This window comes from Enoplosus armatus, chromosome 6 (genome assembly GCF_043641665.1).
Source record: "Enoplosus armatus isolate fEnoArm2 chromosome 6, fEnoArm2.hap1, whole genome shotgun sequence".
Lineage (NCBI taxonomy): Eukaryota > Metazoa > Chordata > Actinopteri > Centrarchiformes > Enoplosidae > Enoplosus > Enoplosus armatus.
In genome coordinates this window covers 25,572,933-25,682,757 of record NC_092185.1, presented here as the reverse complement: position 1 = coordinate 25,682,757, position 109,825 = coordinate 25,572,933, and the positions used below count along the sequence as shown (strand labels likewise).

General features: G+C 45.0%; 5 protein-coding genes and 4 non-coding genes across 10 annotated transcripts; 3 read left to right on the top strand and 6 right to left on the bottom strand.

Annotated features, from left to right (window-relative positions):
* Positions 1–3,428: 3,428 nt before the first annotated feature.
* On the top strand, positions 3,429–15,844 carry cry2 (cryptochrome circadian regulator 2). The gene is made up of 13 exons (XM_070907980.1): positions 3,429–3,696; positions 6,744–6,852; positions 8,233–8,375; positions 9,509–9,693; positions 9,889–9,977; positions 10,620–10,760; positions 10,862–10,987; positions 12,356–12,541; positions 12,687–12,838; positions 12,962–13,164; positions 13,752–13,832; positions 13,966–14,504; positions 14,807–15,844. Exons 1-12 carry the CDS (start codon positions 3,539–3,541, stop codon positions 14,496–14,498), a joined length of 2,106 nt encoding a protein of 701 aa, XP_070764081.1. The 5' UTR covers positions 3,429–3,538; the 3' UTR covers positions 14,499–14,504; positions 14,807–15,844.
* Positions 15,845–18,729: 2,885 nt separating this feature from the next.
* On the bottom strand, positions 18,730–18,801 carry trnaq-uug (transfer RNA glutamine (anticodon UUG)). The gene has a single exon. It is a non-coding gene; the product is annotated as a tRNA-Gln (tRNA).
* Positions 18,802–19,013: 212 nt separating this feature from the next.
* Positions 19,014–19,086, bottom strand: trnae-uuc (transfer RNA glutamic acid (anticodon UUC)). Its single transcript has one exon. It is a non-coding gene; the product is annotated as a tRNA-Glu (tRNA).
* A 148-nt stretch (positions 19,087–19,234) lies between these two features.
* Positions 19,235–19,306, bottom strand: trnaq-uug (transfer RNA glutamine (anticodon UUG)). The gene has a single exon. It is a non-coding gene; the product is annotated as a tRNA-Gln (tRNA).
* Positions 19,307–19,521: 215 nt separating this feature from the next.
* trnaq-uug (transfer RNA glutamine (anticodon UUG)) lies at positions 19,522–19,593 on the bottom strand. Its single transcript has one exon. It is a non-coding gene; the product is annotated as a tRNA-Gln (tRNA).
* Positions 19,594–20,704: 1,111 nt separating this feature from the next.
* Positions 20,705–34,408, top strand: mapk8ip1a (mitogen-activated protein kinase 8 interacting protein 1a). The gene is made up of 12 exons (XM_070908129.1): positions 20,705–20,776; positions 24,539–24,614; positions 25,406–25,963; positions 27,958–28,539; positions 30,345–30,602; positions 31,531–31,606; positions 31,705–31,871; positions 31,954–32,057; positions 33,111–33,221; positions 33,414–33,484; positions 33,646–33,744; positions 34,336–34,408. The coding sequence occupies exons 1-12, from the start codon at positions 20,705–20,707 to the stop codon at positions 34,406–34,408; spliced, it is 2,247 nt and encodes a 748-aa protein (XP_070764230.1).
* A 3,904-nt stretch (positions 34,409–38,312) lies between these two features.
* cstpp1 (centriolar satellite-associated tubulin polyglutamylase complex regulator 1) lies at positions 38,313–44,538 on the bottom strand. Of its 2 annotated transcripts, XM_070907348.1 has the most exons (9): positions 44,343–44,538; positions 44,037–44,139; positions 43,150–43,280; positions 42,956–43,040; positions 41,579–41,664; positions 41,030–41,243; positions 40,082–40,191; positions 39,268–39,331; positions 38,313–39,045 (listed from the first exon to the last, which is right to left on the bottom strand). In XM_070907348.1, the coding sequence occupies exons 1-9, from the start codon at positions 44,383–44,385 to the stop codon at positions 38,877–38,879; spliced, it is 1,005 nt and encodes a 334-aa protein (XP_070763449.1). In that variant the 5' UTR covers positions 44,386–44,538; the 3' UTR covers positions 38,313–38,876. The 2 variants fall into 2 exon arrangements, with proteins under 2 accessions (XP_070763449.1, XP_070763450.1); XM_070907349.1 differs by lacking the exons at positions 38,313–39,045; positions 39,268–39,331 and adding an exon at positions 39,361–39,565.
* A 1,431-nt stretch (positions 44,539–45,969) lies between these two features.
* On the top strand, positions 45,970–79,965 carry ckap5 (cytoskeleton associated protein 5). The gene is made up of 44 exons (XM_070907303.1): positions 45,970–46,047; positions 47,951–48,052; positions 49,233–49,426; positions 51,647–51,853; positions 52,070–52,241; positions 52,529–52,661; positions 52,777–52,877; positions 53,011–53,124; positions 53,261–53,365; positions 55,411–55,500; positions 56,232–56,396; positions 57,586–57,714; positions 57,844–58,029; positions 58,164–58,265; positions 58,849–58,959; positions 59,097–59,189; positions 60,188–60,373; positions 60,542–60,636; positions 60,761–60,944; positions 61,076–61,242; positions 61,341–61,515; positions 61,719–61,832; positions 63,386–63,514; positions 63,635–63,829; positions 63,945–64,071; positions 64,294–64,376; positions 65,144–65,254; positions 66,703–66,825; positions 67,295–67,444; positions 67,547–67,750; positions 67,832–67,967; positions 68,079–68,272; positions 68,383–68,555; positions 73,261–73,434; positions 73,530–73,650; positions 73,971–74,150; positions 74,240–74,427; positions 74,577–74,652; positions 75,150–75,338; positions 75,544–75,681; positions 75,857–75,940; positions 76,249–76,408; positions 76,507–76,625; positions 77,923–79,965. Exons 2-44 carry the CDS (start codon positions 47,996–47,998, stop codon positions 78,151–78,153), a joined length of 6,165 nt encoding a protein of 2,054 aa, XP_070763404.1. The 5' UTR covers positions 45,970–46,047; positions 47,951–47,995; the 3' UTR covers positions 78,154–79,965.
* A 1,059-nt stretch (positions 79,966–81,024) lies between these two features.
* Positions 81,025–85,238, bottom strand: LOC139287081 (homeobox protein DBX1-B-like). The gene is made up of 4 exons (XM_070908059.1): positions 84,842–85,238; positions 84,464–84,547; positions 81,507–81,709; positions 81,025–81,351 (listed from the first exon to the last, which is right to left on the bottom strand). The coding sequence occupies exons 1-4, from the start codon at positions 85,236–85,238 to the stop codon at positions 81,025–81,027; spliced, it is 1,011 nt and encodes a 336-aa protein (XP_070764160.1).
* Between the last annotated feature and the right edge of the window lie 24,587 nt (positions 85,239–109,825).

The window sequence follows — 109,825 nt, the reverse complement described above, 5'->3', positions numbered from 1 at the left end:
GGGTGTGGCGGGTTCCACCCCGAAGCTGTGATTGATCAGCTGACCAGTTTTTTTTTTTTTTTGTCATTTTGGCATTGACTAGGTGTTTCCATTTCAACAAAAGGAAGAAAGAAAAAAAAACTCCCCTCGTGTGCCTCCTTATGAAAACCGATGGCAACGCTTTGCGTTTAGTAGCGGCAGGTCTGTGCTGCTCTCTGCGGGACGACACTGAAATGCAAAACACCGCTTTGTCTTCTTGCGATGCGTGGAAAATTAATTAAAGACAAAAAGCTGAATAATTGTCCTTTTAACAGATGTTTTTCATTTAATGTCAGTAAGGGCACATAAAAACATACAAATATGTATATTTATTTAGGCATTTGATATCTTCCCCAGTTCTTGGCCATTTGATGAAGACTGATGGTCATTTTTTTTTTCTTGGGGAGAACAGGCTCTCCTATCCACGTAACAGCGGCCTAAACAGAGCAACTGCATGCTACATTTGGGAAGGTTTTAATCTTATAGTCACCATGGTTCCTTTATATTTTTGCTTTGTACAATACTATGTTTGCATTGTATAGGTTAGTTCCATTGCATTATGGAAGGATTTAGCACCTGTGATGCCTAGAAGAGTTGGTTTACCTTCACATCTGACAGAGACCACAACTCATCTGGTAAGTACTTTATTGGTGAATGTGCGTGAACCAAGTGGACACTAGCTCCGCCCAGATAAAGCCAACCGCCACGTTGGACATTGTGACAACCTGGGGGGCAAACTACTCTCGAATTGTACTAAACCAAGCTTTTCTGAGACAGTGTAAATGCAATCATAAGATTTTTTTTCCCCCCCCCATTCTAAAACAAATGTGCTAGGATGTACTTGACCTGTGAAATTGAAGGCTTAACAGTGTTGCTGGTAGCCAGTTAACAGCTATAAGAAAATGTTGATCTGATCCTCCTGGCTTGGTATTGTTCAGGGAAGTCAATGTAAATGGGATTTTTGAAGAAAAAAAAATATAACTGAAGTAACTTAAGCATTAAGAATAACTAGAAAAAAGTACCAAGACAACTTTGTTCAAACTGTTAGTCACATGTTTCAGATCTGAAAACAATTAAAATGTAATGAAGTTAGGCACAGTGTGATGAAGGATGGAGGACTTAGGACCCTGCCTGGGCTGTGCCAACTTGAGTGTGGCTATTGGCTCTGGAAAAGGGCCTTTGCTAATGCTAGACAGCCGTAGATGGAAAAGCTGGGTGGTTTGAGGTGAGCCGAGATTGTGAGCGCTCAGGCTGCGCTAATGTTCTTACCCTACAATACTTTAAACTCATTTTCACACCCTTCACTGTGTATGTAAATACCCACCCTTCAACCCAACTACAGCCAAGTGGTCAATACTTTAGTACAAGACAAGACTTTGTGAAAGCCAGTTTATTGGTATCTGGTCATGATCCCTAGGCAACAATGATGCATCTCAAAACACATGGAGACCTGCAAGGCAAAGACAAGAGCAAGTCAATTGTGAGCAAACGGCAGATACAGAGATTATAGTAGATATTGAGTGAGTTGTGCCTCACCAGAAAAGGTCTTCAGAAGCCACCTTTGGGTGCAGCTTTAGCAGGACTGCTTGGCGGGGAAGTCTTGCCGGTGCGTCTGGCTACTGGCCCGCGCAGGGGAACCGGCTCTCCTGGGGTGTAGCGGGTTTGCGCAAACGCTGCTCTTCCTCGCTGGTAGCTTGAACGAGAGCTGAAGGAGTAGACTGGCTCCAGATCAGACACGTCACTGAAGACCGGCTCAGGGTTTTCGTCACCGTAGCCGTTGGCGGGTCCGGAGCTCCAGTTCTCGTCTCGAGGGGCCGCGACAAACCCGGAAGAGCCGTCCCCTGCATAAGCACTAGCTGAGCTACCGTAGCCACCGCCGTAGCTGCCGCCTGGAGCACTGCTGCCATACCCAGTAGAGGGAGGAGCTGCATAAGCTACCTCATATTCTCTGACCTCAGGGCTGCTAGCGTAGCCACTGGCAAACCCATTACCCACAGCCATGTTGGTACTGCTGCTATAAACATCAGGAGAGCTGCTGTAACTGCCAGGGCCGGCACTGGAGAGGGCATCTTGAGGAGCAAGTTGTTCAGTAGCTTCGCCATAGCTGGGGTTGGGTAGACCTGGCAGAGGGGAGCTGCTGCCCGGGTCAGAACTCATCCCTGTTTGCCAACGCCAAAGGAAAGGAGGGACTTCCTGTGCCATGAAGCTCGTGGCTGCCGGAGCAACAGATTCTGACCCATAGTCTGGAGTAAAGAAAGTGTTAGTAATTTATCCATTTCAAAATTGTAATAAGCAGTCTTGAGCCAGGCACGCCGTCTTACCTTTTTGTATGGGACTACAGGTTATGCTTCCAATCAGCAGATATGAAATCCACAACATCCTGCAGACACATTTCCCTTTAGGTTAAGTAAAAAAAAAAAAAAAAATACACAAATTTTAGGCCAAGTCAGTCACCTTACTTACATCACTTCGGTTTCGCAAGTGGCTAAATTCAGGACGTCCACTCTGATTTCTCCCAAGGAAACTGCAGGAGCAAAAGCACAGACAATAGCGACACCTGACAATTAAGTAACACAAACAATAAGTTACAAAGAAAGCCAGCCCAACAAAACAAAAAAAAAAACCCAACACACTCCACACCTACTACTGGACCATGTGCAGCTCTGCAACGTCTTCACACGCCTCAAAAGCTTCTTTTAAAGGGCGTGTTAATTGATGGCTAAGTAGGAACAGCTGAGAGCAAGGAAGCCTGAGGCGTGTTCAATGTGAAAAAAGTTTTGTTTTTTTTTCCCTGGTGGTTTTCAAACACTAAAATATGTTAGATGATCCCAGTTGGTAAATGAGAATGCCATTAATGATACACTGATGCGTTATGATGATTAATACGTTGACATCAAACAGACCCAGGTGTGTATTTGAGCCACCTACATTGTATCTGTTTGGAAATTAGAAGACGTAGGGAATATAATTTGTGCAATTCCAGTTTTTCTATGTTTTATATCAATTTCCATAGCCTACTGCAGGTATTTTGTTCATGGTGGTGCAAGAATTGAGCTAAATAAAAAAGGGGTTAGAAGCTCTAACCCCAGCTTTCTGAATCTATAATGTACGTGTTGCTTTCAATAAATATGCACCCTGTGAAAAACTGAGATTATCACGTTCTGTTTTGATTCTATATCAGGCGGACCATGACACTGCTCCCAATCGGAAACGTGACGCAGTTCCTTACCACAGCTCTCTGCCGTTTGCTAACCGACCAATCAGAGTTCTTCCGTTTTGTAATTCATGCTGACGTCTTACCATCTGCCCCAATCAGCGGGCAGATACGGGGATAATAACATCTAACAACACAGCGCACTGTCCACGCCCACCTAGTGTTGGCTTTCATTTGACAACCAGTGAAGTTTCTTGGGAGTCTCCAAAACTGTGACTGCTTTTGCCTTTAAATCAGTGCGTTTTGGGGCTTAATTTCGACCGATCACTCTGGATGTTTTCTCTAATGATGGAATAAGAAGTAATCATGGTGGTGAATTCAGTACACTGGTTTCGCAAAGGTCTGCGGTTGCACGATAATCCGGCGTTGCAGGAGGCCCTCAATGGAGCGGACACAGTGCGCTGTGTTTATATCCTAGACCCGTGGTTTGCTGGTGCCGCTAACGTGGGAATCAACCGATGGAGGTTTGCTACTTAACTTTATCTGTGACACGTTTAAGTTCCACTAAACGTTGGTTGAACATAACGTATTGTGTGAACGCGTTCTATCAGGTCGCCATTTGTGTGATTCATTGCCTTATAAATGTGCAGCGTTTAGAGTTTAGGCTTGGGCCCTCCGCTCCACGTCAGTTCGCTAACGCTAGCTTAAAATGGAGAGAGCGCCGTGCCAAGCACCGTAGAGGAAAAGGACAATTTAATGTTATCCACGCATATGGGCAAAGTATCCCAACCTAGAAGATTATCTCTTATTTATCGAATCAGTACTGTCCGCTGTTATGTTCGGCATACACGCAAACTGCTTAGCAACTATTACAATAATATAATAATGCAAAACTATGCTAATTTACATACAGGAAGAACAGTTCTACAATGTTGACAATCTCCCAACTTGTGTCACGGATGTTTGGTGGAAGGAAGTGTAAAAGGGTTATGGTAATCACTGTTTAATAACGACATTTTTTTTTTCTGTACACACCGAATGACGCAGTATGTAGTTTGGAATTCATGAAGTACGTGGAGTGTTTTGCTGTGTTTTAACGTTAAGTTGCCTTTGCCGCCGACAAGCGAAACGTCACTGAACAGATTGGGTTGAATGCGTATTGCTGTAAACATGAAAAGAGTCTCGAGTAAAAGTGAAAGCTGTTATGTAAGCCGTGACATTAACGTTCCCTAATGCACATGGATGACGGTGTATTTCAATCAAGTGTTCACGTCTCTTAGTAACGTTAGTGATAGTTATGTCAGGGTAAATGACTGACGTTAATAACATAATAACGGCTAACGTTAATACGCTAGTTTACGTTCAGTTACCAACATGGATGGCATACACTGTATGCTATTTACTGACCACAAAAAAAACCCCAAGTTCAGCTGTAACTCTTGAGCATAACGTGACATTATGTGACAGAAATGAGATTGAAATCAAGAATAATCAGATAAATATGTATTTGTTTTACCGATAGTTGGCCTGGTTTCGCTGGTTTTGCTGGTGACCGGCCTATGTTGGTGTTATTTTTTGCTGGTGCTGGTTTAAGCTAACATTTGTGCTGGTTTTGCTGGTGACCGGCCTATGTTGGTGTTGTTTTTTTGCTGGTGCTGGTTTAAGCTAACATTTGTGCTGGTTTTGCTGGTGACCGGCCTATGTTGGTGTTGTTTTTCTGGTGCTGGTTTAAGCTAACATTTGTGCTGGTGACCGGCCTATGTTGGTGTTGTTTTTCTGGTGCTGGTTTAAGTTAACATTTGTGCTGGTTTTGCTGGTGACCGGCCTATGTTGGTGTTTTTTTTTGCTGGTGCTGGTTTAAGCTAACATTGGTTTTTGCTGGTGTATGCTGGTACCTGACCAGCCTGGTCATTCTCAGGCTGGGCTGGTTTGTTGGTTTAGAGGGGGGTTTTGGACACTTTAGCTGGGCAGGATTGCTGGTTAAACTGGTCATAGCTGGACATGGGTGGTCACAGTGGTCTTGCCGATTGCCATTGTCCATTAGCTGGTCAGACTGTACTTAAGTCTTGAGTGTACTTAAGCGGGGATAGTTTGATGGTTAAGCTGGACATAGATGACAATGATGCACACACACACACAATTACAGTTGCTCAGTTGACAAGACTGCGTTACAGACTGGGTCAGTGGGGCCAGTGCTCTTGATATGTATCATGATTATTAAAAGCATGCCCAATTTTGTGCAAAAATCCCCTGTTTCCTGTAATACATTATTTTGATGACAAACCTCTAAAAATCGGGCCTTGTTGTATCGTCAACACAACGCCATGGACAGGGATTCAGTGAGGTAACGTTAGCGACTCTGGACTGCAGCCGCAACCTCCAGGACATTTTTGCACAGGCTGCTGCTGCTGCTGCAGAGTGAGCATGACAGCTCCCCAGAAGCAAAGTGTGGAGATGGGAGGTCTGGCCAATGCGAGACTGCCCCCGAAAGTGAAGCCAAAACATCTTGATTGCTCCACGGTGGCTGGCTGTCAGTTCAGGAAGCGCTTGATTTGATATGCAGCAGAGTTTTCTATGAGCAGGGCGCAAAATTGTTAACGTAAATATCCCGGTCGATCATGTTCATTTAATTGTGTGAGGCCAAAATCGTGATCAAGATTCATATTTGATTAATTGTGCAGCTCTACTGTGAACACAACAAATGAATCCGCAACTAAAGCTTGAAATGAAGAAATGTGTTTATGCATTTAGGGCTTTATGTACTGGAACTTTTTTTCCCCCAAAGGGTTGATGGGTGAATTGAGAGCTTAAATACAGCTAATAATGGACTTACATTTGTTAAACTACATGTTTATTTACATACTTGCGGCTTGACACACACACACATATGCACTGATGATTTCAGTGTTGCCGAATAATGTTGAATTCAAGAACATTTGTGCTGGTTGGTTGAAATCATCTAAAGGTGTTGTTTAAAGGCTGGCTAGTCAAAATATTGACATATATTTCACCGTAGTATGCCCCTGAAGCTGGTAGGGATTCAGCGTCTTGCTGAAGGTTCTGATTATTAATTGCACTTTGTTGTGGCGGCCCACTGCTCTTAAATACTTGGGAGAGGTCAAATGCAGAAGAGAAAATAAATGTAACTTAACTGAAGTACTTTTTAGTAAGATGGAAGCTTGCAGACCTTTACCCAGAACCTCGACTTGCAGGATTATCTGACCAGCCTGCCAGGGCTGGGATGGTTCATACAGTACTACCATACCTCAGGGCTGATCTCATTATCAATTATCATCATCATTGCGTTTTTTTCTAATCTCAACCACACACTCACTATCTCCATCAACAGCTCCGGGTATAAAACTCACTCCATACAGCATTCCACCAGCCAACCATTGTGAGGCTTTTATTGTGAAGCAGTTTAGGTCTGCAAATAACAATTAGTTTCATCATTGATTCAGCTGTCAACATTTTTTTTATTTCTTTTTTCAATTAATTGTTTTGTCTATAACTTTAAACGTCATGTCAGAAAATGGTTAAAACGTTGTCGCTATGTGTGTCTCCTGCGCAGGTTTCTGCTGGAATCTCTGGAGGACCTGGACAGCAGTCTGAAGAAGCTCAACTCCAGATTGTTTGTAGTCCGAGGGCAGCCTACTGATGTTTTCCCAAGGCTTTTGAAGGTCTATATTCCTGCCCCACCACCACCTGTCCTCTCTGTGTCTTGTCAGGAACCAAAACTTACACCATACAAACATCAAAGGTTCCCGACCCCAAATAACCACACAACACGGGTTAGACCAGCTTGGAATGTTAACCATATTTAGAGAATAAAAACTTCAAAATGTAATATTTTACGCTTACTTATATTGGATCTACAAGGCCAAATTTGTTCGTAAGGCAGGAGCAGAATACCTGCATGAACCGGCTGAGCCTGGCTGGGCACACAGCATACTGTAGTGCAAACTGCATACTGCTTTTGTCAGTAATATGTAGTAGGCGGTACCGAATACAGCCATGGTGATTGTGTTTTTTGTGTCTGAGCACACAGTTATCTGATTGATGAAAGTAGTAGTAGTATAGTACTTTGGAGGATGTCATAGTTTGCATGATCACACTGAACCATATTCGAGCAGCTGCAGACGGTGTTAACATTTATGAAGAGCTTCCCTGCGGGGAATTGGTTCCAGGCAGGGAGGAGGAGCACTTGAGATTCTCACCGTCTCTATATAACAGCCGTTGCATAACACACTGCTGGTTTTCCATTATGTGCTATGAAAACCCAATAGTATGTAGGTTTTCATTCCAACCAACACACAGGGTCAGCTACAGTAGCTCTGCCAACTAACGGCGTCATACCAGAGAGTTAACTGTTCCTCTGTAGAGCTCGATTGGGATGAAAACATAAATGATTTTATTTATTTTTTATTCATAAATGAGGTTTTTCAACTCTCTGTGGCCCTTTCATGCTCAATCAATTAAAACAGATAAAAGAGGGTCTGGATACTGTCCTAGCTCTCCTCCCAGACTTCCTAACCAGCCCTTAGAAGACTAGTTCCCTGCAAAAACAAATGCATCTTTTTTTCATAGACATATGACCGTTTGGTTTGTTTGGGCTGGGTGGTTAAAGCTGTCAGTCTCACTTGAGGAGGAGGGTCCAGGCCTACTTCCAAGTGGAATCCGGGGCCTGTTTACTGTGCTGGGCTCATTCAAGTCAGTGTAATTAAACAGACTAAAACTAAAGGATGTCGGAGTGTATTTAATGTTGCTGTTTTCTGGACCAAATGAACCGAACTACAGGTGAGAAAGTAATCCATCTCCCTGCCTGTCCAAACTGTTTTTTATTACTGTGTTCAAAACGGCAGCTTGTATGAACGTGTTTTACAGCTGTGGCCTGGTTTGGTTGCATGGTTGGCTTGCATTAGTTGGACCACTCAGCCCCACTGCACAGTCTTGCTGCCTTGCTAGCAAATTCTTTTTTGCCAGTCCCTCATTCTTTTTGTTTTGCTGTGTCTCTCTCTCTCTCTCTTGGTTTTGGCGTTTCTTCCTCTGCCTCGCTGCAGGAGTGGAAAGTGACCAGGCTGACGTTTGAATGTGACCCCGAGCCTTATGGGAAGGAGAGAGATGGGGCCATCATCAAGATGGCCCAGGAGTTCGGAGTGGAGACCATCGTTAGAAAGTCGCACACCCTCTACAACCTGGATAGGTTTGTAACACACACACACACACACACACACACACACACACACACACACACACACACTTTTTTCAATGCATTCACTTTGGGTTGGTCAACACTGCCGTCAGCAATCAATATAAATTATTCTAAAATAACACTGATAAGACTGTATCACATTTTATGATATGATGTGACAAATCACAATATGAGATAAAGTCAGTTCGTTGTCAGCACCACATGCAGCAGAGACCCCCCCCCGGTGGTCATCCCGTGTTACTGCAGGTCACACCCCTGTCCATGTGCTGGGATCTGACGGCAGAATGAGTAAGAGTGGAGGCAGTACCAAAAGACCTGACTCGTATACAAGCCTTGCTGTGTCTTGTCTTCTACGTGGAGAGGATTCAGACCAACACATATGTAGTAACACTGTATTACATAATGGCCTGTGTGTGTGTGTAAGAATACTGCATGAGAGGATGAAGTAGAAGGGAGCTTAGCAGGGTTTATATTGGTCGTCGCGGAATTGTGCCCTGCGTGCTCTGCTCATTCATAGTAACCACGGTGAATCGACCAATAGGAAGCCTCTCCCTGCTGCAAATCCGCCAACCAGCGATCCAGAACTGCCTCACAGATATAGACAAGTTGTATAAGATAGAAACAGGTGGAAATGCAGAGCTTTACTCTCACGCTGCGCTGGCAAAACAGCCTGAGAAGGAGCTATTAATTGATAGGGTCCGTTTTTTTGTTTTTTTTTTACTCGTGGAGGTGTAGTGCAACAGTGAGTTTGGTTTCCTGTCACTCTTGGATGCGTTGCAGAAGTGCAAGCGGGCAGCTCAGCGCAGTAGGGTACTGCTGGATTTGGTTTAGCCATCGGTCAGACATCGGTCTGTCTGCCATCCCTTCAGTCCACCACTCTGGTTCCAGGAATATCTCAACAACTACCGGCCAGACTGCCATGACATTTTTTTTGCTGTGAATATTCCTGGTTTTCAGAGGATAGTTGCCAGTGATCTGTGAACCCCCGAACTTGCACCACGAGCAACATATCAAAGCTTTTACCTTACATAAAAAAAAAATGTTATACTCGTGTGTGTGTGTGTGTGTGTGTGTGTGTGTGTGTATGTTGCAATACTTTTCTATCTTTTCTGTATTGGTCACAGGATAATAGAGATGAACAACAACAGTCCTCCTCTGACCTTTAAGCGCTTTCAGACCATTGTGAGCAGACTGGAGTTGCCCAGGAGACCACTGCCTCCCATCACCCAGCAGCAGACGGACAATTGTCGCACTAAAATAGCCGACAACCATGACCAGCTCTACAGTATACCTTCGCTGGAAGAACTAGGTATACATATTTTAATTTAATCTAAATGAATGTGACAGCTGTAGGACTTCATTTTATTCATGCGTGTAGGCGCACAGCTCCTGAGGTCATACAGTATTAGACACACAGCTGTTAACAGTCACATTAGAATACCACATTATTACACGTGTTAATGCTTTGGATTTTGACCATATCTCCATGTGAACACGTGTCCAGGCTTCAGGACCGAGGGTTTACCTCCAGCTGTTTGGCGAGGAGGAGAGTCCGAGGCCTTGGACAGACTCAACAAACATCTGGACAAAAAGGTAATACTAGAAGCTTACATTAAAGCCCCATTACTGGCATAACCCAGAACATATTAAGTCTGCTTTCCTTGTAGTGGCAACCTATTACCTGTGGCTATGACCTTTGACCTTATTCGCCGGATTTGTTTCTGTTTTGAGGTTGTTGGCACACTTGCTTTGTTGTCTTTTTAGGGCTGGGGTGTTTATACCGTAAATCATTTTGAAATAAAAGCCAGTATTCAAATCACGACAAACACAGCAGGAACAAATAAAGCCAGTTCAGTTTTCATTCAATTTAGGTGTCGTGCCCTTTGAGCCACTGGAAGGTTGTTAATGTCAAACATCTGTGCAGGAAGAAGTGTTGCGTTTACTGTAAAAGTGTAAAAAAAAAAAAAAACGGCGTTGAAGGAACTGGAATGAACTTGCGAATGAAACCAGAAGAGAGAGACTCTGAAAACAGGGAGGCCTCTAACTAAAATATGATAAGATGCATTCACTTAACAGAGGAAATAAAGGCCTGTCTCTGACGTAAGGCCCACGGTAGTTTAATATAGCTAATATTTATGTTTTAGGTACTAATGTTATGTAACTCGCGACATAAGTGGAAATGGTTCTTTGACGTGACAATGTGTCAGACTTGACTCGCTGTGTCTGTCTGTATAGGTGTGGGTGGCCAACTTTGAGCACCCTCGGGCCAACACATGCTCTCTGTATGGCAGTCCCACTGGCCTCAGCCCCTACCTGCGCTTCGGCTGCCTGTCCTGCAGGGTTTTATACTACAACCTCAGAGAGCTCTACATGAAGGTACTGTGGATACCTGCCACCATGAAATATGGAATCACAACTTTTTTTTTAAAATTGAATTTCATTTAGAGTCTTCTCTCTCTCTCGTTGCTCTCCGTCAGCTCCGGAAGCGGTGCAGTCCTCCTCTGTCCCTGTTCGGCCAGCTGTTATGGAGGGAGTTCTTCTACACAGCTGCCACCAACAACCCGAACTTTGACCGCATGGAGGGAAATCCCATCTGTGTGCAGGTGGGCCTTTGCACCACTCAGTTCTGGTAGACCATCATCGTAGGTCAACCCTCTGGCCTATGGATGTGAGGCCAGCAACTGTCTTATATAATGCTGTTTGTGAGTCAGATGTTAAAATAGACATTTTATATAAAGGGTAACAACTTGTTAAGTACTGTATTGTATGAGATGTATTGGCCTTCAGATTTCATGATGATGGGGGGGGGGTTCAGACTTTAAACATGGTTCGAGACACATGCTGTACATTTTCAAGGTGAATATGTCATTATGTCAACGCCATAATATGGCAATAAAATCTAGATATATCCCCTGCTGTTAAAATAACACACGAGTATTAAGACTATGCTGATATTTAAGAAAACAAGCATTGATGCCAAAACACAACACAAACTGTCATTTCAGAAGATGGCGAGCCCGCAAGTACAGTTTAAAGGGTTTTTCATTTTGGGATTCCACTAGAGAGACCCCCCCCCCCCCTGATTGGCCGGCCAAGTTCCGGAAGTCTTTGGAAGAATTTCCGAAGGCAAACTGTAAACCTAGCATTACTAAGCAACGTTGACATGAACGTAAACATCTGGTCGGTGCCTGGAGCACAGATACCATATAAGGACATCCTTACCATATAAGGACATCTGTGCCTGTCTGACATCAGATAGACCCGGCGGTTGAAAAAGCTGAAACGGAGCGTTCAGAGCAGTCTGAAGCCTGAAGCTTTTGACTCACAGGGATTACTTTTACATACGTTTACCCCATCCTTTGGCAACTTTGGCAACGTTTAGTATGAATATCCAACATTGTAACGTTATATATATATATGACAGAAAATCAGGAAAAACATAATAGGTCCCCTTTAAACGATGCAGTGCTTTTAAAGAAAGTTTTTCCATGGGCCCAAAACCAACTGCCCCCAACAGCTTGACAGGAGACCGTGGAACTGAAGGAAAAGCAGAATGAACCCAGGGATTATAGAAGATAGAAGCACTGCTGCTGCAAGTCCCTGCATCGCCCATTACAATCATGGAACGTACAAACATGCCCACAAAAAGCCACGTGTAATCAAATTAGAAATCTCAGTCGTTAATTTACGCAACTCATTTTCAGATATAGCTCCTGAGCCTCAGAATGTCTGCCATTTGCGTTGCTATAACATTTAGCTGACTAGAATTAACACCAATTTAGACCATAGGACACTAAAACCGTCCTCCCAAACCTATTAAAATACAATGGTGATTATGATAACTACAGTACTCATGCATTGATAAAAGCAAACTCAAGCAGAAGCTGAAATAAAAGCAGCGTTAGCGTTACCGAGGATAGGTGAAAAGGGTTTTTCTTGAATAGTATATAGTTAATATCTGTTGTCTCCAGATCCCGTGGGACCAGAACCCCGAGGCACTGGCCAAGTGGGCTGAGGGTCGGACTGGTTTTCCCTGGATTGACGCCATCATGACCCAGCTGAGGCAGGAGGGCTGGATCCACCACCTGGCCCGACATGCTGTGGCCTGTTTCCTCACCAGGGGGGACCTGTGGATCAGCTGGGAGAGCGGCATGAAGGTAGGACGGAACGGTCTTTATAGTTCGGTACTCTCAAACACAAGCCTGGTGTCCGACAGGCGGAGAGCACGTGAAACCCTGGTTGCATTAATGACGGATCGATGGTACACATCATGCAGCATTTCGTATCTGTGTGCTCCTGCAGGTGTTTGAGGAGCTGCTGCTGGATGCGGATTGGAGTGTCAATGCTGGCAGCTGGATGTGGTTGTCCTGCAGCGCCTTCTTTCAGCAGTTCTTCCACTGCTACTGTCCTGTCGGCTTTGGAAGGAGAACTGACCCATCAGGAGACTACATCAGGTAGACTTTTTTTTTTTTCTGGTACTCCTACCATACCACATCATTTTCATATTGAACCACAGCAAACTCAGGGATGTTTTCTCCAATCCAATAGGGTTAACTTTCTTTTGAAATGTCCTGCAGGCGTTACATCCCCATCTTGAAGGACTACCCGAACCGCTACATCTATGAGCCGTGGAACGCCCCGGAGTCGGTCCAGAAGGCAGCCAACTGCGTGGTGGGAGTGGATTACCCCAAACCTATGATTAACCACGCAGAGGGCAGCAGGCTCAACATCGAGAGAATGAAACAAGTTTACCAGCAACTCTCCCATTACAGAGGACTCAGTAAGAGAACAAGCGTAATAATCGGAAGGAGTGTTGTATTACCCTGTTCGTTGATTTGTGTAAAGCCTTTGACACAGTGGAATTGGATCAGTCGGGTTTGACACAAATGTACGTAATTGGTTTCTCAGTTATCTTAGCCGCAGAACTCAATCTGGTTTCCTGGAAGTTACAGAAGGGGTGCCGCAGGGCTCAATACTAGGTCCTATATAGGTTTGGTTTGAATTAACACTGGCAGCGGCCGTATCCGGGATATTTTGGCATCATTTTTGTACAGAGGAAGGAAATGGAGACGCGTCGGCCATCTTTATATACAGTCTGTGGTCTGGTCCCTTTCTTTCCTCCTGTACCGGCCTTGCAGATATTTTCTTTACTTTGTACTTTTGGAGCCAGACTGTAGAGATACTCAAAAGATACATCTGCTTTCCTCTCTCGTTTCCTGTGCCCGTTACAGAGATGCATTTACAGTAAAAAGGCATCGTTGATAAGAACTTTTTTTTTTTTTTTTAATGTGGAAGTCAATTTAGCACTTTAATATAGATGCAGCTAACGGTAGGTAGGAGAATAACCTCACTCTGCGTGTGTGTCAGGTCTACTAGCATCAGTACCAACGATCCAAGAGGAGGCAGAACCACCAATGACCGATGAGTCCCAGACCAGCAGTGGCCCCGGTACGCGGAAACAACAAGATTCTTATCTTCCCATCGAGGATCTACAAAATGTTGTCATAATTCTTACTTAGGAACATGTGTCGCGGTCAAACTGGACACAGTGTGTGCTTATTATTTTCTCATGTTTACCTAGACTCTCCTACCAGAGGTCCTGACACTGAAGTAGCTGGCTGTTCTACAGCTCCTGATTCGTCCACAGTCTGTGCATCCTCCACCTCGCATCCAGACCTGGAGTACGCATCGCAGAATCGCCCGTCCCAGACACCCTGCACCTCCTCGGGCTCACAAACGCGGCTCTCTGCAGCAATAACATCTTCATCTGCCAGCCCAGCCCAGAGCCCATTGTCAGGGTCCAAACCCTCCTCCCCTTCCTCCTCATGTCCCACCTCGTCCTCGTCCCCCAGTCCAGCCACGCCCGCAACTCAGACCTCCTCCCTGGGGCCCAGGAGGAGGGGCCTCGCCTGCAAGGTCCGGCGCAGCCAGAGGCAGCGGGGGCGACAGAGCTGGGCCCCAGCAGCCAGGGAGGGAGAGAGGAGATCGGAGGAGGAGGAGGAGGGGGAGGAGGAGGAGAGGATGGAGGAGGAGAGGATGGAGGAGGACGTTGAGCAGGATGAAGAGCGAATGGAGGACGGGACATCTGGAGAGATACCAGGACATCAGCAGTAATACGAGGTACAATACACAGCAACTTTATTAACAATGAGCTTCTAGGCAAAACACAAGACACTTAACTGAATGTATAAAACATTTTCAAGAGTTTGTGACTATTTAAAAGTCAACTCTGACATGCTGCCGTTGGTAAACAGCTGTCATTTCAACTGTGCTGTTGCAGTATGGAATAATAAAAACATTCATTTTTCTCAAGGAATTCTGAAAATAAGTGAAAGAGGAGCCGAGTATATTATTCAGAAGCACCATGGATGAGCAGTTACAGTATTAAAATCAGTGTTTTTCTTCTCTGGCTTCTCTTTCAGGTGGAGCATCAAAAACACCGACCTTTTAAACGTCCATCCCGGACAACTGGACTCATACAAGACATACAAGGAACGGGGGGCGGGGGCTGGGGGGGGGTTCTGGATATGTAACATAAATATACATAAGCATGCATACGACTGGGGGCGGCTGTGGCTCAAGGAGGCAGTGTGTGCGTGTGTGTGTGTGTGTGTGTGAATGAGAGGCAAATTGTTCTATGTTCTAGGGGATGTCATTCGTGGGTGAGTCCCAGAGTGACAGTCTCTAAACCAGTTCATTCTGGGTCCTGTCCAGGCCAAACCGCCGCCCCCCCCCCCCTCCCCCCACCCAGACTATTCTTATTTAGAGGCAGGCAGGAACACTGAAATGTATTAAACTTCACTTTATTTTGTTTGTTGTAGCTCAGTGTACAGTCATGGACATTTTGGGCCTGCTGCTTTTAGGAGGCACTCATTTATATATTCAGATGGAAACGGCGATGGACGGCACTCTGGTCGATGACACTTCTGCCCCCCCCCCCCCCCCCCGGGTGGAAATACAGAGGGTGTTCCTGTTCATGTGGCCCCTGATGATTTTGTTCAGGACATTCTCCTGATTTTTTTTTTACAAACAAGAAAAAGAAACGCTAAACATGATCGAAACACTACATCTTAATGCCTGATGTGAATGTTATGGAAAGTGTCTGATGTTTGTGCTGGCAGCATTGAAGATGTTGATTAGTGAAAGGAACCAGAAGTCTGTTTTTTTTTTGGGGGGGGGGGGGGGCAGGCATATAGCAAATTGCTAATTGAAACAATGTAAATTAAAAGGCCGTCTGTATGAACAGATTTACATATATGACACCCACCTTAATGTTGCCTGGATGGGTCCCCCCCCCCCCAAAGAGGGATCATAGATTGTTAAGAGACAAACCTCAAAGCCCGTGCAGGTGTCGTACTGTTGGTGTTAAAGTGGGGGACTGTGGAGTTAAAAGGACGCATCATCCGGTGGAGCTCCCAGTTCAGCCTCTCGGGGCTCAACTGGTCCTAGAAAAAAGGAAAGGGAGTTTTGCTGTACATTTGCTGTACATTTTGCTGTACATTCCAACTGGCAACAGTATGATGTTCTGTGGGGTGGGGGGTTGGGGGGGGCTGTCTGAGAACTGTGGGCCGCATGGATATTTATTTGTTTTGTATTGTACAAAAAAAAGAGTTTATTTTCATTAAAATTGCTGAAGGAATTGTGATTCAAATGGGAGTTTAAGGTGTGAGTCATTATGAGTTTCCCCTCATACAACGTTCGTTCAGCTTTTATTTGATCAGCTCCTACTTGCAATGCAAATCATTTGACCTGATGGAGCCGTTCTTCAATCAGAAGCTACGTCACTTTCAGAAAGGAAACTTATTCAAATCCAGAATTTAGTTTTTGATTTTAGAGATTCTCTTCATGATATGTTGAAAAGTGCTATTTACTTCTGGTTAGAGCTATGCAGGGTTTGGATAACGGAAACAAAAGAAAATCCAGTGTTTAAGTTAGAATATCACACATTTGACCTCTAGTTTTAGGCACAAAAGGCGTGCCAAACACACAACTTTATGTATTCTGATAATGAAATGTCAATACACGTCTGCTGTTTGTAACTCCAAATAGCTTTAAACAAAAAAAAACTTTTTTTTTTTTATATACCCACATAAGGAGAAAAGTGATCGTAAATAGTGATCGTTTGTGTACTAGCAACTTGTATAAAGTAAGAAGTTCTCCCTGAGCAATCGGGGCAAATATCATCAACAATATTACAAAGTCATCTAACTATTGCCCCCCCCCCCCCCATCTTACAAAACAAGTGCCTCATAAACGAATGAACTAACATCGATCTGTAGGCTAATACATCCGAGTGAGCAGCATCACAAAGTCAACATGACAACACAGATCACAGCCGCGTCTCATGATTGGCAGTCGGACCAAAGGGGTGGAGCCGCCGAAGATGGAGGAAGACCGGAAGCGACCGCTGGCGGGAAACCACCCCCCGAACAGAGCCGAAATGATCTCAGCACACCCACTGAATCGTGACCCAAGTTTGCATCATCGGAGCAAACTGCGTTCAAATTCAGAGGTCCGTCGCTATGTTTTTCAAAATATGTCAAATCAGTTGAAGTCCTGCAGAGAGTTGACCACTCTGGACTCTGTGACGCCTCATTGTACCCTGCTCACTGAAGACGGGGTGATGGTGACTTCACCAGAAAATCATCATCCACCTTCAGTTTGCAAAAAAAAAGAAGTTTTAAGCTGTATGTAAATGAGGAGGCGTGGCCCAAAGGCTGGAGGGAGGGTTTGAAACGGCTGGGGGCGCAGAAGGCACCTTGTGGCCAGTAGGGGGAGCTGGCCGCCAAAGATCACACAAGAAAAAAAACAAACAGAGCAAATATGGTGAGCAGGGCCGGAGGGACGGCTGTTATTTTTGCTTGTACCGTGGAGGAACCGTGTGGTGAATAGACCTGAAGCGGAAACAGCTGCAGTAATACATTGGAGAACCTTTCATCGCCACTAGTGGTCACTTCACTGTGATGTTCAGGTGCAACGTCTCTGTCTCAGCAGGGGAGGAGGACAAGTCAGCGCTGCAGAAAAACAGCGGAGCTTAACAGAGGAGCTTAACCTCATGCACTGCACAGCTTCAACAATCCGCATTAAATCAGGCCTGTCACGTGTTTAGACTGGAGCGTATCGGGTTGTGTCTGAGACTTCTACAGATTGACCGTTGTTGAACAGGCACCCCAGACTTTCACTTGGCTTTATAGACTGCTCAGAAAAAGTGAAAAAATGATGCAGCAGGCTAGTCCAGCAACTCAAAATGGTACTCAGTACTGTGCATTGCCCCCACGTGCTTGTAAGCATGCCCGACAACGTATGGATGGTGTCCTGGCGTATCTCCTCCCAGATCTGGACCAGGGCATCACTGAGCTCCTGGACACTCTGAGGTGCAACCTGGCGGGGTCGGATGGACCGAAACATAACGTCCCAGAGGTGTTCTATTGGATTCAGGGCAGGGGAGCGTGGGGGGCCAGTCAATGGTATCAATTCCTTCATCCTCCAGGAACTGCCTGCATACTCTCGCCACATGAGACCGGGCATTGTCGTGCACCAGGAGGAACCCAGGACCCACTGCACCAGCGTAGGGTCTGACAATGGGTCCAAGGATTTCATCCCGATACCTAATGGCAGTCAGGGTGCCGTTGTCTAGCCTGTAGAGGTCTGTGCGTCCCTCCATGGATATGCCTCCCCAGACCATCACTGAGCCACCATCAAACCGGTCATGCTGAACGATGTTACAGGCAGCATAACGTTCTCCACGGCTTCTCCGGACCCTGTCACGTCTGTCACATGTGCTCAGGGTGAACCTGCTCTCATCTGTGAAAAGCACAGGGCGCCAGTGGCGGACCTGCTAATTCTGGTGTTCTATGGCAAATGCCAATTGAGCTCCACGGTGCCGGGCAGTGAGCACAGGGCCCACTAGAGGACGTCGGGCCCTCAGGCCACCCTCATGAAGTCTGTTTCTGATTGTTTGGTCAGAGACATTCACACCAGTGGCCTGCTGGAGGTCATTTTGTAGGGCTCTGGCAGTGCTCATCCTGTTCCTCCTTGCACAAAAGGAGCAGATACCGGTCCTGCTGATGGGTTAAGGACCTTCTACGGCCTGTCCAGCTCTCCTAGAGTAACTGCCTGTCTCCTGGAATCTCCTCCATGCTCTTGAGACTGTGCTGGGAGACACAGCAAACCTTCTGGCAATGGCACGTATTGATGTGCCATCCTGGAGGAGTTGGACTGCCTGTGAGACCTCTGTAGGGTCTGGATTTAATAAAAAGAATTTTTTTTTAGCAGTATACTTCTGTGACCAATATACGTAATTTCATTTCTACTATCAAGCATTTTTCACTGACCCAGGAAGACAAGGTCCCACCGAGATTTGAACTCGGATCACTGGATTCAAAGTCCAGAGTGCTGACCATTACACCATGGAACCTACACAGACTTGATCGGCTGATTGAGAAATTGGGGGGAAAACTACGCAAGTATATTGTAAAAAGTCATCATTACGTTTAGTTTCCAAGTCTGATCTGGCACATCCCAAGTCAGCCAAGTGTTTCAACATTGATGCAGAACTCGGACACATCAATTTACAATTGCTCTCGGCAGTTTCTGCCATGAAGCATTTTCCACTGGCCCAAGAAGACGAGGTTCCACCGAGACTTGAACTCAGATCACTGGATTGAAAATCCAGAGTGCTGACCATTTACACCATGGAACCTACAGCGACCAGGTGGGGCTGATCGAGAAATCGCGGGGAAAACTACACAAGTATATTGTAAAAAGTCATCATTACATTTAGTTTCCACGTCTTATCTGGCACATCCCAAGGCAGTCAAGTGCTCCGACGTTGACGCAGACCTCAGACAAGGTTCCACCGAGACTTGAACTCGGATCACTGGATTCAAAGTCCAGAGTGCTGACCATTACACCATGGAACCTACGGAGAGCAGGTGGGGCTGATCGTGAAAACGGGGGGAAAACTACACAAGTATATTGTAAAAAAAATCATCATTACGTTTAGTTTCCACATCTGATCTGGCACATCCCAAGCCAACCAAGTGTTTCGACGTTGATGCAGAACTCGGACACATGAATTTACAATTGCTCTCGGCAGTTTCTACCATCAAGCGTTTTCCACTGGCCCAAGAAGACGAGGTTCCACCGAGACTTGAACTCGGATCACTGGATTCAAAGTCCAGAGTGCTGACCATTACACCATGGAACCTACAGCGACCAGGTGGGGCTAGCAGAAGATCAGCTGACATAAACAGCCAACAGGTAAAGCTGGTTCGAAGCGTCCTTGGGCAAGACCCTGAACCCTAAAGTTGCTCCCGATGGAGGCCAGCACCTTGCGTGGCAGCTCGGTCGCCGTCGGTGTGAGCGAACGGGTGAAGGAGACCATTAGTTGGCCGGCTGGCTGAATGACTGGTTTGCCGGCTGGCTTGTTGGCTGGCTGGAGGACCGAAAGAGTGATTGACTGACTATCTTGAGTGCCTTGTTTGTTAACTGCTCGGTCAAAAAGACTGGCTGAAAGACCGGTTAGTTTGTGGCCAAATGGCTAAAATGGCTACTTAGCCGGCTGCTTTGTTGGCTGACTGAACGGCTGTTTGATTGATTGATTGATTTGCTGGCTGGTCTGTCGCCGTCGTCTCTCCATGGGATCACTGTTGCTGTATAATCTTATTTGACTGGGTTACACACACACACACACACACACACACAACACAGGCCGCACACTCAGTGTTTATTAGCCTTAACTCACAGAAAACGCCACAGGCAGATGAGCTGATAATGTCATGCCTTGCTCTGATTGGTTGGCCCCGGCTTCCTCCTCCCCCTCCCTCTCCCTCTCTGCATCTCTGTCTCTCCACCCTGCCTTTCTCTCTCTCTCTCACTATCTGTCAATCCTCGTTCACCCCATCTCTATTCCACACCGCCCACCTCTTGCTCCCTCTGTTTTCCTCCTTCCTTCTGTCTCTCTGCCTCTCCCCTCTCCCTTCCGCTCTGCTCCTGCCGGGAAGATGATGATGATGGTGGTGGTGGTGGTGGTGGTGGTGGTGACGACGATGATGACGACGACGTGACACCGTGGCCAGCCAATGATCACCCAAGGAGAGAGGGGAAGGGGCGTGTCCGGAGGCCGGGCTCGGAGCTGATCGATGCTGAGAGGGCAGAGGAGGAAGGAAGAAGGGGAAGAGAGGGAGGTAGAGGAGGGTGGGGGAGGCCTTGCCCGAGCTGAAGAGCGCGTACGTTGGCTTAATAAAGGAGGAGAGGAGAGGGAGGAGGAGGGAGGGAGGAAGCTGTCGCCTGTCGGTGGGAGATCAACCTGTGCTGTCATGGACAAATACCAACCAAAGAGACCCACCACCCTGGCTCTGTTCCCTCAGCTGCCACAAGCCGGCACCCAGGTAGGGGAGGCTGGGAGGATCCCTTGCTTTTAAAACGAGCTGGGCGAATGGGTTACAGTGTGTGTGTGTGTGTGTGTGTGTGTGTGTGAGAGTGTGTGTGTGTGTATGATCATGGGTGGATCCTGTGTTTAGAATGAGGCAGCAGTGGCATCAAGCCGAATACATTGGCTACTGTGTGTGTGTGTGTGTGTATTTCCTGGGAGGATCCTGTCTTCAGAATGAGACAGCATTGGGAAGCTTTGTATCAGTGTTTGCGTATGCTGGCACGCACACACACACACACACACACACACACACACACACACACACACACACACACACAAACGCGCATGCTGGCAGTGGGTCAGCTGTGTGTCGCCGTGCTCCAGCAAATAGGCTCCTGCTTCGTGTGTTTTTGGTCGCAAGATTCTTGGCAAACGCACCCCGTTCAGAATATCAGCATTCGCGAGTCAGTCTATATCACGAAGCGGGCTTGTTTTTCCTCCAGCACAGCCACAGTGGGTGAGCAGCTAGGGGGTTCGGTGACTTGCTCAAGGACACTTTGACAGGACGCTGGCCGTTGCGGGGCTCCGAGCCTGATTGCCCGCGAGCTGCTCCGCCGTCTATTCGGGTATGTTTAAGATGGGTCAACTGGAGCAGTATCTTCTAGTGAGAGAGCAGAAGAAGAAGAAGAAGAAGGTAATGCAATATTTCTATAAAAAAAACAAAAACACACGTCTAGATGACAGGGAAGTAGCTAGCCCCGGCTCTTCAGCCAGCAGCGGCAGCAGCAGCAGCAGCAGCAGCAGCAGCAGCAGCGTCCTGGTGTGTCCCTTTAAATGAGTTGCATCTTGTTTACCGTGTCAGGACAGATCAGAGCGGAGTCACTTCACCCTGACCTGGGTTCCCCTTCAGCGTCAACATCCAAATCATTCAACATTCAATTGAAATCACTGTTGTTGTGACTGCTTTTGTCTATTAAGGCCCCCCCCCCCCAAAAAAAATAAATAATACAGTACAAATACAGTAGAGATTAGAGTTAGATTTTGTTCAGATATGATTGAACAAACTGGTGTTGGGGTTTGAATCCAGCGTTAAATCACCCATCGAATCCAGCTATGTGTCGCTTCCAACATTTGCATTTGCCAATTAGCTGCAGTTGATATACAAGGCAAAAATGTTGACCCCCCCCCCCCCCCCCCCCCTCCATTCCTGTTCTTTATCAACATTTTAATTCATTCCACAAAAGGTGCAAGAAACTTGGAGCACTATGCTACCGTGTGACCAGCATAGGGGTGGAGCTGTGAGAACCTGTTGCGGCTCTAAGGCTAAGGATTAGCTCAATTTCAACTTGGATTTGCTCGGCGGGGGTGGGGGGGGGGGGTTAACACAGGCTTGACTCGACACTGTTTTTTAGAAAAAGCTAACACATTTCTGGACCGATACCTTCATCAAGAGCCGAAGTTCTTCTAACGCGATCTTCCCGACCTTTTGGCTACGTCTCCGCCGCTTGGACCTAGCTTTTGGAACTAGCTGTGGGTACTCGCGGGCCTCTTCAGCATTGGTGCCGCTAACCCGCAAAGGTCTGGGGCCTTGTGGGGAAAAAGGTGTTCATTAAAAGGCACGCTGTTGAGCAAGGTTCATCGATTATCAGCCTTAGTCGAGGCTAATTTCTGTTACGACGAAGCGCATGTCAGCGCGTTCACTCGACTGGAAGGGATTTCGCTGCCATCCTCTTTTGCCAGATGCTGGATAATATGGCCGATGGCCAAACACGTCTACATTTAAATAGGAGTTATCAGTAACGATCTTACTGTAACAGATTCCTTCAACGGCCAGCGGTCCACTGTAACCCGACATGGAGCAGGAAGGCGATGCGCTGACACGCAGAAATAGAAGGTTATTGTGTCTTCAGTTCAGTCCTTCCATAAAGCTGCTTGCTGAGAATGACGCCTGCTGGCTTTAAATACAGCAGCACTGTAAAGACCCAGGACCCGGTCTAAGTGGATAAAGGCGCATGCAAAGAGCTACTGCGGGTATTCCCCATTAAGCTGCTTCGGAGTGTTTCTCACTTTATCACTTATCACTTGGTTTTACCTTTGGACCTAGGGTCCAATGTGACTCACTGACTCAAATTCTTCGATTGTGAATTTCAAACTGAGGTCGTGATTGAATCTGTACTGTTGTGATAATATTGTGATAGATTTAAGTTTGGGTCCAGGCTGGCCAAAGGGCTTCCGGACGCCAGGGATTGTGTCACCCAGGAGACCCACTGACGGGCCGCCCCTTGAGGCATGCCGCTAGCATGGCTTAAAAGATCAAAAAAAGACAATTTTCTGGCACTTTAGAACCACTTGAACCAAAGCAATTGAGTCCGCGCAAAGGCACACCGCTTTACGGGGGGGGGGGGGGGAATGACTCACTTCTCTCTTGTTCCTTTTGTTCCTTAAAACTAAAAAGACTGGCCAGCGCAAGGGCATGGTAACAAACAGTGGACTGGACAGGTAGAATATTCAAAATGAACCGTACAAATGATTGCAAGACACGTGATGACTTATGTTCATTACAGGGGTTCTGCCTTTATTCAGTCTTTTTTTTAATTTTTTTTTTTTTTATCCAAGCAATCAGATCTTCATCAAAACAAGTTAGTATTTAAAAGCGGATTATCAGCGTCGTTTTCATCCTTTTGCGACCCAAAATTAAAAAAGGTTTGTTTTAATTAATACCTAAATACGTCATTGGATTTCAAAATTAGTGTCATCCAGTGACTATAATGCTATATCGCCATTTACATGATCCCTGTGGTCCTAAACACGGAGAGAAATACTTTGATTCTCCCTCCCTCTCTCTCTCTCTCTCTCACACACACACACACACACACTGAGTAACCATAGTAACAGAATGGGGTGTGCTACATGGAAAGCAGATGCATGATGGGATGTCAGTAAGTGAGTCAGCGCTCTGCGTGGTTCCCATGACGTTGAAGCTGGACAGGCTAATATTAACACCTCCTCCATCATCATCATCATCATCATCATCCATGGTGGAATACTAATATTAATAACAGTTATTAATTCATTTGAGCCACATTTCTGTGTGTGTGTGTGTGTGTGTGTGTGTGTGTGTGTGTGTGCGTAGTGACAAATGAAGAAATCCAATATTATTTACCAAGGCTGTTCATGATGAACTCTTTTATCTTTGAACGTTGGGATATTTATATGCCGATCTGTGGAGACTGTGTTGGACCTGCGCAAAAGAGGCGTTTCGTTTGAAAAGCGACGACGAAGTGGTTCATTAACGCACCCACCCCCTACTGGACACTTTATCTGGACACTTTACTTTATTCTGGTCACTGCACTGTTGTTATTTATCTTATCTTATTTTTTTTTTATTTTTTTATTTTTATTTTTATTCTTATTCTTATTTTAGCTTTTATATTCTACTTATTTGTTATCAAAACAATAGCACCTTCAGACCACAGCAAATTCCTTGTAATGTATGTTACTTGGCAATAAACAGTTTCTGATTCTGATTCTGATTCTGAAGTGGTCCATTGTTTTTTTAAATGAACACGAAATGGGCCAATTTAGTATTCTGATTTTTTATTCCGGCTTTGAATCAATTCGGAATTCGAGCGTCTGAATTTGACCATTTGACTTGAATTTTTAGGTCTGAATTGAGCGGTTTGAACATAGAATTATTTCACAATTGGGTGTGTGTGTGTGTGTGTGTTGGTTTTTGCTCTCACACTGCTGCTCTGCCTCATTAACCCCCCCCCCCCAGGACTCCATCAACAACAACTCTTTCGGCAAGAAGGACAGCTGGAAGGACTCCCGCTCTTCCTCCTCACACATCACAGGTACGGACACCGAAACAGGAACAAACACATTCAGAAAACTAGAAGGCTAGAATTACTTTATGAGTTAATGAAATAAAAAAAAAAAAAAGTCCTGACCCTCACAATGTAAAGACTGACTTCCAGACCAGGGAACAGGAAGTGCAAAAATGCTGACTCATTCCTGGGTTTCAGGACTCGTGCTTACCACACTACTTTCACCCTCCACCCTCCCCGAGTGTAAAATGTGTGCACCGTAAAAAAAAAAAACTTCCAACAATGCTAACAATCCCACAACACAATGCTAATCTGACTGCGGGTGGCTCTAAGAGCAGCTTTGTCAAATCTGAGAAAAAAAATATCCCCCGATGATGTCATCAGGGTTATCTTCTCAAGGGCTTTGAGTCCACGCGTTTATAACAAACAAACAAACAAAAAAACGTCTGCATTTACGTACAGATGCGGGCATTTCCCAGAGAAGGGGTGGGGGGGGGGGGGGGGGGGGGTCTCAGGATGAAATGCTATCAACATGGGCATCATAAATGGTTGATCTTTACAGGCAAACATAGTTAAATGCATGTCTTGGAATGAAAAGTGGATAACAGTGAACACATCCTGTGAACAATGTGAAAATGTTCTTGAAGCATTTGTGTTGGATTTTTCCTCTGTTCCTGCACCTCTTTATCCAGGATAAACTGCTTACTGTAGGCTACTCCCATAATCCCTCTGTATACATCTGGTTGCCTAATACATAATCGGATACTTTTGTTTGTTTGTGTGTGTGTGTGTGTGTGTGTGTGTGTGTGTGTGTTAAGGGGATCTTACACCACCAGGTATCCAACCGAAAGCGGAGGACAAAGTCCGCCACAGCACGCGCCGCCCGGCCCTAAAACCACCCCCGGCCAATGGAGCCAACAGCAGAGCCAACGCTCAGGCCGCTGCCACCACCGTGGACATACGCGCTCGGCCGCGGGACAGACAGGCGTCCGGAGCGGCGCACACGCAGTCCTCCAGCGCGCCCAGGGGTCAAAGGAGAGGACGGGGGGGAGGCAGAGGAGCGACAGCGATGAGAGAGAGGAGCCTGGGGGACATCAGAGGAAAGGATGGAGTGACGGCAGGGAGGGAGGACAGACGAGGGGGGAGACTGTGCGAGGAGTCCAGGGGGAAGGAGAAAGACAGGAATGGACACCAGAGGCCGAGAGAGGCAAATGGACTGAAAAGCCGGGGGGCTGATGGGAAAGGAAAAGTAGGTGCTAAAGTGGGTAACAGAGGAGGGGGACTCAAGCCAAATAACATACTGTCTAACCAGGAGGTTTATCTAACGGCCATGGTGGTCCCGCGCACGCCCGTAGCACCAAGAAACCAAGACCAAGGTAATGAACGCTTCCTTTGGAGCACGGGCCGGTCTATACGCTTGCTCCTTTGCTCCGCATCATAAGATCTAAAGTAAAACAGCTCAGGTGAATCACAAGGTTAAGCCCCCCTCCCCCCTCCCCTCCCCAACCCCAACCGTTTTGCACAGTCCCTAAGTAACAACAGGGAAATAAATGATGCAGTTGTTGATTATGGAATGAATTTTATTGAAATCCCTGAAAGCTAACGGTGGTTGGATATTGGTTGGATCATGCGTTACTCCACTCGGAAAGGCTCACGTTTGACTTTTAAATTACACGGTCCTTTGCGGAAGCCTTCCTCCGAAATCACCGGTACGCACGTGTTTGTTTCTAGGAATTTACGGGAAAACCGCGTGACCCTTAAAATGCATTTTAAAAACACTTTGCATTTGTGTCTTATGGTCTAAAAAAAACGGTTTCAGGGACGTTCACACCCCGACAAGGATGGAATTCTGACCAAAACGCTTTGTACTTTTACTTATAAGAGTGTGTAAACCTCTGAGTAGGTAACAGAATCGTATGTAAGGGTTCCCAAAACCGGTGTGCTAATGACAGGATCAGGGGGCCGCCAAAGTCATTAAAGCTACTGTGGGCAATATTATTGTGAGCACCCGCCCCCTTTGTTTGTACACCCTGATTGGTTGTTTGATTCATCAGGCCTGGTCCGGTCTTTTTAAAAGACTAAAATACCAAGGGGGCGGGTGCTCACAGACACACGTTTCTTTAAAGGAGCCCTTCAATAAGATATTGTTAGTGACATGCAATGAGTTATTTTAACCAAAATTATACTTCAATAATATTTGCCTGCTGTAGCTTTAAATATCTTCTTGTTGTTAGTATGAATGTGTACAGTAAATACAACTGCGTATGACTTGGGCAAAGTTGGTGAATACTGCCACTACTAGAGACCCCTTTATTATTATTATTATTACACATAGCTGTGTACCAGAACCCGGGTTAGTGCCTTGCTTCAGGGAAAAATGAAAACCCAGAGTAGTGAGTAGTGGTTGTCTCTTTTAAATATCTGTATCATGCTACAAAATGAGTTTACATCTAATCTCATCAAATCATATCTGTTAAGAGGTTTAAGGTATGTAACGTGCACCGATCAGGCATAACATTATGACCGCTGACAGGTGAAGTGAATCACACTGATTATCTCTTCATCGTGGCAACATTTTGTCCTCAAAGTTGATGTGTTAGAAGCAGGAAACAATGGGCGAGCGTAAGGATTTGAGCGAGTTTGACGAGGGCCAAATTGTGATGGCTGGACGACTGGGTGGCCGGGTGCGTGTGCGTCGCTTACCTGGGGAACACATGGCACCAGGATGCACTGTGGGAAGAAGGCAAGCCGGCGGAGGCAGTGTGATGCTTTGGGCAGTGTTCTGCTGGGAAACCTTGGGTCCTGCCATTCATGTGGATGTTACTTTGACACGTACCACCACCTACCTAAGCATTGTTGCAGACCATGTACACCCTTCCATGGAAACGATATTCCCTGATGGCCGTGGCCTCTTTCGGCAGGATAATGCGCCCTGCCACAAAGCAAAAATGGTTCAGGAATGGTTTGAGGAGCACAACAACGAGTTTGAAGTGTTGACTTGGCCTCCAAATTCCCCAGATCTCACATCCAATCGAGCATCTGTGGGATGCGCTGGACAAACAAGTCCGATCCATGGAGGCCCCACCTCGCAACTTACAGGACTTAAAGGATCTGCTGCTAACATCTTGTGTGCCAGATACCACAGCACACCTTCAGGGGTCTAGTGGAGTCCATGCCTCGACGGGTCAGGGCTGTTTTGGCAGCAAAAGGGGGACCAACACAATATTAGGCAGGTGGTCATAATGTTATGCCTGATCGGTGTATATGAAGTGGTTCACAAACCCCTTTGACAATATGTTACTCCTGAACTGCTGCAAATGATTCTGTTACTCCATATGTCTACCCACTGTCCATATTTTGTGTTTTTTAGGCCAAAACCATGACAGGACCAAGGACAACCCACCTGTCCTCTCCCGGTCCAGCAGCGAGGCGGGGTCAAACAGAATGTCCCTTAGCTCAGACACAGAGGGCCCCCCACCAGGGCCCCTGCATCCCTCTCAATCCCACCAAACCAACCCCGACATCAGCGAAGAAGAGGGGGAGGGAGATCCAACCGCCTGCGTGAACGTCCAGAATGGTCCAACCCACTGCCTCGCAGGTAATGAAAAAACAGAGATGGACTGTACCAAGTCAGAGGTGGACGCGGGGGGAGGAAAAGGTGACAATCACACTAAGGTGGATGGCACCAACTCTGTCACTCAGGGAGATTGCGCGGCCGCTCACACTGTAACAAAGAGTGAAGCCACGGCAGGGTTAAATTATGACTCTGTTAAATACACTCTGGTGGTCGATGAACACGCTCAGTTGGAGCTGGTCAGCCTCAAAGACTGCTTGCACGGTTACGAGCACAATGATGACAGCGATGCGGAGACGGTCTATCAGTCAGCCAATGAGGAGGAAGACCCAGAGTATGAGGAGGAGAGGAAGAAGAGAGAGGAAGCAAGGAAGCAAGGTAATGATGCAGATTCATTTTTAACATGGCTGAGCAACCAAGCGTTCATGGGGTAAGTTCAGTAAGTTAAAGGGTTTATCCCTTTGGGAGCATGAATGTGGGAGTGGTGGAAAGTAATTTTGACGTACTTGTACTTTACTTGAGTATTTTCTATTTTATGCTACTTTATACTTCTACTCCACAACATCTCCAGAGACAATGATTGTACTTTTCACTCTGCTACATCTTATTTGGCAGCTTTAGTTACGAGTTACTTTGCAGATTCAGATTAATGATACAAAAGATAAAATGATCAGGATGTAATATTATGGAGAAAGGTAAGACGAAGATAAGACTTTCTATTGGCGCAATTCACAGCCTACCCAACAACACAAAGAAAAGTGCTAATTCCATTGAAAATGAATAACATTTCCTTATTTAAAATAATCAGGGTTGGATCAGCTGAGGGTCTTTTGCGCAAATTTGATTTGATTATATGATAGCCCAGTACCCACAAAATTGGTTCTTTGGACGAGAGATTATCCTTTCAATGTGATAAAAAAAAAAAAAGTCAGATATTTATAAAAAAGCTATAAAATCAGGCAACCACATGGTCAACTATATTCCCGAGGACCCACTTTCCACCCTTCACATCTGCTAAATGCAACAAGGTCAAACGAGTTTGCTGTTTTTTTCCAATACTTTCAATAATTGCTAATGTCCCAACCATGACGTGGCAACCTCTTTCGTATAGAAATAATTCTTTTTAAATTATGCATTTTAAGTAGAAGCCAGAGGCAGCTAGTGTGTTTTTGTCACCACCGTCAGATGTCAACGCCGTCACAAAAACATCTGCATAATCCTCAATAGAGGCTTGAATATAATTTGAGATCATAATAAATAGGAATATGGCTTGTCATGTTTCATGAACCTCTTGATATATAATATATACATAGCATTTATATATATTTCCCTTTATTTCCTCCACACACAGGCCACACAGAGTATTTCTACACTGTGATATTGCTACTTTTACTTGAGCAAAAGATCTGAGTACTTCTCCCACCACTGGAATGGGGGGGGGGGGGGGGGGGGGGTAGCTCAGTCCATAGGGACTTGGCTTTGGACCCAGTGTGGGCCCAGTCCAGCATGGACCATGGTACGGAGTGTGAACTGGTAGCTGTGGTTCACCTCTGCCTGACTATGTGGCAGCCCAATCACTCGGGCATCCCTCCACAACCAATGCATGTACATGTCCTATGTGTGTCTGTCTGTGTTTCATGGTAATCTACCTGTAAGGTTAGTAGACATCTTGTGGACAGTTGTACGAGTTGACATTTTGTCCTGATGGTGGTGCTAGACTAAAACCTCAAATGAAAATGGTTCATCCTGCATGAAGCACGAATACGCTAAGTTCATTTTATGGCAGTCTGTTAGGATTTAAAATGTGTGTTCATTTTGGTGAAGCTAGAGGAAAGCATCTCATCTCACGTTTTTCATCTGCACAAATGAACTAGAATGTTGAGGACTCATGTTTAAGTGATCTTATGAAGGGTTTTTGGGATTTGTAGAGCTGTGTGTCATCTGCATATCAACAGATATCATGGCTATGTCTCCTGTTAAGTTGGAACATACAGTAAAAAGAGAACAAAATACTTAGCCTTGTGGAACACCACTGAACAGATGATGGTTAGAGCAACACGTTTTGCAACTGGACGACTGTGCAGGTGCAGAGTCAGGAGAGAAGCTCGACTGAAGCGGAAATCAAACCTGTGCCGCTGTTTGCACGGCCATCAGTTTAATCTCTCCTTGTTTTCTGCTCCAAGAGAGGAGGAAAGCGGAGGAAAAGAGAAGAAAGGAGGAGGAGGAGACGGAGAGGAGGAGGGAAGAGGATGTGAAGAGGAGGAGGGAGGAGGAGGTGAAGAGGAGGAGGGAAGTTGTGGCGAGGATCTGCAAACAGTCCAAGGTAACGTCGGCCACGACTTCGGAGGGAGAGGAGTCTAACGGAGGAAGGGCCGGAGCTTCCAGAAGTAGGAAGTTCCTCAACCTGTTTGCCAACAACAGCAGCCATTACAGTGCCACTGGTTTGTATCTTCTCCAAATATGTAGTTTGAATCAAAAAATAATGAAGTATCTGATTAATATTCAGGCTCCTGTGACAGGTCCTACGTTGGGTTCAGACTATGCAATATCAGCCCGATTATGGCCCGATGCGGCAGTTTACATTCTTGTTCCCGGAAGTCAGACCCTAGCACCTCTGTCCCGATTACGTCACGCGCATCATGAAACGCAGCAAAGTGATGGTTGGTTGGGGACCACCATATGGTCTAAAGTGCATGGCGCGAGTGCATTTAGGGCGTCCTACTCCCCTCTTGCTAGTTAAACGGGACATAATCTGGGTGCAAAGTAAGGCGCAATGCACAAAAGGGTTACATTTAGTCTCTTGAATAACCAATCAGAGTGTCATCACCCACTCCCTTACTACTCAGCCCTCACCCTCACTTCCATCTTACTATCTGAATAATAAGCAGGAAAACACTGCCCCAGACTTTAGACCAGGTTTTGTTGGTCAATGGCGCTGTCGCTCTCGGCTGCCTCAAGATAGCAATGCGCCAACACTGCGCCTGTCTCACACAAACGTGGGCGCAACAATCCAATGAAAATGACAACAATCCATTGCCAGGATCACATATTTTAGGGCTTTAAGCGTAAAGAAATGTACCACGCTGTAAACTTCAATCTATGTATTTTAAAGAAGCTACATTTTTTTTTAAACTCGTGCAATTGCAGTTCCGATACTACATCCCCATTTTGAATCCTGCCTACAGATGATCTGACCGGCGAAATGTTTCATCAACGACATCAGGCGTTTTTTAACTTGTATGCGATTGTGACACATTTAAGTTTTTGTTGGCATTAAAGCATGAACATAAAACAGACAGACTAACTGTAACTGCTGCCGATCGTGTGTGTGTGTGTGTGTGTAGTAACATCAGCGCTCTTATTATTCAGGTGCTGGCTCATTTGGTGTGTTCTCCTGTGTTCTGGACGGAGTGGAGAGGCAGCAGAGCCACAGAGCCGTCTACAGGTCAACACACGAGAACATGCACGAACCCGTTGTGACACATCCAAGTAAAAACGCACGAGACTGAACATATACATTTATTTTTTATTTATTTTTTTTAGGTTTGTTCCTCGACATGCGGACGAGCTGAACCTAGAGACGGATGACCCGGTGTTAATGCTGAACCAGTCCGAGGACCTGTGGTGTCAGGGTTACAACATGAGGACCGGGGCTACTGGCATATTCCCTGCCTTCTACGCTGTCCAGGTGGCCAAAGACATTAACCAAGGTACGTTGCGACCAACTGGACTGTAAAAAAAACGCCATCAACGCCATTTAAGATGTTTCTTTGTTCTCCTCTCTTCTCGCAGTCCACAAAGACGGTTGGGTAGACCAGTTCCTGGTGCGATTCCTGGGCTCAGTTCAGGTCCCCATCCACAAAGGCAATGACGTGCTGTGTGCTGCGATGCAGAAGGTACGACAGAACCACACACGTGAACGCTTGCGGCCGAGTATAGCTACTTTTTAAAAAAGAGCCTGTCTCTGTCCTGTTTGACCGCAATGAACCAAATGAAGTGTTTCATTCATCTCCACCTCCGCCTGTTGCATTGGGGTGGAGGAAGAGGAGGCTTGGCATCTGAAAACCAAGACGAGAGGAAACAAAAAAACGATGAGATGTGGGTGAACCGACTCAAATCCAGTGCGTTGATCTCTTTAATGCTAAAATATCATTATTGTTGTTATCCATGAATTCTCAAATTTACTGTTTTACAAAAAAAGCAGAAGAAAAATAGTAAAGCACATTATTATTTTTTGATTGAGATGCCAAATGACAGTTATTTACTCGCATTCCTGAACAGAAACATTTGTTTTGGTGGTTGCAAAGAATGCAAGCTGTCATCAGGGCCAAAGGAGGTCATACAAAATATTAAGATTTGTGGTTAATATATGTGAATAAGGACTATTTAGTTGTTCCAGTTTGTTATTTGCCTAATAAATAACGATACAATTTTTAGTTTGAAACAAGTTTTTGACAGATTTCTAAAATATTTTATGACAGGTGGTCTAATACATTTGCTAAGCACTGTGTATATATAAGTGGAGACCTTGTTGAAGCTGTAATCACTTTGTTTCCTCTAAATCCTTCACTGGCTCCAAATCCTTGTTAAGAACATTACAGAGCTGGTCACTTTAGCTCCGGGATCAGTTTTGTAAAGAGACAAGAGCGTTCGGTCTTCTTCTAGTGTCTTGTGGAAGAGTCCAACAGTTAACAGTGACATTCTACCGGGCAAAGAGCCTTGGGCTTTTAAACGCGCTCATCGAAGCATTTCAAAGGTTGCAAATGTGAACACAGGCTGCCAGCGTGACACGCGGGAGGTGAAACTGAGGAAAGTCGAGATCACATCAAGCGAGACACAACTACTTACAAACAGTTAAAACAGTTCATGCAAACAATAACAACAGTTTAAATAAATGCGACGCCCGCTCCGCTTAGCGACTGACTTCCCCCGATGATCTGTGTGAACAGGTGGCGTGCAACAGGCGGCTAGCACATCAGCCTCCCTCGGCCTGTGTGCTGGAGGTCAGCGCGAAGGGCGTGAAGATCAGCGTCCAGGACCAGTGTCACTCCGCTCACAGGGTACGTGCACTTATTTTATCTCCGTGAGTGGCGCACCTTTTTCAAATCCGCGGCTGCTGCCAGTTTCTGTACACATTCCGGGGTGCGTTCAGGTGGAGCTCCACTTAGCAGGCCTCACACACACACACACACACACACACACACACACACACACACAAACACTCTCTCTCTCTCTGTCTCGGTCTCCGTCAGGGGGACCAGTGTTTCCATTTCTTCCAGCTGAAGAACATCTCATTCTGTGGCTGTCATCCAAAACACAGCAAGTGAGTCGAACTGCTTTTACGGGCATCATTTGATGTAATCAAGTCGCCACGCGGCGTTAAATTGTACTTTTTTTTTTTTTCTCGCAGTCCATTTCGTGGTCTGCATTAAACTCTCTAAATTGTCAAAATGTCCTGAGTGACTCTGATTATTTGCGCCGCAGGTATTTTGGTTTCATCACCAAACACCCTGACCAGCAGCGCTTTGCCTGTCACGTGATGCTGTCGGAGACGACGTTACACCCCCTGGCCGAGTCTGTAGGGTAAGACGCGTTTTCTATTCTGCTCCACATAGTGGTTATCTGTCCAAAGCACATGCTGCGTAACATAGGGACTATTTCTTCCGTAGAAAGTAGTTCCGGTGAAAAGGCGCACGACACACACACACACACACACACACACACACACACACACACAGAAACAAACAGATTTTGGCCTAAATGTAGCATGCAGCATGCAGTAGGCAAATAAATAAATCTCCAGTCTGCGTCGGAGCGGTCTACCTCGCATGCTGTGTCCCCACAATGCAAAGCGCTGGCAAAACCTGTTTCTGAACCAATTTGAGGCGAGAAATAAGCAACCCAGTCATATTAGATCTACAAGGCCTCATTTAAAAGTTTGTTCCGACTCAAGTCGGTGGGGGGGGGGGGCAGAATACCTGCATGATTATTACGGTTACCGGAAATACAGTACATCTTAACGCATCAGCAACACTTCCTTTTTTCTTCTTACTTACGATGGAATAACATTTCCGTTACATTGGGGGCGGTGCTGGGCTCCGTCCAAAGCGCAGAGCGGCAGATGATGACGCCACGTTGCTGTTTCCTAATTCTCCTCTCCGGTGTGTCCCACAGGAGGGCGTTCCAGCAGTACTACAAGGAACACATCGGCTACTCCTGTCCCACCGAAGACATCTTCATCGAATAACACCTCTCCTCCAGCCACGCTGTGTACTGAATACTCACTACGTGCATGTAAGCCTGGGCCTTACACCACAAACTTGGACCACAGATATATTATCTCCTACGTCAGAGTACTTGCATGGTGGATTTCGTTTCTTAGCCGCGTCCGGCGACGCGGCGAGCTTTTCCCCCCCTTCGACCGTGTCACAATATAAATACCTCTACGGGTCGATAGGAACGCAGGAGACGTTCCGTACAACGAGAACAAATGTAACATAAACCCACCCAAACACACAAATATCCGATATTGATATATTTTATGGTCTACAATGGATTCTGTGTAACTATGCGTCAAATATTGGATGTAAAACCACACGGACAGCCTACAGGACTGTGGAGTTAATTTAACGACAGAACGTTTATATCACACAAGGGTCACCAAGCACGTTAGCAGCTCTGTGAGGCTGTGTGTTCTGCCATTGTAAATGCTAATGTCGGTTCCATAACGTGTGCACAGTGGTGCTAATTTTAGCAGCTAAACACAGTCGAGCTGAGGCTGATGGGAGTGTTATCATTTTTGCAGGTAGATGAAAAGTCAGGGAATCCATCCTCAACATGGGGGGGGGGGGGGGGGGGGTCATCAGGATTCCTCCTTCGGGGATCCGTACATGTCAACAAAATTTCATGCCAGTCTGTCCGATATTATATATAAAAAGACGTTGACATCTGTAAAAACACAGTATTTTTTATTTTTTTGGGATCGTTGGTCAGACAAGAGAATTTATGATGAGCCTTTGTCATTTTCTTTTTTTTTTGGGGGGGGGGGGGGGTGGCGTTTCATAAGCGAACAGATTAGTCAATAACATGGAAAAACAAATTCACAGATCGATTCGAAATCAGTGTTTCCTTACAGCAGTACTTCGATATTTGATTTGCAGTCACATGTTTATGTTGCGGCACGCTGAATTATTGCCAGTGCATTCTCAAAAGTTAGTCTTCAATTCCAATTTGCAAACTTTCCTATGTTTCCTAAGTTTGTTGCCTACAAGCGAAACTTTACGAAAGTCATATTGCATCGCACATTTTGATATCAGATTATGCATGAAATTTTCAGTAGTAGCAAACCACAGCTGCTTATGTAAGATTTGTATGTAATGTGTCTATACCTTCTCTTACTTAACTGCATTCATTCCTTTTTGACCAAAAAATGAAATTCTAATGTTCTAAAGTAAAGGGGGCCTGGAATAAAATAAAACTTACGATATGGGAATCTAAGAACAAAAGCAACACTGCATGTTTTTTTTAAATTTTTTTTAAAAGAAGGTAAATCTTCTGTCTTTAAATTAGCTTTGTCCTCGACTTCACGGCAAAGAAGGGCTTCTTACAGCCACAGTATAAAAGGCAGTGCTTAGTGTAATACAGAATAAACAAATGGACTTGCTTGTTTCTTTGCACAGAAGAGGACAGATTGGTATTTCCAAAAAAAAAATATATATATAAGTATATTATGTATTATGTATCTTCTAACCCCCCGGACTTGACAATCTACCGTTAAAGAAGACCTTTGGAAGTTGCTGTTAAGGTGCCTCGTTTCTCTTTTTTGCTGCTTGACGTTCCTAATCTTCCAAACGGTGGTCCTGACGACAGACCCTTTTTACGTAGGGTTTTCTCTGGTGGTCCCTGACCCCAAACTAATGCGTAACAACAGGCCCGAATGACGCTGTGCAATTTCACAATGTGTGCAACAGAACAGACTGGTGGGATGGTGGATCGTTGTCGTGTCAGTCGTGTCCGAGTCGATCAGCTCTTTCGCATTGCCTGCTCAAATCTAGGACTGAAGTTGGGGGTCAACCTGCAGACCTGCTGCCCCAGGACTCCCAGCCGGTCGGAAACCGTCTGCACGAGCAGTCTAACTAAATGATGTGTGTAGATTTGAGCAGGTAAAGCCGATGGAAATGAACCCCCGAAATGTTTTGTGTTAAAAAAAACAGTGCCTATGTTTGTTCTTTTTTTTTTTTTCTGGTGTAGTGATGATGACCGTCCTCGCCACTGACTCGTAGTAACAACGGCCAGTCTCGCTCAGACGACAGACGATGTCCTGCATATTGTGCTTCATGTTTGTACCTCGTTTCGTACCCCGTTCTGCGTATCGCTTTTGTACCTTGCACCTCATGTGTAGCGCCAGTGCTTCTTCACTACCGTTCGGTCTTTTCGTTTGTGCGCCGGGGACCAGGAGAAACACAGTTTCATTCCTCTCTGTACCTTCCTGCGCTGTATACAGATGGATGACAATAAAGTCTCTCTTACCCCCCCCCCCTTATCTCTAATGAGTGGTCACGGAGCTGGATATGACTTGGTTCGCCTGAGATGGCTGCTATGGAATGTGAAGGTATGTCACTGGGACTCTGATGTAAGGGTTTAACTGGTATACGGAACTGGTGTTGTCTTTCAGTCAGTCACTGTGGTCCAATGCTGTTTGACTGGATGTCACATTTCCTGTAGAACCGGTCAATATTACACCAGTTTTCTACGGGAAGATGTTAATTGAAGACGACTGTAATGCAATAGGGTTATAGTAGCACTGGTCCTGGCAGTGGTCTTAGCTCAGATTTTTGTGGAGACTTTTTTCGTCCCATGATCTTGCTGCTTTTGTGGCCTAGAGAGGACAGCCATTGTCTTCCACTAATTTCAGAATGGTATGAAAATGATCCGCTCACGTGACAGACATGCGACATTGTCAAAATATAAGTTCACTTATGATGGATATATATATATATATAGAGAGTCTCTGTTGTCCGGACATGGCAAAAGCCTATTTAAAAGTCCACAGTCCACCTCATGTTCATTTCCATGCCAGCCATCCGAGGCGCACCCCCAGGAAGTTGCTCTGATCCACCAGAAAGTGTCCTTTCTATGTATTCCACTTTTGTGATTCTAACACCATGGGGATCCACTGGACATGACTCATCAACATAGATATATCCTGTATAGATACTGTATGTATGTATGTTTGTATAGGACTTATTATATTGTATGCTGTTGGTTTGACCAAAAAACCTGGGTGTAACACCGCATGATATCGATGTTGTAAAATGAAGACGCACAGAGGACGCACAGACCGGTGATAACGATGGTGGTGATACTTGTCAATAAATCACGTTTACAACTGCACTTAAGAGCAAAGGGTCTTTATAGAATACAAGTCGCTAAGTCTACCACATTTCTATTAGTGATTGTGGACTCGATTTGATGCACTGAACCGGCTACTTTCAGAGCTGGCGGGGTGGCGTACTGTACAGGATGTGACGGAGGATAGTGTCGAGAGGCTCATTAGAATAAGAGTTCAAAGATGAGGGTTTGTTAAAACTGAAACGTTAAGGATCAAATCTCAACATTTTAAATAAATGTAATAATAAGTATCAATGCATGTATACATGCGCACACGTCTGTTGCAGGGCTGGTGAGGATCCTTTATATTATAGCCATTATAATCCTAGGTCTTTTAACTGTCTGAGGTGGTGCACCACCATAATGGTTTTATAAAGACAAGAGGTCATCATTTCATTTGTTGGAATGTAAAGTATATGTTGAGATTTGGGCCCACGGCAATCGGATGTATTAAAAGAAAATAATATGGTATATCAAAACAAACCCCCGGTCCATGCACCCCGGGTGTCTTCTCTTATTTTGCCCAGTTGGGAGTTTAACCCCCGGCTAGGGACTAAAAGTCTTGGATATCTTGGGACTCCGCAGCATCAATTTTGACCTTACTTTTGTTTTACCCGTCTCTTGCGTCCCTCCCCAACACAATGCAAGTACAACACCAAGTCGCTCGAAGAGCCCTCTTAATAAAATCAATAAAACATCCCACGTGAGTGAGATATCAGTTAACGGTGACCAACAGAAAGTAACCGCATCAGGCACCGCAGTTCTTCTTTCACCTTTATTGTTCACAGTGCGAGTAAGGATCTTCGTACATGTGTGTCGTGTCACGTTCACGTGCTAAACTCGACGCCATTCTTTTCACCAGTAGAAAGCAGTCCCTGTTCTTCAACAGGGAAGAACATTTATCCGCCGTTGTAATCGATTTCGGACTTACAACTTTGCACTTTCTTCAGGAAACTTAACGGCGTTAAAGTCGAGGGTTTGTGGCCACCATTTTTGACGGAAAGGTTTAAAGCAGCAGTAACACACATCCACCAAAAACAGAAAAGGTAATAAGTTAGGTTTTCTAACATCACGTGCAGCTCTTTTTATGACATAATCAAGCATTTACAGGAGGTTCCTATCTCGGTCACTCTGTACAACCAGGCAGAGACACCTCGTTTTGCTTGATGAGGAGCAGCTTTCCGTGGACTTCGTGTTTCATGATGAGGCTGGACAAAAAGAAGACGATGGCGTGCTCGGCGTTCTCTAGTGTGGGTTTACATAGCAAACGGTTGACCATACAGCCACAGTGTGTTCTGGACTTAACATGCGAGGTCCCAGCGTGGTCAGTTTTCAGAAGAGTCGGTCTCTTCTGTGGAGCCATCGCTTTCCACCTCCATCTTCCTCCTGTGGTGGATGTTCCTCCTGGGGGAGGCCTTCCGCTGCACCTCTTTCAGCCCCCCGACCGCGCTGCCGCTGCTGTTGCTGCTGGGGCTCACCGAGATCTGGGCGATTCTGGACAGCACGGGACAAAGAGAAGACACGTTTTAAAGAAAGGCAAAAATAAAAAAAGGGAAAAGATGAGGACAACGGAATGAGAGCGGCACAGCTAAAGGAAAGAAAAAGAAAAGCGTGTTCAGTCGGCTTGTTATGATACAGTCAACTGTGTGTGATTGTGTGTGTGTGTGTGTGTGTGTGTGTGTGTGTGTGTGTGTGTGTGTGTGTGCTCGTCCTCACAGTTTGTCCAGTTCCTGGTCCATCTCTGGGTCAATGAGAAAGTCTGCCTTGCTGGGTAACGCTCCTGCAGAAAGAGGTGTTTAAAGCTGTGTTAATGAATATGCAATTGTTTTGGTTTTTTACAGCACGTTGGCTGTGTTTGTTCAGCCTCAACGCTCTCGTCAACACCTGTGGCCAGCTGCTCCGATAAACCACGGTACGCGCTATCTGCCCCGTCAGCACCAAACACAGTTAGCAACTAGCTGGTGAGCACAGCGGAGCATTCGGCGGCTGAAGAACCAGGTGTGTTTCTCAGGAGCTGGTGGGGAGATGTAAAAGGAGATCAGGCGGCTACAAACACGACTTCAAATGGAATGACAATGTTGCTCCGTGCCTGCGTGATGTGTACACAAGCAACTGCTTGCTGACAAGCTCACCATAACAACTTTATAACGTGAAGTGGTCACAGCAGTAGCTGTAAAACATTGTGGCAATCCGGCGCTTAGGATTTGAAAGTGCCTTAATTGCCACCGTGAGCTGCGTGCCACAGCCACTGCTGCAGCTCCAGCTGCTGGCCGCGCTGTTCAATGGGCCGAAACCATTAAAGCCACTCATTTATGTGTATAGGGAAATTCTTTTTATAACAAAAAGGCTCATTTCTAAAGCAGCTCTCGGTATAAATACTGTGGAAGGATCAAATCTATCAGGACTCACAGCAGACCAGTCTCAAGTCTACACTTCATTTAGTAATGTATATAAGTATATAAGTGAATATAATCGGTAGCAGTAGTAGTAGTAGTAGTAGTAGTAGGGTAACGTGGAATGTCAAACTTACCAATCGTTTGGTTGATGGTCTCATGTTTAGCCAGGCTCATTAGGAAGCTGTAGTAAGAGACTTTGTCAGTCTGTTCCAGTGCTTCCCTCATACAGGACCTGGGAGGGTGACTACACACAGACACAAACAGTCAAGTCCAAACCCTAACCCGCACAACAACACTACTCCTGTTGGTGTTCAGCCCAGCTGCACACTGCACATGAGGCCGTGGGGGGGGGGGGGGGGGGACACGCCCAGGGACAGCGACAGAGCGCTCATTCAACAGATGGGAGGGGATTGCAAAATTTGGATTCAGAATCGATTGGCCCTCTTCCTCCTAGACTGGTATGTGATTGGACGATTTTATTCATGAAATGCACTGCGAGACGGGGTCAATATATATGAACAAATAATTCTATTCATTTTTTAACAATTATTACCATCTGCTAATCTGTAATAATAGCCAATAGCTGTAAAACCATAGCTTTTAATGGGAGTGTGGAATTGGTAAGGTGATTAATATCATTCACATGATGCTGAGGTTTTCATTTTAATGATGATTATCATCTATTCTTAAATTGCTTCTTCAAATTATTCATATCATTTTCAGTGTTTTAGTTTGTATTTGTATTTTTAATTCAAAATGTATGATTTGATGTTGCATTCTTTTAATTTTGTAACTTTTTTTTTAAAGGGTTTTATTTAACTACATTTTGAAACTTGAATTGAATTTTGTATTATACTTCATATTTATCTTGATGAAAACAAATAATAACTGCAATACAGATACTTTCACGGTATGTTTAGAAGTGTGTCGGGAAATGAGGACACTTTTGGCCTCTCTGGCCTTCCATATACTGGCAGTCTTTTCTTGTGAATACTACATATACTATAATACCAAAAAGCAAGTTTCTAGAGGGTGTCTGAACCCAGCGAGTGAGAACTGAGAATGTGCGTGCGTTATTCTACCTGCGTTTGAACCTGTCACAGAGGGCATCTATGCACTGAGCCAGCGTGGACGGCTCCACCCCGTCCTGCCGCTGCTCCTCCTCCTCCTTGTCGTTCTCCTCTGCAGCCACAGAGGGGAGCTGCTCGATGGAGGTGGACGTGGGGACGATGACGGTGTTAGGGCTCTTCCCCGATAACAGATCCTGGTAGATCACCAGCACGCTGTCCAGGAACTCTACAGGCACAGGGGACAACGGGGGCGGTCGGAAGTCAGGGTTATCAGTTATTATTTTCACATCAGATATCTGACCACAGAGTGTACATTTATCCCTCTGCCGAAAACTATTTAATCAACAATCAGAGAATTTTTTACCAACAATCAATCCATAATGAAAACATGGTCAAAGCTCGACATATTAAACATTGTCGAGCTTTCTAACTTTAAAACTACTCCTTAAAATGTTTTTCTATTTCAATAATAATGAGATCGCTAACACACCCGTGTCAGTAAGCGTTACAAGCCAAACTGGGTGGACTGAAAGTATGAGCCCAGACAGTTTTCTATCGCACCTTGGTAGTAGAACTGCAGCTGGAAGGCGTAAAGAAAATCGGAGAAAGACATCAGACAGTCCACGGTGTCATCCATCAGAGCAACCCTGCAGGACCAGAAAATAAAAAACAGTGAACCGGTCGTTTAGGGACCCGACTACCCTGGCAGCAACACATGTCACAGATAAAACAGCATGTGCATAAGAACCAAAACACCTGAGTGGCGTGCAACATATCACAGCGCAGAAGGGAAGCGTGCATCTCCTCATGGACACGGATGGCGTCCTCCTCGGCTGAGCTGCAACGCCAGCTAGCTCACCTGAGCGGGTGTCGTTCAGCGGAAAGAAAATAGTTCCGGGCCATGATTTCCTAAACCCGGCAACTCGCACCAAAACAGAGGGAAAATATGTATTTTTTGATTTTGGGGTGAGCTGTCCATTTAAATGAGGGCCAATAATTAGAGATTTCCTTCAAAGCAGTTCATCTATTGGCAAATAAACTGGGTAAGCGCTCAGCAGGTCTTAGAAAATGAACACAAGCCAAACCCGGCATCATTCTGAAAGATGAGGATTTAAACTCAAACATTTGCCCCCAAGAAAGCTCCAGGTATTCTATTCAACATCTTGGACCAAATGGGCTCCTCATCCCTTCCTACATCTATGTACCAAACGAATATCTATGTCGACCTAAAACCAGTTAAGACTGGAGAATCCCCTTCAGACTTTCCATTGGAGAAGAATCAAAAGATGGGCGTCATTGAAAGAGATATATATATGACGCATCACACACTTCATTGAAGTCAAGATACTGAGCTTGTTTGTCTCATATGTGGGTAAATGTGTGCTGTCGTTGCGATGTTTTTTTTTTTAATACCTTTATTTAGAAAAATAAAAGTTTGGCAACTATTACAATATAAGTTGGTAACAAAGTACAAACAGTTGAATTCACAGACTGAGCTTAGAACAATAGAAATACACAAAAATAAATAAAAAGGGTCCGAGGTCTGATCGGAAATCAATATATGTATGGTTTTTGTAAATGTCCGAGGCTTGCACATTTCAGTGCTTCCTTGAAATTTGATAACCCATTCATGAGGACAAAGAAAAGTGGCCTGGCATTAATAAATCTACATCTGTGGATAAATTGTTTAGCCATAATAATCAGGCTGTTGTGCATTTTTTAATCCTCCATTATAACTCCAAATTTAACATCATTATATTCTAAATTGGGCGACTGAAAGCGCTTTTCAGACATCCAATTTTGAAACGCTTGTATATGATATATTATCATATTACATATTGGGAAATCTAAATAAAATTAAAAATTAAAAAAAAAAAGAAAAGGAAAAGAGTGTAGTGTGTTCTGTGTGTGTGTGTGTGTGTGTGTGTGTGTACTGACTTGGCTGCACTCTGCACCATCTCCACTGGGAAGTCTGGACACAATAACTGCAGCAGAGACCTGAACTCCAGCATGGACAGTAAGTCTGGAGCACAACAAGACAGAAAACCCTGTTTAAGTTACAGAATATACGTCAGTGAACCAGCGATTTAACGCTAAAGGTCCTGTTCTAATGGCTTCTGGCTCTCACTCACCTCCACTCTTGCCAATCTGTCTGTAGCACCTCCAGAAGACTCTGATGAAGGAGACTCTGTTGTGGGGAGTGGCCCTGATGTAGCTGTACTCCCTGAAGAGGATGTGGTTACTGTTCTTCACACTGCTGAAACTATACACACACACACACACACACACAAATGACAAATTCTCACTGTTTAGATTACATTAGCTGTTATGCATCACTGGCTTCCTGCAGTGCACAAGCATGCATATTTCTGTATCTATGTCATTCTTGACAGTAGACCTTTACATACAGAAAAGTGTTCAGTAGAGCTGCAACGATTACTCAATGAATCGACTATTTGGACCGAAAGAAAATGAGCTGCCAATCGATCCAGTCATTTTTCAAACGGAAACGTCAGACATTTGCTGGTTCCAGCTCCTTCATATGTGAGGATTTGCTGCTTTTCTTTGTCGTTTATGGCAGCAAATGAAGAGTCTCTGGGCTCTTTTTTTTTTTGACATTATATAGACTGGAAGATTCATCAACTAATCGTGACAATAATCTGCATCGGATGACTCGATAATGAAAAGAATCGTTAGTTGCAGCCCTAGTGATCAGATGTACAAATGTATATTGATACACTTTATCATATATTATATATATATATATATATATATATATATATATGACTCTATACTGTAGACCTACTATTGGACCAGCTGTTGACGCAATTTGCAAGATGAAAGTGAATGCCAATTTTTAGTGAATTTCCAGTTTCATTGTTTTCTGTAATTTTCCCCCAACATCACCTTGGTGGAGATATATATATATATATGTATATATATATATATATGTCATTTAATGGGCTTGTATTAGCCTCTCTGCTGTCCAGACCTGTGGTGTGTTTAGGGTGTCACGTACTATTCAGCAAAGTAGCGGATCACCCCAAACTGGGTGTATTCCTCTTTGTGTTCCAGCAGCTGGGTCACTGCGTCACTCAGGTAAAACAACACGTTACTGTCCGCTGTGAGGGCAAACAAACACAAGCACGGATAACAATAATAACAACAACAACAACAACAACACAGCCGTTGGCTAGCTAGCAGTTAGCTAACTTAATTGGCAATATGACGAATGGACAGCTCGCGGTTGTTAAAAATTGCAATGTGCACAAAATAGGAGTTAGCTAGCCGAGGAGCTCAACTGTGCAGCTAACACAGAACCTACCGAGGTATTCGTCGACGGGGACGGTGGAGTTAAAACGGCTCATTCTGGGCGTCCTTTCGTGGCCGGTGACATTAACGTGAATACCCTCGGTATGTAGCGTGTAGCTTGTGTCCAGCTAGCTTATGTACGCAATTTGGTCACTTCATTTCTGCGGCCTTGGGATTTTTGCTGGCTATCACAGCAACAACTGTCCTGACCACGGTTGGCTTCCTTGGAAACAGGATGTTGTGAGTTACATTAATTAAATGTCCCCGAACAACACAGCATACATAGGTTCCTCTAGGGGACTAAAGGTGCTTGTGGTTCTGTGTTGAATCTGTATCTTTGAAATTAGGCTTACAGTGTGCTGCTATGTTTAAGATGATAATTGTCTAACAGATGTTACAGAATATTTTGGTCTTTATCACTGCTTGTTTTCTGTAGTTAAGTGACTTCTACTACTATTTTAGAATTTACAGTTGTTGAAGAGCTACATTCTGACAATGGAGGATGCAGAGATGTGTTATTATCAAGACCCTGCGATGGATAAGGGAGCTGTGTCTGAGCAAAAATATATCACAAAATAGCAACTCATGCTCCCCATGTCCCAGGAAGAAGTTCTTGAACTAATTTCTAAATAAAGAGAAAGTGTTTTTCCTGTAGATGGAACATTGTGCTCATTACATACCCTGATGATTTTTCCAGTAAACTGAAAGAAAACTCAAATTAATTAGTATTTGTTTATTACAGGACAAATATGTGATTGCTTTTGAATTGAAGAATATTCAAGAACCCAATTCTTGTCAGTAGATCAAAGACGTCTTAAAGTCTGGACTACATGGCAGGCCTTACAAATACATAACGTAAAAATAATTAAGTAATATAAATATGCAATTATAAGAATAACCTAAAGCCAGTGAAATCATGTTGGTGTAACGGCAATACATGAAACGGACCAATAATGGACAGATTTTCATAGTTACAGAGAGGGCTTAATTTCAGAGCAGCCAATCAAATCTCTTCTAAGGATAAGCGATACATGGGATGATCCAATCAGCAAAGGAATTTCATACCGTGGGGGCGGGCCATAGTTCAAATGCAACCAATCAATGCCTTTGCTAAGGGACAAATTAGGAAAACCATTAGACTATCGCTAGTAAAATGAGTAAAATGTAAACGTGAAAGACGCGAAGCCAACATTCTGTAGTGTGTGTTGGTGTTTCCTAGTCCATGTTTGATTCTTCATGCACTGAGATATAAAGTCTATGATTTGACACAGGAATGATGTAGTCAGGGTGGTGCCCCTGTCTCCGCTGCCCCTCCTCTGTCTCCCCGCCCTTGGAGGCATTTCAAAAAGCTGCAACAAGTTGGACATGAGCAACAGTGACAGGACCGGAACTCGGTGTTAATATGTGTCTAAAATAAGAGCCCAACATGTCTCAATTGAACAGAAAGATAGATAAATAAATTAAACTGTATTTCATAATATTGGTTTATTTAAGATGTTTACTAATACACAACATGTATTAATTTATTCGATATTTTGTATTAATAATGAAACGTTATAGGTTCCCGTTTTATTTCCGACCGGACGTTGTGTTTTGTCTTCTGGGCGGCACTGGCAACGCTTGTATAAAGCTCAGCTGGGCTTCTCCGTAGTGATCCCATTATCACCCCCATCTAACTGGACAGCCAGCATTGCATCGTCTCCTAGAGACACAAACAGGTATTCCAGCGATATATAACGTTTTACTTGTTTTAGTTAAAAGCCGTGTTTGACTCTGAGCTAGCATGCTAGGTTGTTGTGTTTCTGCAGCTGTCGTTGAGAACTGCGTTGTTAGGCCTGGCTGTGTTGGCGCGGATGAAAGGTTAGCTCATAGCCTTGTTTCTAAGCAGCTAACGGCGGCTAACGGCCTCTAGTAAACAATAAGGTCTCGCTATGAACATTTTGCTGGACCAAATACGTTTACACCACATTTGCTAACAAGCTACGTGTCGGTCGTCAACGTGACCTGTTTGTATTTGACCAGAGTGCGCGGGTTGACGTGCTAACGTAGCAACTCTCACTGTAGTCGCTAAGTTAGCTAGTTAATGGCGATCATTTGACTAGCTAATGATTAACGACAGCTAAGTTAGGCAAGGTGCTGAACACTCCGCCTGAGCAAACTGGACAGACCATTGGTGACAACCAGTGAAATGAAGGGTGATACCACAGCTTGCCAACGGTCGCTAACCTCGTTGATTATGACTGGCTGCATTTGAAGGGTGCAGTTCAAAAATTTCAGTCAGAATTCTGGCGCTTCACTGCTGCCTCCCTCATGCCATACTGACAATTGGGACTAACTTACAGCAGGGTGATATATTGCTATTTGGCAAGTTATCGTCTGTGGTTTTGGTTATTCTAAATTGTAATCTAACGTAGATGTGGCCTTTTCAAAGGTCTGTGCACACACACGCACACACACACTCGGTCAACAAAGCTGTTTCTGGCATAAACATATCTGAACTAGACATGAATATTTGATATGTCTGCCTGCTTGGCCATGTCATCCACGTTTAGCAATGACTTTTCTTGAGATTGTATCACCCACCCATACTGCGTATGTAAACAATGGCTTGTTGCTTGAGCAAAAATATCATCACACTGTCAGAAATGCTGAAAATGAAATTTCAGTGTCAGGATGTCTTTCCTACAGAGGTAACCCCCCCCCCCCCCACACAGTTTCTTTTCACTAGAACTTTCAGCTGGGTGTCAGGTGAGCCATGGTGGCTGACAATACGAAGCATTTCTTAAATTGAAAATGTTTTGTTGATGAGTTGATTCTTGGAAAGGTATCAAGTCTGTTCTATGTGTATGTGCGCCTTTTTTTCTTTTTGTCACACATTTGTTGCAAGTGTTGTGAATTGTGATCAATATTCCCATACACTAACCTGAAAGGCTAAATTAGCTAAGTTTGCATTGCTTAAGTGTAAGGCTGACTCCAAGCTGTCAGTACTTTTGTCTTGTAGCCTGTTTACTAGACTGGGTTGGATCAATATGAAATATGAACCCATAGCCCCTCCCTGAATGTGCATTAGACAGCCGCAAGCTTTCAAATGGAAGAGAGTGAGTGCATGGGAGTAAGTGAGTGGCAATTGCAACTGAGGAAATTAGTTTACTGAATACATGATTTGGTCTCTTTTTTTTTTTTTTTATTGACAAACTGACGCAGCAGCTGAGCCTGATGTAATAGTGTCTGCATCAAAAATCCATTATTTGTAGAAATTCCCTCATATTTGCTTGTTTCGACAGAAGGGGAAATGGCTCACATGTTTCCACTTTACCACTGATCTAGATTATGTACTGTAGATGGGTGAATATATCTCATGTATTTTGGTTGCAGCAGCAGAATATCTTGTGTGGACGACTATGTGTATTAAGTTGCACCCCCTTGCAATTTGGAATTTGCAGTAAATGCAGGGCTGGTTGTGTGTATTTGTGTTTTACCTGGACAAAATAGTCATTATTAGTGTCACTTTGCTCCTGTGTTGTTGAATGTCCCCAGCAGAGGTGTGAGTGAAGACCGCTGCCACAAAATGCACTTTTGCAAATGTAATTTTGTGTTGATAATGCTGTTGTTGTCTTCCAGTTGAGTACCTTTTTTGGGGAAGCCCACCCCCCCCGAGTGGCCACCATGGGGGACGATAGCGAGTGGATGAAGCTTCCCATCGACCAGAAATGTGAACACAAGGTGACTGATGTTTGTCCTCTGTGACGTTCTCTGCAGTTTACTTCAATTCCAAAAATATTTCCTTTAAGTCAAATAATGACAAGAGATGTTTGTCACATCTCACCCATCCCCATATACTTTTTCCTCCCTAAAGAAATTTTGGTTATGGTTCATTCATAGGGATTTGGTTTAGCCTTTTTCTCAAACTTTGTCTCCAAAATAATCGTCCGAATCGTCTCCCAACTGGCTGCCTGTTGGGCTGCTTTATATAGCTCAGTAGCATCTGAGGCTGGTGATATTCAAAATCTTGCTTATTCTCTAATAATCCCACGAAAAGACCCAGACCAACAGTGAATTGTTTCTGCTGTGTATCAAAGCCTGATGTTAAAGACGCATCAATGAACCACACCATTACTAGGATAGTTGCTCCTTCATTACCACAAACACGCATCTGCTGCTAGAAATGTACTCCTAGACAGAACGCTTAAAAGCAGTTTGCCAACTGCCTCTAAACAACAAAGAAGAAGAAGTTTAACCCCCTGACCCAGCTGCTAGTATGCAGGCTCGTACGAGTGATCGTCTGTCCGCATCAACAGATTAAAAACACACATTTGCTTTCGCTAAATAACCAGGATACGAGGCCTGTCATGACCTTGTGCTTTAAACTGGTATACAAGGCCAAAGACGACGCGTGAAACATAACGTCACACTCCTTTGCGTTTTGGCCATGCTGCTAGTATACAGGTAAAAGATAAACAAGGTTCTTCTTCTCGGGGGCGTCTTCCAGTCCGATCGGTGGCCTACGTGATTGACCGCCGCAGCGTGACGTCTGTTCCTTTGGGAACCCCCCCCCCCGCCGCAGCCTAAATGCACTACCCTCAAGATTGGCGTTTTTTCGCTGCAACGCTGGATTTGGTCTGAATGCCGCCTGAAACCAGCAAACAATTTGCCTACCGTACACTTAGGTAGGGAAATGGACAAGATGACATGGAGATGTCTGGCCATTATGAATGTAGGTCACATCCCCTGTCGGTTATGCAGACCTCCATCTTCCCACTAGAAGACATTTGTGTTTGTCCGTGTACATCCGGTTTTGCTTTCTCTCTCTCTCTTTTTATAGGAGACTGAGAAGCATGAGTGACTGGTTTTGACAAACCCCAGTTGATTTTAACTTTGTATGCACCCCTTTCCTCTTCTTCAGGTGTGGAAAGCCCGTCTGAATGGTTACGAAGAAGCTCTGAAGTTGTTCCAGAGGATAGAGGATGAGAAGAGTCCAGAGTGGGGCAAGTACCTGGGCCTGATAAAGAAGTTTGTCACGGACTCTAACGCCGTGGCTCAGCTTAAAGGCCTGGAGGCTGCCTTGGCTTTCATTGAGAATGCCCACGTGGCTGGCAAGTAAGTAATGGCCTCAACAAGACTTTCGTCTGCTAGCTTTATTTAAATGTCTAGCTAGGATTCAAACCAAAAACAGCCCTGTGTTAAAGCAATGTGGGGGGGGGGGCAGTGAGACAATGCATAACTTGGTAATCCTCATAGACAGGAATTTACTACCCTGGAAAGTCATCATGGCTGCAGCCAGCCACCGGGGGGGGGGGGGGGGGGGGGGGGGGGGGGTGATCAAGACGTTTTGGCTTCACTTTCGGGGAGCTGTCATGTCGTCCATCTTCATATACAGTCTACGGTGCCACTCAAAAGGCGACATGCTACTCAATGCATGCGCTGACGTCGCGAATCAGTCAACTCAGAACTATTTCATCCGAATCAAAGATTAGCATAATTAAGCAGCCGACTGGACTTCACTCTAGTATGTAAGAGATGATGGGGTGACCATCTCGTAGACCTGTTTTTTTTATTTTTAAATAGCTATTCTATCTTTCTAACAAACCATAACTGCTATGAAGAATTGGGATGTGGTGTAGGTGAGTGGCTGTGAGAGGAGTGCGGTGCGACAGTGCTGCAGAGTAGAAGGCCAAAGAACCACATGGGCTCTGAGAGAAGAGAAGCTATAGTGCTTGGAGCATTGGGCCCGGGCGCTCCCAGCTGCACTGACGGCACAACCCCACCCACCATTTACCTGCAAGACAATAGGTCTTTTTCATGGCATCAGTAATGACATTAATGATACAAGTGCCCTGGAGCTAAAAAAATCGAAATCAAATAGAGCTTTCATTTCTATTGGTTACGGTTGTTTGTCAAGTCAAAAGGTCAAAAGATAATGAGCAAGCCACACCTATGATGCACGGGAGTAATTCTGTAGTTGTTATAGTTCTGCTGATAAAAGGAATTCAGTCCAGTTTGGTGCCATATTTACTGCAGGATGTTTGCCACTGTCTTCTCCAGAAACTATATAACAAGTAGTAATAATAATATATATATTTTTTATAACATTAAGTAATAAATAATATGTAGTTTGTGTGTGTGTGTTGCCAAAGTTTCAGAGGTAAAAGTAATCCTTGTGAGCAAAAAGCGCAGACTGCTCTGAACGCTCCATTTCCAGCTTCTTTTAACTTTTGTACCGAGCTGACGTCAGTTGGGCACAGATGTCTTTTTATATGGTCGTCTGCTCCAGGCACAGCAGTGACGTGCTCATCCACCCGCTCAGTCTGTCTTAAGTTATTGGAGCGCTCTGCTCAGGACTACTCTTCAAGTTTTTGGAGGTTGTTCAGTTTGTCTCGCAGGCAGTGCTTTTTTCCGTTAGTTTCTTGATGGACAGATGGCTTCACTTGCAGCTAAAGTAATCTCTAACTCTTAGTTAGCTGACTCCCACCATCTGACTCTCGGAGCCCGAGACTGAGAACCTCCTCCTCCCCGGCGGTCCAAAGCTCCTGTGCTGGCGGTGTAAACACCAACACTCCCCCGGTGCTCAGAGCTACATGAGCTAACGGCAGCTACAGTTAGCAGTTACTTTATAAAGCACTCTGCTCCGGCAGCATCGCTTTTTTCCAACCTACTTCTCGTCCCCATTTGTGGTCTAATAAACATTTCAGTTAATCAAATTCAGTGTGCTATTTTCCAAGCGAAGTTACTGCTGTCATACGAGTCGGCCAGTCAGAAGAAAGTGGGCTTTTAGGGAGGCAGGAGCCAAGTCAGCTTGTGTCAGACAGAGAATGAACTGAGGGGCCGCATGAAGGGCCAGAATAAGATGAAGAAGGACTTATTTGATCTGTGAATCATGCAAAGCTGCTCTAGTGGTGTCCCAGAAATGAGCATAATTGGTCCCTCTTAAAGGGAATCAGAATTTGCACTACAGGAGTCGGGTATATTGGGTAAACACTCTGCCAGTATATACCTAGCATTGCAAGTATCAGGCTATGAACACTTGGAGTACATTGAAAAAAAGACACAGGAATGATCAGAAACTGGTTACAAGATCCACTGCTCCAAATTCCACTGCTACAGAGTCTGAACAGTCATTTGCATTAAAGTTAAAATCGCAGTCAGATTGCTCTATCGCAGGGGATCAGATCGCTGACAGGCAGAAGAAGCGCTAACAAGAAATGCTATATAGAAATATTTTAACCAGTTAAAAAACGCTGTTCACAAGACGGCATCCGTGAATATTTCCAGTGTGTTCTGATGGGGCCTTGTTTTATATATCTGCCCTGTCTGCCACAGGACGACGGGCGAGGTGGTGTCGGGCGTGGTGACCAAAGTGTTCAACCAGCCGAAGGCGCGGGCTAAGGAGCTGGGCATGGACATCTGCATGATGTACATCGAGATAGAGAAGGCCGAGGTGGTTCAGGACGAGCTCCTCAAAGGACTGGACAACAAGAACCCCAAGATAGTGGTGTCCTGCATCGAGACGGTCAGGAAGGCTCTCAGGTCAGTGCTCCTCAAGAAACCCGTATTCGTTATCATTTATGAATGCACCATTGTTTTGTGCACAGACCATCCCCAATGTCATTACATGTACGTTGCTTTTGCGTTTTGATATCCACCCAGCTAATGATTGCCAACTAGCTAGACAATAACAAGGCTAAAACAAACAAACAACCTCTCGGTCTGTCATCATATGTCCCTTTTTTTTTTTTTTTTTAGTGAGTTTGGGTCAAAGATAGTGACGTTGAAGCCAGTGGTGAAGGTTTTGTCCAAGCAGTTTGAGTCCAGAGAGAAGGCGGTGAGAGACGAAGCCAAGCTTCTTGCTGTGGAGGTCTACAAATGGATCAGAGATGCTCTGAGACCGCCGCTGCAAAACATAAACTCTGTACAGGTGAGACGCACTTGTGATCGCACACACTCGCCCACCTTTTTTTTTTAATGTCATTGGGGCAGCATGGTGGTGCACACACGTCAAAGTGTCCTTGGGCAAGACGCTGAACCCTAAGTTGCTCCTGATGGAGGCCAGCAGCTTGCATGGCAGCTCGGTCGCCATCGGTGTGTGAATGACGCCGATCTGTAAAGCTGTTTTTTTTTTTTTTTAAGGTTGAAGTAAAGTCCATTTATCATTTCAGCTTTCAGAATCAAGTGAAAAGTGTGTGTTGTTCTCTGTCCCTGCAGTTGAAGGAGCTGGAGGAGGAGTGGGTGAAGCTGCCTCCATCCCCTCCCAAGCAAATCCGGTTCCTGCGCTCACAGCAGGACATGAAGGCCAAGTTTGAACAGCAGCAAGCCCAAGGAGGAGAACAGTCTGATGGTAGGTCTGACTAGGTAGCAAACTGCTAACACATTTATACGTACAACATTTGCTTTGTCGCTTTCCTTTTTTGATGTTGAGGAGTTGCACAGTCATTTTCTGTTCCTCCTTTCAGGAGAGGATGAGTTGGAAACCGCAACGGCAGTGGATCCTTACGAACTCCTAGAAGCCGTGGATATTCTGTCTAAGATGCCCAAAGACTTCTATGAGAAAATAGTAAGTTGTTCTTCTTATGTAGACCTCCCTAAAAACCTGTTTCAAAAACATTTAAGTCTTGTTTGTATAGACTGGCCAAGCCTAGTCTCTTAAGGTAGTGCAATATGTGATCTTGCTCTGTATCTCTCTGCAGGAAGCTAAAAAGTGGCAGGAGAGGAAAGAAGTTCTGGAGGTTATAGAGGCTCTGGCCAAGAACCCCAAACTAGAGAATGGAGACTATGGAGACCTTGTCAGAGCACTGAAAAAGGTAAAGACTGAAGTACTTTGCGTGTTTTTTCAGTTTCTTACAAGACCCTAGCAAGTTCCCTATAACATACTTCTACATAAGACAAATCATCAACATTTCACTCTACATTGCACGCTTACTTGTTTTTATGTTCCAGGTTGTGGGGAAAGATGCTAACGTGATGCTGGTGTCGGTGGCAGCGAAATGTCTGGCTGGACTGGCCACCGGTCTCAGGAAGAAGTTCGGAACTTATGCAGGACAAGTAAGTTAAAGGAACTTTTTATATTTTTGTAATAACTCTCAAAATGTCATGGGAAGGGGGGGGGTGTCTGTATAGGCACCAAAAAAAAGTGAGTTTGTTCATTAATATTTCCTTATACAGTAGATGGCTAAAGTGGCCATCCCACATTTTCCTTTCTTTTCTTTCTTTTCCTTTTGTTTTGGAGTGTGGAGGTTTATTCTTAACCACAGGAAAATATACAGCTCTGTACCACTACAAAATTCTCAGTTTCTCTGGTTTTACTATTTATATATTTATGTGTTTGAGTAAATTGAACATTTTTGTCTTATCCTATAAGCTACTGACTGATTTCTTCCAAATTCTGAATACAATTATTGTCCTTTTTAAGTTCATATTCATTTTTACACAATAGCAATTTTAACTTAACAGAAATCAATATTTGGTGGAATAACCCTGGTTTTTAATCACTGCCTTCATGCGTCTTGGCGTGCTCTCCACCAGTCTGTCACATTGCTGTTGGGTGACTTTAAGCCACTCCTGGCTTTGTTGGATGGCTTGTGACCCTCCATCTTCCTCTTGATCACATTCCAGAGGTTTGTTTTTAATGGGGTTCAGGTCTGGAGGTTGGGCTGGCCATGACGGGGTCTTGATTTGGTGGTCCTCCATCCACATCTGGCATTGTCCTGCTGGAAAAAACAATCCTCAGAGTTGGGGAACAGGAAGCGAGTTTTCTTCCAAGATAACCTTGTACGTGGCTTGATTCACGCGTCCTTCACAAAGACAAATCTGCCTGATTCCAGCCTTGCTGAAGCACCACCAGATCATCGCCGATCCTCCGCCAAATTTCACAGTGGGCGTGAGACACTGTGGCTTGTAGACCTCTCCAGATCTCCGTCTAACCATCAGACGACCAGGTGTTGGACAAAAGCTGAAAATTGGACTCATCAGAGAAGATGTCTTTACTCCAGTCCTCTACGGTCCGATCCTTGTGATCTTTTGCAAACCTTCTGGCTCTTCTTTGCTTCTCATCGATGAAGGGCTTTTTTTTTTCTAGCTTTGCTCTACTTCTACTGCCCCTAGGAGCCTGTTTCGAACCGTTCTCGCCGTGCACTTCACCCCAGCTGCCACATTCGAATGAGTTGGCGGTCATTCCGGTCCGTGGAGAGTCGTTTTCGCCCTCTGCCATTCTGTAGTTTTGTTGTCCCCGATGTCTGCTGCTTGAACTTGTCCTTATGAACCGCCGTCTTTGAAATTCTAAGGATGGAAGCAACCTGACGCTCACTGTATTCCTCTGCCAGTAAAGCCAGAATTGAACCCTTCTTTTCCTCAGTCAAACCTTTTCTTTTAAACCTTTTTTGTCATGGTCAAATGTTGTTGTTTTTTTTATTCCAATTCTTTTTTTAGGTAATACTAGCCCTTCTTTTGCCTTCCAGCAGGTCCTATTGCAAGAGGATAGTGATGACCACAGCAGTGTTTTATTTATTTATTTTTTTGATACTTTTCCTCATTAAATAAGACTTGGTTCAGGTGTTCATGTAATCGGTGCCTCATTAGGTAGAATGAGGTGTGCTTGTGTTGGAATTCAACTGGACACTGGACTGGAATGGCTGCCATACATGTCGAGATGCTGATTTAAGAAAACATTGGAGTGGTCTCTATATATACTTTTTTTTTTTTTTTTTTGTCCAAATTTTAAATCTGAATGTTTTCATTTTTCTTTTCAAATCAAAGCACTAATTATTTCTCACAGCATCAAACACACCTCTGGTGCTGCGTCCATGTAGGTGGGAGTAAATGAGTGGGGTCATTGGGTACGAGCATTGAACTTGAAAATGAGCTCCCGCCTTCAAGACATAAACACTGTTTGGGGAATTTAAGATTTGTTAAAAAACTGCTATTAATCATTTGTTCATGAATTTAGTCAGCTACCAACTCACCATCTGGTTTTGCCATGATGTATATTATATTACAATGTCAACAGTTTAAACTGAATGACCTTAGTATTCCATATTTCAAAGTCATATGTCAAGTTACCTGCTAAATCAGAGCTCTTGTGTGTGATGTAGGTCGTTCCAACCATTCTGGAGAAGTTCAAGGAGAAGAAGCCGCAGGTTGTCCAGGCCCTGCAGGAGGCCATTGACGCCATCTTCCTCACTGTGAGTATAGTGGACATTTACATCGAAATGACAGTTACGATATTACAATTACAAGAATGACATATGTCCTCCTAACTAAATTCAAATCTAGTCAGACAACCAACACAAAACACAGAACGAGAGGGGGCGGGGGGCAGGCATTGTGTCCCTGGTCCAAATACACAGCAAGTAACCTGCTCATAACTCGCAGTACTTGATACTAAACATTAAGTAGTGAGCAGGCCTTCTTGAATCATCCAATGGCATGTGAAAGAGCACAAGTAATGGAAGAACTACCTACTGTGATTGAAAACAAGCTCGGATAAGGCAAGAACATAATCTGTGATAATGCTTTATCTGTATTTGTTAAAGGGGGGGGGGTGTAATCAGCAGACTAATTGTTAATGAAAATGATTAGTTGCAGGCCTGGTTGCCAGTAAGGTTTGGTAGAAGTCATGCCTTGCCGAAGTCTTAATGTTCACTAAAGTTTCACTAAAGAAAGCATTCTTCAGTTGGCTTGGCGTGGCTCTGCAGGGCTGCTGCAAACCCTCACGTATTGATTCCTAATTTAATGGCTGCCGTTATTTTTAGAGCACTCTGCTGACTCTCCGGACCAGCTTCTAATGTATTTCCGAGGACACCCTAATCTGAAAGAAATGGATGGATGGATGGATGGATTGCTGTCTATTCTTCTGTAGTGTAATATAATGTGATATTTATTATGATACCTTTTTTTTTTTTTTCTTTCCCAGACTACTCTCCAGAACTTGTCAGAGGACATCCTGGCTGTGATGGACAATAAGAACCCCTCCATTAAGCAGCAGGCCTCTCTGTTTCTGGCCCGCTCCTTCAGACACTGCACGCAGGCCACGCTGCCCAAGAGCGTCCTCAAACCCTTCTGTGCTGCTCTCATCAAGGTACACATAGCCCCATACTCCCTTTCCCTTTTTGGCAATTGTATGGCGTCTCAACATCGGACTGAAATGAAAAGACATACTACAAATACTGAGAGCAATGATTTTCATACAGCACTGGGGCATAGGGTAGACGTAGACCCTGTTCATTCCTGGTATCAACATGCGTCCTGGGTGATCCGATCCAAGTACGACTGTGGACACCTGGCACCAACGTCATGCGTCTCCACATGCGTCTCCAGTGACCACTTGTGATTGGAATTAGAAGAATTAGGCTGGAAAAACAGTAGATGCCCCAGGAGTGTTACTGGGGGCGTTCCTCACTGGTCACTGCACAAAAACAAAAATTTTTTTATTCACTGATTCTGGTGAAACTTTAATGTCCTCTGTCTGCCTCAACTCTCTGTGATTTACAGAGATTCTAGATGGACAGATTTAGCTTTACTTGTTGCTAAAGTAACCGCTAACTGTAGCTGCCAGTAGCTAATTAGCTCAGATAGTCGTGCAGCTAGCGGTCTGTTAGCTATAAAGCTTAAATACAGTTTCCCTAAACCTCCTCTTCCAGGCGGCCCAAAGCTCCGGTGCTAGCGGTGTAAGCCCCAACACTCCCCCCGGTGCTCTGAGCTCCCAGTTCGGGCAGCGGAGCGCTAGCTGCACGGCTAACTGAGCTAACTAACTCACGGTACAGCTACAGTTAGCGGTTACTTTAACAACAAGTAAAGCTGTCTGTCGATCAGGAAACTCCTGTAAATCACAGAGAGTTGAGGCAGAGCAGCCGGAGGACAGCGTGTTTCGCGCGTCCTTCATCCATCTGTTTTGCCTGTTGTTTGCCGTCTTCCTCTTGTTGTTTCGCATTCTGAGTGAGTGCGTACGTCCGCTTACGAAGAGGACGCCAGTCGAGTGGGCGGTCCTTCAATGTGGCCAAGCACACACTGCTAAAAAGAATGTTGAAACGAGCGGCCCAGACCACTTCCGAAATGTGGATCTCAATGCATCTTGGGTGCGTTCACACCTGGTATTAGAGCTGTCCACCTGTGATCGGATCACCCAGGACGGATGTATGAACAGGGCCACAGCTAGGTGTGAGATTTCATCCAAAAAAGGCGGAAAGACACTTACCTCCCCATTTTTTTCCCAAATGTCATCTTTTAAAAGTGTACCTGTACTTTTCTTTTTCTTTTAACAATTTCAGCAAGTGAACGACTCTGCTCTAGAGGTGCGTGACGCCGCCTTCGAAGCTTTGGGGACGGCCATGAAAGTGGTGGGAGAGAAAGCCGTGAACCCTTTCCTGGCTGACCTGGATAAACTCAAACTAGATAAAGTAAGGATCTGTAGAAGAGGGGTGAAGGGAAATGAAACCCTCATCAGCTGTGATAAATTTCAAACCAGGAGAAAGCTACATTTTATTTTATTTTTTAACCACTGTCCTTTTTGTTTCATATGTTAACAGATAAAGGAGGGTGCTGATAAAGTGGAGCTCCCTGGAGGGAAGAAGGGGGGAGGAGGAGGAGGTGGTGGCGGCGGTGGCGGCGGCGGCGGCGGCAGCGGTGGTGGGGGGCAAAAGCCACCAGCTAAAGCTACTCCTGCTGAAGCTCCATCCAAATCCTCTGCCCCACCCAAGAAGACCCAAACTGCTGCTGCCAGCAGGGTATACTCTACTAAAATGAATAAAAAATACTTTGTCACCTGGTTGTAGCCCAATTTTGCTGGGTTAGGGACAGTAGGACTGTCTACAGTTATACTTGAAGCGTTTTTGTCTCTCTTCTGCAGGCGTCAGCAGGTCCATCTAAAAAAGGCAAACCAACCTCTGCAGCTGGTGGAAAAACAAAGAAGACCCCTGACAGTAAAGAATTCACAGAGACTGAACTGTCGGTGAGTCTGCGTGAACACATTGGGAGCCGCTATTGACTCGTTTTCCCTGGAAGAAATGCATTTCCTCTGTGGAAAACGCATTACATGACAAGGCTTTCAGAAAGGCCCGTAGGTTATACCGGGCTTCTTTAAAGGTCCCATATTGTAGAAAGTGAGACGTCCATGTCTTGTTTGATCATAAAGCAGCTCTGGGTGCTGTATAAATACTGTGAAAGGATCAAAACACCGAGTCCAAGAGAAATGAAACACAGCCCGTATTCAGACACTGTGCCTTTTTTAAACGAGCCGCCAGGACTTCTGTAAGGTTGTGATGTCACAACTATACAGTCGCCTCACTCAGCCACGCCCCCAGCAGGTCATGTGCTCCACCCTCCAAATATCGGGACGCTCATCCACCCGCTCAGTCTGTCTGAGTTATTGGAGCCTGCCTCTACATCCTGACTATTCTTAATAGCGATGAATTGTTTGATTATCATCATCATCATTTGAATACCAACCACCGTGGCTCTCAGAGGGACTATGTTGCTGTTGTTGTAATTTCTGATTACTTAAATGGGGAGTGTGTGTGTGTGTGTCATGTCAGGTTGAGGCGTGTGAAGATCTGGCAGCAGGTGTACTTCCTGCCGTCTGTCTACAGCAGCTGGACTCGGCTAACTGGAAGGAGAGACTGGCTAGTATGGAAGAGTTCCAAAGGGTAAAGTATTTATTTATTTATTCATATATATATATATATATATATATATATAATCAGTTCAAGCCATGGAAAAGGCCGACGTTGTCGCTATCTCGTTTATACAGTAATGTTAATTATGGATCCGTGTGTGCTTCCAGGCTGTTGAGACCATGGATAAGGCACAGATGCCCTGCCAGGCCTTAGTAAGGATGTTGGCCAAAAAACCAGGCTGGAAGGAGACCAACTTCCAGGTAACCGCATCTTTGCTGATTCGACTGTTTCCCTGAAGTGACGCGGCAGCAGCTGCTTTTCACTTGGAATGCAAGGTTGCCTCCAGGAAATTACTTTCGTAATTTTGTCTTTCACAGTAGCTCTTTTTGAAAGTGTTGCTGGCTCATGGCTTCATCCTCATCACATTCTCTAGAGCAGGGGGTGTTCAACTCAAATTCAAAAAAAGAGGTCCAGTTAGAGAAAATGTCCTCAAGGAAAGGGCCGGAACGTCCTAATGTCTGACTTGCCTCGTGATTTAGTGCGATATATATATTGAAGTAGCCTAGTGGTTGTATCAATGTCTGCATGTGATCAACAACTGACTGTCAAATCAAATAAAGTACAATTCAAAAACATTCTGACAATATTATATTTATTGTCACTTAACATTGAACTCTACAGATATATAATACTGTAGATATGTATAATGTTCTTCTCTCATTAAGTAAAAGAAGGGCTGCATTTCAAAATAAAATAGAGAAAATAAAATAGCTTTTGAAAAATTGTGCATCTTTAAAATAAAGTGCTGAATTTTAGAAAGATAAAATAAAGTGTAGCAGCAGCTTGAGTTTCCCGTTTTCCTTTAACTGTTTCACCTCTGGACTTAACAGTCTCTCTCCCTGTATCGCTCACTCGTCTTAGAATGTGGCCACATGTGGCCCAGGCCACCTCTGAACGTGGTCCGAGCGGATCTCAATGCGCCTTGGGTGCGTTCACACCTGGTATTAAAGCTGTCCACTTGTGATCGGATCACCAAGGACGCATGTTAATACCAGGTCTGAACAGGGCCTTTTTAGAATTTGATGAAAGTGACTTATCAGCCCAGATGGTGGTGTCACACATATCCTCACTCCAACAACTGGAACAACCTCCGCGATGACGGACCAGAATCGCGGTCTCGGGTCAAGCAAGGGACAATCGATAAGGGACTGGGGATGTACCCGTTCCAACCTTGTGGTTCTCCTCTTTCCCTGTATAGGTGATGCAGATGAAGCTCCACATCGTGGCTCTTGTAGCCCAGAGGGGACAGTTTTCCAAAACGTCAGCCTCTGTGGTTTTGGACGGCTTGGTGGATAAAGTCGGAGACGTCAAATGTGGCGGAAACGCCAAAGAGGGACTGACCGCTATTGGAGAGGCCTGCTCGCTGCCGTGGACTGCTGAACAGGTGTCTTTTTTTTTTTTTTTTTTAGCCCATTTCTTCTTTTTGTTAAAGTTGCCAACATAGAACTTGAAAATACTTTTTTTTTTATCCCTCAAAGAGTGCTCAACGGGCCAGTAGGTCATGTTGATGATGGATATGCTGTATTTAAACGGCTTGCTTTTTATTTGTCAGGTCGTGTCTATGGCATTTGCACAGAAGAACCCTAAAAACCAGGCAGAGGCTCTCAACTGGCTGGCTAATGCCATGAAGGAGTTTGGCTTCGCTGGGTAATTTACTCATTTTTTATTTGAATGTTTGTTCGTTCATTCATTTTAAACAATTCAGCAAATGATTTTCTTCAAAGCGTTACAGCAGCTGAGGGACATGTGTCGATCTTTCTTTCCTGCCCAGCATCAACGTGAAGGGCTTCATCAACAACGTGAAGACGGCTCTGGGAGCAACTAACCCCGCCGTTCGGACGGCCGCCATCGCCCTGCTGGGGGTCATGTACCTTTATATGGGGGCTCCTCTGCGCATGTTCTTTGAAGACGAGAAGCCCGCTCTCCTCACACAGATAGATGCTGAGTTTAAGAATGTAGGGACTTTCGTTGTGGATCACAGATTTTTTTTTTTTTTTGTTGTTGTAAAAATCCAAGACAACAAGTTATGTACAAGGAGTGGCACGTGGCTGACGTCTATTTGTGTGTGTGTGTATCTGTCTCACAGATGCAGGGCCAGTCTCCCCCAGCTCCAATCAGATTCACCAAGAAGTCGGCGGCGGCAGCCGAGGAGGAGGGTGATGAAGGAGAGGATCAGGAAGAAGATGGAGGAGGAGGAGGAGGAGGAGGAGGTGGACAGGACATCATGGACCTACTGCCCAGAACGGATATCAGGTAACCGAACCCTGCCAGCGTCTCAGTAAGAAGTTTCGTTTTGAAATCCAGTTGCCAGTAAAAAAAAAATGAATTCATTTTCCCTCCCGTCTTGTAAGTGACAAGATCACGTCCGATCTGGTGTCCAAGATCGAGGATAAGAACTGGAAAATCAGGAAGGAGGGCCTGGACGAGGCTGCAGCCATCATCTCAGAGGCCAAGTTCATCACAGCCAACATCGGCGAGCTGCCTCTGTCCCTGAAAGGACGACTCGGAGATTCCAACAAGATCCTGGTAAGCAGGAGAGCAGGCCCAGTCCTGCCGTATATATTCGAACCTCGAGGCTAGTACTGGATCTAAAGGCCGTCACTGCCACCACAGCAGCTTGTCATATGTAAACACTTGAAACGATTGGCCTTCAATCGACTTGTTGTTTCAGAGGTTTTCGTACGAACTGGACAAAGTGTAAAATGATGAATTATGTTTGTGGTCTCCAGGTCCAGCAGACCCTGACTATCCTGCAGCAGCTGGCTACAGCCTTGGGACCCGGCCTCAAGCAGCATGTTAAAGCACTGGGAATCCCTGTTATCACTGTACTGGGAGACAGCAAGGTACTGAGCACATACACTCAATAATATACACCTGTGTTTCCACTTTCAACAGCAATGTAGTATAGACTTATTTAACACGACTTTAGTCATTTATTACTCCAACAAGTAGATTTTATTAAGGGGGAGAGACATAGAGGGAGGGGGAGAGAGAGATAGACGTAGAGAGACAGACAGGCAGGCAGAGATGTATGGCAGCAGTAGCCATAGCAGCTATAATTATAGTGACTGATAATAGTAGTTACGGCTGTAATAATAACTGAGATATGATTTAATAATAGCAATAGCAGCTTTAATAGTAACAGACCTACGACTAAACATAATAACTGTAGCGATGAGAGTCAAGCATCATCATGGGAAGTCCCCCCAGCAGTCTGTAGGCCTATAGCAGCATAACTAGGGGGCTGGTCCAGGCAGGCCTGAGCCAGCCCTTAACTATAAGCGTTATCAAAAAGCAAAGTTTTAAGCCCACTCTTAAAAGTAGAGAGTGCGTCTGCCTGACTACGTGACCACCTGATCGTGATTATTTGAGCTAGGTGTGTTTCCATCAGATGATGATGATGGAGAGGACCAAACAGTTGATCTGTCCATGCAATATTTGCCATATCATTATTTATTTGGCAAACGCGTTTCTATCGTCTCTCTTTGTTGCAGAAACCATTTCTTGACAAAAAGAAAAGAAAAAAGTGTAAAAGTTTTGTCGCTTTTTTTTTTTTTTTATTAGCTAATTTTTTAGGAAATGCTTGGATGGAAACCCTTTTGCATATAACTTTTTGAAATAAAATCAAGCGTCCTTCGTCTTGAACCACCTTTTTCTGGGTTTTAGAACAAGCTATTCAACGTGAATCTATGTGCAGCAGAGAGAGAGAGAGAGAGAGGTTTTATTTGAAGCAGACTTATTACATGGTGGTTGGTACTGTCGCACGGGAAGGTAGAAGCAGGTTGGCGGTTCGAGTCCCGATGGGTGGATGAGACCATTCGCTTGCTTTTGAGGCAAGCCCATGCTACAGAGCAGTGCTAACGAAAGTTGCTAACTCTAACGGCACTCCTGCTGTTTTTTTTTTTTTTCTTTGTCAACCTAAACCGGTCGCGGAGGCTCTGCACTCGCTGTCACCGGTCTTAAAACACCGTAAACAAAACCTGCAGTGTACCACGGCCTGTCGTGAGCTATTGCTTCAAGTGATTACATTCAAGTGATTGAAGTAGTAGGGCTTTGTAGCTCCCTCCGGTAATGGAGGCGAGGCACAAGGTCAAAAGAGTGTTTGTCTTGTACGTACAGTTAATGCTCCTTAGGCCATACAATAGGTAGCATATTAAGCTAACGCAGGTTCAGGCTTATACTAAAATGAAACCAAATTTGAACATTAAATTACATCAGTTTACAATTCTCTACTTGATAAAAATATAAAAGAAAATATATGAACGTACAACACATGTGGAGCATACTGCTACAGAATACATGAATGAGAAATACTGGAAAATGTCCACAAAGTAAAATAAATCAGAAAAAGGCGATCCGGGGACAGCGTCACGTCATCATCTCTGTCCCCCTGCAGCTTAACGTAAGGACGGCTGCCATGACCACTCTGCAAGCCTGGGTGGAGCAGACTGGGATGAAGGAGTGGCTGGAAGGAGAAGACCTGTCGGAGGAGCTGAAGAGGGAGAATCCCTTCCTACGACAGGAGGTACACACAGATGCACAAACCCTTTTTACTGTCTTCATTTGAGGAGGAAGAGAAATTCCATGTTTTGTACCGTCTGGAAGCTGATGAGAGACTCACGTTTTTTGCCGTCTCATCACCCAGGTGCTAGGCTGGTTAGCGGAGAAGCTGCCCACCCTGAGGACAGTGCCGGGGGATCTGATGCTGTGTGTCCCTCAGCTCTACACCTGCCTGGAGGACCGAAATGGAGACGTGAGAAAGAAAGCTCAGGACGCTCTGCCCACCTTTATGATGCACCTGGGCTACGACAAGATGACCAAGGCTACTGGGAAACTCAAAGTACTGACAGCGATTTTTTTTTTTTTTGTTGTTATATACGGTTCCTCACCCCGGGCAAGTGATGCATAGCTGTTTGCAGTAATTAATGTCTCTCTGTCCTCTCATCTCCCCGCAGCCCGCCTCGAAGGATCAGGTGGTAGCCATGTTGGAAAAGGCCAGAACGGTGATGCCGGCCAAACCTGGTGGTCCCGCCAAAACTGGAGGGGGAAAAGGCTCTGCAGAGCCAAGCAGAGCTGCTTCAGGTTTGTATGACATCACAAGAATTACTTTTTTACTCGGATCCCCAAATTCGCACATTTACCCCTCAAGCGTCCGCTCCCCTTCAAAGTAAGAGCGGGTCATCCGCTAATCGCAGGGTTCGATCGCTGGCTCAGTAACCGGTTGACCGGCTGCTCAGTAATTAGTTAAGCACATTGTACTGACACGCTTGAGAGAATATTTGACCCATGCCCCCTCCTCTGCAGCCTCCAGGTCTCAGCCAGCCAGCGACGACGTTGACAGTAAACCCGAAGTCAAGAAGGTCCGAGGAGGAGTGGCTGCTAAGAAGGTATGTCTCTTTTTGTTTTTAGATGTGATGAGTTCTGTGTTGAAATCCTAGAAATAAACAAAAGAAACCTTGCTGGGGGGAAAAAAAAAATACATATAATGCGGCGGTCACCATTGTCGTCGTCTCAATCATCGTGACATGCTACTTTCGCTGCAACAAGACAAAGGTTACTAATTGTCAATACTGCAGTGTTTGGAAGCTTTTTATGTTACTGCCTTTTTTTTTTATTTGAGTAACTTGTATTTAAGTATTTAAGATTTAAGCCTGTATCTGTAACAGTGCAAGGAATCCTTGAACTCGGTAGCATACCGAAGCAACTCGAGCCCGGTCACGTGACCTCTCCACTTGTTGAAGCCAGCGCGCCGTATTAGTGTTTTCCGCTAGTCTGGCTCACCGGACGTAGGCTGCTGGGGTAAGTCTAGCTTTTCTGCACGTTACGGTTTTCAAAGTCCCTGTTGCTACGTGAAACAACGTCAACAAAGATTTGGATTCGTCTGTGGTTTTATTCGCTCGTTCCCCCAAGACACTGTTTTGCAACGGCGACTTTTAATCGGGGACCCACTCAATTTCCCTGGGACCCACTTAAATGACCACCCATGGGTCCTCGGGGACTTACTACATTGCAAACATATCAACATCACTGCACACCCATCATTTGTACTTCAGTTGTAGTTTTTTGTTTTTTTCTATGTACACCATTTTTGGTTTTTATTTGTCATTTCATGATCGTGAAGTGTAAACATGATGTGGTTTTTCTACTCACCCAGCCTCCTTCCCCTCCCGAGGAACCTGTCCCTCCCCCTCCCTCCAAGGACAAGGACAGTAATGCTAGTAAAAAGCCCCCCATCAAAGGGAAGGCTGCTGCTGGCAGTCAACAGGTAGATGTGTAGCAGGTGTCTTTTGTGATGAAACTTGCACTCGATCTACATGCTGCTACTTCTTTTAAAGCCAGCTGTGAGCTCACGAGTACACGAGCGGCCGACGGGGGCGGAGTTTCTCCGCGGATACTCGTTAGCCCGACAGATGTTAACCCCTGTACAGCTGCTCTCTGCCATGACCTGCTGAGGTCCTGGCTCGGACTAATCCCGCGTCTCTCTAATCACTAATACTGCCGCAGAACATACAGCTCTAGATCAATTGCACACGGGCACGCAAGTTGTCAGGTGAAACGAAGGTCAGCGGACGTCTGTTTTTAAGCTTTTAACACGCAACAGAATCAGAATCAGAATCAGAATCAGAAACTGTTTATTGCCAAGTAACATACATTACAAGGAATTTGCTGTGGTCTGAAGGTGCTATTGTTTTGATAACAAATAGTAGAATATAAAAGCTAAAATAAGAATAAGAATAAAAATAAAAATAAAAAAAAAAAAATTAGATAAGATAAATAACAACAGTGCAGTGACCAGAATAAAGTAAAGTGTCCAGATAAAGTGTCCAGTAGGGGGTGGGTGCGTTAATGTAACGCAGGGGGGACAGGGGTGATGTACGTTAATATAACGTATAGCTTGTGTTTGTGTTCTGGGGGGGGGTCAGTGAGAGTTTGTCAGGTTGACTGCAGAGGGGAAGAAACTGTTTTTGTGGCGGGAGGTTTTGGTCCTGATGGACCGCAGCCTCCTGCCAGAGGGGAGGGGGTCGAACAGATGGTGTCCGGGGTGGGAGGGGTCGGCAGCGATCTTCCCTGCTCTCCTCAGGGTCCTGGAGGAGTACAGGTCCTGAAGAGATGGAAGGTTGCAGCCGATCACCCTCTCTGCAGAGCGGATGATACGCTGCAGTCTGCGTCTGTCCTTGGTGGAGGCAGCAGCGTACCAGACGGTGATGGAGGAGGTGAGGATGGACTCTATGATGGCAGTGTAGAAGTGAACCAGCATTTTTTGTGGCAGGTTAAACTTCCTCAGCTGCCTCAGGAAGTACATCCTCTGTCGACGTACCGACATGAGATGAATCAAAAAGTGTATGCATGCTCACAGAGATGAAGCACAAACCTGAGAGAGGTCACCTTTTTTTTTTTTTTTTTTAAGGTTTCAGGTCACTCCACATGCATGAACGTGTGCGTTTTCAGTGTTTCCGCACTCCACACTGTTTGTGTGTTAACCCGCACTGAGATCTTTTCAGCGTAACACACCCCTTTTTTGTTTCCTGTTTCAGCTCTTACTGTCTTGTCACCTATACCTCTTCTTCTTCTTCTTCTATGTCACTCAAATCACACAAAACAAGACCACGATTAAACACACACACACACACACTTCTAATTGCATGACCACGGACGGAGCACATCGGTTCAGTCACTCTTCCCTCACACTGTTTGTGTCGCCTCGCCTCTCAGGGTGCAGCTGGAAAGAAGCCCGCGGCCAAAAGCCTGAAGGACGACGAGGATAAGTCTGGGCCAATCTTCATCCTCATCCCTGGCGCTAAGGAGCAGAGGATCAAAGAGGAGAAACAACTGAAGGTACTTGACCGGCTGAAAAACGCGTCGTGTGGTCGCAGTGGCTTGGTGCAGTAGCAGTTACTGTATATTTGAGAGGTTATTAACAAGAGGAGGCTGATTAAGTAAGCAGGGTAAACCCAATTGCACCGCAATTCAGCATGGTAAAGTGAAGTCTCTGTCCACAGCTTGTATTGCACTTGAAAGATCTACGTGTTTATACCCTGTTGTCCACATGATTTTAAAATAAGAATGATAGTCTTTCTCCTGACGGTAACATAACCTACTCAGTTGCCAGTTTATTAGGTCCACCCGGCTATAACTAATGCAATCGCACCTTCCCAAAGTCCCGTTTTTTGTTTAATCCGTCATAGAGAGCCGTTTGTTTAACTTTATGGACACTTTGGAGCCTGTAGTGCAGTGCAGTTTTGGATTACAAACTGGAGTCGACGGTATTTCTGATCCGTTATAACGCAATGTGTTTCTTTCGTAGATTTTGAAGTGGAACTTCATCACTCCTCGGGATGAATATGTGGAGCAGCTGAAAACTCAGATGGCCACCTGCTTTGCCAAGTGGCTGCAGGATGAGCTCTTTCACTTTGACTTCCAGAGACACGTCAAGGCCATAGGAGTCATGATCGAGGTAACGGTTGCTCTTCGGTTCTACAAAGGTGTGGCGAATTAGGAGTAGGCTAGTTTTGGTAGTAAAATCTGTGTGTTTTTTGTAATTTATTTATTTTTGTAGAGGTTGGAGTGTGAGAGCGAAGCCACAATCAGCTGTCTGGACCTGATCCTGAAGTGGTTCACCCTGCGGTTCTTTGACACCAACACCACAGTCCTGATGAAGGTGCTGGAGTATCTAAAGCTGCTGTTTGCCATGCTGAACAGGGAAAACTACCACCTGACCGAGTACGAGGCCAACTCCTTCGTCCCCTACCTCCTAGTCAAGGTGAGCACACGTCGCACTCGGAATGATAAAGTAAGCCACTGTAAAGCTTGTTTTTTGCTCATGGTTTCCTCACTTACTCAGGTCGGAGAGTCAAAGGATGTGGTTCGCAAAGATGTTCGGGCCATTCTGGCCATGCTGTGTAAGGTTTACCCAGCATCCAAGGTCTTCCCTTTCCTCATGGATGGAACTAAGTCCAAGAACTCCAAACAGAGAGCTGGTAGGGTCTCGAGAGACAGCTTGCTTACCGGCTAAAGCTTCACCATTGTCCAACTATTGGAAGAGAAGTGTTCCAATAACATTGTTTCTGTGGTTTCCTCCCCGTCCTTAGAGTGTCTGGAGGAGTTGGGTTGTCTGATAGAGGGCTATGGGATGAATGTATGCCAACCAACCCCAGCAAAGTGTCTGAAGGAGATCGCCGTCCACATCGGCGACAGAGACACGTCTGTCCGCAACGCTGCCCTGAACACCGTGGTGGCCGTCTACAACGTCTGTGGGGACCAAGTCTATAAACTAATAGGAAATGTAAGAATTGGCATCTTCATGCATTTGAGGTGTCATACAAGACTCGGGGGCGGGGGGGCAGGCCCAAAACACACTCCGGATCTGTAAATTCTTTCCCTTGTCCTTTCCAGTTGTCGGAGAAAGAGATGAGCATGCTGGAGGAGCGAATCAAGCGATCAGCCAAGAAGACTCCCGCGGCTCCCGCCAAGCAGAGTGCGACGGAGAGGTCTCAGAGAGAGCACCCGACCAACCCCAGCGCCACCTTCCTCCGCAAGCCTGCGCAGGAAGACCCCAACAAGCTCAAGTAGGTCACTTCTGCCTCGGGGCTGCGGGGTGTATTGGTGAAGGAGAAATGTATGAGGAACAAAAAAAAAAAAAAAAAAATGAGTGCATGACTGACATGTTCGTTTCCAAAGAAGGTTATCGAAAATATGGCCGTTAGATTCTAAATAGATGCAATAGATCAACATCGTTAATTCAATCTGGCGTACATTACAAAAACATGATACATAAAAAGTAGAAATGAGACTGGTGTTCTGTTAACATATTCAGCCACATTAAAATTGAAACATTCTCCAGATGATTAGTGCATAGCAACTAAACAGTCATCTGACCAGTTAAAAACAATCAGTATTGATTTTTAAGTCGGCTGTCAATCATGACGTTTCACCCCCCTTTTTTATAGCATCAAATAACTAATTAAAACCAAACGAAAAATGAACACTTGAACAAACATCAGGGTGAAAAGAAGAACTACCTAAAATGGCTGCATCTTTGGGATTTATTTGACGTGTACTTTTGACTTTTCTTTTTTTTGTTTGGCCCATGTCCCATCCGCTAACATGGAGTGGGCGGGGCTTATGACCTATACTGCAGCCGGCCACCAGGGGGGGGCGGTCAACGTTTTGGCTTCACTTTTGGGGAGCGGTCAATGTCGTCCATCTTTTATATACAGTCTACGGGTAGACCAAACATCAAATAGGGTGTAAAAGCGGTGCAAAGCTATCTTGATTTGTGTGAAATTGTGGAAATGCCCTTCAGAAAACGGTGCTTCCACAGGGAACGACGACTGGATGATCATTAGGGGTCTTTCACTGGAAAAAGAGTTCCAACTTCCAACCAACACACACTCCACCATGTTACAAAACGTCCGGCCAACCCTTGGCCCGGTGAAGACAATAACTTGGTCTGCAGTCCGTCTGTCTTTAAACGTATTAAAGCCCAACTTTTCCAACCTTTTTTTTTTTTTATTTTTTTTATAAGCATGTTATCATTCTGTCAACCAACCACCTCTTTCAATCTGTCAAATCCATAACGGACTTCTACATGCCGTCAACAGTCGTGAGCTGTAGTCTGTTTCATGCCATAAATCTTTGTGAATGTTTGTGTTCTGCTCGCGACTAATCTCTCCTTCTCTTCTTCTTGTCCTGTTTCACCGAGTCATTGCATGTTGGGGTTGCTCTCACAGATACTGGAAAGAAAATTGGCACATGAAACCCTATCCACTGTGTCTGTGAAACCAACCCCGGTGTGTATGGGTCATTGGCTGACCTGTGTGTGTGTGTGTGTGTGTGTGTGTGTGTGTGCCAGCTGCCTGCCTTCTGTCCGTCACTTAACCCTTCATTTTTCTTCCTGTGTGATTTCTTTCCCTCCTTTTCTCTGCTCTGCCTGCCTTCCGTTCTGGAGCAGAATAATGTATCGCACGTATAGGATGTGAGTACCTCTTCCTCCTCGCCCCTCTTGTCTACGTGATGTCCTTCTCAAAGCTACTCTGAATGCAATCTAATGGACCCCTTTTCTGTTAGGAAATATTATGCCTTACTTTTGTGGGCGGGGCTTAGGTGGAGGCAGAATAACCCGTTAGCCTAACGCTAGCTTGCGAGTTTTGTTTGCTTGTTTTTTTTTTTTTTTAACGATGGCTGAAGAAAACGGGAGTTTCTCTGAATATGTACGGCCACTCTCTCGGTTAAAGTTAACATGAACCAACGGGTCCAGACTGGCCAACCCGTACATGCTCACTCAGTGGACGGACCACCTGACAGGATTACCTCCGGTTGGAATGGCCAGACATTTAGCGTTACAGCTACCTGATAGAGAAACCAAGCGTGTGTAGTAAAAAGAAACTGAGGGCGTATAAATCTTTACATGCCTATAACTAAGTCCTGAATGGTCATGTAGGCCTACAAGACTTTAAACGCAAAGATTTAACAGATGAGTTTTGTCTCTTGGCCGTACAACTAGCTAACAAAGTTAGCTAATGCGCTAAGAGTTAGCATAACAAGAGAAGTTCCCCAATTTCTGATGAGGTGGGCGTGACAAACTTTTAGACGCATGACGTTATCCATACCTACAACAGACGAGACTTCATTTAACCTTTACGCGACACAAAGTGTTCAATTTCAATTTGGAGCCATTATTCCTTCGATTCTGGCACCTTAGCCCACTACTCTGAGGTGATTCGTGTTTGCCTCCAGTGTTTTGCCTTTGTTTTGCCTCCAGCTAACGCCGTGACGTAATCATGACGTCTCCACTAAAAGGGTCTGTGCTCGTTATTCTTAAAACGAATGAACAGGAACGTTTTTTTTTTGTGACATGACTTTTATTCGTGCTTCTTCACATGGTAGGGAAGGGTCTTTTCTTCTTCCCCACTCGCATGGTAGGTAAAGAACCAGACTAATGTTCAGATATGGTTTATCCCCCCCCCCCCCATCACCCCTTCATCTTACATGTGTATGCTGTGTATATACTGTATCTGGAAATGTGATTAACTCCTTAGACTTGCACAGTCCTGCCAGCTACAAATATAGGGACACTTCTATATTCTTGAAAAATTAGCTGTTTGACAGTTGCAAAAAGAGAACCTATTGATAGCCACACATCCGTAACCTTTTTTTTTTTTTTTTACAATAGGCAACAATTTCAGTTGGTTCTGTCAGGTCAGGTTACTTTATACCTGAGGGTGGATTTGGTTTGCATCCATCTTGACGAACCTTTTACAAACAACACAGACAATAGAACTCAAGGCCCCAGTAATCAGGACTTTAAAAGAGAACAATAACAACCAAAAGACCATTAAAATAAATAACCACAAGCAACGTTGCTACGAATTGTTCATCTGAATAATGGTATTTTGTATTTCTAAAACAAGATGACCATAAGTCACGAAAAGCTCATCACCAAATCTTCTTATAAAAAAAAAAAGTCAGTTAGCACTTTAAGTCGGTCACTATGCACGAACCTAGAATCCTCCAATCAGGCAAGTCAAGAAAGCATGGAAATGTAATCCAGCCTCATGCCACATTGTGAAGGGATGGGAACTGAGAACCAGTTCCACTTGCGAACGGTTTCCAAATTGTCAGATTCATTGGGATCATATGCCTCCCAAGCTTAACGCGGCTGTCTGCATGGCTAGCTAGCCACAAGTACCTCAGCGAAGTGTCTCATAATATGACTAGAATGCTATGAGATGACACCCCAGTCACTGTTTTCCACCCAGGAGTCTTGTTGCTCCCATCTTTCTTTTCGTAGCCTCGTGTGTTTCTTTCGCGAACATTATTTTTATTTTTTTTTTTTACAAGTATGACCACGAATGCCGCTGGGGTGATAAACTTTTACATCGCCCCGGCCATCAGTTATGTCAGACCCTGCCTAAGTATTGGATCTGACTCCGTATCGGCAGGTACCCAATATTTAAAGGACTGGCCAAAAAGACTTAATCAGGACTTCCCCTAAATATAACGGTTGTGGGCCTTTTTTTTGTCCCCACACAGCAAGGTAATCGATAAGTAAATGGACCGATAAGGAGACTCTATAACGGCATTGGTATCAATAAAATCGTATGTATTCCCATCCCTGCACATGCGTTAAATCGAAATCATCTCCACGGTTTATAGTAACAAGGCCATCGCCGTGATCCGCCACAAAGGAGTGTCAGTCAAATTCTCTCTAGCATCTTTTGGCCATGACCTGGCTATGCTAACATTAGCTAGTTAACATCCTAAAGTGTGTCTAGTGTGTGTAATTTGTCACGTGACTGACAAAGAGAAAACTCCCTGCCTTCAGATCGCACGCATTACGTTGCTCAAATGTTCGGCGCTGTTATATTCCAACATTCTGCCTTTGAGCTCATTAACACCGCATTTTTGCTTCTTTCACAAATGTTAACATCCAAACGAAATCGCGACATGTATGAAAACAAGAATGGGTGCGTGGAATCTATGAGACGCACACCGTGCTGGATTTAAAGTAACTCTCTGGTCAACTGTCTTTTTTTTTTTTTTTTTTTTTTTTTTTTTTAAACGTAGGAAAACAAAACAACCTGCTTTTGTTTCCAGCATTTGATGTTTGTTCAACAAAGCTGCAGTGAACACTTTTCAGTTTCTTAGGCAAGGCAGTCGTGGGTTGAAGTCAAGTGTGATTAATGTTGATTATTGTAGCCAAAAATATCGCCACAAAGCGCCGAAATGTGATACCAGCACGGCACTGCGGTCTCGTAGTTTGTCATTCTTATTGTATGAGCGGATGTGCAAAGTATGAAAAATACAAAATAGACCTTTTTTTTGTGTGCGTCTTGAATGTATTACGCCACGGTAAGGGAGGGGCGAGAGATATACGTGTTGTTGGAAAAAATCCCTGTATTAACATATGCCAGCAAGAATCTATGAGATAATGTGTATAGCGCAAAAAGACTCATTTGCTATAATAAATAATAGCTTTTTTTTCTATTGATAAAGGTATATTGCAGCCAACAGCCTTTTTGAGTGATGCAGGAATGGGTTGCCCCCCCCCCTGCTTATTTAGTCATATGCAATTGATGGTCTTAAAAAAGCTTGTCAAACATGTATACATCCACATACTGTCATAGATTCTCAAACTAAGTAAAAGCTTGTGACACTAAGGACGAGCGCTAAAAGGCACTGATTGATGATACGCTGTTCTAAATGCACTGTCTTGTCTACTCTCTTACCCTCCACACACCCCCCCCGCATCTATCCTTCGATCCCGTCCAGCCAAGCCCGTCAGAACGCCCAGCACAGCGAGTCCTCCCACCCGTCCATCCCCAAAGAGTTCCAGTTGGACCTGGACATGATCGAGATGGACCAGAGCAGGGTGTGCGAGCTGCCGGACCTCGTCCAGCACAAGCTGGACGAGCTGCTGGAGCCGATCATGATCCCCGAACCCAAGTAAACACGGCCCCGCTCCAAAGACGGAGCATTTAAAAACACTTTTTGTTGTTGTTGTTGTTGTTGTGATTTTAATATTGTTTTTGTCTTCAAAGGATGCGTTCTGTCTCTCCACACTTTGATGACCTCCACAACAGCACAGCCTCCACTATCAACTTTGTCATCTCTCAGGTGGCTAGTGGTGACATTAACACCAGCATACAAGCGCTGGCGCAGGTACGTGCTGCATGTGTGAATACCAAAATGGTTTGGCATATTGAGAATAATATCGATATATTAATATATAATTTGAAAGAGAGATGGGGGGCGCAATCAGAATCGTCCCTTCCTGGTTTTAAGAGTGAGGTTATCGAAGCCTCAGTGAGAGAAAAATGCTTTTTCAACATAATCTGGCGTTTCCTCGACACAATCACTCGTGTTTTTAAATATTTTGAAATGAAACCCTCCCGTTGCTAGCAGTGATGACACATAAATATATATATATATAAATATATCCATTATAGCCACTTTCAAATGTGTGGTTTGTCCCCCCGCAGATCGACGAGGTGTTGCGGCAGGAGGACAAAGCCGAGGTCATGTCGGGACACATCGATCAGTTCCTCATCGCCACGTTCATGCAGCTGAGGCTCATCTACAGCACGCACATGGCTGACGATCGGCTGGACAAGAAGGACATCATCAAGCTGTACAGCTGCATCATAGGAAACATGCTGTCTGTAAGTCGCCGCCTGCGTGCGCCATCCTCATCCTCCATCTCCACCCTAGCGTCTTCATGAACCTCCCCCTTTGTCCCCTTCTCCGTCAGCTGTTCTCCATGGAGTCCCTGGCCCGAGAAGCGTCCATGGGTGTGCTGAAGGACCTGATGCATGGCCTGATCACGCTGATGCTGGACGGCAGAGTGGAGGACATCGAAGACGGACAGCAGCTCATCAGATCCGTCAACCTGCTGGTGATCCGAGTCCTTGAGAAGTCGGACCAGACCAACATGATCAGGTCGGTGAACGTCCAAATTCAAAATGGCGCTCTTTTGACTTGCTCGGGGCCGCAGGCGCTGACGAGAATAACAAAAAAAAATAAAATATATATTTCAGAAGAAACGAAAAACAGTTGGGTTGACTCTTTCCCTTCCTGCTTCTCTGCAGCGCTCTGCTGGTTTTTCTTCAGGACAGTTTAGTCACGACAGCTGGGCCCCCCATGTTCTCTGAGCTGGTCATGAAGGTAAGGAGTGCCGTGAGCAGAGGAACCCGACACATTGCTCGTCCTGCTAGTCCTGGCCTTGGACTGTATATAAAGATGGACGACATGACGCCTCCCCCCCTGAAAGTGAAGCCAAAACGTCTCGACCCCCCCCCTCGGCAGCTGGCTGCAGTATAAATCATAAGCCCCGCCCCCTCCATGTTAGTGGATGCTAAGTTTGGTTTTAATTAGTGTGTGATTTGATGCTATAAAAAGGGGGTGAAACGTCACAATTGACAGCTGAGATTTACTGTGATGTATGGGCGGGGCCTCGATTACACCCCCCCCCCCCATCCCCCCACCCCCCAGCGCAAGATGGCAGCGGCCGTACCCGGGAGAGTTTGGCTTCATTTCTGTTCAGTGGGAGGAAGTGGAGGCCACCTTTTTATATACAGTCGAGCATTCCAGACCTTACCCGCCATTTTAAAATAGCACGTCGTACGCGTCAAACTGACTCTCGTGTGTTTGCGCGTGTCCAGTGTCTGTGGAGGATGATCCGCTTCCTCCCAGAGACCATCAACAGCATCAACCTGGACCGGATCTTGCTGGACGTCCACAACTTCATGAAGGTTTTCCCCAAAGAGAAGCTCAAGCAGCTCAAGAGTGACGTCCCGCACAGAACCCTCAAGACTCTGCTGCACACACTCTGCAAGCTCACGGGGGCCAAGGTAACGCACGCACGCACACACACGCACACACACGCACACACACACACACACACACACACACACACACACACACACACACACAGAGATCCGCATTTAGTTCAATTCTCGGGTCACAGTTACTGTTCTGCTGTGTTTTAACAAATTTTTAACTCTTTTTTTTTTTTGTTGTGGGATCTATTTCTTGTATTAATGCGCTGGTGAACAGATCCTGGACCACCTATCGATGATCGAGAATCGCAATGAGTCCGAGTTGGAGGCCCATCTGAGGCGGGTAGTCAAACACTCTGGAAACCTGTCTGGATTCAAGAGCGACCGCGGCAACGAGAAGACCGGTCTGCGCACGGTGAGCGGCGCACACTTTCATCATCATCAGCGATCCGTTTCTGTCCGACTCTCGTTCGGCAGCCCCTCGTCCTCAGGATGACCGCCGCACGTCTAAATGCATTCACGTCATGTAACCGTGGCGATAGACGTAACGTGATTTTTTTTTATTTTTTTTTTTTATGTTTCGTTCGCAGGAAGATCGGATGTCGAAGGCAAAGGTCAGTGACATTCTGTCTGAAATCTTCAAGAAGATTGGCTCCAAGGAGAACACCAAAGAGGTCAGCTCGGCTCCGTCACTTTTTTTTTTTTTTACTTCACAGACGGAAAGCGCAGACAGGAAAACACGAAATGACATTTCAATAATGTGTCGTCTTCTTCTTCTTCTTCTCCTTCTCCTTCTCCTTCTCCTTCTTCTTCTTCTTCTTCTTCTTCTCCTTCTTCTCCTTCTTCTCCTTCTCCTTCTTCTCCTTCTTCTCCTTCTTCTCCTTCTTCTCCTCCTTCTCCTCCTTCTCCTCCTTCTTCTCCTTCTTCTCCTTCTTCTCCTCCTTCTCCTCCTTCTTCTCCTTCTCCTTCTCCTCCTTCTTAGGGTCTGACGGAGTTGTACGAGTACAAGCAGAAGTACTCCGACGCAGACCTGGAGCCCTTCCTCAAAAACACGTCCCAGTTCTTCCAGAGCTACGTGGAGAGAGGCCTGCGCATGATCGAGTCCGAGAGGGAGGGCAAGGCCCGCATCCAGACCTCAGCAGGTACGAAGCGGGAAGCCGCCGCCGCGCACTTTCGGTCAGAGCGGAGTCCGAGGAGTGTGAGTGAGTCACGCTGGTTTTGTGTGTTTTTAAATCTGCAGTGATCCCTCAGCACGGCGTGGACGTGAGCCTGAGCAGTAGCAACGAAGAGCTGAAGCCAGCCGTCTACTATGAGAGGCTCAAGATCCTCCGACAGAGACAAGGCCTGGAAAACACCAGGGTTGGTCTGACACACACACACACACACACACACACACACACACACACACACACACACACACACTAGCGTGGCAGATATATTGGGGATGCACCGATCTTACTTGTTTCTCCCAATTCCGACGGCCAAACTCGAAGCGCTGATCTGATACAGGGCTCCTTTTTGTTTCCACTATAGTCAAGAAGTGATCTGTAGTTGGCCTCCGGGTTGGCTCGCACATTTTCGTCATTTCTTTTAAGGCTTGTGCCTGCCCTGTGTATAAAAAACAAAAAAAAAAGACAGCCAGTATTTGAGTGCATTAACTGTTACAGTAAGAATTATGGCCCATGTTGAATGATTCACATTTTTCAAAATAAATGACAAATGTTATTTTTCTAGTTTTTTATTTATTACAAAGTGCATCAAATGTTGAAAAACTACATGGAGTAAATCTGTGGAAATGTTCACAGCAAAGGCCCTCAATACTAAAAAAATAAAAATAAAAAAAAGCATTTATTGTGAAGAACATGCAGGAAGTGCCACAGTATCGGCGGTCATTTTACGATTCCCGTGCTCATCCCGTGAATGATGATCTGACCAATATTTCAAATGTGACTCAGATATAAATGACACTAGAGACCTGTACTTAATAATAAACAGATGTGTTTTGCAGCTCGCACGAATTGAACTTGTTGCGTTTTGAGTGTTGAGTTTTTCTTTTTAAACCAGTAAGAGGGGAAAAGTCAACTTCTACGTGAATTCTAGTTTACTATAGAAAAATGTACCAATTTAGATATGTTACTCACTTAATAAGTCTAGTTCCTACACATTGATTCCCTGGTTGCCCTTTAAGCTTTAACCCTCTAGACCCCGGCAGAGTTCTGGAAGCTGCTGCAGTTCACTTACATGAGCATTTTCCTGCTTAATGTTTTTGCTTATTTGGACTAAGAAATTGGCAATCACAAGTTGTTTTTCATTTTAAGAAAACACAATTTCCTCTTTTGATTTTAATACCAAACATGTGGCATGTGTAGCTTTTTAGACGGAGTTGGATTCTGCACATTTAAGAAAAAAAAACCCCACCAGATAAAACAACAAATTGCACTGAAACTCCTGTAAATAGTTATTTCCTATAACTTCGTACACGACGTTTCCCTCCGTTTGCTTCCTGAGTCGACATTCACAGTCTGACAACAAAACAGACCCTCCACTGGATAACCTTCAAAATAAAAGAAGTGTCATATTTGCTGCATGTACGTCTCTTCATCTCTTGCTCCTCTCTCTCCGCCTGCGGCAGGGTGTCGTCGGAGGCGAGGACGAGCCCCAGCAGAGGCCTCCCATCTCCTCCCTGCTGTCCTCCAAGCCGTCGGTGGCCTCCTCCACCGACATGCTCCACAGCAAGCTGTCTCAGCTCAAGGAGTCCAGAGAGCTGTACCAGCAGGAGCACAACGCGCACTCCCCGACGCACGCGCACACCCGCGCAGCCTCGCCGGCGGCCAACCTGGACGACCTGAAGAAGCGCCTGGAGAGGATAAAGAGCAACCGGCAGTGAAGGAGCGAGCGCCGCGTCGGCCACCTCATCTCATCCGCGACGAGCCTGTGGAGTTCAGCTACGTCCTCCTTTTTAACCCCCCCCCCCTCCTCCTCTGTGTTTATATTCATGTTCTGCTAGATGGAAATAGAAAGCACTTCTCTGTATCAACAAACCAGGTAGCAACAGATACACACACACACACACACACACCCTCTCAAGTTTGAACCTGACTCCACCCACTGTGCCTGTAAGTTATTTAGAAATGAAACGCACCGCGATCTGATTGTACTTACATTCAGATTGAACTAAGGCTGCTCTTCTACACACACACACACACACACACACCGCAGAAACCATCCAAGTGTTTTTGACTACTATTAAAACTTATCGGAAAGATGCTCGACTCGTACGTCAAGTCATTTTAGTGTTTTTTGAAGTGTCAACCATCAGGGCCAAAAAAAAACAAAACAAAAAACAGCTGGAAAGCTGAATCCAGAGTCTAGTGAGTGATAGTCGGCTGTAGTTCTCAGTGCGTTCATCCAGATGAAACTGTACAGACTGTCACCCCCACCCCACCCCTATCCTGTCTTAGCCTTCTCTTGCAGGGTGCCACTACCCTCCACTCTCCTGTGTACACTTTTCACTGTATTATAATAATGACATTGAACTTGCCCCCCCCGTCTGTTTTACGTATCGCAGCACAAATGTGTTTGTACATATTTAAAGGTTGTTAACCACTTTAACTGTTCGGAGCGCTTCTCATGTGGTTGCAGGAAGAAAAAAACAAACAAACAAATTCTTCCTGTTTGACGGCGACGTGCCGCCTTTACTTAGTGCTGCTGCTGCTGCTGCTGCTGTACAGAGCTGGAGTCAAATGTTGGAGCAGGTGTGACTGCCCCCTTGTGGCTGAACGCTGTCACAGTATCCAGTTTGTAATTCCCAGTGTGTCCGCGAAGGCGGAAAAAAAAAAGAAAAAAGAAAATCTAAAATAAAACTGCTGTTGTCTTGTGAGATGTCAACTATTCGCCTCGTCACCACAGTACAAACAGGGCTTGAAGCTCCAGCACTTACTTCACTCAAAAAAAAAGTGTCTGATTTCGATCAATTTCAGACATTTTTGCTGTGTGTGTGTGTGTGTTATAGGCCTCACAAAACGAGTTGAACTACATTTTACACAGTGACATTTTAGTGGCCTTCTGATAAGCGCTTGTTTTAAAATCAGTAAGAGGGCCAAAAGTTTTCCCCTTTTTTTTTTTTTTCTCCCAGCCAAACTCGAAACGATCGACTGTGGTGTTGTGGCCGTGATTTAAAACCTGCAGGCTTAAAGTTGGCACGGGGTTTTAAAAATCGACAGGACCCAGGATCTTGCCCCCCCCCCCCCCTCCTCCTAATAGCGAGCTGAGCTGCTTAATTTGGGAAGTCCGGACCGAGCAGAGCCGTAGACGGGGCGGGGGGGGGGTGTTTTTAAGCTGTATTGTGGGTTGACGTTTTGGTTTGTAAATACTGTATGTCCTCCATTAACAACCCCCCTCCCCCCACACACACTACCCCTCCCTTCAGTTATTTAACAGCAGCGACTCCGTTGTGTTTGTAGGCTTTAAAGAGCATGGCATGAAGTCAATGATTCATTATTATTATTTTTTAATTTTCTCGTGTAAATAAAAGTTTGCATTAATAAAATTGCTGTTTTAATGAAGACCGTTGTTTTTCTGATGAAGACGATGACGGTGAGGTCATCTGTTCTGTAGCCTAGTCTTACATTGTTGTTCTCCAGCTTTCCTTGTATAATCCATAGTGAAGAATAACAATAAAGTCTTGTTTGTTTGTTTTTTTTAACAATCCATCTTTTGAATTTGCTGATTTTTAAAAAAAAAGAAAGAAAAAAAATCTTTTGTAAATGTATTTTAAAAACTGCTTCATCATTTCAACTGTAGTCTGGGGTGGGGGTCCGATATCGATTATTAGTAATCAAGGACACCAGTAAGCGATATTTGGAACAGATATACAGTGCTTAACAAATTTATTAGACCACCTGTCATAAAAATGGGGGGGGGGCCTTTAAGTTGATTCAATGATTTTTAGACAGGGAGCCTGTCATTCAAAACTAGGCTACTTCATCACTCCTATAGCTGAATATGTCCAGTAGCAAGAGAAGTGTTCAGCTTTCAACGGTGACATTAAAGCTACAGCAGGCAATAAATCCTGAATTATAATTTCAGTTGAAATAACTCCTTTTGACCATCGCATGTCACTAACAATATCTAATTGAAGGGCTCCTTTTAAAAATAAATAAATAAATAAATAAAGCCTGTGAGCACCCGCCCCCCCCCTTTGTATTTAGTCTTTTAAAAAAAACAAAAAACAAAACTGGACCAGGTCTGAATCAAACAGCCAATCAGGGTGATTCCTAGCTAGCTAGCTGTTTTAATTCAGACCTGGTCCAGAAGAGACTACATGAGATTAGACTTGTCTTCAACCTTAAACCAAAACTAAGCTAAACCCCCCCACCCCCCCTTCCATGTGTATACTGTTACATAGCTAATGCTGCCAGGAGCTTCATGCTAACGTTGACACTCGACATGAATACGAACGGAGACTTTTCAAGGTTTATTTTGAGAAAATATAAAGAATACAAATATGTGCGTCAAAGAACAACTTGTATATTTAAGAGTTTTAAACATTTCAATCTACAAATATCTAAAATAGCTCGTATACCTTATTTACTGTATATAGATATACTGAGCTACATATATAAAAGTCATATAAACAACACTGTACAGAAATATGGCACTTAAAGGCTGAGAAAATACAGCTATGTACAAAGCAGATTCAAGCACTTGTGGTATTTCCTTCCATTCATCTCATCATAGTGGACTGCCAATCGCGGTCTTACGAAACCGTGATCTCCTCAGTGTCCGACTCTGAGGGCTCGGACTGTTTGCTGGACTCCAGCGGAGAGGAAGGGTGGTGGTGATGGTGGTGGTGGTGGTGGAGGAGATGGCAGTGAAGGTGCGACTCCTGGCTGTCCGGCTGTACTCGGCTGGTGGGCGCAGTCCCGTCCGGCCCGTGGCAGTAGGCGCTGCCCACGTCGGTGAGGTCTGGGTGGGGGTTGGTTTTGGTGGGGAGGGTCTGCTGGCGACAGCCGCCCGTCGACAGCAGCTCCCTCTCCTTGGAGTTCCTCCACTTCATCCGGCGGTTCTGAAACCAGATCTTCACCTTCACGAGACATAAGGAAAAAAAAAACCCAATGTGTCACCCTCACAGACTTTACATGCACAATGTAAGAGCAACAGAGCATCAACTATTTATGTACTCATTATGTAAAGGGGGGGGGGGGGTCTGAAGTAAATGGCATAGTCCTCGGTGTGTACCTGCGAGTCTTTAAGTCCCAGTTTACTGGCAAGTTTCTTCCTGTCCGGTTTGCTGATGTATTTCTGCCTCTGGAAAGTTCTCTCCAGGGCCTTCCTCTGGAGGTCTGAGAACACAGCCCGCCGCAGCATGCCCCTCCTGGGCTTCCCTCTGGGGGCCATGGGCCACGAAAACGTGCCCGGGACGGGAATCACGGTGGAGGAGGCTGGGAGGACAAAAAAAAAAAAAAAAAAAACCCAGAGGGGGAGCAGAGATTAGATTTTGCCCCCTTGGAAAACGTAAAAGTTGTAGCACACCCAAATGCCACCCCCCCCCCTTCAAAGAAATCTGACCACCGTTGTGACACCAAGAAGAGTCTGTGAGGTTTGTATGTATTTGTGTTCTCTCTGCTGCCAAGAAGACAGTTCTGGGGAATCTTTTTATGTATTTATTCATTCTGTTGCTTTTCTTCTCTTGTGGTTTTGCTCTTTGGTTGGATTTTGTTTTTTTTTTGGGGGGGGGGGTTAAAAAGTTGGTTTGTTTTTGGGTTTTCTTTTTTCAAATTGAAACATACACTGCATCTACAAATATTGGAATTATTGTAATGTTTAACTACACAAGTACACACAAGAACACGGCTCCGGCGTATTGAGGCCGCATTTTGTACATTATATATTTGTGAAGGTTTAACACAATAATATTTAACATAATATAAGATATTGCATTCCATTTCTCGTAAATGATTTGTGCGATTTATGTTTATTCTCACTGCATTGTCAGTGAAAGGAGACATTGTGCAGTTGTTTCATTATCAGCTGCTAAATAATAAAAAAAAATGTGGAGACATTTCCATTGGTTGCTGTTTACTTGAACGGCCCTCTAGTCTTAAAACAGCTGCGTTCAGATCAGCATTTTCACTCGGACACACTCAACAACCTCTTTTTATTTTTTTATTTTTTTATTGCACCTACAACCTTTAAAGAAACGTGCTTTTTGAGTCTAAAGCACCATCACGTTGAAAATAAATAACTCAGTCAGATCAGGATTTCAAGACTTAGTCTCAGTATTTTTGGTCTGTTCGTTTCTTTTCTTTTCTTTCTTTTTTTTGTTGTTGTTGTTGTTGTTGTGCATAATGACACTTTGTGACAGATGATGGGGGAGCCCTTATGTGCATGTCCTTGTTGACCATTGTTTTGTGTCACTGGATTGTTCAGTTTATTATCAGCATTATTTATTAACAAATGTATTAGACCACCCGTCATAAAAAAAAAAAACGAGAAAACACAAATATTTTAGAAATCTGTCAAAAACTTGTTTCAAACTAAAAATTGTATCGTTATTTATTAGGCAAATAACAAACTGGAACAACTAAATAGTCCTTATTCATATATATTAACCACAAATCTTAATATTCTGTACGACCTCCTTTGGCCCTGATGACAGATTGCACTCTTTGCAACCACTAAAACAAATGTTTCTGTTCAGGAATGCAAGTAAATAATAATAAATGTGCTTTACTATTTTTCTTCTGCTTTTTTTTTTGTAAAACAGTAAATTTGAGAATTCTTGGATAACAACAATAATTATATTTCAGCATTAAAGAGATCATGTTGATTAAAGCGCTTGGCTTGCACATACTGGTGGATTAACCATTACAGAGACATCAGCAATACTGTTCATTTAGGGCAGCGGGGGCAAACACCTTACACTGGGTGGGGGGGGTCTAATACATTTGTTAAGCACTGTAATATATATATATATATATATATATATATATATATGAATGAAATAAATACATCAAATCAATCCAATTCGAATTATTATTATTATTATTTATTCTAAATGAGCAGTCATTCACGTTTATAATGTCCAACTGCTCCTGTCATTTTGTCCCATCTCAGGGATGACGCTGCTGATCCCCCCCCCCCCCCCCCCCCCCCGATATGCAGCCCAGAAATGCACGCGTTGTAAAAAAAAAAAAAAAAAAAAAGGCCAATTTGTCCAGCGGTGGAAACAGAGCCCTATATGCTAATGAGCCCGGGCTCTCCAAAGGCCGCCTGTAATCGAGCGTGGAGGCAGATTGTATGGGCTGCAAATGCCCAGAGAGCGGCGATTGTGTCCTAATGAACTGAGTCGGTATATTACAGGCCCATTAAGAGGCAGGTCAGTGGGGCTGCGGAGGCCTCCACACCTGCCCGTGACTGCTGTGTGTGTGTGTGTGTTCTGCTGTATTGATGCTGGTCAGAAAATAGATCCAGTTAAATCTGGGGGGGGGGGGGGGGGGGGGGGTCAAATGAAATGAGTGGTCTTGTGAGCAGCGCGTCTTCAAGGTGTGTGTGTGTGTGTGTGTGTGTGTGTGTGTGTGTGGCTTTGGCTCCCATTTGTCACGGTGTTGGGAGCTTTGTGGGGGCAGGCAAAAAAAAGAAAAAAGAAAAAGAGGGCTTGGTGGGAAAACGGCGGCTGGGAAGATGCCCCCCCCCCCCCGCACCTCGCATTTAAACCGTGCTAATGTGTTTAGAGCGATTTAGACAAACCGGGCCAATTTGTGGATTAGGGCGACTGGTGCTCGTGTCAGTGCACCGAACGGGCCCCCGGTTTGCCAACGGCAATGATTTATTTTAGCCATTAACAACCATTCTTTTTCATCTTTATGTCTCATCACTGAGACCAAAGTCCAGAAAGTGAGCTATGAAGACTTGATATATATTCTTTTTGCATATAGTCCCCCCCCCCCCCCCCCCCCCTCTCTCTCTCTCTCTTAACAGAATAAAGGGTCAAGCGATTGCAAGTTAATCACATTGCCTTTCATCAAATCACAAACTGAGCGCAGGCGGAGGTGAGACATCCTCAGATCAGTGCCCAGACACATGGTGAAAGTGATGGTTTCTCTCCTGTAAGGGGAAGGCAGGAAACCACCAACACCACCACCAGCACCACCACCAGCACCACCGCATAAAGCAGAACGTATGTGCCCACCAACCTGTGAGGTAGGACGCCCTGATGAAGGGATGGAGGCTCCCGTCGAAGAAAGGCAAAGGGAGGGACTTGGTCTGACAGCTCTGGACTGAGGAGCGAGAAGAACACACACACACACACACACTGACTTATCTGTGCTGTTTTCACAGCTGGGGGGGGGGCACAGACACCAGCAATGTCATCTTATAAATATAACAAATAGATAATAAATAAAAATAGAAAGTTATATCTGATGGTGTGCAGTGCCCGGTGTTGAGATTGTATATTCTAGATATTCATGTGCTAATAAATGATGAAATAAATAAATAAATACATACATGCATATTATTGATTTCTAACAGTAACTGTGATACACATCATCCAGTTTTGTCCTCATGCTCACCGCTCCGTGTGGACGGTGCCAGTATGGCGCTGACGCCGAACTTGAGGTAGCCGGAGTCCGGGCAGGCGGTCCGCGGGGAGCCGGCGCTGCTGCTGCTGCTGCTGCTGCTGCTGCTGCGGCTCGGCTGGCCGGAGCTGTGAAGCGCGGACCGCTCTGCGCCGGGTCCCAACGAACGGGAAGAGGCGCCCGGCCCGGGGCCGAGCGGGAGGATATCCCCCCCGGGACTCCTGGAGGAGAAAGTCCGGTGTACGTAGCTGACGGGCTGGCTCAGTCGGAGGAGATCTTCCACCAGGAAGCCCGAGGGGAGCGACCGGGTCATGGGCGAGGAGAGAGCCGCGGGGGAACGCAGAAAGCCCGGGTAGAGAGGAGGCGGAAGAGCGCTGCAGGGAAACATCATGGTTGTCCGAGGAACGTAAACAACGCAAACTCACTCTGAGTCTCTGCGGCCTCTTGGAGAGGTTTTTATACAGGGCACACACACACACACACACACACACACACACACGTGCACGCGCACAAGTTCAACCCTCGGCCCATCTCTCTGCGTGAAGCCCTTTGAGCACAAAGTTCAGGGAGAGGGGGGGGGGGGGGGGGGGGGTTTGGTCAGCGGTCCCTCTGCTTCATCTGTGATTGGACCTCATCTGTATGTGTTTGATACAGAAATGTCATCACAAATGGACAAATGAAATGCATGCCCCCCCCCCCCCCCACCTGTGAAAAACAAACAGTCCAGACAGAGGAATAATAAATATGAATATTCTTCTTTTAGAGAATGTTAAAATAATGTTTAAAAATAATAACAATAACAAGGATGATAACAACAACAACAACAACAATAATAATAATTATAATAATAACGACCACCCCGCCTTCCCTCACCCAGGCCCGCACGCTCTCGGGTCTGACCTCGGCCCCGGGCTTCCTCTGATCCCCTCAAACCGTGAAGACCGTCGGGCCGCGCCCCCCCCCCCCCGCTGCCCGGTCTTTCAACCCGTTCCCCGGTGTCTGCCGGAGCGGCGCGAAGGGAGCTTTGAGAACCGACCGTCCGTTTTGAAAAGGCTCTCGTTTGGAAGGCGACGATGAATTTAACGGCACTACTTTAGGTGGCGGGCTCAGAGAAGGGAGCGATACTTAGACCGGCTCTTTATGACGTCATTACAGAGACCCAACAGAGAGAGAGATCATTAATAACAACAACAACAGAACTATGACTAATAATAATAATAACTGTAGTGATGAGAGTCAGGCGTACCAGGACCACCATCCACAGGAACCTGCGAATGGTGAAAAATATGGGGGGGGGGGGGGGGGGGTGCTTCATAGTGACACTTCTGATGTCAGTGGTGGAGTAGTGCTGTTGAGGCAGGCCCTGACACCGGGGCTGGAGGATGGACTTCAGAAAGACAAAGGTGAGGGATGAACAAAGAAAGCTTTTACGGAAGATTTGGGGGGTGGGCATGGAGAAGTGAGTCCCCGAGGGTGCGCGCTAAGACCTGTGACTAATGGCATTTGAGCACGTGCTGCTCTTCCCCTCCACGTTCATCTTCCGCATAGCATATACATACACACACATACATATATATATATATATATATGTGTATGTATATAGATATGTGTGTATATAACAAGCATCATCTCTCCAATGTTGCTGACGTGTGCAGTGACGGTTCAGGTTAGAGTCCCTTACCTTGATTTACTCTGGGTGCCACCACAGGACAGTCATTTAGTGGCATCATACGCCACGTGGTAGGTAAAAGTAATTCATTAAAGCAGTTAAGGATTTGAAGCCCAAATCATTTTGGGGGCGTACCTCTTGCCTTTGAGATTACATGGAACTCTTATACTAAATCGAATGACATTTAAGGCAACACAATTGCATTGGAACTCCCGCTGAAGAAGCGGTCTCAGGTTCGGGACAATTGGGCCTAAAACGACACAGCTGGCAAAACGTGTAAAACGTGCCGAACAACAATCATTGAATAAAAAAAAACAACAAAAAAAATTTTTTTTTGAAATAGAAAGTGGGGCAGAGGGCGCACAAGAAATATATTTACATTGTAAACCCTTCCAAAAACTTACTGGTAGACCTCGTCAAATTTAAGCTTTAAGTTCACATTTATAATTTGCCCATTTGGTGTTTCCCTGGTGGCCAGAGGCCGTGCAGCAGACATGCCCTTCACTTTTCACCCCAGCGAAAGGCAGAGACGTCAGTCACCTGAGCTGAGCAACCGCTTTTTTTGCGGAAATGCGACACCTTGACCGAGACGTGGAAGAAAAGACAGAGAAATTGTCGCGTTCAAAAGCATTTTATTCCTTCAGAAAATCCCTCTATTGTATTTGTCAGCGGAGCAGATGGTTCCCCGGGAGGGAACATGGGCACCAGCAGAACTAATTTCTCCTCGTGGTCCAACGCGACAGACTGGCCCGCTGCTCCACGTCTTTTAACCAGCACAACAGCTGTTGGCGAATTAAACACCAGTTAAGACTCGTTTTAAAGCTATTAGCCTCTTGAAGCCTTACAACGTGAAACCCTCCCCACCGAACTACCCTGAATTGATTACACATGCAGAGGAGGGGGAAAATCAACCCGGGGGTCGCGTCTGTGGGGCGAAAGCGACGACTAGTTAAGACTCGGGTGAGAGCCCTCCGGGGTCCTCGAACGGACCAAACAAAACCGTCAAAATGAGGACACACATGAGGAAAAAACACTCTCGCGTGACTGAGGCTTGCCGCCGTGAAACTGAAGTAGTTACAGTGGAAAACGAATCAACCCGTTTGAGCTTTCCTGTGGTTACGCTGTGAGAAGTAGCACACTTAAAGGGCTACTCGCTTGAACTAGCGCATCGCTACATTCAGCTCAGCTTTCATTCATTCCGGGCTCATTATTTGTAACGTATGAACGTGTCTTGATTTTAGAAACCGAAGGGGGACAAAAAAACACGCAATTTTACCTGGCCACTGAAGTTGGTTAGCTATCACGCTACGTGAAACTTTTGTAGTTTATAGGCATTAAAGTAAGTAAATAAATGAACGAATGAATGCTGCGTTCCGAGTCAATACTTGGGCTCAGTGAATCAACAGTAGCACCAATAGTGTCTCCTCTCTCCTTAACTCTCTCTCTCTCTCTGTCTCTCTGGGGCCGGAACATCTGTTTCCAGGCAGTGTGGAACAGAGTGGATTAAGGGGGGTGTGGGGGGGGGGCTTCAGTGTCTGAGTGCGGCGACAAGCATTAAAGCCATATTAACTTTCCATTACACATCACATGGAGAAGGGAGAGTGAGAATGTGTGTGTGTGTGTGTGTGTGTGTGTGTGTGTGTGTGTGTGTCACCCTCAATGCACCTGTTTTTGTTTTGTTTTTTTTTTGCACTGGAAAATGTAAAGACCAATACTCACTGAAAGACAAGCCAGAAAGTGTGACACTTAACACCCGCTGTAGTTTTGTTACGTTGAATACATGTCAGCGACATCATCAAGCCGCGACTGTCGCTGATGCCGAAGTCTCACGAGTAGATCCGTTACGTTTAATTTATAAAACAACATTCTCTCGCATTTCTCTTCCGTTTTCTGCGAAGAGAAGTCAACTCCAGATGCGGCAAACGTTCTTAACCAATCCGGCTGATGGATGATGAATCCCACGGTTTGTGGTCGGCGTAGGTAACGCCCCCCCCTAAACTCCATATGAGGGCAGGTTGTTGTGCCGTGTGCAAACACTCGAGAAGAAGAAGAACTCGAACTGGACCAACAGTATTTCTTTAGTCCATGAACTGAATAATCCAATCACTATAATTACTCAACAATTTAAATGTAATTATATGATATTCATGTGTTGTTGTTTTTTTTTTACGCTCCTCAAAGGTTCCTTGCGTTGGACAAACCTCCGAAACTGTCATAATATTTAGACTTTCCGTAATGATGTAACGCGTAAGATTCGATTACTCCTGAGGGATTCCATTATTAACTAATGACATTACCGTAAATTGGAATAAGGTTTCACTGGTTTCAAGGATTCTCCTCTCTCCACATACTTTGTCTCAGGAGTTGGCGGAGACCAAACCAGAGCTGTAAGGAGACTGAAAGTTTCTTTAGGTTATGTGCTTTTTTTTTTTTTTTAGCCACATGGGATCTAGAGATTGAAATATCTCACCCACAACTACAACGGTGGATTGCCACGCCATTTTGCACATTCATAGTCCGCGAGGACGAATCCTAATGACCCAATGGCGATCCCTCGTCCTTTCCTCTAGCGCCACCCAGCGGGTCAACGTTTTCGCTTCATCTACTCGGTGAATTCGGCACAACATTTTGCACATTTTGTCATTCGTGGTGTCCCGGTGACGACTCCTATTGGCCTTTTCTGTCATTATGAGCATATCAGCATACCGATGTTAGCATGTAGCTCATAGCGCAGCCCTCGCAGTGCTGCTAGCATGTCTAAGCGAACGTTTATGTATTAATATATATATATATATATATATATATATATATTTTTTTTTTTTTAAGCATGTAAAGCGAGCACCAGAATTTCAAAAACTGAATCTTAAATGAACATCTCACTATAAAATCCTCTACTTGCCGGCGAGCGGGCCCCATGAATTTTCATCAAGCATTGTGAGAGTGTGAGAATGTCCTCCAGTATATTCAGTTCACACAATACAACTAAAACTTGACCGAAGCGATTAGCCCGTGTTGCTGACAAATATGAGAATTTGCTCGCCTCAGTGTCCCCATCATAGCCTCGGGACACTTGTGACATAGAGCACGCTCACTGAATGCTCATTAGTAGCAGATTGGTCATGGGAGCTCAGAGCGACACATCCCTGTGCTAACAATCTTTCCCATTATGAGAGCTTCCATTCTTCCATTCACAGCCCATTCTGCTCTAATCTCATTGGAGTCTCATAACGTTATGCGACCCTTCAGCGGGGGGCTTAAAGCACCTGGCAGGTTGTTAAGAGGGGTAGCTTGTAAATGCCTGTGGTTAAAATGGGCTCTGGGGCCCAAATACAAGCCAAGCACTGCCGGGGAAGAGGGTAGGGGGACCGATTTGGTTGTCAAGTCCGGTTTACATTTTTGTCAGTATTGTCGGCGGAGTGGAGAAAGAGAAAGTGACCCAGTGCTCACACCGACCCGCCGCTTAAATGTACTTATTTCTAGTTTTTTTTTTTCCCGTCGTGGTATTCAGGTGGCGCTTTGGACCGAGCATGGTCTCGGAATCAGAGGAAGCCGCTGCACATGGTGCGCGCAAATATATTCAAATCTAGCCACCACATTACTACATGACTCAATATGCTTCAACGGCAGTCACAGAAAGTGAAAAATGGATCTTTACAGCAGCTGTAATTGCTATTTTTTTTTATTAGTATTAGCCCTTGAATCTGCAGCTTTATGGCTTTATGGAACTTTATAGTGAGTTTCAGCTCATCGTTTTTCGCTGCCACAACTTCATTGCCACTCTCTCACCTTTCTCATGGAATGAGATGACCAACGATTAAACAAACATGGCCGACAATGAATAAAAAGACGCTACGGACAGTACTAAGCCACACGACGTTAAATTAAATAGCCTAGCACTTCTTCTAGACAGCAGTAGAAACAGTAGAAACACATTAGGAGATACTGCACCGAAGGTAAACGTTTCGAAGTGAATGAGCATTGTTAGCATTTAGCATGTTAGCCAGGACCCAACATTTGCTTGCCGGTGATGCAACATCGCGGGTGTGTTGGATTTGGGTCACTTAGCATGCTCCTTCTTTTAGCTGTGCCGAGGCACAATAACGCCAACCTTAACCCGCGTCCAACAATGAAGTGATCCTTCATTTATCTGCCGAAGCTGCTCCTTCCGTTTGTTCCACTCTCTTGGCGAAAAGTCAAAGTAAAAAACTTTGTTACAGTAGCTAGAGTAAATGCAATCATTACCTCCATCCCTGCATGAAATATTATGTGAGAGGCATTATAGTAAAACATCGTTTGCCTGCAGTAGTAAAACTTAAGATAAATAAAACGGATCATGGTTTAACTTTGCTAGTGCTGTAAAACCCTACGTGGTCACAAAGACCGAAAGAAGCCACAGAAAGCTAGTCGAACAAAGGCCAGACGTGAGGTTGGAGTCAGGACTTTGGTTCTCTCCATAAAGACCAGGTGGAGAGTCACCATTGCAATAAGAAATATAGCCCCACTTCTGGAATGCAGTATGAGTTATTCCAGTTCAAAATGCACAACGTGATTTACTATAATCACAGCGCTCTGTCGCACCACGGTTCCTACTATTCAACGTGCATCGTTCTGTAATGCAATACCAGATCATCGGCAACTTGAATGGGTACAGAAACCCCAGAATGACGACCTGTCTCAGTGCTGTGTGTATATTATTATGTCAATAGCCGTTCATTGCCACTGCTAGCTTGGGGCCTTTGGGGTAGTTCAGAAGGGATTTTTATTTTTTTATTTTTTTAGAGAACCTGGGGAAGCATGTCGTCCAAAGGCCTGCATTAAGCCGGGCTGACGGGTTGAGCGTAGGGTTGAGGGGCAGAGACTCAGAGCCAGCCGAGGTGAAGAGACCAAGGTTAGCGCTGGGGCTCGAGGATGAATACGGCCAGTCTCATTTTCTGAGGCGGGCTGAATGCAAGGACGCCAGCGCAGGCCCTGCACGGCTAGCAGGTATTGAGGCGGGCCACGCCACATAATTGGATTGAACGCTGGCCACGGTATTTATGTCACTTCTCGTTTTGTCAATCCCATAACAGGCATGGCAACGGCGTGGGGATCTCCCATGGTGACGGGACTTTGCCTCATTCAGACAGAATAGAGAGAAAAGAGCCAAGCCTCATTTAATTCACGTTTAATTCTCACTCAAACCGTTTTTGCATATCGGGTGGGGGTGGGTGGGTGGGGGGGGGGGACTCTGCCTTTTCAGTGTCCCTGTGTGTGTGTGTGTGTGTGTGTGTGTGTGTGTGTGTGAGAGAGGTAGAGAGAGAGAGAGAGAGAGAGAGAACAGAAACAGTGTTGTAATTGAAAGTGTATAGTAGGCTTATATATGCATATGTTGAAGGACAGGCGTTCTCACACGGATCAGCAGACAGAGAGATTCTGTTGCAGCACACTCATGCGTACCAGTGTTTATCCACAGATTCAAATCATTTATGTGATGGCATTTCTACACAGCGTGACAGTTACATCTCCCCCATTGTTGCATCGACACATTGAACAAATACAAGACTATTTTGCCACAGGAGCTCCGGTGGAGGCTACTTGTTTGACTTAGGAAACTGTGCTTATAAAAAAAAATGAAAAATTGAGCGTGCAAATAAAGTAACACGCAAAAAAAACCAAACACAATTTACTGACCAATTCAATCAACACAACACAATGACTTGCTTTTATTGATTTAGTTCACGGGGGTGTTAAGTGGCAGTTTGCATACAGGCTCGCCCAGTTCGGGACTGTCTCATCCACCGCATGGGAGATCATCCCGGATGGTTCCCATAGAAAAGCTCAGGGAAGCGGCTGCACTTAGTCCTCATCCTTGAAGTTGTTTTTTTTTTTTTATCTTGTGAAGGTAACGAAAACACTTCCAATAAAGCATAAATCTCACCTTTGTGCAGCCGGTGTGTCTTTTTGGTTTTACGAGGCAAAGGCTAACTGGTCGGATCGGTAAATGTGTGTCTGGTTGAGTCCCCCACCTTTGCGAAAGAGTAGCGCACAGCCGCTTCCCTGAGCTTTTTCAACGGGGCTAGCATTTAGCTAACACTAACCCGTGCCGTCAGTGCTAAAACACGGCTAATCTTGAGAATCTTTTTTAACCTCTGGTCCACTGACGACAGCAGTGTCCAGCCAAACGCTGTGTAACTACCTGTCAGAGAGTAGTTTCAGTGAGAAATGCAGAAATCGTGTTTCTGTCGACGTGGATCGTCCCGAGAGATACTGCTGCTGAATTTTCTGAAATGTCTTTTTTTTTTTTTTTTTTGCAAACTAAATTCCATTCACTTCCATTGTATCGGTGAGACAGATATCTCAAATTAAGCTAGCTATCTAAATTTATTTTTTATTTTTATTTTTATTTTTACCATTTTCACTTAATTAATTGATTTGCTGGGAGAGGCAAGGGTGGATTTTATTGGAGTGGACCCCCCCCCCCCCCCCCCCCAAAAAAAAAAATGTCATTGCAAACATAACTATATCATTTTAAAAAAATGTGTAATAATACGGATTGAAAGCACGTGCACACGCTGGTACAACCCTTAAGTTTTTACACATCAATTGTCCAGGATACTGGCCGTCAATCATCTGATCCACTTCCTCAGTATATATATCGATGGCCAAAGCGCAAAACCTCCTATCTGCAAAATGATCCAGAAACAACAAATAGCTTTCTGCAAGAAAACAACAAGTTTTTTTTTTTTTGGTTTCTCAAAAAAGCGCTTTTTTCAGATAGGAGGTTTTGCTCTTCGGCCATCGATGTGAGGCTGTTACTCTACCTGCAAAGCCCGATTCCTTGCACCCCCCCCCCCCCCCCCTCCCTCACGCACACATTACAAAATCCAGCCAGTTCATTTTACAAGTTACCGGCACAACTTTTAAGAAAATGGACAATGAAGAAAATAAACAGCGCACACCTGGACAATGACATGCACACGGAAAGCTAGCGCAAGGTGGTCTATTGACCAACACACCCATCGCTCTGTTGGTTCTTTGACAGCGAATAAGTTGAAACGTTACAGACAGGGCTCTTCCTCTATTTCTATCAACTCTCGTTTGGCCGAGGTTACAGATCTTAGACCGGAAACGCTGTAGTAGTAACTGGGGTTTCCTTTATATACATGTATTATATTATTACTAACAGCACTTTTGATGGCACGTTTGGTAATTCTTTGAGCTTTCTGCCACTGAAATGTCAGCTCGCGTACAGTGTACTGGAATTTAAACCCCCCCTTTCACAGGGCGTATCTCTATTCCTTGACACAAAGTCATCAAAAAAAAAAAAAAAGAAAAAAAAAAAAGCCAATTGCCATCTTTGTTGTGACTAAGGACGTAGTTTTGGCTCAATACTAAAGGTTACTTGTCCTACTATAGACTAGGACGCTGACGATCTAACCTGAGCATTGAAAAATCATCCTCTCTCTCTCTCTCTGACTTCGGCTCTTCACCCCCTTTGGGGCATAAGGCATCTGCCTCCTGAACCGTACCCCTACCTACCCCACACCGCTCTCCACTCCGGGACTAATCCCGGGTTCAACCTTTGATTTTAACTTCAACTTTCTCCCTTGATCCCGCCGTCGGCCCGAGCAGACGGAGAGAGAGCGAGAGCGAGGGATAAAGTGACTAGTCAGCTTCCTGCTGCTTCTCTCTTCTTGCTCTTTGTTGGCTTTCGGCCCTTTAGCCTGGCTCTTTGCTCACACACACACACACACACACACACACACATGTTATGATATGCACAGTCTACACATGTATATTCTTGTGTGTGGTTTGATCTGGTTTCCTGGTGGACTCTATTGTGTCGAGGCAGGAAACGGCTAATCCAGTCAGATCCGACCCAGCCAGGGACCTGCCACTCAAATAATCCTAGCAGTGGAAAAAAAAAAAAAAATATATATAAATAAAGATCTATCTATCACTACCGTCTTTCTGTTGAGGGTAAAATAGACGTCATTCACAGCTCTTATCTACATGTACTGTATGTATTGTAATGTATTAATTTGCCGCTCCCACAGCTGAAACTTCGGGGGGGGGGGGGGTTAAAAACTTAATATGTCGTCCAACCCTAGCGTATACCTAACGATAGCTTCCTACTAGCCAAGACAGATGCAAAGCAGGGGGTGGACAACTCGCTAACTGTAACCTGAGCTAAGGTAGCGTTAAGGTTTAGCCAGCTAGCTGTAACTTAGCTACGTGGCACGCATCCGGCGTTGGTTGCTTGGTAGCGTTAGCTGATGAAGTAGCTTGCAAACGGCATGCTAGTTTGTATCACGAAAGCCAATGGTCTAAATAAAATGCAGGAACAATACCGCAAATCACTCTGAATCAGACTGCCGTTCACTTAGCGGCCACCGGTGTCACTAAAAACCACGACTTTCTGAAAACTCCATATAAGTATAAAAAAAAAAAGCCTTGTATATAAAACATAGTAATACACAGTGCTTAACAAATTTATTAGACCACCTGTCATAAAAATGACAAAACACAAATATTTTAGAAATCTGTCAAAAACTTGTTTCAAACTAAAAATTGTATCGTTATTTATTAGGCAAATAACAAACTGGAACAACTAAATAGTCCTTATTCACATATATTAACCACAAATCTTAATATTCTGTACGACCTCCTTTGGCCCTGATGACAGTTTGCATTCTTTGCAACCACTAAAACAAATGTTTCTGTTCAGGAATGCGAGTAAATAACTGTCATTTGGCATCTCAATCAAAAAATAATGATGTGCTTTACTATTTTGTTCTGCTTTTTTGTAAAAAAGATGATCAAATGATCGATGAAATGATCAAATAAGGAACAACGGTGATGCCACTTGCTGTAAAAGCGGGACATTTTGATACGTCACAGCAGGAAAAGCGCGGGTGTTTTTAATGCCAGGACAGTGTGACAGCGAGCCAGGACCCCCCAAACTGAAGCTGCTAAATGGAATGGAATTCGGCCGTCAAGTCATTTGATTATTTTCACCTGTGCTTTTTCCTACCGTGGCATGTCAAAGTGTCTGTCTGTGAAACAGGACTGCATGTGGGGGTTCCTTGTGGCATTAAAATGTAATTTGAATATAATTAAGGGGGTATGCCTGCCGTTCTGTGGGCCTGGGTCCTACATTTCCCATAATAGCACTGTTTTAATAGATACCCCCTGCCTGGTAAACTAATCTACCTCCGTGGCGTGCCCTCTGTTTCAAATTTACCCCCAAGCACAAGCTGAGACAACCCTGATGACGTCATCGGGGTCAGTTCCTCAACTTGACAAAGCTTCCCCCAGAAACACTCTGATCTGCCGCTTTTCCGGCCCGATTCTTGCCTCACGGAACAGTGAATTCATCAAACGTTGCATTTGGTCGCATACTGATGCCACTTTCTGCATATTGCTAACTAGCAAACTGTTACATCAAGGTTATAAGTACTTCCTCAGGTTCATTTTCATTGTTATTCCCCAAAAACCTTTATTTTATTCACCTCTATAATACAGGGTATTCAAATCTCGACAGTTGGCACAATTGAAACAACTCATTTAAATGTCCATTCTGAGAAAAGAAAACAAAAAAAAACAAACACTTTCCACATTACAAGCAGGCGGACGGTGTTACGGCAGATCGCCATTGATGCTTACAAGCAGCGCGTCGTGTCCATTAGCATTGAGGAGAAATTCACAAGGCAGAGTTCAAAACTGCACATAAAGAGAAAGGATGAAAACATTTTCATTTCCTGTTTGAGAACTGTCAAGCCATTCTTTCTCGTACTGCGAGTGTGCACGGAGACAGACACACACACACACACACACACATGCGCACACACACCAGATTATGGTCATGGTGCCCAGCGTGAGTGCCATTCATTCTACTTCCTATTTCGGCTTTGTTTGATAATTTTACATGGACCAAAGTCAGCAGCCCACGCAAAAAAAGCACACTGCACGTGCGCGCGCACACACACACACACACACACACACACACACACACACACACACACACACACACAAGAATAAAGGAACAGCCAGGAGGATATCCCCATTTCTTCCATATCAGGGCTCCTTTGAAAGCTTCGACTCTGAGCTGAATGAGAGGTTTCACTGAAGCCATTCACCTCAATGATCTGCTCTGATCTACTCACAATCAACCATATCTGTCATACATGGCTAGGTCTGAGACCCAGGAGAGAAGGGTGGGGGTGGGGGTGTGTGGGGGGGGGGGCAGACAGATATAGAAACAGAAAGAAATAATGTAAGTAAAGAAAGAAAGAAAGAAAGAAGCATCAACTCATGCAAATCAATATGGTGTCTTCTTGTCCACACACACACACACACACACACACACACACACACACACACACACACACAGACAGCTGTTAGAAAGCCAAGAGTGAGTGTTGGGACACAGGTCTTTAGTTCTGCCTTTTTCACAACCAGACAGTAATGGTATCAATTTACCATGGGCATTACCAGCATGAACACACACACACACACACACACACACACACACACACACACACACACACAGTGAGTGATCCCTTTGTTAGGGGGATTTCATAGGGGTCTGTCTCGAGAAAGGAGAGGAAAGATAAAGCGTCAATTCATTCCTTTCAGGTCCAGGTGCTTTTCTGCTCAAATGTAAGTCACAGTCCAACGCAACATGTCCGCGCAAGTGTCAGAATATACGATTATTTTTGTGTGTTTCCACCTGTCTTAAAAAACGTTTAATTAAATGAACATTTTCTGCATTAGTGCCAGGGACCCTTAGCTTCGCTAAAACGGAAGCTAAGTATCTGCACCCATTTGAGAGGGAGCAGTAGCAGTAGCTCAGAGTTTGATGGCGACTGTCACACAACCGCCAGTTTTCTAGGAAATAAATTTTTTTTACTGGCAGCCTGTTGCTGGGATTGTGGGGGCGTTGCTATATTTGACTGTGCTGTCTGTCAGGGGGATCACAGACCTCAGACCACCCCAAACATATATCATATACATAGTGATACAATGTCGGATATTCCTATTAAACGTTCCCAAAGTTGCCGAATAATGAGGAAAACGCGTGTAGAAAAAGAATCCCTGTGAGCCGAAGGCTCAGTCTTCAGACGGCTCAGCTTGTCGCGTCTCACTTCCGTGAGACGTATTACGTAATAAGCCTCAGGGATGTTCGTCTGCTCAGGGCACAGCAGTGACAGCACGCCCACGAAGTAGAGGGACGCTCATCCACCCACTCAGAGGCGTCTCCCTGCCCCTCGTGGGCCGGCCAATCAGAAGAAAGTGGGCTTTTAGGGAGGCGGGCCTTGACAGAGACAGAGGGTGAGCTGAGGGGGCCGCATGAAGGGCCACAATAAGATGAAGAAGGACTTATTAGATCTGTGGATCATGCAAAGCTGCTCTGGTGGTGTGCCAGTTTAAAGATATACCCCCAATAGCCGGCGCGGACAGACTCAGTGTAGCACCTGCTAGCCGTCGGGTGACTGTCCGAAGGAAGCATAGCCCTAATCACCACCAACCACTTCACGTTTCTAACAGGTTCTCCCCACTCAGCGACACACCCGCTGAGAAGCAGATTCTGGTAATTGGCAGCTCCATAGTCAGAAACGTGACGTTAGCGACACCAGCGACCCGGTTACGCCAATCGGAGGTCACTAAAATTAACGTGGAGTCGGTGTGTACGTTTGCAAAAACTACGTCGGACTCCGTAGTTTTCTCTGGGCCCCTACCCAATCTGACCAGTGATGATATGTTTAGCCGCATGTCGTCATTCAACCGCTGGCTGTCGAGGTGGTGTCCAGCAAACGACGTGGGCTTGGTAGATAACTGGCGGACTTTCTGGAGGAGACCTGGTCTGATGAGGAGAGACGGCATTCATCCCGCTTTGGATGGAGCGGCTGACTTCTGTCAGAGGGTACAGAAACCCACCCACTGTTTTAATCACACCCTCCACCTGGTTCTGACATATGGACTTGAAATTGAACATCTAACAGTCTTTCCACAGAACACTTTGTTATCGGACCATTATTTAATAACTTTTGAATTTCTATTATTGGACTACACCCCATTAGGCAAAAAAGCCTACACCAGATATCTAAAAAAAAAAAAAAAAACGCTTTGGGAACCAATGGCTCCTCCCACTTTGCAACTCTGTAGAGCGCTGCAGGAATGAGTCCTAAAACCCGGAAATGAGTCAGCAGATTTACACTTCCGGTTCCCTCATCTGGAAGTCAGTGGGTTTTTGGTTAGATGCCTGAAATAAGGTCTGGTTACACACAAGCTGACGAGATTTCAACGTTTTGTTCTACGACATAAAATAAGTCAGTAGATACCCCCCCCACTCGTGAATTTTGGAGGTTTTACGCGTCTTAAAAAAGGCGGTTGCTAACAAGCGGCTAAATTAGACTACAGAGGTCGTCGCGGACGTTAATGTCTTCATGCCGAACACGGAAAGTCATCTACTCACTAGTCCGCCTTTACAGCCTCGTTGTGTTTATACTCTACATCTACCTGTCTATATATCTATATCTATCTATAGTTCCTTTATAGCCTAACGTTAGCTTGTTACTTCTGCCGATTCCATTCACGCTTCAACAATCATACAAGTGGCGTTCATTAGTGGAGATTATCTCGCTGAACAAAACGTGTAAGTATCATAAACTTTTGTTTTTGCCACAGAGCTTATCTTCTGCAATAATCCAAAATCCCACAGAACAATCCCGTTGGCCTTTTTTGTGGAGGGAACCAGGGGCGACGCTAACTTCCAGGGGTTAGCCTACAAAAACTCGTCATCCCCGCGACGCTCCGCAGCAGCGCCTGACTAAAAGTTTGACAAAAGCGAATGACGTGCTGTTGCAGGAAAGCAGCGACATTTCAAGACGCTTGAATTTGTAGCAGTTAGGTTGTGTACAACTTAAAGAAATAACGCGTTGTTGAATTGTTGGTGAAGTTGGCCGAAACTGGTCTTTTGCTGGTTTATGTTATTTCCTATACAACTTCAGTGAACACAGAGTGGAAACCGAAGAGTAGAAAAAAAATATGCAGATGAAAGTGATCGCTCTATTTCCTGAAGAAAGTGAGGCCACTCAAGCTGCCGAAATGTGCTGCGGATTAGACTTTAAATGTTTACCAAAACTCACTTTTCATGTGCCCCTCCCCTCTCTCTCTCTCTCTCTCTCTCTCTCTGGGGAGGGAAATAGAGATGAGGTAATTATTTTAAAATGCAATTGGCCCCGATGGATCGCCCTTCATTCCTTTTTCTCTCTTTTCGATCAGAAAAGCAACAATTATCTCAAACATCTCAGACGTGGATGGATGTATGGGTGGGAGGAAGGGAAGGATAGAGGGATGGGGTGGGGTGGGGGGGGGGGGGGGGGTTGATTCTTTAGTAAACGATGGGAATGATAATTTGAGGAGAATGTAGCGCTTTCGGACATATGGCGAAGTGGAGCAGGCTGGCCAGGCTAGAGGGCTTTTTCATGATCTTTACTCTATTACAGGGATTGGAGATGTAGGGAGGGCAGGCCATACACACACACTCTCACACACACACACACACACACACACACACACACACACACACACCACCTTGTGTTAGAGCCGTTTTTTTCTGTCGCTTGCAAACGAGATTTTTCACAATTTGCTTATTTATTGAGGAGAGTCTTTTCTTTGACTTATGAATTGATGTCAAATAAAATGAGCAAATTATTTTGGAGGATTTTCATTGCGATGAATCAGATGATGACCAGCTGCGATGGAAGAGAGGGGTGGGTCTCAACCACACTCCATGTTTTCATGCTTGCATACACAACACAAAATCCCTGCATCTACAACTGAAAAAGAAATGGAATTATAGAATGGTCAGTTGTTATTAGTATGCCACCATTGCACATAACGCCAACAGCTGTCGAAATAAAGCATGTAGTATAGTATGATAAAAGTAAGTCGCTTTACAACAGGAAGCATTACAATTACTGTCAGCATTGTCTTTGAGGGGTTCAGTGTCTCGCTTAAGGACACTTCGACGTGACGGGGGATTAATTCCAAAAACTAAAGTAATTCCAGCAACGCAATGCAAAACTCATTATTCACTCCGCACGCTGAGTATAGGACAGCTACAGATATAGAAATACAACAGTGCTGGTCAACCCTGCCTTCTGCGTTTGGCCACAAGTTCTAACCCACATCACACCGTCTGTCCTCTCCTGAAATCTGTCTGTCACAGAGGTCATCAAGGAAGGAAAACGGAGGCTCAGCGTCCCATGTTAGATTATTAAAAGTAAATTGAACAGTTTGGACAGAAGTATGGAAACGTATGCAAAATGGAGTGTGAGCACACGGAGGTTTGGTGGTGGTTGAGTTTGAGTGAGAAAAAACTGTTTAGTCCACGTCGCTGTTTTGAAAAAGTGAACTCAGTATTGAGAAAAATGAGGGAAAACTTTGGGAATTTACAGTGGTAGAAATCTATATACTGAAAATATAAAAAATGTCTCCCTCGTGCAACTATGACGTCTTCATCATTGCGTTGTGATGTGGAGGATTTTACTCAACTCTGTGAAACCTGCAATGAAACCCACGTCAACCTTATTTCTCTTTCCCTTTCTGTTTGCTTCTCGACTGTGGTTTGATGAAGGATTTTATATCCATCAAAGCCCTGCTAAGCCACGCAGAGCTCTCTCTCTCTCTCTATATGTATACAAGCCTCTGCCACCGAAGTGCCTGGCTGATTATTCCCCTCAAGTGCCACCGCTGCAGCCGGACTTTGAAGTCCCGCATTCATCCGTCTCTTTCTCCCTTCTCCATCAGTGTCTCAATCGCGCTCATAACTAATGCCATAATGATGTTAAGAGGCAGAGGAGGAGGGGATTTAAATTAGAGCGCCGTCTTTCTCTGTCATTGTATTTAATGGCTCTTATTGTGAGAGCTGTCAGGCCACAAGGGATCCCTGAAGGAGGGATCGGGCCATTCCTTCTGCCACTCGGGGGAAGAAAGGATGGAGAGAGAAGTGGATCAGGAGAAGGAGCATTGGCTGGTGTGAGCGGGGTAAGACCAAAGCATTGGGATGTGAGAGGCAGAAAGAGAGTTCCAGTGATAAGTATCTCGGCTCTTTCTTGGGTTTTAATTAAAACACCCTAAGGAATTCTAAACAAGCCTCTTCTTTCTTTCTCCGAGTTCAGAGCTTAATGTGTCGGAAAACTCCTCCGGGTTATAATGGGAGCGGGACGAGAGAGGAGGGAACCCTGAAAGCAAATGAGAGGCTGTTTACGGATAAATCCATTACCATTTCTCGTTAATCAATTAGCTCATTCATGGCTAATGAAAAGGCTAATTAACTCCATGTTAAAAGGCCATGGGAGGCTTGTGGAGGAAAGGTGGTCTGCAGAATTGGAGAAGTGCTGTGAGTGTCTCAGAAAAAACAACAACAGCCTTTTAAAATTTTGACTCACGCTCGTGTAAGTTAACGTTAATGCCAACTCAGAACTCCATAAATACCCCGGCCGCCCACTCTTTCACTAGTTCTGCACGTCTTGTCCACAACTGAGATAAGAGACAACGGAGCATTTGTGTGAAGATGCCCTCCAGACATGTTTTACCACCAACGCTGCTCTTTTAGCGAAGTTATCAGGTCAAATTTTTTTCCAATACTTTGGTTTATGACCAAATGCCTGCTAAAATCAATGACATTTGTCACAGTTCGCTTCCTATGTGTGTTTAGTTCAGTCATTTATGTTTCACGTTTCCTGTTTTATTTTGCTACTTTCCTCTCCCCATCGTTTCTGAGAACTTCACTTCCTGTCTTTTGTGTGTTTTCCCCCGCCTGTGCGATTGTCTTCACCTGTCCCGATTGGTTTCACCTGACGGACATTATTCTGCGGGTTTTGGGAGCTGAATTAGGTCGCGAGACGCGAGGCGGTTGGCAACACTGGACTGTTGCTGGACGGGAGATGGCAGGGGGAAGTGACAGATCAGGAAGTGTGTTAGGAGAGATGGAAGTAGGTGGCGGGAGTTGTAAAGAGTGGGATATAGTTAAATTGGATGATAGCGACTGCGACGAGAGAACAGCTGTGGCAGAAAGGTAATTGTTCAAGTTGCGCAAGAGGGGGCTTCTTTCAGTGATTGGAATCCAATAAAGCTAACTAAATCCATAAGTAAAGAAATCGGGGAGGTAAGGGGTGCTAAAATACTGAGAAATGGATCACTGCTGATTATATGTAAGGATGGAGGACAACAAGGGAGAGCAATCCGAATGAATAAAATAAATGGCAAGAAAGTGCCGTGTTCCCTGATTAGTGACAGGAGGTTGGTCAGGGGAGTGGTCGGGGGAAAGGAATGTAACAAATGCAAATGTGAGTGAGGTAAAGCGTCTGAAAGCAAGCAGAAATAGGATTAAATGTGATAGTTCTGGTCACATTTGAAGAAGAAAGACTCCCAGAAAAGATCTTTGTTGGATATTTGTGCTGTGACGGGGAGGCTGTATGTTCCCCCACCGCTCAGATGCTTCAAGGGTCAGAGATTTGGACATGTCGCGGCGGTGTGCGAGGGAAAGCAAAGGTGGGGCAGATGTGGTGGAGATCGTGAGTATGGCAGATGTCCTGAAGGGGCAAAGCTAAGATGTTGCAACTGTGGAGGGGAACATGGCTCGGCTTATCGTGGGTGCGAGGTCAGTAAGAGAGGTGCAGAGGGTCGAGGCTGCCCGGGGAATCAGTGAATTCAGACGGTTTCAGGAGACAGACCGGTGTCAAGACAAAGTGACACAAGGGAGCACAGACACGGCAGGAAAATGTGATGGATGCGATAAATTGAAGGAGGAAACTCTGATAGTCAGTAAAAGTGATTTTGTCATATTTATATTCATGACGGCGCAGACGAAAAGCCGAAATGAAAGGATCGAAATAATTGTTAAATCAGCTGAGAAATACCTTGACGTGAAAGGGTTGCACTGGGAAACTGTCAAAGACATTCTTAATGAAGATACGCAAAGCTCAGAAGGAATTATGAGCTACCAGTGATGAACCGTGGGGACAAAATGGCTGTCGACAACTTAGACAAGGCTGAGCTTTTAGAAGAGGTTAGGAGAGTTCACAGTTCAGGCCCGGCGGCGTAGGAACAGAATCTTAATGGAGAACCCCAGAATATCAGAGAAAGGGTTAGAAGTCAGGACATCCATTAGATCCGCCTCTCAATATGTTTGAGCTGAGAAGAGCAATTGCTAGCGCCCGTCAGACCACTCCCGGGAATACTCCGGGAAAGAATTTGGGATACTGGACAACTTCCTCCAGTGTGGAAACAAGCAATAATAGTGCCTGTTCGAAAACCAGGAAAAGACCCCTCAGATCCTTCTAGCTACAGACCTATTGCCTTAACTTCCCAAGTCATGGAACGAATGGTCACAGACAGACTAACATATAACGTCAGCGATGCAGGTGGAAACGGGTGAAACGCCGTTAAGGATCAGAAGAGTGAAGCTAATGCTGGCACACTGGGTTAATCCCCAGGGGCAATATGATGCTTATCCCGCCAAAAGTGTTTTAACAGACTGCTGGGAACATAATGAGACAGATTCCATAGGTTTTGGGTGGACTGGTGACGTACAATTACAGTACAGCCCAACAGTTTCAATTTCCTCCATTCCTCCCTGGTTATTCCCCTTGCCAAGTATAGACCTCAATATACAGAAGGAATTGAAGGACAAGTCAGAGCAACTTCCAGTATGCACGCATGGTCCAGAACTATTGATCAGTATGGCAGGAGTATTGGGATGATAATGAAACTGGAAGACATCTATTTAATATACAAAGACATGCCGGTGCTGGGAGGACGGTGGGCTGGAAACGGAAGGGAAGAAAATGCCATCACTCGTCTGAGAATAGGTCATACAGGTCTCAAATAGGCAAACACCCGACTGGAAACTGCACACACTGTGGGCAACCAGAAACAGTTGAACATGTACTTCTTCATTTTAGAGAATACACTATCAAGAGGAATCACAATCATTGCCAGACTCAGCTGCCCAGCGCCACAGAGACTCAGCTGCCCAGCATCCCAGTTTCCTTGACTCCTGTTCCCCAGTCGGCGGCCCGGCTGTCTCCAGCTCCAGAGCTGCAGCCGTCACCTGCTCCTGCTCTACAGTCGGTGTCCTGGCCGACTACTGCTTCTTCTGAGCTGCAGCCGTCTCCTGTTCCTACTCCTGGTCCCCAGTCGGCGTCCCGGCCAACTACTGGTCCTGGTCTCCGGTCGGCTTCCTGGCCGACTACTGGTTCTGGTCCCCTGTCAGCCTCCCGGCCGACTCCTGTTTCTGATCCCCAGTCGGGGGCCCTGCCTCCTGGTCGTCCTCTAGACCTGCTCAGCCTCTGGCCTGCCCTCAGGCAGTCCGCCTGAGGTCCCCTGTGCCTTCCCTGTCCTTCAGTTCCCAGGCCACTTGCCTCTTGACTCCTCTTGTTTCCCCTACGTTCCTTGAGTTCACAGTATTCCCAGTGTTTTTAGGATTTACCGCTTGGACTTTTGGATTGTTTTTCGGACTCTGATTCTTGCCCGCTCCTTGTCTGATCTGTTTTCCTGTTTGGTTTTCACCACTGCCTGCCTCACAATCCTGTAAGCCTTTGTCCCACTGGTTTAGCCAATAAACCTTTTTATTTGCATCAGTTCTGCCCGTGTCTGCATTCGGGTCCTACTCCCTGTGTGCCTTTGCTACCCTACGTACACCGGCCGTGACAACGTTACCATCAGCCTCAGCTGCACTTTGTGTTTAGCGCCAATTAGCAAATGTTAGCATGCTAACACGCTAAACTAAGCGAAATATGGTTTAACATTATACCTGCAAAACATCAGCATGTTACAGTTTTTTTTTTGTTCTACAATTGGTTACACTCATTTTCTGAATACTGAGCTCATTTAACAGCAGTCAAAGTTTTCTTGTTGGGAGACAAATGGTACAAACGTTTATCCTGACGTGTGTAAGTGTTTTGCCGTGCTTCATGTTGGTAAAGTGAACTGTGTGAAGAGTTTCAAAGGGACCTGACCTTCGCTCTCCTTATCGTTTGTCGCTTCTAATGTTGTTGATGTAGAAACCGAAGCTTACTTTGCAGTTTTGATTCACTGTGGAAATCTATTTACACCTTCTCCTTTTCTTCCCTCTTCCTGTCTTTCCGCCCTCCTCCCTCCCTCCCTCCCTCCCTCCCCACTGCCTTTCCTTAGTGATAATGAACTGCCTGTCTTGCCCCTGTGACTCTGTTAAGAGAGGGTGTGAATGATAGACTAACCCCTTCCTGAATTATAGACTCCTTGGGGTCACCCTGCATCCCCAGGGGCCCATTGTGTTTGCCTCACTCACAGCCTCTTGCAGCTGCCCTTGACCAGCCCATTGGTATGGCGTCTGTGTATGTGTGTGTCCCGTGTTTCCTCTCAGGTAGAGAGCCGGCAGATCACTCCCTGTCCTCCAGCATGCCTCACTGCTTCCTTTATAGAGTCTCTCTCTCTCTCTCTCTCTCTCTCTTACTGAAAGAAGCCAGCATACTTCAAACCAGCTGCTAGCCCACTCCCACTAACTTCCCTTCTCACCACATTTTCCAGGGAAGTGAGCAGCGCAGCTCAGAGGAGGGGAGAAAGGGATGGGGAGACACTGGACGAGAAAGAGAAGAGTGGGTGTGGAATGCGGCCGCGCAGATGAACGGAACCTTTTAAAGACCCCTTGGGAAGTGAGGTGAATATTACAGCTGATAGGAATACAAAAAGCAAACATGTTGAAAATAACAAATAAAATGGCACATGTTGAACACAGCATATAAAATAGAAATTTGATTGAAACTGAATTGAAACCGCCACGGAAACGTACATTTCTAAGTGAAGGCAACCCGACCCATCGGCCTCGACATGGCGCGGGGAAGAAGGAAGAAGGGCAAGGAGGAAGAAGTTCACGGCTTTATCTTGGTCCTCCAAAATGTGCCAGGGAATGATGAAATCCCTATATTTGTTTTTACTCAGTATGGCTAGGGATCCTGTACTGTATTGCGGTGTGGGTCTTAGGCTTGTGTGTCATTATGTCTAATGCCTGAGTGGATTTGAGCGGTGTCATAATCATCACAAAATGTGTTTTTTGTGTGAACTGTGAAATGCCGGAATGATGCTCGTTCCGACTGCGGCTGCTTGTTGGTTTTCTCTTTCGGACTTTCCTCAGGTCCCGTTGATCACGTTGGATTTAGGTCGATTTTCTATGGGTCTGACTCACCGCTCTCGCTGACAGACAAAAAAACACATGAATCAACATCTTTAACTCTGCACTGTTAGGGTTGCTCATAAGCACAGTTTGTACGCACACAAGTCCAAATGAACAACCAAGTTTGCAGCTCTGCAGACTCGTAACCGTAGCTGGTTTTGATAGTATCACCCCCCCTCACACACACACACACACACACTGATACACACACAGTATGGTACATGCAACAGCATATGGTTCCTGGTATGTGTTATGTGCGTGTGTTTACATGGTTACTAGTGCCTGTGTGTGTTAAAGGATACCACACAGAGCTGTGACGAAAGGAGCAAAATTCAGACATTTCACACACACACACACACACACACACACAGAGGCAAACACACACACACACACACACACACAGCGGTTTCTCAGCTCATTAGGCAGGGGGTTGCGTGTCTAATCAGGTTTTGTATGGACGGTGCGGGGTCATTATGATCTAATTTACCTTTAGTGTTTATTCAGCTGGGCAGAGAGGGAGGGAAGAGGAAGGAGGGAGGACGGTCCCGACCTGAGTGGAACTTGGACGCAGCGTGTTTGCTGATAAGAAAAACATCATTTCTGTATAATGCAAAACACTATATGGAAACTTTCTGTCGCAGAGGTTAAGGTCACAGAGTAGATTGTGTTTTTCTGTGTGATTTAGTGGATCAGCATTATATTTAAATTGTGTGTGTGTCATTTCACACACAAGTACAGCTGAGCATAATCTGATTGTTTCGGTCATCATTGTGGATGTCAGCTGTTAAAATAAACAAGGTGTTTTTTTTTTGGGGGGGGGGGATACAGAAATGGAAATTGATAATAGATAAGATTTCTTGTACCTTAGAGGCGCCACCGGTAACAAATGCCTGTCAATCCGAAGCTACTGAGTGATTTGCCAAAAATGACTGCATAATAAATTAACATTTATTATCTAATACACAAAAATAATGTTATATAATACGTGGAATGAAACGTGGATACGGAGTGATTTCATCAGAAATGAGTTATGTCAGTTATTGCAGGTAACTGAACTTAATTGGATTATATGAAAATACATAGTATTAACATTATAAAGAGTCGGTCTAAGACCCGCTCTATTTGTAAAGTGCCATGAAGGGTTATTGAACCAAAAGAAAAGAGGAAAAGCACCTCAAATTAAATATATTATCTTTAACATATAAAACGTGTCATTATGGATCCAATGGCATGTAAATGAAATGAATCTTCTCAACTGAAGATATGCATGTTGTTGTATGAGGAAAATGTCTCTTTAGAAATGAGCATTACTTTCAAAAGAACAACCACAATGTCACGTCGAAGCCAACTGGCCCTAACTTTGATCCCCAGGAGCTGGTTAAATTCTGCAGCAATGTTCTATGGTGCAGGGACATGTATACATGGGGGTCCACGTCCTTTGTCCAAGTGTGTTAAATGGGTTAAAGAGTGGTGTCCAGAAGCAGCAGTGTGTGTCCTGCTCAGTGTGAGCGGATAAAAGGCCTCCATATGGTACTGGTCAGTCAGCTCTGCCGCCCAGCCAGGAGGGCAAAACCGCCTGCCAATCAAACGACGCTCGCGCAACAATAGGAGAGGACCGGCCTGAGCCTGCACACACACACACACACACACACACACACGCACGCACACACACATTTTGACAGAGCCAAAGAACATTTTCACCACATTTAAAGTAAAAATGATAATTATAATATTTGTTTTCAGCGCTTATACAATTCAACACTGATTCGTCCGTATTTGTGTCAATCAATCAATCAATCAATCAATCAACCTTTGAGTCACAGGCGGGAGCACAAGCTCTACACTGGGCTAAGAGGGAGCCAATAGTGTTATCTGAACTATAACAAATACATAGAAAGTACTACGTTTCCCAGATTTGAGACAATCGTTATAGGATATATTTGAATTAGAAGTCACACATGACGACCTCACACTCCCCAAGCCCCACCCCCAGAGCGCAGAGGAGTTGGGGCCAGACTGTACGACAACTTTGCTTTTTGACGATGCTTGTAATTAGGGGCTGGCTCAGGCCTGCCTGGACCAGGCCTCGACTGCTGGGGGACTTCCCATGATGCACTTCGCTCCTCTTTCCTCCTTTCTGTTGGGCCTCTGTAAATAACATTACAAAGAGCCCAGTCTAGACCTGCTCTATATGTAAAGTGTCATGAGATAACTTTTGTTGTGATTTGGCGCTGTATAGATAAAATGCTGATGTTTCATTGAATGAAGTATGATTTTGTGTGTAAAACGGCTGCAGTGAACTACCGTCACACGTCACCGCCTACACGCGGGCCGCCATGATTCACTGCGACGTAACAGGACCTGGTCCTGTAAGTCTGATTTCATTTTGTCGGCTTTTTAGTCTGGATCCTGCACACTGTTTTATGAATGAGACCCCCAGGTTGTTCAGCAGCGAAATGCATCACCTGCCAAGCGGCTCACTTCGCAGACAGATAATCAAAAACCTAAAACATCTACAGCATGCTGTGGAAAATGGTTGGCAGTAATAGGGCCAAACACGAAGGGCACAACCTTGTGAATAAGATATATATACTTCTGAGGGTATTTGTGTCTTGTCTCCTGCTCTAGATTCCTGATCAGAATAAAATGTAACCTAACGTTTCTGCCCTCCGCACCACAGCTAAGTCGTCCGGCGATTTTCCCAGCAGGGCCTTTGCATATGCGTCTCCATTTGCTCCATCCCAAGCACTCGCATTAATCTTTTGTAATAACACTTCAGCTCTCTTGCCCGTCTATGCGTGCCAGAATTGCTTGTTTATCTTTTCAAACGCTTAGAAGAAGTAATTCACCGGCAATCCTTCACTCCCAACTGCCCCCTGACCACAATGCAGCTCCATTACAAAATCAAAGCCTCTTAATGATGCCATTCTTTTCGACGGCGAATTTCAACCAATTCGCAAATTCTTTGGGAAGCTTTTGGCACATTTGATTGGGAGATTAGAAGAAAAAGCAGAAAATTGGTCGAAGGAAAAAAATAAGAAAAGCGGCTTTGCTGGGTGTTTACAGGTTTCAATTGTGTCCGCTGAGAGAGGGCAGGGTGTGTGGT

Bases quoted from the DNA above. Each gene is read 5' to 3' on its own strand.
- cry2 (XM_070907980.1), top strand. From the start codon at position 3,539: ATGGTGGTGAATTCAGTACACTGGTTTCGCAAAGGTCTGCGGTTGCAC. The intron at 10,761-10,861 runs GTACTGTGGATA...GCTCTCCGTCAG, and splicing joins TCAGAGAGCTCTACATGAAG to CTCCGGAAGCGGTGCAGTCC. The intron at 12,542-12,686 runs GTAGGACGGAAC...GTGCTCCTGCAG, and splicing joins GCTGGGAGAGCGGCATGAAG to GTGTTTGAGGAGCTGCTGCT.
- mapk8ip1a (XM_070908129.1), top strand. From the start codon at position 20,705: ATGGACAAATACCAACCAAAGAGACCCACCACCCTGGCTCTGTTCCCT. The intron at 25,964-27,957 runs GTAATGAACGCT...TGTGTTTTTTAG, and splicing joins ACCAAGAAACCAAGACCAAG to GCCAAAACCATGACAGGACC. The intron at 31,607-31,704 runs GTCAACACACGA...TATTTTTTTTAG, and splicing joins AGCCACAGAGCCGTCTACAG to GTTTGTTCCTCGACATGCGG.
- cstpp1 (XM_070907348.1), bottom strand. From the start codon at position 44,385: ATGAGCCGTTTTAACTCCACCGTCCCCGTCGACGAATACCTCG. The intron at 41,665-42,955 runs GTCAGTACACAC...CTGGTCCTGCAG, and splicing joins ATGGTGCAGAGTGCAGCCAA to GGTTGCTCTGATGGATGACA. The intron at 41,244-41,578 runs GTGCGATAGAAA...CTGTGCCTGTAG, and splicing joins GCTGCAGTTCTACTACCAAG to AGTTCCTGGACAGCGTGCTG.
- ckap5 (XM_070907303.1), top strand. From the start codon at position 47,996: ATGGGGGACGATAGCGAGTGGATGAAGCTTCCCATCGACCAGAAATGT. The intron at 65,255-66,702 runs GTAGATGTGTAG...CTCGCCTCTCAG, and splicing joins CTGCTGCTGGCAGTCAACAG to GGTGCAGCTGGAAAGAAGCC. The intron at 76,409-76,506 runs GTACGAAGCGGG...TTAAATCTGCAG, and splicing joins CCGCATCCAGACCTCAGCAG to TGATCCCTCAGCACGGCGTG.
- LOC139287081 (XM_070908059.1), bottom strand. From the start codon at position 85,238: ATGATGTTTCCCTGCAGCGCTCTTCCGCCTCCTCTCTACCCGGGCTTT. The intron at 81,710-84,463 runs GTTGGTGGGCAC...TTGTCCTCCCAG, and splicing joins CAGGGCGTCCTACCTCACAG to CCTCCTCCACCGTGATTCCC. The intron at 81,352-81,506 runs GTACACACCGAG...TGTCTCGTGAAG, and splicing joins TGGGACTTAAAGACTCGCAG to GTGAAGATCTGGTTTCAGAA.